The sequence below is a fragment of the Caloenas nicobarica genome, chromosome Z, assembly GCF_036013445.1.
Source record: "Caloenas nicobarica isolate bCalNic1 chromosome Z, bCalNic1.hap1, whole genome shotgun sequence".
NCBI lineage: Eukaryota > Metazoa > Chordata > Aves > Columbiformes > Columbidae > Caloenas > Caloenas nicobarica.
The window spans coordinates 97,457,061-97,601,239 of record NC_088284.1 but is presented as its reverse complement, the minus strand read 5'-3'; the positions used below and the strand labels follow the sequence as shown (position 1 = coordinate 97,601,239).

The 144,179-nt window shown below is 39.7% G+C and overlaps 1 protein-coding gene across 1 annotated transcript; it reads left to right on the top strand.

The window, feature by feature from the left end:
* The first annotated feature begins 66,236 nt into the window (after positions 1-66,236).
* On the top strand, positions 66,237-139,045 carry ST6GALNAC5 (ST6 N-acetylgalactosaminide alpha-2,6-sialyltransferase 5). The gene is made up of 5 exons (XM_065657186.1): positions 66,237-66,302; positions 66,971-67,198; positions 126,448-126,857; positions 131,377-131,484; positions 138,814-139,045. Exons 1-5 carry the CDS (start codon positions 66,237-66,239, stop codon positions 139,043-139,045), a joined length of 1,044 nt encoding a protein of 347 aa, XP_065513258.1.
* Positions 139,046-144,179: the final 5,134 nt, after the last annotated feature.

The window sequence follows — 144,179 nt, the reverse complement described above, 5'->3', positions numbered from 1 at the left end:
TGGAAACCATTTTGGCAAGTTCATGTGAATACAGCACCCACTCCAGTAAAATCTTTGCACTCCTGGGTACTAAGGTAAGCAGTGTCTGTCTGAGAAGGACCATGTGCACATAATGCGTTGCACAGCTAATGGAGAGGAGCCCATCCAGCACTTGAAGGGCTGATGCAGATGGCCTTTATTCACCAGCTTGTGAGCTGGACAAAAGTAGGACCCCACACAAACATAGCTGGCAGCAGAGCGCAGATGTACAGCCAGAGCACATGTCCAGGTAAGTAAGATTTTAATAAGTAATCACTCATTAATTATAACTGGAGGGTGCCCTTAGTAAGTAAAAAATCAGAAGCACTTTACATACTGATGCTTATATTTTGCTGATATTTTTTTGCTACATGTGTCTCAAAAATAGCATATGTCTTTAGTTATGCTCACACAAGTCTGGGGTATTTTTATGATGAGCCTTAGAGTACCAACTAGAATGAAACTGTGTTAGTGCCAAAGGATCACACTGGAGCTGTCTGTGGTCATTTTGATGTACTGCGTACAACAGAGTCATGTATTTACCAAAAAAGGACTGTTTTTCCTGACTAGGCATAGTTCTTCTGAGGAGAAAGTGTTTGATTTTCAGCAGATGTGTCTCATTCTGTTCCTTCTTTCCTGAGAGGATGCAGAGGAATGTGACTTAACCATGGGGGAGTGAAGAATGATATGGTAAATAGCCAACCACCAGATTCATACCTATTTTTCTAGCTATTGCTGTGACGTATAGCTAATGACAGAGAGAAAAGCAAGCTGCTTGTAAACTTTGTATTGTGTAATCTACAGAATTCTCATGTGTGTGTGTGTTCTGGACTGGAGTCTCCTAGGCAAACACTCCAGAAAGGGGCTGAAAGAGAAAGACAAGGTCTCTCCCCATTGAAAGACAGGGCTTCTGTGGAAGCCATCATCATCTGAATGGCATCCCTGGGCCTGCTCCCCCAGGTTTTGTAGGCTCACACCGACCCGCAGTTTTGGGCCATTGCCAGCCCTGTTGGATGACGCACATTCTCTAGCTGACTGTAAGCCTGTGAGCTGCCCAAAGTCTGTCCTGTCCTCCCCTTCTGTGGGGCCAGGGGAGTGGTGATGCTGACGTGGGGGTGAGGACTGATGGGTGTCAGAGCAGGGACAGTCCCTCAAATCAGCAGCATGGTCTTGCTTGGGGCATAGTCTCACCTCAGGTGTAGAACTCAGTTTCTTCGAATGCGGTGGGAAAGATTTCACTGGGTTTTGTTATTGTTTGGAAGATTGACTCACAAAGAGTGACCATTGTATGAGTGTCTTAAAGAGCTGATTTTGCATCTTTTTTGCATTGCTTGCTGCTATTTCTGAGAATTCCTCAAGATGTGCAGCTGTCGGCATCTGCCACTGCTGTTCTGATTTATGGGCCATAAAGAGACTGTAAACTTGAACTAATGCATGTTCTTACCATGTATTATGCATGATAGCATGTTACACATTTTATTCTCGCACTATAATAAATAATGTAGGTTGTGTGTAAACTTAGTTTCAGCAACAGAAGTAGCGCTTTTTCTTCTCTCATATCATGTGTTACTCAGAGCACTTTGCTGGAGCTCTATAAGTGCCATTAGCAGCTGGCAGCAAATCAATCGTTGAAACCAGTCCAGAAATATTTATGACATTAGACATTTTTCACTGGAATATCAGAAAAAGTTAAACTTCCTTTGGTGAATCTACTCTAGTGCTCAGAGTCACAATTCTGTGTTCTGTTATAAGGAAATTTCACATCTGAGTGTAACATCGGGAATGACTTTATTGACATGAATAGTGTCAAGATGTTGGCAGGGCAACAATCACAAATTTTTGACATTTATGGGAGTATCTTTTTAATGAGAATTGTACATGGAGTAAATGGGCTAAGTTGCTTGTAGGTTTTTCATATTGTTGCTGCTGAAAGTAGTCTTTCTGGGGATGACTGGAGAAAAAAAAAATTATGTGCTCACTGCTCTTTTGGCTGTTCATCTATCCTGTCCTCATACACAGACACACACATCTGCAGACACAAAAAGAGAGTATAGGGAAAGACTTTTTTTCCAGGTAGTGGCAAGTAAGAACAAATAAAATTAATCTCTTACACGGTAACTATATGTTGTAGTACTCGTTGATTCATGTTTATTCTGTATATTTCCAAACCCTGTATCTACACTAGCGAGGAATTAGCTCAGCTGGATCAGATCTGTAGCCTGAAACTGTTGGTGCTAAGGACCTGATCTCCACACCATGCACAGCCTCTAGTTTGGTCCCATGGGGTGGAGGCCACTAGTGATCAGATCACATCTTTTAGTTTCACCCAAAAGGGATCTAGTTCACATCCTCAGGACCTCTCCATTGTGAAAACTAAAGCTTTTTAAATGAGGATGCTATACTGGACTGCCCCACAGGAAAGTGAAATTCCTGTTAGCCCATCTTTTGACTAAATAGAAGCCTTTTGTTATTTCCCTACCACCCTTCCCCTCAGGCTTCACATAGGTATGTTTTTTTGCGTTGGTATTTTTCTCTCAAATCTAAGATCTGATTTCTCCTGTCATATCATGGGAACCAAGGTCTTCCTACTCCTTCTAAGATTAACATCCAAATGTGCTCCATAATTCAGGAATGTGGTATAGGACAGAGTAATCCAGCATGGGTATGGCATGGAAAGTGCTTAGTTTGATGAAGAGTTAACTGTGATTCCACTTGTGGCTGGGATTTTATCATGAACATGCTGGATGCTTGCTAATGCATGCATTATTTTTATATACTGCATCACACATAAAAATTCCCTTCATAGTTTTTCCAGGGTATTTTTGTTCTTGTGGCCTTCCAGTTGTATCTGTATATGTGTGCATATGTGCATGTGTGTACAGTATACAAGTGTTCTGTTCTTAGACAGTTGCTAGTATATGCTGCTAACATAAACTTATTTAGAAAGCTCATGTTAGACTATTAATTATATGCATTCTTTGGTTACCTTTTTGTAATGCTGACAACTGTATTCATAGTAGATACCACTGTAGACTTAGAAAACTTTCATACTATTTCTACTTATTTTAGATGTTCTGACATGTGTTTTCTTGCTATATGCTACTTAGGTTTTACTCTCATTTGGAGAATGTGCTTCTATGTACTTGCAAAATTGTGCCTGGGTTATTTTAAAATGTGAATAAATGTATACAATTTTCCAGTTGTCTGACATAATTTATACATGATTTTGTGCTAAACACTTTTATTCTTTTTTATGTATATGCTACTATAACAACACTTGACAGTTCACTGAAGTCAAAGGAACTAGAAACTGTTCTAGAAAGTATTATAATCTGCTGCACACAAACATGAACTATGCCTACATTATTTCTTAATTGACTTTCAGCCACAAGACCTACACTTACAAGAACAATTCATGTGTTTATTTCTGTGTGTTGAAACACAGGTTGTGCGCACACACACGCACACAGAAATGTAGGAATTTGTAGGAAAGGTATGTTGGCTCCTATCCATACAGGGTACATCCTTCAAGTGCGCTCTTGGAGCACAGCGCTCTCAGAATTCAAGTCCCTGGAACCCCTGGGAGCGGACATTCAGTGCACGCTTCAGCAAGCTGCGTAAGACTGAGGGGCTGTGGGAGAGATCACATCTCATGAAAAGGTGCGAACTTGCAGCTACAGTGTTGACAAGAGTGTGAGGAGGAGCTATGTAACTTCTCTTCCATCATGCAGTGGACCTCATGGTGCTGAAAGGAAAGCTGGAACTCCTCCAGCCTCTAACTAGCTTCTCATTTTCCTGTTTCATAGCCCTGCTAAGAACATGATTAAAAAGCAACAGGCTTCAATGTGTAAATTTTAGCTTGGTCTGTATGTGCTGAATTAAACACATATAGACTAACTGGATTCATGAAAGGACTGGAGATTCCAGGTGTGTTTGTCAGCACTGGCATATATCATGCAGCAACTGTTACCATCTGATTTTGGGCCAGATTCTGGTACTCAGGTACTCGTAGCACAGAAATTTGTTTCGTTTACAAACCGGGCTATTTTGTCAGCCACTGCAAAGAGCAGAAGGAAAAAGAGAATTTCAGTGGTAAGACTAAAACTAAATAAAGGGAAGAAATGCCATTCACATGCTCAGCTTTGAGGGTCCTTCAAATCTGATATGCTGCCAAGGGGCTTGTTAAGAATTTGTGTGTTATTTTTTCAGACGTACTCTCTGAATATACCGTAATGTTCCCTTCAGAACCATTACAGCGTGAGCTGTGAATGCATACTAATAGCGTGATGTAATATGGATTCATTTCATCCTTTTTCCATGCAGGACAGTTGGGTTTGTATATTACTCTTGAAGTACATTCATACTTAACAGTAGCGGCATGGGATGTGCATATGAATTTATTTATTTGTCATAGAACCAGATACTCAGGTAAAAATAAATAGTTTAATTATTGAGTTATCCCCCTTGGACCTTTTCAAACCCTTATAGAATAATGAGCCTGTTCCCTTGAATTTTTTGTTCCTGCGGCTTTACATTTCCATCTTGTCAAATAGTGTCAATGATTTTTTCTTTTTATTACTAACTTCTCCCTTAATGACCAAGTCTTCTGCAAACCTTTGGGTTTTCTTCCAAATTGTTGATAAAAATTTTAACTGGAGTGTGCCCAGGAAGCTATCCCAGCAGAATACCTGATCTGTGATCATTCCCCATTTAAATTCACATTTTGAAATGTCAGTTAACCAGTTTTCAATTCATTTAATGTGCGACACGTCAGTTTTGTATTATCATGGTTTCTTAACTCAAATGTCATGAATACCACATCAAATGTCACATAGAATCAAAGTATATTAACAGTGTTGTGTTTTGCTTGTAGTCACAATTGGAAAAAAAGCCAGCAAATGTGTTTGACAGTATCTGTTTTCCATATTGCACTGAGATTGGCATTTACCATATTTCTCCTCTTTAATTAGTTAGTAATTGAGTCCCCTGTCAGCTATTCCATTACTTTGCTCCAGATCAATTTCAGACTGACAGGACTGTAATTATCTAGGTCATTAAGTTTATCCTTCTTAAATATTAACACAACATAAGTTTTCTTCCAGCTTTCTGGAACTTTCCCAGTTGTTCCAAGAATTAGCAAAAAGCAGTAATAACAATAGAGATTCCTCTGTCAGCTCTTCAACAACTCTTGGATGAAAGTTATCAGAATTTTTCTATGCAAATACTTCTTACTTCAGTAGCTTCCATTTAATGGTTTTCTTTAAGGAGTTTTGTTGCCTGGTAGTTCATCGTCCTCATAAAGCGTCACCAATTGTCTTTTCCTTAAATACCAAACACAAATACTTATTGAACACTTTTCTTGTCTTCATTACTCTTAACAAATTTCCTCTTCAACCTGATGAAGAACTGGTACCATTGTCAGGATTGCTAATGTATTTGAAAAATATTGTCCTTAATTCTCTGGACATATATTTCCCCTTACTACTTGGCTACATTTATTGGAGGAATTATTTATGTAATTCCTTACCTCTACTCTATATTCAGTGTTATCAACTTTCTTTATTTCAGTGATTCATACTTATGTAGAGGCTTTCATTAACCCTTTGAGCTAGATATTTTTTAAACACGTACAGCTTTCTTTCCTAATTTTTGCAGCTACTAGATAAAATATTTGTATTTTCCAGTTATTGATCAGTTCTCTCTCCTAGCTGATTCTCCTTTACAATAATTTTCAGTTTGATAAAAAGACTGCACCATCCGTATTACTGTTTGGGCTTCCTTCTCTTTATGCCCATAAAGAGCAACCAAGCATCATAGCCACTAATATTTAGTTCTCTTATCAAGTCCTCTGATCTCTTTTCATTATTTGTGAGATGAGATCTTACATAAAATTCTCATTTTGGGAGAGTTTCCCTTTTTGTTTTAAGAAATGTTCATGCATAATGTTCAAAAATACTGCAGAGGTTTTAGTACCAGCATCATGAAACTTTAAGCATATGTCAGGCAGATTGAAATCTCAGATGATAGTGCAGCTTTTTTTGCTCCTACACATTACAGAAGGTGCAAAGGCATCCAGCCATCCTGCTCTCTTCTATGATTTGGTGATTTGCAGACAGCAGCTACTATCCCATCTAGTGTTTTATCTGTTAGAGTATTGATCCATTCCATTGAAGATAATTTTTTTCTGAGCTGCCAGTGTCCTGAAAACAGACTGTCTCTTTCACTGTTGAGTTCCACCCTTATTTCCCTTCTCTCTACTTGATCTTTCCAAAATAGGTTATAATAATTTATTTTAATGTTTCAGTTACAACATTCTTCCCAGACAGTGTCAGTAATATCAGCTACACTTAATTCATAAAGAGATAATTCTGATTCCTTTCCCTTTTTACCCAGATTCATTCGGACTACTACTTTTACGTCCTTGTTTAACTTTGGTTTTCACATCTTGACTTCATGCTGGCTAAAGACTCATTTGATGTTTGGTTTGTTTTTTCATGAATTTCCCTTTTAGCACTCTTTTTCAGCCTCTTCCCTAGCAGGCTGTTTGCCCTTCTGCTGAACAGGAGACCACCCAAACTGTGCCATCCTTTCATCTGCATCAAAAGACAGATGCTGAATGTTCAGAATCCTTTTTTCCTGTCTTACTTCATTTGCCAGCCAAGGCATTCTCCTCCTTCAGCAATATACAGGGTTCCCTGAACTTGTCTGAGATTTGTAAGACAACCCCCTATGAAGCAGAGTCACTGAAGCTACATGTGTAATCACTGATGATCTTTGCTCTGACACCGGACAACTGTTCAATCTTGAAGACACACCTTGAGTCCAGGCTGTGCAGGAACACTGTACTGTTGTCTACTTTTTCTTTGCAAAACAGTCTTTCCAAACATATTTGTACCTCCAGCCTTTTTCCTAGGTTGGTTTGGCTACACGTGATCACTCACTGTCCTTCTTTGAAAAACACTTCTGCCTCTGGAGGATTCTGAAATTTGGGCAGGGGTGAGTGGGAGATGGGGGAAAGCCATCTGTTTTCAAATGAAAATGCAGGCTGTTCTAACATAGCTGCTTGGGCCCTTCTTTTTATTGTTGCACAGAGAAACCAGGATAGTCCCTGGGCTAGCAGATCCCATGTCTCCTCTGGGTCAGCAGAATTTGCTAACTACAGTCTAGGTTCTGAGACAATATGTAAAGCGAACAGAGGAACTGTCAAAAATGAAACAGATTAAGAACAGGCTTGTTTTGTCAGAAGATTGATCAAAATCTGCATCTTTCTATGGGAGATTTAAATGACAACCAACCAGCATTTTTCACTAGAAAAAGCAAAACATTCTACCAGAGGATTTCTGATTAACTCCTCTGCTGTCCAGAGGTGAGCTATCTAAGTTAATTGTCTTTGACAGGTGAAGTCTGTCCCCATCTTGGCACAGGAGATAAGGTGCTAGTTACAATACATCTGAGTAGACTTGCACAGCTTTTTAATTACAACAAAAGCAATTATCACAAATGTCTCGTAAACTGAGTGGCAACGGTGTTTGGATTGCAGCTGCCTGGCTGTGGGGTTTGATGACTTACCTGTTTAATAGATGCGATGAAACATTATCCTGCATTCTGTGACCAACTTTACATTTAACCTGTACTTATAGTGCCTATAGTACATTAAGCACTGCTGCTCAGGCCTTGAAATAAGGCTAATCAAATCCATTTGGTTTCATGCTGCCTTTTTTTGTCAGCACTTTGGAAAAGATGTTCAGTTCATTTTTTGACACACTGCAAGTTGTATCACTTCATCATCTTAGTGACTTGAATGATGAAAGACACTTGATGTATGGTGATGTCACCCAGCAAAAAGTCTGATTGCTTCCTTGTCCTGTGTATTAATTCTGCAGAACTAGGAAGAGTACTATGCAAATGTGTACTCTGAAAATACTGTACAGAAACTGAAAATCCTCCAGCACCTAACTTTGCAGGATATGGTACAGTACAAGCCCATGCCATGCAGAGATACTCTTGCTGGCTCTAGATGAACATGTCTTCACACAAATAACATACCATTTGTTACATGTTTGCAAGGAAAAAAAAAAGTTTTAAAATTGGACAGAACACAGCCTCACAGCACTTCTTAAATACTAATCTTCTATGGCCTGTGCCATGAACAACGGGGTGAGTTACTTGGAAATGTGAATCACTTTTGGATGGTATTGTGTTGATTAATTCGCACACACATATGCACACACACACAAAATGACATGGTAAAAATCCCGTACACTAAAACATCATAGATCAGTTCACTGCCATTTAATTTTTTCTGAAAGTGTTGTGGAAGGAAGGGGAGAGTGCAGAGTTTTTACTTGCACAACTAGCTGAAAGCTGTGTAGAGTAGGCAACTTGAGTTCATCAAGTGATTGTGGAGGGAATTACTATGAACACTCTAATGATTTTATTTTTTGTTATTTCTTCATGCTATCTTGAAAAAATCATTTCTTTTCATGAGTACCTCAAAGATTCTTCCCAAAAAACCAGTATGAAGCAGACCGACAGAGTTTCTGAAAGTGGTTTCGATTACATGAAAGGAAGCAGTGGGAATTTAAGAAAAGCAGAGAAAAGAGTGAATATTTAAGCTAATGGCATTTAGCCATAACATCCCAGTGCTTTATGTGCCACACTTCGCATTGGCATCAATGGGAGCACCTGCTTAAAGCTTAGTACAGGGTTTGAGCTTCACATCTGCAAATGGCTATAAAGCACAGGAAAAAAGAGGTCAGTCCTGGTGCTGAAGCCTTTGTTTTATCTTTCATGATACTTGAAATGGCAACCAGCCTCAGTGACGGTCAAGCAAGTGTCAGGATTCACTTTTTACAGAAAAAGAAGGACCAGGGAGTCAAACTGTATCATTTTTTCAAGGGCAGCTTTGCATTCCTTGGGAATTTTAAAGTGTAGAAAGTACAATGTTAATTTGAGTGCATCAGTAGTGAATGGGACAATTTAATAACACCTTCCGCTCTCAAGTGTTTCTTTCCTTGAATAGATTATGAGACAGCAAGGGCTGAGAACACAAACCTTGAATCATGAAAGCATGTGTACATGCTGAAAAGGTATCACAATGAATTATAAGCACTGGTAATAGTTTAGGAGCCAAAGGGCTGGCGACCTTTGCTTTTAAAAACATGCTTTAAATGTTATCATTCCGCAGCAGCGTTTTCTCAACTCTTTATCTTCTAAATGCTTTTGGACACACAGACCATGGGATTAATTATATACTGCAAGCAACAATTCATGAATATTTAACACACTCATTTATACTTAATGAATAAATTTGCATTTTGACAGTGTTATTTAATGTGGTTTAAGGAAATACTGCTCATTACCTTTCAATTTTGTAGATTAGGAGAATGTAATTGGAATTATAAGGTAGGAGAGAGGCTGCATGATTTCCATGCGATCGTTTGCACGGTTTATTTCGCACGTTTTTTGATCAAAACAGCTCTGTTTTTTGGGGGGAAGTTTCTGTCTGTCTCAGTTGCTTCGTCCTGGTCTCAGAGGTGAAGCTGAAGCCGGGATGCACGTTCCCGCCGAAAGGCCGAGGTGCGAGGCAGCTTTGGGGCGGGCCGTTCGCCGCCTGACAGAGAGCTGGGCTTTCATTGGAGAAGAGGGGTGTCACTCTCCAAGAAAGGCAAAGGATTGGCTGTCTGTTGCCGGCCGCTCGTTGAGGGAAGCGGCTCTGGAGAGCCGGCAGGTCTCCCAGTGGAGGGCAGACAAGATGGTGGCTGTGCCGGTGGAGGGCAGTGGCAGCTCTGACCCGGCTCTGGCAGCCGACATGGGCCGGGCAGTGCCCAAGACCTGCTGGGAGTGCATTTACATCCCACCAGGGATTGCTTGGGAGAGTTCTAGCCAGCCATCTTCACCCTGGAGCTCTGTGTGTGCGGAGCAGCTGTAGGCAACAGGCTGCCCCGTTGCCCTGGGAGAGCTTCCCTGGCCTGGGCATGGCTGGGAAGGATGGTGCCAGGGACACGGCGCCCTCGGAAAGCTCGTTCTTCAAACTGAAGTGCTGAAGGGCTGCCATCTCTGCTCTCTGCCGAGCATCTCCCAGCAGCAAGCACTAGAAGTTTCCAGGGCGCGCTGCCCAGCCTGCCCAGGCTCAGTGCTGCGCAGCTCTGAGCTCCTGGAGGCGCCATATTTCACAAGATCTCGTGATTTTTCCTAAAGACATGGTTCAGGTGAGAATGCTCTTTGAAAAGGAATGAAAAAAAAGGCAGTTCACCATGCAGAAAAAACTCAGAAGTGATCTGTGTACATTTCAGCAACTTGAAAGCGAGAAAAAGGTACAAAAATTCTCTTCTTTTCTTTTTGCATTCTGAATTTTTAAGCCCATCTCAGGATTTTCAGAAAGGGGAAGCAGTGGTGAAGAGGAACAATTTGGTGCTTTTTTCTGTCAGCAGTACTGACATGAAAAGTCTGTTCCATTTAAATTTCCAGGATGTTGGGGGTTTTTCTGCTGATTTTAATAGGACTAAGTACTCAACCTCTGTACTTCGGTATCTTTGCCTTTTAAGCATGTATTTAAGCAGCCCAAATGTTTCCTTACAGCTAGAGATACCTTGCAGATTTCCTAGATAGCAGAAATGAAAAAGTCTAAAATAATCAGAAGTAAAATATAGTTGCCCAGGACTTGATGGTCTCACATATTTCTGTACCTGAGCAGCGCTGTGCACAACAAAATATCCCACAGGTTTCCGGTATTTAATACCAAGGGTTGATTTTATAAAACAGTTTTTTAAAATTGCTTACAATTTGCTTCTTTAACAAAGTACATGCATTGTTTCTATTTGTCATTTTGAAGTACCGTATGGTGGCAGATACTAATCCACAATATGTTGCCATAGTTCTCTCTGATCACTCTTGAAAACAACATAATTATCCAAATGGGGACTTGACCTTTCATTCAGTTTTAATGGACTGTTTTCTGAGCACATTTCTAATCACAAAGAACTGCACGAATTGTTGTCAAAGTTGGCTACATGTATCTTCAGGCCAGAATTGGGCTGTACACCAACTGTCTGCTCAGCACCCAGAGTAACGATGTCTTGATTCTCACAGGGGGGCTCTGGAAATAACTTCTATGTTAAGCAAAACAAAGATTTGAAATATAAAAACTGCGCTGAGATCCTTCTCTTCTAGGGAACAATGCATAAACAAAGCCGCCCTGTCTTTGACATTCTCCTCATCCTGTGGGAATATTCCCACACAATATTAATAGGGGTGGATATACCAGGCAAAGCTTGGATTTGTGTTTTGGTGTTTCTCTCCCTTAGATTTTTTAAGGCTTGAAATCTTAGATACTGTTTTGACAGCATCTAGCAAGCTAAGAGTCTTATTATTTGCACTCACATTTCAAAACTGTCCTCAGTGGTGTTACAACACTGTACATCTCCATATCAAGAATTATATTTCAGCCTGTCAGTGACTTAATGTATTTCTGTTTCTAATACACCAAAAGAATCCAAGCTCCTGGTGGAATGCGTGGGATAAATCTCGGTGGATTCCCTGCACACAGTCACCTTTTTAATTCATATAAAATGCAAAAGATTTGTAAGGGGCAAAAAAAGGTGTGGACAGGCACCAAGGTCAGTTGTTTCCCAGAGAAGAGGTGCAGCCGTTTTGTGTGTCTGCAGTTAGTGCTGATGGGCTGTGTCACAAGCTTGGATGTGCAGATGCTGCAAAGGACAGCTGCAAAATGGTCCATTCTTCCTGATGGGGAAGAAAGTTTTTAGCATTGGTTAAGGGTTTTTGTTCCTGTATTGCTCACAAAAATGGTTTATAATTTTGATAATCTGTAAACCAAAGAAACTAACATTCGTTCTTTTGAATAAATTTTTGGACACCTGTATTACCCTTTTGATCTGGAATTTGATAGCCTCCCTGTTTCTTTTCTCAAAACGGTTTTCTGTCTGGAAAACAGAATAGATCTGGGCTTAGCATACTGCCTTAACCATTCTGTTGGTAGCAGCAAATCCTGAAATACCTGGGAAAGGCAGGATTGAGCCCTTAGTATATTTCCCAAGATATTTGTTGCTGAAAACATGTGTTGCTTGCTTCCATTTTGATAAGGCATTGAAAGCAATAGAAGTCCTATCTTTAAAACTTTTCCCACTGGGAAATCTTGAATTTGTGAATATGGTGACTGATTATATGCATCACAAAACAAAAATGCATAATTGAGCAGCAGCAACTGTCTGAAAATAATTCACTGTTTCAAACAGTTGAAGGCCCCAGTGTGACAAGTCACCAAGCATTTAAACTCTCTTCCTCTGATCAGTCTACATAATAACTAGATAAAATGTATTAGCTATGAAGAAGTGAAAGAAGCAGTTTAATTCCTCCATGCCACACCTTTGAGTATGCCTAGAGTCATGTTTCATAGCAGCATCACCAATATGGGCACAATAGACACTAGAATAAATGACATCAGGCTCCACTATGAATTGCTGAACATAGCTGCTTTTTTTTTTTTTTCCCCACCAATAGTAAAGTTTAAAACCTCTGGAACTGAAAAGATATTTCAGAATAGATCGAGCTTGTCTTTTTACTTTGGTCATGCAAATTTGCTTGCATATTTTAACTCAATAATATTTTGCCTGAAAATGCATGTGAACTGGGAGATGAACAAGTAAGCAGTCTATAACTTTTCTCAATTTTTGTTCCAGATTTATCCAATTCTATTGAACAAGTTTCCAAAATTGTATTCAGATACCTGAGAAATTCACACAACATGTTTGCTTTGGACTTTCCAGAGCACTGGTATCCGTGTCCAAGTTATATAAAATCAGAGCATTCCTAACTTGTAATGTAGAAGGAATAGTTAACGTCAAACTCATTGGCTATAGGAATCAAGCCTGGGTGCAATATTTAATTAAACTCAGAGCCAGCCATATTTCTTCTGTGGGCAAAGCAAGGTAACTTTTCTGAGACACAGAAGTCACTCTCATTTATTATATATCCTGTGCCAAGGATTTTTAAGCCCCATGGAAATTTTCCCCTCTAGAGCATTCTCCCTTCTGCTACTGTATTTCCTCTTAACAAGATATTGCTCTCATGCTATTAATGTTAATGAGAGTACTAAAATCTCTTAATAAGAAAATGTTTGAATTAATAACGACATTGCCATTGCTGTTCAGGATCAGCCCGATTACATATGCAGAGATTTCTATGGACAGACTTACAAATGCCTTTATTAGGCCTGGGCAAGGGTCCTCTCTAAGCCCTGCACTTTCAGGGAACAGCACGAACACTGTAGTCAGGCTATTTGGAAAGATAGCATAGTAAAAATTTTTCCAATAAGTTCTGTATATTATCTCAACCTAAAAATGTTGACACCTGAACAGAGCAAGTGCTGATACACTCATTTATAGTGAATTATTAATAACTAGAGTTGCCTAAGCTTTTGAAGGTTATGTGACTGCATTTATTGATCTCATTTTGCTGATATCAATAAAGGCTGAAGTTTCTTGTTACCTCATAAAGCCATCCATGCCATTGTCTTCCAGATTCATTTGAAGCTGTTGACTTTGATCTAGAAAGCTAAACAATCTGAGTGAATCCTTGAAGCAGCTCTGGCTGATATGGTTTCTGTACTTATTGCCAGTGAAGGGACATAAGTCATAGCCCTATTACTAGTTCTGGGAGTAATGAAGTCTGGTTAGCAATGGATTTGTCCTTAATAATCTGCATTTCTCCATTGATTTAGCTCCAGATTCCCCCATGTCCCCTAAAAATCCTCATGCTCTGTGATATCTCTGTGTCCTCAGTCTTTCCGTGCTACCTCTATCCCTTTCATGTGTCCCCAGATGCACTTTCTCCTGCAGTAACTTATGAAGTTAAGGTGAAACTGTCTCACCTGTTTGCTACTTCATCCCAGCCTCTGGGCAAACTGAACATATGAGAGACAATTTAAACCCTTCCTGCCTTTCCTTCATTCAAAGTGCTTAGCAGGGACTGTCTCCTATTAGCTGACTACTAATCTTCATGAACCTTATGCCTATATCTAAGACTTTTGTTTTTCTGTGAAATCAGTTTTAAATTACCTGGTGAAAGCCAAAGTTACTAGGTGGAGGCAGACAGACTTGCAAACAAGCGGAGTGTCTGTGATCACATAAGCTTTGATTAGATTGGGACATTAGGGTTAAACAAAAAGAAGTGGGAAGGTGGAGGCAGTGACTCACTGTTCCTATGGTCATGTTCACTAACTTTCAGGACCAGTTGCTTGTTTTCCCTTTAGTCACGGAGATAGATTGGCTGAGAGGAAGCAAGAGGATTTTGGTGAGACTGTAAAGGGTTGTATCACATTTTGCTTTAGGTCTTTCTTGCTCCTATCTGATCATATGGCAAGTGATAGTCATTTGTATTTTAAGAGGTTATCTAGGTGCCTGGAGAGTTGGAGGTGCCTAATTTCTGATGTATTAGTACTGGAACAATAAATCCGAGGTAAGAATAGAAATAAGGTGTTCAAGGAGATATACTGGGATAGAAAACTATGGGAACAAATTTGGAGAGGTCTGGACTGCCAGCTGATCTGGAGGAGTGGAAAGAAAATAGCAATGTGACCTTTCTCTGCTGCCCTTATAAGAGGTCAAAGGAATGAAACAATAATGGCAGCCTTCAGTCTTGAAAAGGGCAGCAGGAAGAGAAGGGCAGCAGCAGAACTCAGCTACTGCTATATATTCAATTAACATTTGCTGCCCACCATCCTGTAATTTTTCACGGAGTAGGAGCCAGGATAAAAGCCATCCTATTTAGTGTCCATTTCACAAAGTGAAATCTAATTAGTAAAATGTTTAAAAGTTAATGAAGAATACACGATGTCAGAAAATATGTTCTAATGATGTGCAGTCCTCTCATAGAAGTACTTGTGCTGTCATAAACTCTTATTACGTAAGTAATATCTCAGTGTCGATGCTAATAAAATCCTGTAAGTAAAGGGCCAGGAGGAGTGCCATGCAAAACGTCTGGCCATCTCTTTAGAGGTTCAACTTTAACATTAATAAAGACTCCCCGTAGACACATGCATGAAAGGATCTTATTAATTTCTGGGGTTTGCCTGCCATTCATATCTGTTACTGCAGAATGCTGGACAATAAACCTGTGAAGATGTTTGATCTAGGCATGTGGGATGCAAGCACTGTTTCACTTTTGGATTGCTGCCTTCACATAGGCACAGTCAAGCTTGAGATACTTCCCCAAGAAATTACCCCCCAAAAATTTCTAAGAGTTGTCTAATAAGCTCCAGATATCACTGGAGTTCCCAAGGGGTCCAGCTGACAGAGCATTTATTTGGCAGTTAAAATACTTGAATACAGAATTTGGAATATTATATTTTGGGTGCTGTAATATCTCCAGATGAAAATCTCTGATATGAGACTAAAATTCGATATTACGTAATATAATATTCTACCCCTACGCAGTGAAATTTCAGCACATTCATCTCTGGAAGAGTTTCCAGAGAATATTTTGCATCTGTGGGAGATGCACCAGAAAGGAAATGAGTCTTGAAGGTCTTTGAGTTTGCACATGGAGACTGAATAAAAAATTATAAAGCCAAGAGGCTGACACAGAGGTCATGGGTTGCATTTTAGACCTTTTAGACATAGGAGATTTCTTTTAAATAAAGAAAAGTTGCTTGACTATTAAAAAAATATGAATCGCACAAAGGTAAACCTGTTAAAAAGAGTATTGGGTATGATAGCACTGCAGAGAACAAGGCCAGATTGTGTGTGGGAGTACATCAGCACTGCTCCATTGAAGCCAAATAGAGGATCTGGCCACGAATGTTGAGTCCTACAGGGATCTTAGGTAATTTCTTCCTGAGCCTCTGCTCTGCTGTCTGCAAGCTGGTCGATTGCACCTTAATAGAATCTAAATATTATCATTTCAAATGTGTCCTCTTTTTGCAACAAATATTCATGAAAATTAATTTCAGGCTTTTGTTATGTCAAGATCTAAATACAAGTAATATCCAACTAGGGCACAAGAGAAGTATAGTGGAAAGGCTTTTCTCATTATATGGTTATCAGAAACACTCTAACAAATGACAGTAGGAAAGACATTCTCTGCTATTTTGATCTATGACTAATTATATAAAATAGAAGGGTTTTTTGAGAGAGCTGCAGAATGATAGTTGTGTGGCTTGAAGAGAAAGGAACAAAAGGTTGTAGTTGGAAAAATTATATTTCTCCTGAAGAAAAAAATGTGAAAGAAAAATCAACCTCCAGCAAAGGAGCTACATGTGATTAGAAGAAAAGATATAAAAGTGATCCCTAAAGAGTGGAAAGTAGAAGCAGCTCTCCTAAGAGGTGGCTGAAAGGTAGGGAAAGGATCAGCTACCAGGCTTCTCTAGAGCAGTTATTCATAGGAAAATGCTCAAGAAAAATGGATATACTAGAGATTGGAAGTGTAGTATGTATTCAGGCTCAGATAAATACATTTCACAGACTTTCCAAGACTAGGTCCTGTGAAGATTTTAACACTAACCTGGTATCAGCTATTGGTGTTATCTTATTTCATACTCCCTGAACTAGGTTGTTTCTTTTTTTTAAAAATTGGCAGCTGTGGTTAGGCTGAAAATCCTGGTGGATGAATTAGGAGTGCCTCCTACTTCAAATAAGGTTGAGTGGATTTGCCACTAGGAGAAAATCTTATGACTGGATGTGATTGAAATTTAGTGCCATTTTATACTAAGTAGTGCATCAGAATCAGGCCATTTGGTGTGAGGTGGAGCCCAGGAAGGGTTCAGTGAAGATACTACATGAGGGTGTTTGCATTCCCACCAGTCCTTCATTCCAGTGCGAGTTCCTGTACCTTAGCAAGGATTTCCATGGCAGTGTTTTGCCAAAACAACTAGAAGTGGTGCTGGGCCAGCAGTGAGCAAGGGTTAGGGCATGTTGTGGAAACATGAATCAGCACTGAGCTACCCCGTATTGCTCTCAGTTGAGTTAAATTGGAGCAGAATTAAGCTACTCAGTGTTGTATTGCTGTAGATGCTCCTTTGTATTTGAACACCTAGCAATTTTTATACTGTGTTTACATGCCTAAGTAGCAGTAATGCCAGATCTATGATATTAGATGGAAAACCATTTTGGAAGCTTTCAGAAATCATTAAACTGTTAAAAGCTGAGAGACCCTTTTTTAGGGAGTGGGATGTGGAGAAGTGTGTTGTAAGTAAGTAATGCCTATCTGTAAGACTGTGCCTCCTGCCTGCGGTTAGACTGGATTTGATAAGAAAGAACAAAATTTTGGAACCCTCTTTTAGTTTTAAAGATTATGTCAGGGTTTTTTTGAGAGTCTTAATGGTACAGTACACAGAGACTGATAGAATACTCCTTATGAACATGTGATGTTTACAGCATTTCTTCTGCTGTATCGAGAAACTCTGTGGATTTCATGTGGGTTTTTCCCCTTGGATGGTCAAATATTTTTAACAGTTTTATCATTTAGGTGGGATATTGAAATTAGGAAAAGAGAAAATGATTGGCTGAATGTAGCCACTTTTAATTGTTGAAACCAGCTTCCTCCCACAAATCAGGTATCTTTTGTTAGTACGTTTGTTGTTAATACATTTTCCTGTGGCATCCTCATGGACTTTTTACCATGAATAATCAACATTTGAGTGGTACGAATGGATGCGTAAATCACATGGTATTTTCCCTGTTCCTTGAGTGGATGCCCACAATCCTTTTAATCAGAAAGCGAGCCTTGGTAGGGCCTGTTAAGGGGTTTATTGCCTTAAAAAATGAGACACAGCTGTATAAAGGAGAAGGCCAGTTAGAGATACACAGGCAAAAGCTACAAACAGAAAAGCTTTCAGAGGAGCAGAATATTCTGTTCGTATCCCTGAATATTAGATATGAAGTAGTGAACACTGCCTACCTACCCTTATTGTTAGCTATATAATAGTTGTATCTAATTTACAGATATTTATCTTTAATTGTTCTCTCTTCAGTGCCCCTGCAACCTCCTCTAAGCCTTGCTTCTTACAGAGAATGTCACAGGTGGATATATTAGCTTTTCTGACATAATACGTATTTGTGTGTGAATACGCTTATCGAGGGTCCTTGAATACTAGTGTAAATGAGACTACATTTGTACATACATAGAAATGCCCGTCAGGAGAGGAAAGCAAAAAGCCATTTTACCTTATCTCTGGTCTCTGAGGCAGGATAAACTCACTAAGAACAGCCATGACAAGTGTACTTCTAAAATCTTTTAACAACAGGCAATTCATTTGTAAGGGCAGATTCTCATTTGGTGTAAACTATGTACCTCATTCACTAATCTTGCTATGCTGATTTTCACTGAGAATCATCTCCATAATTTTCAGAGTATCATCCTCTATGTTTCTTGCCCAGAGTGCCATCTCACAGGACAGTCAGATATTATGACAATGGATATGGTATAAATAGACAGAGACAGATCTCTGTAGGGATCATTTTGAAAGAGCCAGATGGCAACAACCACATTTATTTTTTTCTCAGCTTCACAAATATGATTTGCAGTAGGGCTCTGCCTTTTCATTCCAAATTAACTCAAACGAAAACCCGTGTATCTTTTCTACATACATTTCAGTTCCTTTGAGAGACATCTGTGGGCCAAATTATACAAAGTCCAAGCATTTTTACAGATTTACCATACAGGAAATACAATGACATAACCAGATTGCTTACAATTGTGGGGTTTTAATTGGCTTCCTGAAAAAAAAAAAGCCAGCAAGAAGCAGATTACTGATACCAGCCCCCATGCATACCACTCCTTTGCATGAATAAGCCTCTGATTAATTCTGAGATGCATTAAAACACAACTTAGTCACCCTAAAAATGTAAACAACATTTCTGTATTCAAATGAACATCCACATCACTCATTTAGTAGTACTTTGCCTCTTATTTCCTCTTCATATTTCTTCAGCTTCTCTGCCAATTTTCCATTCTATTTTGGTGTCACTCATAAGTTCAATACCTTCTCCTTGATACTTGTGCATAGGAACGAGTAGCTTCCATATTAATGAAGTCAGTTTATTTTCCCTTACTATGTCTATAACCACCTGAAAGCATTTCTGTCTGTAGTGGAGGTAACACTGTGCTATCCAGACTATGTGTAATTTGGCACTAAGGAACATACACGCATCAGTTGAGTCAAGAGACTCGTTAACTGAGGTGTTAACTACCTTCTATAAAATTCTGGTTTCTGGATGTCTAAACTTCATACCAGACACAGGACTATATGTGTGCCTTTTCTGCACTTGCCAAGTTTTTACTAATTGTCTTTAAGAAGAGCAGTACAGTTAGATCCAACATTTTTAGGATAAGTCTTTACTGTTTCATTTACCATTTTTTACATAACAAAAATTGCTATTTATGGCACTATAATGCAGCAGGGAGGAACTTCCTGATCCCAGATTCCCGCTGAAGCACAGCTCCTGCTTAGTTCAGAAGACAGAGGAGATAAACCCAGATTCCTTTCACCTGCTCTGTGCTGGTGGTTATTTATGTTGATGCTGTGGTGGGGCTACACAGCTAACTTTGGGAATGCAGTTCAAGGGTTACTCTCACCCATTCTTGGCTGTGGGAGCTGCATCTCCCCTATCTGTAAAGTATTTTGAAAGCTGTAATCCTATTTGAAATGTTTGTTTCTCCCTCTTCCTTCCTGTAAGTTCGCATTCTCCTTTAATGAGGAGCCATGCAGGCAGGCAGAGAGATGCTAAATGCAGAAAGATAATAGAGATATCTACGTTTTGCCAAGAAGGCTTAACACAGGCAAGTTCACTCTCAGACCCTCCCTTTCTCTGGCTCCAGCTGAACACAGCTAAAGGAGGACAACCTGAGCTGGGTAGCAAATACAGGCTTTAGAGTTATCTTTGAGCCAGCTCTGTCAGGTGATCACACTATCAGCTATCTAATCTTTCAATATGTGATACTGGCCTGAATGTGGTATGCAGTAGTCTGGAAAACAAAGGAAAATCCATTTTGTTTTATTTTCAAACTGTTGTCTGAATGGAGACACAAGTGATTTGGGGTTTTTTGTGTATTTTTATTTCTACTTGGAGAAAAGCGAAGGCCATTTTTGATCCAAGTCTGTCTTATATTTGGAGACAGTTAAATAAAGGAAGCAATAAACCTCTGTAAATACACTTTTCTGGAGTACAGTGGCGATGGTACTGATTAGTGATAAGTGCACTGTTGTTCCCCAAGATCTCTGTGAAGTGGAGGCACAAGCATTTTACTCCCTGGTGATCACTCACTTGATGATAACTTTTGGTAGGAATTTATGCTCAGCTGTATTCTGCCCTATTTCCTGGTATTTCTGGTAAATCAAACTGCCACCTTCAGTATGTTTGCCTTTGTACTTTGAATGGATTGTCATTTCAGAGATAAAAACCCCTTTATACAAATTTGAAGAATAACAAACTCTGTGTGGCTTTTATATTCAAATTTGTTTACAGAATGATATTTGCAAATAACTATTTAAGTCACTGGTTTTTTTTTAATCTGATGATGCAGTCAGTAGTTTGTCTGTGCTTGGAGGTATATTTCTTTCATTATATTCATTATTCATGATAGTTCTGTAGTTATTCCTATGGTATGGGAATTTGCTGCATTCACTGAATTTAATTTCATAAAATTGATGGACTACGGCTGGCACAAGTTTATCTATAACATTTTCAAAGAGAATATATCATGTATCCAGCTTGTAAGATAAGCTTATGAGTTTTACAAAGTAGGCAGTTTTATTATGCATTTCCTGTTTGTCTTGCTCTGTCACCTCCGTTACTGGAGAGAGCACTTGCCTCCAAACCAAGCCAAGATGCCGAAAGACTCTTGGGAGCTACTGCTTGATTCTGCTACACAACTGAACAAGCTGAGATGCAGTGAGCCCTCTTCGGGATTTCCCCTCCTATATGACCCCATGCATAGTTTTGGACAAATATGAAGTTTTCAATTCTTGTCATCAGTATGTTCTAACCTAATTCCTTCTGCTAGTTCTAACAAGGGAAACTTCTTAATTTCCTGTATCAAATATTCGTGATGCAATTTCAGTCTTGCACACCCATGTCCCCATGCAGGAACTGTTTATGGTTTAAAGGTGCATAAACACTGCAAAATACAACTGATTTCGAGATCCCCAGGGTTTCAGTTTTGGACACACCTATAGTGAAAAATGTTTGTTGCTATGACGGTCCAAGAATACAGATAAGGCAAGGTTTTCAAGAAAAAGTCATGTACTTTATTACAATACCTGTTATAATTGTTGAGGGTAAAAAAGCCCTCACCTGAAAAAGGCTTTGCACACCCAAAGCTGGTCTGTTTGTCCTTACTCTATTTGCTTGTATAAGAAAAGATCTCACTTCTCCCTAATGTCTCAAATTTACATTTTTCATAAAAGCTGACTTTGTATTCAGCAAGTTAATTTTTCTCATAGCCACCAGCTCTATTTTTTTGTGTGTGTGTAAAGTGTAACTGCACTAGAAAAATGAACTAAAGACTACTTAGCAAGATCGTTATTGTAGTTGACAACACAACTGAAACATGATGGCTTCTGCAGCAATCATTGTAAGAGTAAAGCTCAGATAGTGGAAAGTGCTGTGATCATCTGATTACATTAACGTGGGAGTACATTAGCTTAATGTATTGAAGGTCAGGAAGTTTATGTCTCAGTGGCACAAAACTGGAAATCTGCAAAATGTAATATAAACAAGCAACAAGTAGCATAATTGATTGTCATTAAGAAATTAACTTAGACAAAGAGAACTATCTCTAAGCAGAAAGCTATAGACCTGTATGCAGTTCTACAATGACCTTGTCTCAACCAATGCTTTATTTGCCAAGTGCTGCTCTTCCTGCAGACACAGTTACAATAGGTTTTACTTATGCGTGTTGGTCACAGAAGTTACTCCATGAAGAAATCAGAAATAAAGGATCAGAGCAGATGATTGAAAATTGATGGTTAGCAATTTGGTGGTTTGTATGAATTGTCATTCTATCCTGATTATTTTGTATGTCAGGCTTGTATTTCCTAGCTGAATCTATGCATAGCTTAAGCAAACAGCAGAATAATGCTACTTAGGTTGGCAGGTATGGTACTGGAGATTTCCAAAGGAATGTGGGGGTTTTGTCTGTTTGTCTAAAGCCTGTTGCTGTTGTGATTCTACTTATTTTCTAAGACTGGAGGGATTACAGTGTCTAGAAATACGCTCTGGATTCTCTGAGCACACATATTTACTTGACATTTCACAAATGCTAGAATTTGTTAGGCTGTTGTTTGTTGGATATGAACTAGCTTTCTTAACCTGTTCCCTAACAGACATAAGAACGTATAAAGCAAAGAACAGGACTTAATTAACTTGCTGTGCACTGATCTGCTAAATGCACTAGAAGACACGACAGAACCAGAGATCCTGGCAACTTCAGTATGTTCATGGTCTGGTACTGAGGCAATAATGACCAACGCATGATTGGCAAAGAATTTCTTATCTTAGGGACATTTTCTCACAAAAAGTTTAGAGCATTGAAAGTCTGAAAACACAAAAATTCTCTTTGATAGATCTTGCTTCACCCTTGATTCTCATTCCACTTAGCGCCCTTCGTCCAAACAGATACCTCCTGCCTTTTCTTCTTCCAGCTAGTTTTGCTTACCAGCTGCAATAAAATGGCTTTCACTTTTCAGACAGCTCCTCAAGCTAAGTTCAGGTAGACAAACTACAGCTTTCAGGACAACCCACTAGAGAATTTAACTTCTTTCTCATGCACGTTTCTTTCCAGAGTCCATTCAAAGCCTTTACTATTTGTCATGGTTTAATTACGGGGTGACAATAAAACCATGGCAGACGTATTGTTAACCTCTTCTCCCTGCTTCCCCCTTCAGCCTCTGCCTCTCCCCCCTTCCCGCTAAGGACAGGCGATTGGGAGGGAAAGAAGGACAGAGAGAAGAGAGTTGGAAAAATTAAAAATGATTTATTAATGCTACCAATAAAAATAGAGAAAATAATACAAAATATACAAAACCAATATTGAAAGTCCCGGCAGCTGCTCCGGCAGATGTAGGGCCGGCACCCGAAGGCCTGGACTGGACTCTGCAGCCAACCAGAACTGGATTCAGTCTGTCGCTAGGCCTCAGTTCGCAGGGACAACTCACAAGGTCCTCTCTCAATGTCGGCCATAAGGAAAAGGGGCGAGATCCTCGTGATCCCCCACTTTTATACGAAGGATCACGTCAATGGGATGGAATACTTTAGTTGGTCAATTTTCAGTTCACCTCCTGCTTGCACATCTCACGAGATGCATCATTATCAATGACCTTGCATTCCATTGCTGTGTCTACCAAAACATGTACCTAACTTTCAGGAAAACTGCAGTTAGTAAGAGGACTTTAGCTGACAGGGAAATTCACTAAAAGAGAAACTTGTTTTTAACAAAACCAGGACACTACTAGAAAACTCTATTTCAGTGAGGAAGAGACATGTACAGTTGAGATCCCACAATGACTCTCAAGTTTGTTGTGGTTTACATGCTTTCTGTCTCCTGGCACAGTATGGATGGTTTAGTCCTAAATGGAGCTTGTAATGCAACAAGCCAATGACAAAACATTTGCCTTTAGCTTTCAATAGAGAGTTATCTTTCAAAGTGGACAAGTCAGAAATGCTGATCTCAATGTCAGTATTTCTGAATGGTTTTTTGCGGTTAGCAATGCTTCTAATAAATGTCATTATTCTGCATTATTGACCCAGCAGTTAAGAGAACTTTAATTTTGTCCACTGTAATCTGAAACATGGTGTGTCAACAAGCCTACAGGATCACTTAGTTTATGACAGGTGGAGAATTTTATACTGTAAATACTGTGCGGTGCTTTTCCAGGATTTACAACTACATCATTGGTGTATGCATGGCCAGTTATGACGCTGCTGTTTATTTCTGAACCAATCCTCAGCTGATCTGGAGAAGCTGAACTTCCACCTCATTGGTCTTTGCTTTTTTTGTTGTTCTTTTAACAGCCAAAATAGCAGCACGTAAAAACTACTGGTTAGAAACATTCCAAGTATACAATGTCTGTAGTCTAACAGTTTCAAAAAAAATACTTTGGAAGAATATATACTTGTTTTCCTTTCCCTTTCTTGTCTTTAATCCAAAGGATGCTGTATTACTGGATATTTAGTAATTACTTTTTGTGGTATAATGCTGCTTAGAAAGATATGCAAGCAGTATAAATTCTGTGGGAATATGCAAATATAAGGCAATATGACAGCCTGTGCTAGGGTGGAAGAGCACAGGCACTGGATGTCAATTTTATAGGAAGGTGGGGTTTGGTTTAGTTTGGGGTTTTTTGTTTGTTTGTGGCTTGTGGGGTTTCTTTGTTTTGTTTGTTTTGATTGGTTTTTAATGAGGCTGTTAGGCAGAATAGAAAGGGTATGACTTTTTTTCTTTTCCTCAATGCAAATGTATCTCTCTGATCTTTTTTATTCTCTTATCTTTGGATGAGCTGGTTATAATAGGACCCCTCAGTGTGCTTTGTATTTTTTTAAGCCTGCAATATTTTGCCATCTGTCATCTCAGAAATCATCTTTCTTTTCTTACAACAGACTTTCTAACATAGCCAGAGCATTTATCTTCCTGGCCTGTTAAAATGTTTTTTCAGATCTGTTCTGTTTGTCCAGTAACCAAAAGAACTTGATCTGTCACTTTTCCCAGTAGCTCTCCTACAGACTGAAACACATCCTGCCGCAGAACGCTCCACTCATAACCCAGTGTGCAGACGTTACCACCTGCTTCCCTATTTCATCACTCACTGACAATTATGTGACTCATGCATGCAAATTAGGGATGAACAATTCTCATGAAATTCGAGTTTACCCAAACTTTCTAAACATTTTCTGTTGTTTGCAGATGTACTTCGATTTTATGAGTCTTTGGGAGACGTGATTTGGTGGGGTTTTTTGTTGTGGGGTTTGTTTTGTTGTTGTTGTTTTTTAAACAACCACCTGTCTGTGCTAACTACGAAGGTGCCAGTCCAGTTCTAAAGCACAGGAGATTTCCAAAAGTTAAGCAAGTAATGTCCCTGTCTTCTAATTAATACATCCTAGTTGCACTCTCAAGAAATGTAACAGTGCATAAAGAGCTACTTTCTACTGCCTGAAAAAAAATCATCATTAAAAATATGCAAGCTATTTATTCATATTTATTTCCCCCAAATAGTCAGAATTCAGGGCGTTATAAATTATTCCAGTTAGGAATTTGATGCTGTAGTCTGGTGTCAGGGAATTTTTAGTCATGTTGACATGTATCTAACATTGTAGAGTTTCTGTCTTACAACTTAGAAACACCTTACATAGATGTACGCAAAGCAGCTTGGATCCAAAACATCTCATCCCCTCAGTATCACAGCAGGGATTCTTAGCTTGGTCACAGGGCCAGTTGATCAACACTATTCTGCTTCCAGAGCCATACTACGTCTATATGGTGCTGCTACCTGGTTTGGGAGACCTGTCATGTATTTCACTGCACAGAGTTGACATACCCTAACGCTGTAAGTAGAATTTCTGCAATTTTTTTCTGAAAAGAGAATTTTTCTTTGAGAGGAACCTCTTGGGAAAACAGGGCAAACCCTTGGTTAGCAAGCTCTCATACTCTGCCAACGTATTTAATTTAAAAGGTTACTATAGCAAGAAGGCACTTGTAGATAGTCTACCACATAATAAACCCGTATTTGAAGCAGACAGATGGAGCTAAATGAACCAGGACAACCTACAGATCATTTAAAAAGGTCTGATGCTGCATGAGAATAAAAATTTAAAAAAATTAAAAAAAAAAAAAAAAAAAAAAAAGAGAGAGAGGAGCTTTATAGATAATCATTATCCTGACTGTCTGTCCCTAGTGTATTGACTGTCTGAATGGCAATTTTTAGAATTCAGGAAGTCAATTACATCACCACATTCAAGAAGACGCAAAATTAACCAATCTGGCTTTATTCTTCTGTATAGTACTTATATTTTTAAATAGTGACTTTCTGTAATATTTGAAAGATAACCATGCTGCAGAAAGCACACATATTGTAAGAACTTTCAGAAAATATAAGAGCAAGGGCTTTCTCTCTGAAGGAGACTGAGCACAGGGGCACTCAGATGAACATGTACAGCTTGTAGAGAAAAAGCACAAACTCCTTTCAGCAGTTTATGGGGAACAAGGACATTAACAAGAAAGAGAAATTTGATATAAACAGACTGTCTTACTCATACAAGTGCTGAATACCAGCAATTAAAACATTTAAAAGATGGCACTGCATGTTAATGCTTCTTCAAAGACAGTCTCTATTCTTCTCTAGTCTCATGTAATACGCTTCATCTGTGAGGAGCTGAGAAGTTTGAAGGGAGGTCTTCAAAATACTGCTCCGCCTTCCGCAATGAATCATTCCTTCCAGAGACAGTTAACTAATACCATCTATTTGCCATAAACCAAATGATAGCCTAAGCTTGATTATAGTAGCAATGTGCTTTTCTGTAGCATCATTTCAAAGCTGAGAATCTGAGGATATGTTTATTTATTACTTGGTGAACAAATATATTCTCACCAGATGACAACTGAGCATAACATCCTTCTTTAATGGCAATTTTTCATGGCATGGTTTTTTCCATTTTTCTTCATACTCACGTTCTTGGATTTTCTGTTTGTTACTAGTTTCTGATGCATGCATCAACACTAATCAAACAAGCTATGCTTTTAAAGCTACGTTCTTAGTCATGCTTGGGTTGAATGTGTGAAAACACTACCTTTCCAGCCAGAGACACCACTGATACTTTACAGTCTAATAATTTAGACACTAGTAAAACAGCCACTTGCACATTGATAGATTTAAGTATAATTTGCATGCTGATGCAATACGCTGCTAGTAGTAAGTGTGGTCTGAAACCTCTACAACAGTGTCTTGGGCAAAGATGAGGGAAACAAGGAGGAAGTATACGTAGGAAAAGAGACATCTTTTATAGCATCATGACATTTTGTCTGGTGGGCCTGCTTAGGGAGTGATGGTATAAGTGTCACTAACTTCAGGGTATGCTTTAAAGTAAAAAGAGTGTCTTTTTTCAGGGGAATTATTATACTGTATTTTCACACTGTAGCACCCACAAGTCATCTGTAAATATATATATGTATACTTACATATTTTAAGAATAAATAGCCCACATTTCAGAAATAATGGAGTTGTGACTCTTGAAAAGTAATACAAGGTTGTGTTTACCTCAGAACTCCTTAGTGGTCTTCTCTGCTTCTCTCTCTGTAACGTCATTCTCCATGGCCTATATCGTCTCCACTCCTAAGCTTCCGAAGCCTGTTTCTTCCAGACTGGTAGCCCTCCTGCTCTCTCAGTGATCTGGGGACTCATTTTCAGGAACTGACACTTTCAGAGGGCAGTAAGCAGGGAATATGTGTACTCATGAGTTAGTTCCATAGAGTAGCCAAATTATGTAACAAAAAAGTACCACAGTGCAAGGTGGATATTTGATAGACATTATTAATAGCTTGACTTTCATTTCATGTTGCTCTTAAACAGAAACCTTTTAAAGTCAGTAGGTCAAATTTCAACATAATCCCTTTCATTCTCAAAATTAATTCCCATACCAGGAAACTGAGAGCCATAGCTCAAAGACACTTTTCCATACCCATGTTCATGTACTGGCCTTGGGTCTCAATGACTTATTGAATAATTTAGACCAAACTGAAACATTTTTATGGCCTCTTATAGCAGTTTTCCAGATGCTTTGAGCAGCCACAGCTGCATAAAACAGCCACAACAAGTCCCAGAACCCGAACCAAATCCACACAGATTGCTGGTCATGCTGTTTAAGCCAAAAGTAAACCTATTTTTGTACATATTAATTTCTGTGATGTCAGCAAGCTTAGGGAAAAACCCTTGATGACAATTTTGTTAGTGCATAACATTTTTATTACTTTGGTTCCTTGTCTTATGAAGCTGTTCATAAGTCACTATTTTGTGTTTTCTAAGACTCTATTTCTCAATTAGTTGATCCTATTTTCATTGCCTTTTAAGGGCAAGACTTCATTTATTTCTAACTGTCTGCACCAAATGATAAGATATGGGCCCTGAGGCCCTTTCTTCAGTTGCTCTCACTGCCATCCAAATTTAGATTCATATTTAGGTTTTGAGCTCTTTTGTGGGAATGTATGGCTGAGAGCTGCAGTATAATTAATAAATCTCTTATGAAACCCCGAACAAAGTGGAAAGCTGATGAACACTGATTATTAGCTGGGCTTGAGACATATGTTTTAGGAACACTGCCATGACTTGGTGTGGAAGGTTTAACTTTCCGTAATACTTAATGTAGAGTCACCAGTGAAGTCATTGACTTTGGGCGAGGTTGACATGGCTGTCCTCTGAATTTCTGTCAGATGGCTAATGATGGGGACAAGCAACACATCTTGTATCATTTACTAACACTTTCATGGACTTTCTACCCTTAGTTGTTGATTCTGGCTATCTAAAGGAAACTGAAATTTCGAAATTTATATACTGCTTCAGTCAAATATTTCACTTCCGTACAAGGCAATTGAGGCTTTCTTCTACAGTCTACCTTGTTTCATCTGTACCACGCTTTACTTCTTTCCATACACTCACACTCTCACTGGGATGTGTACAGCTGAAAACTAAGTAAGCCAAATAAATTATGTCAGAATCCCAACGTGGGAATTTTGTATGCTGCCTAATGGGTCTGGCACCTAATCTGTCTTGGTAGGAGACAACTAACATTTCACATTTCCATTCATGAAGAGTAGCTACTTAGACTGCTTAGAGGGTACCTTAAATTTTTGCATGCTATTTATTTTTCATTTATGTGTGTTCTTAAACATCTTCCTCTGTCTGTTTGTTGGCTGATAAATCTAGCCGTTATAGTCTTAGTGTAGACATCATTTATACCTAGAAAAGCATATCTGAAAATACATTACCTTTAAATAGCGGGATGCATCACATCTGAGCTCCCATGTCTGATAGCCAAAAAGCTCCATTTCATTTCAGAGGAAAAATTGCTTCTGTCAAGGTAAACAGAATGCATTATCCCCCTTTAATAACCATTTTTAAGCATGCTTCTGTATTACTTTTTTCACAGCTGTATTGCAATAAGCTTTAGAGTAATTGCCAGTTCTTCTGTCTAATAGGTTCATTATTCTTTTGCCATAATTGCAGCCATTAAAGGTCCAATTGTTAAATTTCCACTCCTACATTTACTTAGTGTTACATTTTATAATGGGGTATGTCATTACAGCACCCCAGTGGCTACAGCTGTTGTTCAAAGTGTTTCTAAAAGTCAATGAGATCCATTTGAGATATGTCTGTATTCTTGATTTTTCACAGATTCTCTCCACTGCACTATGTGTGTCATCTTTTTATAGCTTTTTCAAAGATAGCTGCATTTAGGTACCCTTTACTGAAAGTTTAAGAACCTGACCTATTCAGGAAGACATAAAGATGTGACTTTAATATATCTGAAGCACCATTTTTTCACTTTTATGAAATGATTCATATATAACAAGGTGATGGAGCAAAGATTTAACTAAGGGAAATTAACACTTATGGCTTAATAGCTTTTTGAGCGCACTGATTTATCTTTTGCCATGTTAAATTGGTTGGGTTTTCTTTGTTGTGAAAGAAGCCTGGCTCCTCATGTTAGCTACAGTTGTGGTAATAAACCAATCTATTTAATGCCCCTTGACATTTCTAGATATGTTAATAGGTATGCCAGGGTTTACTTATTTGTGTGAGAGGGACTTGTTGATTTGAAATGTTACATTTGGACCTGATATGTAAGCTTTATTAAAAATAAGGAAAAGCCCTTACAATTATCACTGACTATAATCATTAATAACAGTCTTTCATAAGACACTCATGATCTATATAGTTTTTGTGTGTGCTATCTGGTCTCAGTTAGTCTTTTTATAATTACACCAAAAACTAGTTTTGAGCTACCTGTACTAACAGTTGCATTAGTTTATGTTGCTGACAAGCACAGAGGAGCTGTTTTGGAAATTGCTGGTACCAACAATTATCAGTCCCAATCAATTTCCTGGGAAAGTTGACACACCGTGCCAAATAACCCTATTTATGAGGTTATCCAGCCTCTTTTTGGGATATAACTGCATATCACTTTAAAACTCTCATAGGCAGTATGTCATTTTTATTACTTAGGTTTCACATTCCTCCATAAGGGGTTGATTAAAACTGCATTTGAAATGTATATCACATAAGGGTTTTTTTTAATATACGCTATATTTTCATTCTTAACCTCATTATCAAGCTATAATTTTTTCAGTGATAAACCTAAAATTGCAGCATTTCACATCAGTATATGCCATATTTCCTATCTTCTACCTCATACATTATAACAAAAATATGATATAGTGATAAATATGTTTGATTTACAGAAAATAAAGATTTTTATTTAAGTACTTTTAAAGAGAAACATTTTTCTCATCCAAAATCCTTCCCATATTGTAGAATATATACAGATGATAGAAACAGAAAGAAAAGAGGTCACCAAAAAAAAGCTTATTTTTTTTTTTTCTGTATGGAGGTTGACTTCACACAGAGCAAGGTAAAGAAAAGCCCTCATGATCTCTGCTTTTACATTGCAGTTCAAATCTACATCATTATCAAAGTAGAAAGTTGTTACCACATCATGTCTGTGTACATGACATTTATGTGCTTGTTATATTCGTGTTTTCAGTACTGAGGTGCCGGGTAATTAATTCTTTCAGTGTCTGGCACTAGATTACAGTTATACTAGATATGCCAAGGTGTTGAAGATGCCATTCAGATGTTTTGTTCTTTTGTGGGGGAGTTCTTTTTGAGCAAAGTAGATGTAGCAAATTTCTACTGTAAATGTCATCTTTACAGCTACAGAACAGGCTTCATTTTCCAGGATCCCTGGATTCCAAAACTCAAGAAACTACAAAAGCAGAGAGAAAAAAATCCACTAGCTAGTAAACTGGAAGAAAAAAAAATATTTTACAATGTTATTAGTGTTACTGTAAGCAAATAGCAGAAATTGTTTAATTAATTTTGCCCTGTTTTCAGCTCTTCAGGGCTTTGGGTAGAAGAAAAATGAAACATATTCTTTATTCACAATCCAAACCAAAAGAGAGTTTCACAGACAGCAGGTTATCAGATTGTGAATTTCAAATATTTCAACCAGATGTACGATTCACATATAAATCATGTCATTCTGCAAGACATATAACCTAGTTAATAAATATAGTTTGTATTTTACAGAATATATAAATAATTCCCATTTTGTATTACAGTAATTATTAATACAAGTATCATCATCTTCTCTCTTATATCCACAAATCATCATGGCTATAACAGCACTATTGTGCAAAAATAATCTGTTCTGTAGTTTGATTGGTTCTTTCCATGATCTTTCAATGTTTGAGCCAATGTCCATCAACATTAACTGAGAAACTTGTATCTATGACTGGTTGGAGAATTATGTAGTTTTAAAGATATAGTGAAGGTATAAAATTGCTGTGTTTTATTTGGTGGTATGAATGAGTAAACCAAATTGCTAAAATAGGTTTTAGCATTTTTTTCCTTTAGCACAGGTAGCTGTTGTTAGTTAACACATAATGAAAAGACTATTGAGGTAGAAAGATGTTGGGAACAAAGTAACTGACAAAGCTGTTTGATAAGGATAAATTACAAGGAAACATTTTGAATTTGGAACAATGGAAATTTGCCAAACAGAAAATTTGGATAAATTACTAATTTGGAGACTGATCTAAAAAGAAGAACCAGGAAATGGTGTCTGCAGAGATGAAGAACAGAGGTGTCACAGCAGGATCTGACTTAGCTGCAGCACCAGCCAAGGCTACTAAGAAAGACAGGCTGAAAAAGCTCCATGGTCATAGAAAGACCATGTGTAATTCCATTGGGCTTTATCCCAGACAGTTGTAAGAAAACAAAGATAATGAAGTGAATACAACGTTATTTTTGAGCAAAAATCCGAACATTTCTTATGCTGTTAAATTAAAGAGACAATTGTTTCGGAAGTGTTTTACAAAATCTTTGTGAGTTATATTTACCATGTAAATTTTCTGTAAACTGGATGAGTGGACATCTTCCAGTGGAGATTTCTGGAAAAGGCTGATTAACTCACAAATCCTCCTGAAGGGTCATTACTGAGTCCAGTGGATAAGGAGTTCAGCTATGTATTCTGGCTGTCTGGAGAGGTTCCTAGAAATAATAGCTACCTCATCCAGGTATGTCTGAGAACTCTGAGTGCAATGCTTTCACTCCGCTTGGACTCCAGGAGTTGATAAAGTGACTAAATATAGCCCATGAGATTGTTTTAAGTTACATCCATGACCAAAGCTAGCTAAGGAAAGGGAGAAATTTTTTCTCCCTGTGAGCATAAGGTTGCATAAAATGGATGTAGATTAAGTGACTGGGTACAGAAGTCCTTCATTGTTGTGTTCATCAATTGTGTAACATTAACAGCAATCAATCAATGTCTTTGGATCTCTCACAAATGTAATCCATCCTGGAAAACTCAGCCTTTGAATATTGCCTTCATTTTGCTATGTTTCACCATCAGACGTCCTCGCAAGTGACAGGGAATGGAATTGAAATCAGAAGCTGGAGCAAAGCAAAAAAACAGAGAATATGGTTCCTGATCAAGAAAGCTGGGTGCAGCCAAACCTGTCTCTACTTAAAGACCAAAATTTGAGGCTTCTTTCTTCCAAATAGCCACCCCAGAATGGTGCCTCCTCTTCACCGAAAGCCCAAAAAGCTGTCTAGCTCTTTAAAGTTTAACTCTTCTTGATGTCCTTAGAGAACAGTCGACTTCCCACATTACCCATCAGGTAAAGGCTATGAATGCTCCAAAAAAGGGATAACTCTTTCCCAGTCCTTTGTGGAATTACCTTCTTTGGTTTTTTGACTCCCAACAGAGTCAGATTTATGCTGCAGTACTATCCAGAAGAGGCTGCACACCCTGAATCTCCTCCTGGCTGGCTGTGCAGCCCATACATTTGCCCATGTTCTTTAGGCTTTTCCCAACACCTACAAGAAGTGGTAGGTAGGCTTATGAGGTTGGGGGATTAGTTTGTAGCGTAATCTGAAAAGTAGAGCAAGGCTTTTGCACTCTTTTTTCACAAATGAATTTAAAAGTTCCTGTTCTTTAAGGCTCAAGTGTACGGTTCATAGGTCAAATTTCACTGAAAGGGTAGGACCATTCACAAGCTAAATGTGAAGGCAAAGCGCTACCTAAGGTAAGGACCAGAGTGCTATCTCTTTGGGGGTTTGAGTCCTGGATGGGGATTTGGAATACCACAATCTTTAAAATAGGATAGAAAAAAATGTCTCGGGTAGGCTCTGTTCTGGCCAAGCTCTGTGAAAGCATGAAGGCTTCTGTCTATGGAAAAGGCTTCACCTCAGCTTTGTGGAAGAGGTAAACAATGCATATCTTCTGACCAGCTAGTGCTGAAGTCAGTATTGAAAGGCAGAGATGAGTTTAATTTCATGAGGAAAAATGAAGATACGCATAGCAGTGGTCTGGCAACATGCTTCTATGACACTGATGGTTGCCAAACTCCATTTTTAAGGCTTTAAGGGCCAAAGAACCCTGAAAAGGCTGTGCTTTAGCATGTGCTGGGGAGTAGGAGAGGAGTGCATGTGTACATAGGCATTATGTTAGTTGGATGGTGAAGCTGTATAACATAACTGAATTATGTGTCTGTGGACTTAATAAGACCTTTCTGCTTCCTGTTCTGCATTAACACCATCAACTACATTCCAGCTGTAAAATCATTAGTAACGGAGACAGAAAAGACAGAAGAAATGTAGTTTAACTTTCAGTTCCCACATTATGGCTCTTGTTCACATTGTATTCATTGCGAATGAGGCCAATACTTGCATCCTCTAGACCAGGGGTGTCGAACTCATTTTCTCCTATATAAATATAGGAGTAGTTACATTTATACAGTCCTAAAATTACATTCAGCCCTTTAAAGGCGACCGCCAGGCCGATGTGGCCCCTGGTGAAAATGAGTTTGACACTCCTGTTCTAGATCATTAGTTGAAAAAAAAAATCTCCTGTGACTTGGGAGTTTAATGATTTTGATGTGGTATCGGTGGTGTAGACTACGTAACCCACAGTGGGTCTGCTCTTGTTTTTATTGAAGTCATCCCGAAGTCATTATTACAGCGACTTTTTCTGACTATGACTGTGCTTTCATTCCTGCTATTGTGTCCTTTTCTTTGCTCCCAACCATACACCAACATATCGGCTTGAGTTTGAAATAATAATTACATTTTAGATAGTTTATGACACAGCCTTAACCTTCTTTAATAGCAATTTTATGTACTCAATACGCTGCTGCTGTAGTTGGCTTACGGTCTTTCAGAAGCATTGGTCACTAAATAAAAATAAAGTTCATATTTATTGCTATGTGTCATCTAAAAGCAATCACTGAAAACAAAAATTATAAGATCTTCTAAGATGAAAATGTTTTTATGATGGAAGTTGGCAAGGCCAATCTGTTATCATGAGGCATGGAGGAGAAAGGCCGGTGTTCCTGACTGTTTGGTGAATGCACTTATTTTCTTTTTGCAATTTTCATTATGGCAAATTGTTTGACCTAGCAGAGAGACATCTTCTCAAGGCTGGGATCATATTGTTTTGCTAGTATAATTCCATCACAGTCAACAATGGATATAAATGAAAAAATGAGGCTGAAAGGTACAACAGTATAAGATGGTATGTTTTCAGATGAGTAATCAGTGTCTATTTAGAATAAAATAGAAGTATATGAAATTAGATGCTTTGACTCCATTTTATGAAGGTGAATTGAAGTTTTATTACTAGTGTTATGGTCAAATGAAGGAAAATATAGGTAGTGAAAAGAAACCCATTTAAGCTGCAAGAAGAAAATACCAGTTGACATTTTCTCTTTGGTTGCTTCAATTCTATTGACTCCAATGGAGTTAACTGATAGAAAGATGCTGATCCTGAAAACATACATACCCATGCTCTCATATCATTAGTTTATTACTGATCAGACTATCTGAAGTCCAGATGTTGTCTGCATGATTCCTACAGCTGTTTCCTACATCTTCTTGCTTTACATCTAATGTAAGCAAATAACGAACTGTGGGCATTCAAATGAACCCCTTAATTCAAAGATGTTGCTTATTCACCTGTTTAATCTATGTACTATCTAAGTACACTCTTTAATTGAATTAATAGTGAGAAGAGAATCAAGCTTATTGGGGTGTTTTTTCAGTGTTGATTAGGCTGTAAAGGCTGTGAATATGCTTTTCTCAAATGTTAATGAGGATTCCTTGTCATGTGCAATGGGCATAATCCAGATGAGTGTGCTGTCTGCTAATTTGCCATTATACATTCCCATCTGAAAGCAGTCAGGAGTGAACATTTGGCCTAGGCTAAAATCAATGTAAACAATCAGTTATTGACAATGTTTATCACATATTTTTGGAGTAAATATAGTATTAAATGGAGTAATTAAGTCTGTCTGCTCCATATCTTACAATGTACTTTTGCAGAAAGTTATTTATTTTAAGAGTCAAAAAACAATTGAAATTATTGCGTACTTCTGTCAATCCAAAATCCTACACCTTCCAAATTCGGATTCAATTTTATCTTCTTTTTAGGCTCCAACAACAATATTATAGAAGCTGGTTTAGCGTACTATTTTATCTTCACGTTTGAGAGGCTTTTTTGAATCAGCTTGAATTCTTTAAGAATGCATAGAAACTATTTTCACAATAATTCTCAGTATATCGATAATTGTGACAGCAGCATTTGTGACTAGATACCAATGGATGACAAAAGAAGAGTCTGTGCTTTCTATTTAAGTTACCATTGAGAACAGATGAGCTGTCATAGCATTAAACGATAAAAGTCACGTCCACACTACTGAGATTCCAATTAGTTAACTTTGAACACAGTCCATTTGTCAGATTTTAGGTAGTGAGCATTGCTGTTAGCTGGAAGCAAGAGACACTTCTCTACAGGGAAAGCTATTACTGGCATAACACATGAAAATATTCAATTGTTCTCTACAAGATGTGGCTTTTGCCTCATCAGCAAGTGTGACAGAAAACCTGGCCAGGCTTCCTGCCTAACAATTGTAGCACAGATTTCTTTCATCTGATTTTGATAACTTCATCAGAGATGGGTAGCAGTGTCTGGATTTTGACATTGCCAATTTAATATAACTCAATGAAATCTCTTAAACAGATTAAAAGACTCTGATAAGTTATGCCTTTTAAATTTTTCTTGATGCATTGTGGGACTACCTCAGGGCACAATATCAATAATAATGTGTAAGGTAATGCAGATCTGTCTGCCAAAGCACGCACTTTCCATTCTTTATCTCTGTTTTGTTTCCACTTGTTTTCTGTATCAACAGTGGTTGCTGAAGCCCAAAAAGAGATGTGTACCTAATGTTTCTCTATGCGTAGGTTTTTCAGGAAAATGTCCACCAGAAGTTGTGTGAGCTTCTACAGAAGTAAGATGGAAGCTGGTTATTTAATAAAATTTCACGATAGTTTTTTAAAAAATTAATACAAATAAATGGACTGCAGTTCAGCAAGGTACTTAGTTATACACATTTTCATAGTCTGATTTACATTTTAAAAACAGATTCAGAAGGTATTTCTGAAACAACAGGCAGTGGTAGAAACAATGGAAATACCGAGAAGTGATTACTTTCATTAAAAAAATTATTAATGTGTGTTAATTAAAAGGGTAGTACATTTCTCTTATTTGACCATTTTATATATATTCTCTGAGCCTCCATTCAAGTCCTGCATTGGTTACTTAAGTCATTGCTTTTTTTACAAAAGGCCAAATCTTGAAGGCAAGGAATACTTGCAAATCTTTTATCTCAGTGAGAGTGGTCCATCAGACTGCACCCTGCTACCCACACTAAAATGGCAGTGATAGCAAATATTTGCATACTCATGTAGAGTCCATTCTTTCTCTTCTGAAAATTACTGTGGCAGAAAACGAGCTCTGTTGTGCTGTATCAGCTGTGGCCAGTCTCTCCACTTAGAACCTCAGGCTGCTTTGCTCGGGATCGTGTTAACACCTGTATCCATTTTAGATTGCCAGTTCCTCAGGCATTGTGCCCTTATTTGTTTACAAAGCACCTGACACTCTCAGAGTGCAATAATTAAAGACATAATGGATAAATAACTGGCATGTACCAGTTGACATCTGTCTCACCAGGCAGGATCACTTTTCGATGAAGGAAGGGGGTATAATGCATAGCTTTGGAATTCCATTTCTCATTTATTTGGTAGGATGTTCTTTATTTCAAGTTGAAGCAGGTGAGCTCACCTGTTATGAATATGACCTTGGTTCTCTTCCACTGAAAGTACCATTTGCAGCTTTTAACTCAAATGAGTGGAATATTTCACAAGCTAAATGTGTAATTCTGTATGTAGAAATTCCAGCGAGTCTTAGTTCCACTGGAGCATTATTCATTCAGTCTGAGAGACATCTTTAATAGCAATTTTGCCTGACTTGGTCATCTTTCACTGCCTCCTGGAAAGGTTTACTAAGAGATCCTATTTTTCAAACTCCATACTCCAAATTGCATCTGGAGCCTACTTTCTGATATGCTTACATGAGATCAGAAGTTAGATAACACTGTGTCATATGGTCAGAAGGTTGATTAAGATGACATGTATTTCCTGGCTTTTCTAGAGTTTCTCAGGCAAGTTTTGCTACTGCTGACAAAGGATTTCAGCATTTCCTACTAGACATGTACCTTTAGCCATGGAGTTAAGAAGCTTCTCCTAGTGTTCTGGTTATATTTGCTTTTTTGCCTTCATTTTGTAACTCATTATTATGATCCACTGTATAACTAAAAAATTTCACTTCTTCCTTGTCAAATATTTGTAGATCTTATAATATTCCCTATAATAATTCCTTCTCAAATCTTACTTTAATCTTTCTTCAAAAGCATTCCCTCTAATCTACACGTAATCCTTCAGGTTTTTTTCTAGATTATGTTTAGTTCACTGACATCATTCCAGTATTAGTGTGCCAAAAATTACGTACAGAATTCTATGTGTAGTCTCACTAAAGCCACAAGGAGAAAGATGATAACTTCCTTGGGCTGTGATACAGTATTTCTACAACCCAGAGTCAGTTGCTGTTCTGGCTGCTTCAGCTCTTCACTGTGAGCTTTGATTTGCCAGCCTTGGCTGTCTCTTTGGACCTTCTAGTATGTCCTTTCTATAGCATTCCAGTGCTTCACAGCCTAACAAAGTATGCCTTTGGGTTTTGGAGAAATAATTTAATTCTTATTATTTTTACACTCATTTCTCGTGTCTAGGAGTTTTTGTATGATTTCTCTGCTTTTGACTAGAATATAAAAGTGCCTAACTTATTATGAAATTATATGCTGATATATAGAGACATGGTGGGACAGCTCACATGACTGGAATGTGGTCATGGATGGCTATGCCCTTTTCAGGAAAGACAGGCCGGCCAAGCGTGGTGGTGGAGTTGCTCTTTATGTGAGAGAGCAACTACAATGTATAGAGTACTGTCCAGGTGCGGTTGAGGAGCAAGTTGAGAGTCTGTGGGTGAGAATTAAGGGGCAGGCTGGCAGGGGTGACACTGTTGTGGGAGTCTATTACAGGCCACCACATCAGAGTGAGGATGTTGATGAGGCCTTCTACGGGCAGCTGAGCGTGGCCTCACAGTCACAGGCTCTGGTAGTTATGGGGGATTTTAACTACCCTGATGTTTGCTGGAAGGACTACTCAGCCAGCCGGCCTCAGTCTAGGAGGTTCCTCCAGTGCCTTGACGATAACTTTCTGATGCAAATGGTGGAGGAGCCGACTAGGAGAGGTGCGCTGCTAGATCTCGTCCTCGCTAACAAGGAGGGTCTGGTTGAAGCAGTAAAGGTGGGGGGCTGCCTTGGTTGCAGTGACCATGAGATGGTGGAGTTCAGGATCTCCTGTGGTGGGAGCAGAATACCGAGCAGAATTGCAACCCTGGAATTCAGCAGGGCCAACTTTGGCCTTTTCAAACAATTGCTGGAGGAAATCCCGTGGGCAAGGCTGCTTGAAGGTAAAGGGGCCCAAGATAGTTGGTTAACATTCAGGGACTGCTTCTACCAAGCTCAAGATCAGTGCATCCCGACGCGCAGGAAGTCAAGGAGGGGAGCCAGGAGACCTGCGTGGTTAAACAGGGAACTGCTGGGCAAACTCAAGTGGAAGAGGAGGGTTTACAAATCATGGAAGGAGGGGCTGGCCACTTGGGAAGAATACAAGGCTGTTGTCAGAGGATGTAGGGAGGCAACTAGGAAAGCTAAGGCCTCCTTAGAGTTAAACCTGGCGAGAGGGGTCAAGGACAACAGGAAGAGGTTCTTCAAATACATGGCAGATAAAACTAACACCAGAGGCAACGTAGGCCCACTGATGAACGGGGTGGGTGCCCTGGTGACAGAAGATACAGAGAAGGCAGAATTACTGAATGCCTTCTTTGTCTCTGTCTACTCTGCCGGAGGCTGTCCTGAGGAGCCCCGTACCCCTGAGGCCCCAGAGGAAGGCAGGGCAATGGAGGAGTTTGCCTTAGTTGATGAGGACTGGGTTAGGGACCAGTTAAGCAATCTGGACACCCATAAATCCATGGGTCCAGATGGGATGCACCCGCGGGTGCTGAGGGAGCTGGCTGAAGTCATTGCTGGACCGCTCTCCATCATCTTTGCCAAGTCTTGGGAAACGGGAGAGGTGCCTGAGGACTGGAGGAAAGCAAATGTCACTCCGGTCTTCAAAAAGGGCAAGAAGGAGGACCCGGGCAACTATAGACTGGTCAGCCTCACCTCCATCCCTGGGAAAGTGATGGAACACCTTATCCTTGGTGCCATCTTAAGACATATCAAGGATAAGAGGGTCATCAGGGACAGTCAACATGGCTTCACCAAGGGGAAGTCGTGTTTGACCAACCTCATAGCCTTTTATGAAGACGTAACAAGGTGGATTGACGATGGCAGAGCAGTGGATGTGGTCTACCTTGACTTCAGCAAAGCATTTGACACTGTCTCCCACAGCATCCTCACAGCAAAACTGAGGAAGTGTGGACTGGATGACCGGGTAGTGAGGTGGACTGCAAACTGGCTGAAGGAGAGAAGCCAGAGAGTCGTGATCAATGGGGCAGAGTCTGGTTGGAGGCCTGTATCTAGTGGAGTGCCTCAAGGGTCAGTTCTGGGACCAATACTGTTCAACATATTCATCAATGACTTGGATGAGGGAATTGAGTGTACTATCAGCAAGTTTGCTGATGACACCAAGCTGGGAGGAGTGGCTGACACGCCAGAGGGCTGTGCTGCCATCCAGCGAGATCTGGACAGGCTGGAGAGTTGGGCGGAGAAAAATTTAATGAAATATAACGAGGGAAAATGTAGAGTCTTGCATCTGGGCAGGAACAACCCCAGGTTCCAGTACAGGTTGGGGAATGACCTATTAGAGAGCAGTGTAGGGGAAAGGGACCTGGGGGTCCTGGTGGACAGCAGGATGACCATGAGCCAGCACTGGGCCCTTGTGGCCAAGAAGGCCAATGGCATCCTGGGGTGTATTAGAAGGGGGGTGGTTAGTAGGTCGAGAGAGGTTCTCCTTCCCCTCTACTCTGCCCTGGTGAGACCTCATCTGGAATATTGTGTCCAGTTCTGGGCCCCTCAGTTCAAGAAGGACAGGGAACTGCTGGAGAGAGTCCAGCGCAGGGCCACAAAGATGATTAAGGGAGTGGAGCATCTCCCTTACGAGGAAAGGCTGAGGGAGCTGGGTCTCTTTAGCTTGGAGAAGAGGAGACTGAGGGGTGACCTCATCAATGTTTATAAATATACAAAGGGTGGGTGTCACGAGGATGGAGCCAGGCTCTTCTCGGTGACAACCAACAGTAAGACAAGGGGTAATGGGTTCAAGCTGGAACACAAGAGGTTCCACTTAAATTTGAGAAGAAACTTCTTCTCAGTGAGGGTGACGGAACACTGGAACAGGCTGCCCAGGGGGGTTGTGGATTCTCCTTCTCTGGAGACATTCAAAACCCGCCTGGACGCCTTCCTGTGTAACCTCACCTAGATGTTCCTGCTCTGGCAGGGGGATTGGACTAGATGATCTTTTGAGGTCCCTTCCAATCCCTAACATTCTGTGATTCTGTGATTCTGTGATATGAACTATATGAATTGTCACTGCTGTAGATAAAGCATGCTAGCTTCCTGTTCATAGCAATTTTTGCTTGCATCCTGTTGCTAAGATAGTGATTGTATCCAAGCTAATTTCAATACATTTTTAATAAGACTTTGTGAGAGGTCTTTTGCTAAGTCTGTTGGTACATCAAACTCTGAAGACATAACCAGTGGAATCCTACAAAGACCTTTCCTATGTCCTGTTGTATAAGCATTTCACTGTCGACTGAGATTGTGAACCGCGGGGTGCAGGGCGGGGAAAAGATGAGACCAAAATGTTGGGAGGGTCTGCAAGGGAAAGATCAGAACAGAAAATGGTGATAACTTGGAAGAACCTTCTGAAGTCTGTAAGGTGGTATCTGATACAGACAGATATCTAGATGGAATCACCATCACACTGCGATTAGCTAAGCAAAATCACTGCAGATAATTATCTGGCCATAAACTGAGTAGGAGTCACTGCAGAAATGCAATACTGGATGAAAAAAGCAAATGTCATTCTGAAGTGTGGAACAGGAGTGTGGTCTAATTATGCCATGATTTTGAGTAATGCTGGGGCTGTCCAGGACCACTGTACTTGGTTTGCAACCTCACACTTAAACATGTGGACAATTCTGAGAAAGCTGAGAGAATGCCAGTGAAAACAGTATAAGGTTTAGAAATGAAAGGCTGGTCGAATTGATTGCTAAAGAAGGCAGCTGGATGTGATAATCACCTGTGAGAATTGTTGTAATGAAGAAGACAGTGATATGGGTTTTTTATTCCTTTGTGTCTACTTCCAATAAAAAGGAAGAAATGGGTCTGTTTGAAACACAGAGTGTTGTTCTGATGTTAGGATTTTTGATTTATCCTTTTGATTTATAGGATGAAAGGTTGGGAGCAGGCTGCCTCTGGAAGTTTTGCAAGCTTTTCCCAGAGGATTCTGGGAAAAATAAAATAGGCTAACTATTCCTGATTCTGTCTCAGAACAAGGAGGACTCTTCCTAAGGCCTTGTCTAGCTCCATATTTTCATATTTTTCCATGCATGGCGCTGTTTCCACCTCCCAGAATTAGAGCAATACAAACTATCAGAAGGGTCTGACTTGATAACAAACTCCTTATTTTATTCCCCAGCCAGGCTTAGGACCCCTCTCGCAAATGTTAGTGTAGGTTGTCATAGAAATACAATGAAGTCAAATCTCATTGACAACAACCGTTCATTGAAACTTTTTTCATTCAGCAAACTTCACCTGAAGGTAGAGATCTGGGGAAAACACGCCTGCCTCGAGGTGAGTCTGCTCTAAGGAAGGGGGATAAAAGCTTTGGGCTCCTGAGCCAGCCATGCAGAGATAAGTTTTCTTTCATACTTAACTGTCCATACCACCTTTTCTTGGTTTTTTTACAGACCAAACTTACAAAACCAACCCAAAAAAAACCCACAGTGCAGGCAGCTCAGTCATTTTTTTAATCATTAGTAAGTGTTGTGTTTTAACCCCAGCCGGCAACTAAGTACCACGCAGCCACTTGCTCGTGTCCCTCCAGTGGGATGGGGGAGAGAAACAGAAGAGTAGAAGTGAGAAAGTTTGTGAGCTGAGATAAAGACAGTTTAATAAGTAAAGCAAAAGCTGCGTACACAATCAAAGCAAAACAAGGGATTAATTCACCACTTCCCACAGGCAGGCAGGCTTTCAGTCATCTCCAGCAAAGCCGGGCCCCATCACATATAACAGTTACTTGGGAAAACAAACTCCATAACTCTGAACATCTCCTCTTCTTTCTTCTTCTCCCAGCTTTAAATGCTGAGCATAACATCCCATGGTACGGAATATCCCTTTGGTCAGTTGGGGGTCAGCTGTCCTGGTTGTGTCTTCCCCCAATTTCTGTGCACCTCCAGCCCCCTCACTGGTGGGGTGGTGTGAGGAGCAGAAAAGGCCTTGACTCTGTGTAAGCTCTGCTCAGCAGTAACTAAAACATCCCTATATTGTCAACACTGTTTTCAGCACAAATCCAAAACATGGCCCCATACTAGCTACTACGGAGAAAATTAAGTCTGTCCCCGTCAAAACCAACACGGTAAGGTAATCCTCCTGATGATTTATTACCTGGTATAATTTCTCATTAGCATATTTTTTCTTCCTGATTACTTCAAATATTCTTTTATTTGCTGTTTCTTCTTTAACTAAAATTACCTCAGTGCACATTAGGTTGCTCTTATCTTTGTCCAGCTCTGCTCGTTTATACATAATTCTCTCAATTTCCAAAACATTCTCGATGCCATCCATTCTGTGAGTAGGCATTTGGGAAGCTGTACTGGTTGCCTGGCATTTTCCTTTCTTTATCAGCAGGATTATATTGTATTCTGATGCCTTTCAGGAGTCTGAAGGCTTCTTGCATTTTTGTGTCAGAAAGTGTCCTTGAACTTCAATATCTACTGCTCTGTGAATCCATTCTTTAGCATGCACCAAAGGACTAATGGGCACTACCAGGGAGCATCCCTGTTATTTAAAATCAGTTCATAGCATGAAAAACTGTAGTAATGAAAGTTAGATCCATGATGAACATTCTTTGTCTAGAGTCTTTACTTTTATGACTCATGAAATTGTCTTTTGTATAATTTAATTTTCAGATTCAGAGTTAAACTCCATGAGGCCAGTTTTTTAATTATTTTTGCCACCTTGCAAATACAAAGGAGCTATATCCAGGCGCATATAACCTTCTATATATATTCAGGAACTATACCAAGCCCTAGAAATATTACCTGCACATAGAGAAGGTCAGGAGAGGGATATTCCAAAACTACACTGCAGCTCATTTTAGCTGTCACTATTTTGTTGACATGGGTAATAGGATTCAAGTTAAAGCAGTATAAAGAAAGAGTCCACGGCCAGCTACCAAACAGGGAAACTGTGAACCCTTCTTTGCATTTTTCACACTTTGTTTCTCAAATGAACAGAAATCAGACAACTAAATGGTTATTCATTTGCACTAGTCATCCAAAAACGTTTGGTGAGCTTGAAGTGTTTATGTATATGGTTACCACAATCCTCACTGGATCACTCCGTTAATACTACAGAATTTATCTGAATTCTTCTGTGGCCACCTCTCAATGGCACTGGAGTGTCCCACAGCCATTAAATTTGTCTATCAACACACCAGTCCCATGAGGACACTGTTATTGCTTTCTATATAGGAACACTGAGTGCCAGGTAAATGTCATGATTAAAGTCATAAAGGCATGCAGCAAATCCCAGGCCCATAGGAAACCTAATTGACAGTCACAAAGTGATGACATATCCAATACATCTTCTGTTACTTCAGATTATGGAGAGTTGAAATACCAGAAGATGGAATTGAATTAAATAACTTTTAAATACAACAAAAAAAATTCCATTGGATGTGGCCACAGTGTGTGCTACTTCTGTCCCCACAAGAAGCAGCAGGTGGCTTCTACTGTTAATTGTAATGAAACTGAAAAATGAAGGTTGACAAAATCAACAGATTCTGAATATCCTCCTCAACTTTGTTTTGAAACACTGCCTTTTTAACACCTGCATTCCCATTAATGAAACACTGTCAGTCGGTTCTGCAGAAAACAGGGCATACCAGTCCCAGCTAATAAAACCTGGTATTTGTTGGGACTGTAGATATAGAAGTTCATGACTGAGTGGTTTAGAAAGTCAAGTTTTTACTTGCCCTAGAGATCCATGAAAAGAGAGGCAGCAAGAAAAGGTGAAACAGTAGGATGCAGAGGTATATGTCATGAGGTACTGATGTAGTCATGGGTAGATGCAGGAAAATGGAGTTTCTCTACTTCCAATTTAGAATAATTTAATAAAAAAGCTTTTACACATTTCTTACACTTGAGTTTACCATTATACCACTGTCTGCAAACTTAACACCTGTAGTACTTCTGGAAATTGGGATTTTACAGCTGTCACAGCCTTCACTGGTGGGACAGTAGCCACATTTTGAACTTGTCAGCCTTGAAAATGCCCCTTGGATCTTTCAATGTATGGAAGTTATTAAGCTGTAGAAATGTAAGTTGGTATACAAGGGGGAAACTATGAACTCTATTACATTCTTGGTTTACAAAAGCAAAGAAAGACTGGCAAACAGGACGGATACTGCCTGTGTGTTGTCTTATGGGAAGATGCATGTGTGTTGGATAAGGGAAACAAAGACTTTAGTACCTCATCATCCACTTTTAAACTAGCTCTTGAGAACCATGTTACAGATAATGCAGCCAGAAAGAGCTATGTAGATGATAGCAGGAGATAGTGGGGAAAGGCTAACAAAGTCAGCTCATGAGCCATGACATTCATGACACAAAGCTGAAACTGGAAAATGCAATACAGCAACAGAGCAAAAAGCATGTTAAATAGTTGTATGAAGTGAGGTGGACTTGCAATAATAAAAGTTGCTGTGCATTTCTGATCTCCTATAAATCACCTCTTTCTTCACATTATCAACTTTGCTATATTGAGAATTCTGTGGGTAGAAGAAAAAAGAGAAACTACTATCTTTATTGTGTACTCTTGGACTAACAGGAAGGAAATAACAGGTATGTTTAAATGAACTGTTGTATTTATTTTTCTTTGCATTGCGAAGACAGACCACACAGTCAAGCCCCACATGAGTGGGCAGTGGGAATTGCAGATCTGCATTAGCTCTTACATGTCTTATCTCTTCAGTCATACATATGACTGAAATATCAGATGCCTGCAGATGAGAATTGATTCTTTGTATATCACAAACTCAGAATCATCTAAGGCTAACCATAGAGTCTGTGGGTTCCTGTTATTTTTAAATGAAAATTATTTAATGTACAGTGACACAGGCAGCTAGGGCAGAGATCACTCTGAGTTTTTGCACTGGAAGGGTGAATATAGAGCCCTTTTCCATGGACCCTTTCACATGTTGAGACTGCTACACAAGAATGATGGAGCATGGAGTCATGTAATGTGTATTGTTTCAGTATGGTCACAGGAAAACCTATACATTTGTGTTTAAGGAGTTCCCTTTTTCCTATTCCTGTCTTACTGCTCCTCAAGCCTTAGGCCTCTGTCTTTATTATAGCACTCTGTCTTGGCTATTCATTTTAGCTATTATATTATCTTTTTTTATATTCTCAACCCTGAAGTTATTCAGCACACTGGAAAGAGATCCCAGGCAGAAAAAATATATTTGTGAAAACATTAACTTACATTTAGCTGCGTCATGAAATTGGACGAAGGAGCTGATGGTGAAGGGACACTTTTCTGTCTATCCTCATAGCTAGCTTTGACCTGTTCTTTCCAGATCTACAGCTCATGAACTCTGTAGATCACCCAGTGACTGTCTTCTAAGGAGCCAGGCTAGATGTTGTACTACACAGCTGGGTTTCCTTCCTGATGCCTAATGAGAGCTCCAGATTTGGGATCAGATTACAGAATTGCCAAGGAAGTTGGCAAAAAAAATACACTGCAGTTGACTGGTTGGTCACTGGATGAAGCTGGGACTGTGATTTATAGGCAAGTTGAACACAGGTCCTACTACAGGAATGAACAAAGTAGAGGACTCATTCCTGTATTAAAGCAAGATAACAACTGTGAAGATAGATACCTTTATTTTCCAAATCTCTTGAGTAGACCCTAAATCAGTCCTACTAAGCAGACAGTAAATATCATAAAATCTGATTAGTGTCTAAGCTGATGGACGTATAACACTGAAAAACTTTAAGACTCATCTCTGTAGGCAGGAAGGATATCTTTTGACTTTGTCCTGGACTACAGTCTATAGTTACTAGAGAAAGACTGACAGCTTAGCAAATCAAACCAGCAATTTTTTGTACACATGTATGTGTGTCTATGTATGCATTTCAACGCATAAAACTTAAGAGAATGCAAAATCAACTTGAGTACCATGTTGATCAGCTCCTATGCAGAATGTATGCAAGCAAAATTCCTGTTTGAGTCAGAAATAATGGAAAAGCGTGGCAAAGTCCTGTTCTTAATTATCAGAATAACATACATTGCATTGTAGCAATGTATGTCCCTGGCTGGTCCATGTGCGAAACTCTCATATATATCGTTTATCTTTCTGCCAGAATCTGAGTCCTGAGAAAACCAAGGTTGGCAAATGAATAAAACTAAAAGAAATTTTCAAATGCTTTGTTTTAAAGCGATCTGTCAATATTTAGGGGCCAAAAGTAGCTTCAGCCTGTTACTGGAGGTCTAAGTCTGCTGAAGGCTTTCACCAGGCTTGACTCTAAGCACATCAGTCATCCTTTAGATATAAACGTGTCTGCTAAATTTTAGAAAGTAAAAATATGTGTATTTGTCCTTGCAGGATGAGGGCTTTGAACCATGGGTGAAACTGCAAATTTTTTTGTCACTGAATTGTTTTACAAGAGTTTATGAAACACCTTCAAGTACTAAAATGAATTAATTTACAGCATATGTTAATTGCATAAAACTTTGCTCTTTACACAGGGCTGTAAGACCTCAAAGCATCTTAAACCAATTGAGTAAACAGTGTGAAAAGGATTCAAAATATTACAGCTGCATGCCATTCTTCAGTCATTTTAAAGCTCATTACTATTGCTTATCTATAAATCCCTAGAAATAGGTGTTTCTGATAGATCTTCTGATAGATCCTGAACCAGAACGACAAAATGGCACACTGTAATTAGAGAGGGGGAGGGGGAATGAATCTGATGTTCTGCCAAAGCTCGTTAAAACGGCTTGTGCACTGCAGTGCACAGAATATTGCTCATGACTGGTAGCAGAGGAGCATACTACTAGCTTGACAGGGAGAAGAACATGAAATTGCCTTCCTAAAAACTGAGGGAAATACTGGAGAAGAATGGAGAAGTAAAAACAAGAGTGAATGTTCCTTTCAAGCACTGAGATATTGCTGTTCCTGACCATACCTTGGTAAACTAAAATGCTATTGTGCTTTACCATTTATTAGTAAAGTTTTACTGCTCAGAGGTGCCAAGGCCAGAGTCAGTGTCTGTACTGCCTAACCTGACTGGCATTTATTTGGCAAGGTGCACAAATTTCTTAGCAGGTCTGGTGGTTCCACTTGCTAATCATGTACTATACATTCCTGTGCATTTATGTTTGACAGTATAAAAAGATGTGTGTGGTGCCTGGAGCTGCCATTTCTTATTAAAGCTGATGCAGGTTTAGAAATCATTCGACTTTGGGATAACTTTTGTGCATTCTTACTCATCCTTGCTTTCTAACGGGCAGTTTTTGACCCTGAAGGATGCTCTTAATATGTAGATAACACACATACTGCCTGCCACATCACCACTTGCTCCAGCAATGCCAAATGAAACACAAATTGCTAGCTGGCAGCCTTGGCTTCACTGCGTTTACTTTGGCCAGACAGAACAGCCACCCTGCGTGTGGTAGCAGAAGAGAGGGGAATAATATTGTTGAATGCAGCAACTCACCCATGAAGCTCATTCTGCAAACAAATGTTCTGTAGTTCACAGAAAGGTAAAAAACAGTGAAACAGGGCTGTATACAGTAAAACATCCTTAGGTGCATTGAATAGTCACTAAAAAAATAATAGAAAGTAAAAACTGTATAAAATACTAAGAAATGGTGATGAGAGTGGATGTAAACTTCAAAGGAAGGGTTAGGGTAAACTATTTAGTAGCCAATTAATAAAATTAGTGTAATGAAGCTTTCTGTTAAAAAGCAAGAATATTTCCCTTCTACTGAGCCCCACATAAAAGGAAGCTTAGGAAAATTTGAAGGTTACTTCATAGTGCATCAGAGCAGGAGGCCAAATTTCAGCACCTCTTCTGACAGGTCTTGAAGGAGAACATAGATCTTTAAAGGTCTAACGTATCTATTAAATACTTCTTTGGCTTTCATAAACTTTGTCTTAGCCAATATAAGGTATTATTCTGTAAATCCTATACCAAAGAAAACGACCATTCCCATTTATATAGGGCAGTTGAGATGATTTGTCCCCACTCAGATACTAAACATTTAGTTGAACTGAAGAACTGAACAGAAATACCTTGACTCCTGGTTTCATGTTCCCTTAGTGAACGATATTTTCCAGCAAACTAGGTTTCGGACTCCTTGTTTGAATACTGTTCCCATATAATACGGACATATTGTGCCAATATTACGAACAATATTAGCCCTATTCATTAGTTATTGATTAGAGACAATAAAACACCCTGGATCCAGGTCTGATTTCAGCTGTAATCCTATAAACCTATTGGAACAATAAAGCTGATAACTTCTCCTCAGCAAGAATGGAGAAATCCAGACTGAAGACCTGCCAGCCGCTCCTAGTCCAAATCATGAACAAATGACCACATAGCAACATGTCAGTGTAAGACTGTGTACTGAGACAAGGCATTGACAGAAATGCTGATGAAAAACAAGCCTTCTCTATTCTGGAGAAAGTAAAGAGCGGAATCCTCTCTAAGGTTCACTTTGGTAGCTGCTCTGGAGCTGATGGCCTTACATGAATTGACATTCGCTGAAAATACGGGATAGAAGTTCTTCTATACTCAGTAATTTGGGACTGCAGATTACAAACCAAGACAACTATTGAAAATCACGGCTATTTGGAAATGAAAGGTTTTCAGCATCTCTGCTTCTGCTGCTGTGTTATGTTCTCAGCAACTATCATATCTGCTTTCAATCTATGCCAATGGTTGGACAACCCTTGCAAATGCATGAAAAAGTTTTCATTATAAAAGCCAGGAAATGGCATAGAAAGGTCTTGGAAAAGGTGAATTTTCAGGCTTTGTGGCAGATATACCTGGTGAAATGGAGCAGTTAGCTGTGCTGCAGCAGCTCTGGACTAAAAGATTGTGAAGATTTTATAATATACAGCATCAAGAACAAGATGTATAACTTGTTTAAGGCATCATACAAATTCACAGTTTGGGATGACTGAAACCTACGATTGTTCCTAATACTAAATATATGAATTAATGGTAAAGCCTGGGAACATGTCCAGGCCTCTATTATACTTCTTATATTTACATTCTTCCTCCTGCACAGATAGGGAGTTTCTCTTTGTAAATGGATCAACAGGTGTTAAGATGGCCCAATAAAGAGGTTACAGAACATTAGTTGCTGCTTTGAAGTGTTATCTTTAGGGAAAGTAAATTAAAACATAAAGAAAGCAAGTAGTAAGTCTGCTCCTGAGGCGACAGATAAGACTCGCTTGGAGAACTGACACCAAGTGACCCAGCATTTTACTGCTGCAGAGGGAGGCAGAAAGTAAGATCTATCAGCCAAAGGCTGGCCTGTATCACAAGTGGCCATTCCTGAAGCCAGGGAGGTATTTAGAGTAGTACCATTTTCTTAATAGGGTCTTCTGAAGTGGGTAGTTCAGAGCTGTTACACTAGGTCTTCACCAGAGGACTATTCTTTAATTAGCAGGATCTGCAGATGTCACAGAATCACAGAATCACAGAATCACAGAATGTTAGGGATTGGAAGGGACCTCAAAAGATCATCTAGTCCAATCCCCCTGCCAGAGCAGGAACACCTAGGTGAGGTTACACAGGAAGGCGTCCAGGCGGGTTTTGAATGTCTCCAGAGAAGGAGAATCCACAACCCCCCTGGGCAGCCTGTTCCAGTGTTCTGTCACCCTCACTGAGAAGAAGTTTCTTCTCACATTTAAGTGGAACCTCTTGTGTTCCAGCTTGAACCCATTACCCCTTGTCTTACTGTTGGTTGTCACCGAGAAGAGCCTGGCTCCATCCTCGTGACACCCACCCTTTATATATTTATAAACATTGATGAGGTCACCCCTCAGTCTCCTCTTCTCCAAGCTAAAGATGTCCAGCTAAACAGGTCCTGTAGTTGTTTTGCACAGTGTATCTGGAGACCTGGCACACTCTTTGTGTGGTCAACTTCTGTCCACATGCGTATTTGAGAACTGCTTACCAGAGCAAACTCCTAGGATGCTTGGCTGCCCCTATGTCCCACCTGCAATTGCACTTGAAACCTTGAAGTTTACATGGCAGTTCAGTGAAGTCTGGACAGAGGCAAGGAAATACATCTCTCTGCTGAAGTCAGGAATAATTTTTCCATCAAATTCAATGGCACTGGAAAAAGATTTTATCCAATATATGCAACTCTGACTCTTTCTTTTGACCACGGGGCTCCTTGGACTCAGTTGTATGGCATGACCCATTCAGAATCAAAGTGCAGCGCATCGGTTATGGGCATCAGTTATTGTGATGAATTCCCAAAGTATATTTCAAGCTCTGGGTTCCCATGTTAGCTTTTGGTCCTACTCAGTCATTTTGGTTCCAGTCCTGGGATTTGACATTTCATATTAATAAATGGTGTTTGTGAGGCAGTGGGCATTAATATCAGAGTGGGTAGGAGCTTCACTAACCCTGATATTTGATGAAGACTCATCTACCTACATAAATCAGCTTTGTTACTGGAAGACTTTGTGATGTGTTTATTTCTGAACAATAACACAAGCCAAACAGATACATCAGTAAAGTCAAAGAAAGAAAACATAACAACAGAAGTCTGAACAGAAACCAAATACTGATGAGAATGAAACCTTATCTCAGGATGCAGGAGTTGGCATTCCCTGTTGCCAACAGCTTTCACAAACTAAAGAGAAATGTTTTATAGAAATTATAAAAAAGTTGGGACACTCACTTAGAAGACTATCCACCTACGTGTAGCTGTCACTGAAAAACCAAACAGCAGGAATAAAAACCAATAAACGCTTATTCTTCAGTACAGCCAAGTGTCAGCCATGGGGCTCCAGTGAAATGAAAGTGCTCTGTCTTGTGTAAATATATATATTAATTGCTTGGAGCTGCACTATCAAAGAAAACCAGCTGAACAACAGAACAAGAAAACAAGCTCTAAGGCCTTCCACTGCCTACAGCAATATGCAGTTGAAGATGAGTACTCTGCTCATTTCCATTCTGAACTAAACTCCATCTTCAATGCCATCAATATCATCAGTGTCATTACTGCAACTGCTGCATGAATTTGATGCAATAACTATTAATTAGACCGTTTTGCCCTCCTTCAAAAACAGACCTAGTGCTTCAGTTCCTAATGGAGTTTATCTTATTGTATTTTGATTTTGCTCAGAGTAGCCTTTCTGAATTCTAAGTTACTGTAAGGTAATTGAAAGTACAGCAAAGGTTATAGAATACCCTTCATACTTTACCAGCTCATCTGCTTCACAACATTACACATCAGCAGCATAAACAGCCAACTCAATAATGAAGAATGCTGACATAGAAAAATAGCACCCTACAATCACACACACTAAGTCTTTTCACTCCTCTCTTGGTGGTCAGCAAGGTGAACAAAATTGGGAGCGTCAGATCAAAGCAAGAGAGTGCAAATCAGTTAAAACTCCTCAGTTTCAGAGGCAAGAACTATTAACCCTTAAAACATCATTAGCTGTTCCATTTGTCTTACCCCATGATGGTTGTCCTATATACCTCTGATGTTTTTGGATTAGCCTAAATCTAATAGTTTTTTTTCTCAGCCTATTGGTATATTTAGCATGTCAGCTAACTTGCTGGTTTAAGTCTTTCCATTGGTACAGTAGTAAGTTAATTTGCATTGTAGGAACGCAGGTTGCTGCATCATCACTCTGTGCAGGTAATAATGCACATCTGCCTGCACTGACTTGGCTGTGGCTTCTGCCTCCTTTAGTTATTGAGTAGAGATACGACAAGGAATACACGTCTGTCTTTTCTTATCTAGCTTTGTGTCATCTGCTCCTTTGTATTTTCACAGTCCCCATCACAAACAGAGCTGAGCTGCTCTGCTTCAGCAAAATGAAAAAAGAAAAAATCATAGTATCTTCTGAAAACCCAGCTCCTTTGGTCTGTTGCAGCAACTAGCCACAAAAAGGTTGCAAAGGTTTCCCAATATTCCCACCAATGTTCAGCTCACTTTTCCTAACCTGTGGAGATGATGCTTGTTGTCCACTAATTCGAAAACATGTAAACTGATGTTTGCCTGTAATTTTGGAAGGGGACAATAGGTTTTACTGATCATTGCTATTGTAATCCTTGCTGTTACTGTGGGTGAGTTTCTGCTTCCTCACTCAAAGAAATTATCTGAAGTTTAAGAGCTAGCCTGTCAACCAAGTAAGTTTTAAAATGTACACTTACACATATAAACACATACATATGTATATTCACACACACATTAGTGTGCATGTTAGAATCAGTTATACTATGAAATTGCTCTGTTTTCTGCCTCTGGATTGAAGTATATCTTAAAGGAAAACACATTCTGGTCAAATTTCATTTCAGAAAGTAGTGAGATATGTGGGGGTTGGGTTTTTTAATGGAAAAGAGACTTAGATGGAACCTAAGTTTTTGAAACTGCAAAATTCTATGCCTCATATTTGGTTCCAGTTTCTGCTTTTCGGCTTTATCATAACCAGTAAGCCAACATATAACAGGATCGCATGCATCTGATCCAGCAGCTTCTATACAAGCAAAAACCCCATTGGCTCCCGCTGACTTAAAGGAAGCTTCTTATTGCTACTGATGACAAGTTTGAGTTCCTACAAGTGTGAAGCTTATGTCCAAATGTGCTGAGAGGCTTAAAAATATCCATGAACAGAACTACTGATAATCAGTGTGGCTTAAATGTCAGAGAAGTAACTCAAAAGTGTCATGATGCAGTTTCCTTATCACTGAAGTTATCCCTGAAATGGAAGAGAACTACAGGGGCTTTCATAATCCTTTTATAACATCATTATGGCCTCATCCCTTTAGAACACTTGATACTCTTGGCTCCCAGGAATGGAGCACAAATGAAGTGAACACGTAGGATACTTGGCAATATCACACACTTGCAGTCCCAAAATCTTTGATTTTGAGGCTCAGTGCAAGTTTTGCCTGAGTGATTTGTGATGATGCAAGGAAGGAGGCTTGAGGATTTACCCCTATACGTCTTTTTGGTTTGGAGGCATAGGTATTTAACACTCCACTATTGTTCTAGTAAAGCTGTGTAATAATTTGATGAAAACTCTGTCTCCCTTGATTCTTAATGTCTATGGGATATTCCTTATGATAAATATTAATAATTTGCAAGGACATGGATGAATGCATTTTTATAATTATCGGAAAAAACAGACATACTGGTTTAGTGTTTAAAATTAATTATAGTAGGGAAACTAGCGTTCCATAAGGGAATTACATTAACTCATCAGAGTGAGTTCATTTTGCCTTTCAATTTACTTTTGTTAAACTTTATTTACTGATTTTGTATTTAACTTCTAAGGACTTAGTGAAATCTCAGTTTTTGTAACTAGAGGGCTTTACTCATGTAAGTTTGAATTGATGTGTATTTAATTTACATCACCATATATTTAAACCTGTTGCAAGTCCATAAATAAACGTAACTGAAGAGGAGAAAAAGAGTAATGAATTTTCAAAAAGTTCCTCCAGTTGCAACATTCTTTCTGGCGTGAGAATGGAAAATTAGTATTTAAGGACTTCAGGTTTTGGTGTGGTTTTTGTTGTTGTCGTTTTGGTTTTGTTTGGCTGAGGTTTTTTTTTCCCTCTGTAGATACCTCAGTTTACCACATATTACTGAAAGGCAAGGGTTGCCAAGATATAGTGGCAATTAGACATTGCTGATTTCAGGGACAATTAAATGTCCCATCACCTTCTGTGGTTCTCCTGTGTCCTACCATAAGGATCACACTCCACCCAAGAAATGTATTTCCTCAGCCATGCAGTGTTACCTGCAATCTTCTTCATAGTGGGAATGATGATTTGATTAGAGTTAATTGCAGAAGCCTGCAATAAATTGGAACCAGCTGTTCAGTTAGTTTCATCAGGTACCTCTCAACATTTCACCTGTACTTTCCTGATTTCTTTGTTGCCATAGGGACTAATTCTAGCTTTTGAAATCACTGAGATTGCTGTGGAGGTTACAGGCTCCAGCTCCAAGTGAGCTGGCAGTGGAAGGATCTTTGCCAACACCCACCCACAAGAAGCTCCAAGCTCATCCAGTGGATGAGAAAACAGCAATGGAAACTAGGGATGGGAAAGACTCAAGGAATGGCTGATGTGTACTGGAGGGCACCAGTGTGGGATGGTGTTTTCTCAGCATTATTAATGTGAACAGAACGCAGGAAAACAGTACAAGAAAAGTCTAAAATATCATAGAAGAGGGAATCAGGAAGCCAGGAAAAGGAGTAAGAGCTTATACCACAGTTGCTCACATGATGGCTGGTTTGACTGAAGATATTTTTTTTTTCTGTTTGTATGGCAAAGGCTTCTTCATTCAAATACTGCTGGCATGCTTCTATTTGACTCTTTCAGGACACTGAGGAAAAGCAATAAAGAAATTGTATAGCCTCCTGAGAATTCATAAGGATTTTCCCTTTTTCTTTATGATGATACGCTTTACTGCAAGGGGAGGAGACACTTCTTCCTTATATTACTCCCATGATCACAGCATGGGAGAACAGTCCATAATGCTTCTAGAGAATTCGTCCTTCAGAAAATCATGTGAAAATCCAAGCCTGGATTTTTACTTTTTCATTTGAAGCCCCACTGTACCCCATGCAGGCCACTGTGAGGGTTCTCAGACTTGTGAGTTTTCAGTTTAATGAGTAGCGAGGGACTTGCAGTGCTTCCACAACTATCATCACTTCAGCTCCAAAATGTTTGGCCGAATCCTAATCCACTGCATATCTGGGAAGTTGTTTAGGAACTGTAGCTCTCTGCAGAATCTGTTTTAAAGTCTCCATAGGGTTACTAATGTATAACAAAATGGGACACCATTTTAAGGGCGCTTCTGCAAATACAAGCTCTCAGCTCTAATGCATTCTATTTTAGAGTCTCCACCCAATCTCTCTAGTCTTTTAAAGTCTGGTTTGCTTCCATTAGCAAAAATAGCACGGAAAGTAGGCACCCTTGACTAGTCTCCCTCGAAAGTCAAGACTGAGATAGTATTGCGACATTAGTATGCATCCTTGCTCAGAACAGTGTAACTGATGCAATACATTTACAGCAAATTTTAAAATTTCCATCATAGTAAAAAGAAACTGCCATTCAATCCAGTGAAATGCTTTCTCAGCGTCAAAAGATGCTATTACCACAGGACTGGCATCATTTTTCATCTTAAAGAGGATATTAAATAAGCACAGCAAATGCGTGCAGGTGAGCCTACTGTACTAAACATGAAGTAAAACCACACATTGTTCGGGATGAATTATTTTAATGCTTGTATTTTGAGTCAATTGGCCAATAACTTTGCCAATTTGTTAATACTTGCATTTAGGAATAAAATGGATCTATGTAACCCGTATTCCTATATGTTTTAGTCTGTTTCAATGTTGCCACAATCAGCACTCTGCAGTCCCTGAAGTATCTGCTGGTCAGCACCTGGTTTGCATAATCTAATGTTACAAAGACACAAAAACCAGCCAACATCAGCTTGCAAAAAAAAAAAAAAAAAAAAAAAAGTAGTTCCGTTTTTGAAATGTGAAGGCTAACCTTGTCTAATGATTACAAGATTTATGAACAATTCAATAGTAATAGACTAGAGAAGTGAAAGTTCAGTCCACGTGTACACAAAGACTAAGCAGCTTTGGGTGAGATGAAAGATAAGACAAAGATCCAGCTTAGATCCAGAGCTGTATTTTCAAGACAGCACAGCGTGCTGAGAATTAACATCCTTATATAGAAATATTTAGGTTTGGGTTTAGGAATATACTTCAATCACCTGAATTTGGATAAATAGTCTCCTTCTTCATGGATCTTGACTTCCAAGCAGGGTGAGGCAGAGATGTTATTTCCCTTTGCACCACCTCTTTATTAAGATTTAGAAATGGCATTTCCCTTATATTTGGTATGGTCAGAGAGCAGCCATTGCATACCACGCTTTCGCTGTGTTCCATCTTCTATTTCCTCTGTTAAATCCTAATTAGCTGGCTTGAAATGTCAGCAGCCCAAGGCAGCCTTTAGGCCCCTAAAGATCACTTTTCTGTTTGTGAGTGAAACTGTGCAGATCAGACTTAATACTTCTATTAATATCTCTTTTGACTGTCTGTGACAATGTCTAAGACCTTGTTTGTTCCTGTACTGTGTCTATATTTGCTGCATATACTCCTTATGCCCCACTCTAATCCCTTCCCCTTCCTCTCTCACCTTCAAATATCTAAAGCTGCAAATAGGGCATTCTTTCTTCAGCATGTTAGTTAATAATACCTGGACTGTGAAACTAAAACTTACAGTGCTGCATTTCTAATTAGTCAAAAAGACATACTGTAATAATATAGCTACAGATAAGTAGCTGTGCTAGCAGTCACTCAGTGCTCTGTTGCCACTTGCCAAGCAGACCCATCATTAGCCAGTTACATCGTAGAGCTCTGCATGGGTTGGGTAAGTACATGGTGGACCAGGTGGTAGGAAAGAGTAGCCAGGTGGTTCTAGTTGAAGATGGGGGTGGGGGCAGTTGAGAAAGGTTAGTGTCAGGTGTTGGTTGCAGGTGTAATGTGTTGGGACATGGCAATTTGAAAGTATTGCACTAACCATGGGCTTCTGGACATTTCTGGTTCATCTCTGCATAGTTTCTTGCAGGTCCTTGTGCCTTACTGGCTGGGGAGGTGATACAAAGCAAAAAGGGCTGAACAAAGTCTCTGCAGAAGCTGAGAAAAGGAAACTGAAAACCAGACCTGGACCATATGTCTAGCACATATGCTAATAGAGGCTGACCTAGTTTCTCAAGAAATGAGCCTGTGCATAGTCCATCTTTGCCTTTCGGGAAAGAGTGAAGAAAACACATTTTTTTCCAATGACCCATTAGTCTCCAGTATGTCTCATCAGCTTTTGGTAACTGCTGATGGTAATTCAAGAGAGACTGTGAAGTTTCATAACTTATGGTAGCTAGAAATGTACAGAATCAGAGAGTCAAGCACTGTTCCAAGCCAGCATTTGCATGAGGTCACTTTCTGCCCAGTTCTGTTTGAAACTTTTTTAACTACAAGCTTAGATGGGAGATGTTATCACAGCAATCCTCAAATGATACTGAGAAATGAGAACTCTTGGTTTTGAGAAGTCATGAAGGTTCAGATTTCCAAAAGAGGCCTCTAAGTTTCAGTGCCCAACTTTAGGCTCCATGGGCTTCAATACCCAAGGTAATAAATATTCATAGCTATAAACTGACAGCTGGAGTTGAATGAGCAGCATTCCTTACCTTCACTACACAACTATCTCCTGTAAACAGGGATGAAGCCACATGGATTTTGTGAGGACCAGTTAGTGTGTAGTCAATGCTTGAAGATGAATAGTGCTTAGGATAAAATCTTTTGATGATTCTAAAGAAATTGACAAAGTCAGTGGTTTCTTTGATTAAAATGATTGAGCCAGCTACACAAAAAAGACTGGCAGATAATTCCTTCTCTCTCAAATGAGGAAGAAAGCCCAATACTGTCCACACTTGCTCACCAGCAGAATATCCAATTACATACATTAATATCTCCAAAATCAGAGATTGAACAAACACTGAGCAACTATTACATTATTTTCTACTAATGCATCAGTCCTATTGTTTTCACTACTCTGGTAAGCTTTTGTTCTCCTGTACTATTTGCACGTTCTTGAGCCACAACCCCACAGTGCTTCAACCTAGCAGACTGCTAGCAAGTGGGAGCTGATGTGCAGATGGACCTGAGCTCCTCTGCACAGGCTCCAAGCAGGGCGATGTGAGCCCAGAAGGCTTTAGTCACAGTAATGCAGTTCTGTGCCTGAGTTAATGTGCCAGTATATACGAGCTTTCAGATTCCAAGCTCCACATTTTCCAGACTGATACTGCTTAGAAGCAGAGAAGCTCCCATTTATCAGTGGACAGAAGCTGAACCCGCCAAAATGGAGTAACCATTGTTGGAGAGTGATTCAGAGTTGTGACAGAGATGAAGCAGTAGGAGACTGAGCAGAGGAAACTCATACAAGGAGCAAGAACAGCTTGTGTCACATTACCACCTGTTCCTTTGACATGTGAATTTATGGTCTAAACCATAAATGGCCTAAGGCCTCATTTATTTGAACTCGGGACAGAAACAGCACATGCCCTACTTCACATGCTTAGCTTCACATTTCAGGTACTGATCTTAAGAAAATCTGAACAAACCTTAGAGAATTTGGGGGCTTTTGGTAATAAAATTAGATACCATACAAATACAAACTATTGTAGAGAAAGAAGGCATAAAAATAATCTCTTCTAAACTGAAATAAATAATAAACAAAAGGGAAAAACAAAGCAATTAGATGAATATGAGTGTTTGATTAGAATGCTTTGGTCCCTGGAAAAATTAAGCAAAAGAAAAGGCCAAACACAATAATCAGAAGGCAGTAAAAGTACTGCAGGAAAACTCAAGTGTGTGTTCCTGGCACTGTAGTTTATGGGAGACAATAGATACATAATAATTACCTTGAATAAAATATTTACCGTGATTGGGAAAAGCACAAGATTTTTTAAAGTTCTGTCACTTGAATCAAAAGCATGAGGCAGGTGGTGGTGACAAAGGCTAGGGAATGTGATAACAAGTATTAATAGCAGTTCAAAGAAAGGAAGGTACAGCTGCTGCAGGAAATGTTGGATCCATCTCTGCAGCTGATCTGAACTTGGTCCTCTGCCCTGACATGTAAAAAAGAAAAATGAGTGTTTATAGCCATGGATTTGCTCTAATCCATGATTTGAAGATGCCAGAAGACACCCAAGATATCTATCCTGTACGAAACAAAGACTTGTTTTCTGTATTTGTGACAAATATCAATAATATGGCAGAAATGTTTAAACAAGGACACAGCACATTGCAAAGGAGGAAAATCCATCTGTTTTAGCAGCTGGCTTGAAGCATTCAGTTAGGTATCTATCGCAGTGAAGAAGCTCTCCTACAGTTTCAGGCTAGTTCCTGCAATGCTTATTCATCCTGGCTAGGGTTGTCTAGGGTGGTTTGCAGTACCAGATTTGGACATAGGAAACAATTTTGTAGTCATTCTGTACTTTCCTGAGTTCCAGATTCTATGTTCAATTGCAATTAATTAAGCAAACTACATAAACATGGTCACTATCTACATACTTCTAAAATTACTGCAGCCTGGGCCCATACTCTCTGATATTACCTACTAGAAATCTATCCCCATCTGAACCTGCAAATGGCTAGAACCAACGCTTTCTTTAACAGGCAGCTCACTTAAATGCAGAGACCCTTCTTCAATTCCTGTCAGCTTCCGTGGGAAATGAGAGTACTCAAGACCTTTCCGCAGTAAGCTCAAATCCACAAGACTTCATTTAGGCAACTGTTTCTGGAGTATGCTGACATGAATGGAAGAAATTTGTACATAACAAAGGCAGCAACTCCGTAATTTCAGAAGCACATGGGAGACGAGCATGAAATTGCTGGGCTACAACAGGAGTCACTGGCAGCTATTCTTACACTGTACGTTAACTGATTTATTGCTCTAAGTTTGCATACATGCTTATACAGTGATCTACTATGTGAACAGTAAAGAGGGTTTATATGAACCGGTAGATAAGAGCAGTAGTTATTACCAAAATAAGATATATATAGCTTGGCCAATGAAGGACTTTACTTGATTCTCTGACTGTGCCTTTTCAGTTTGATGGTAATGGATCCCCTTGTTGCCATAGTTGTTGTTCAGCCTGTCATCATAAGTGATGTTTGTGTTTGTGTTAATAATAGGAGGAGAGTTTTCTATTGACTCTCTAATAATACATAAAGAACTGCAAACCAATCCATAATGAACACTTATCCTTCTTTTCTTCCCTTTTTTGTTCTAATGCTTCATATCTGATATTTGCTTGATATATTTTTTTTAAGTTAAGAAATTATGTTCCAATTAACACTTTCACTTCCTGTTGGTGTAGTTTTTCTCTGCAAAGGAACAGACATATGTGCACTGAAAGCTGAGTTATTCAGGATCCTGTTGAGATCTCTTATATTACAGCAAAGGTACCCCCAGAATATTCAAATGTAATCCAATCTCTTACCAAATTGTAGTAATCATGTCCTCAGTTGCTTTAGTCCATATATTAAATCTGTGCTCTGTTTACAGAGATTATGTATGTCTTCCTCCTTTTGTTTTGGTGGTGGGTGGTAAATCAGAAGGCCATGAAGAACAGCTTCTGGTGATGACAAGTGGTACTGCATACCCTCCATCTGCAGCCTCCTGTGCTAATTTCTTAACCTTCAAAGTCTCTGACTTTAGACATGGAATTTTGATTATGTTGTATATTCCCGGATGCACCTTGTTTAACTTTCTCCCTCAAAAAAGTGATTAGAATGAAGTACAGTGTTTCACATGTGGTCTTAAAGCAGATTAGTCCATTCAGGTGAGCTAGACAGATGGTTTCTGAAGTATCCAATACCTTTATTTATGCTTCCTAAATTGCGAAGAAAACTAAGAAATAGAAAACAAAACAACAGCAGATTCAGCAGATCTTATCTCACAATTTTCCCCCTTCTGTTTTCATTTGCACTTCTATTTTGATGCAATACTTCATTTTTTAATGCATCTATCACTGCTTGCTTCTGTCAGAAGTTCAAAGGCAGCCTGCTTTCATAAAGAAGAGACAATATTGACTGATCTATAATATTGTTTCTAACTTTTTTGACCAATCCTCAATGCATATTTCCAGTTTTGAAAAGCATTTCATGAATCACTGGGCAGTTTGAAAAATCTATAGTGTAAGCTCATTACTTTGCTGGCTGCTGAATCTTTTCAATTGGTTGTGTTTGCAATGCAAAAATGCAGCCCTTTCTCTCAGGAAAAAGGGGTTAAAATTTTTTATATACATAAATAATAAAATAACACATGGAGGTGATATCAGTGTGATGCATTTCATTTCCTATATACCTTTGACTGCCCCCCTGTCCATTAATTCACACAAACTTTCATCATATTCCAACCTTCTTAGCACCTTTAGTCTCATTTTTCTAGCTAGTCAGACAAAAAAAGCTTACTTCTCCCCTGTGAAATGTGGCACTCCCAGCCATCCTCTCAAATGTCACTGGCTAGTGGCCCAGGACAAGCAATATTCTGTTTTATGCTACTGATCGTGGTTTAAGCTCATACCTCATGAGGCTGCAGAGCTAGAAATGGGAGCTTTACACTTGCTAGTGAGCTCCTTGCCACAGCAAGCAAAGAGGGTTAAAAGATGCATAGGAGTTAGTGGGGCCAGAATTTTAGACTTGAGGAGACAGACCCAAGGCTTCACAGACCACAGGATATAACAGAAATGACAAAATGATGCAACTTTAGCAGGAGTCACTTTTAGATTATATTTTTAACAAATAATTTCTCATGCTTAGCCTTGTATAGAATCTTAGTAACTCATATTCTTCATTTCAAAGGCATAAGGACATCAAAGTGGTCCTGATACAATTAACCTCCCCCCTCCAATCTATTTTAAGCATTTCTATCACCAATATTTTTCTGAAAAACATCTTCATACACAGCGTGTAAAGGGAATATAAGTGCTTTCAGCACTCCTGCAGAGTAACATGCAGGACTCACCTAGAGTTTAACTACTGATATCACACTAGATACCTTTTCTTGTCACTCTTTTGTGAAGGGTAGTAGATAAACAAAAAACCCCTTCATTTTCCTACTCTCTTTAAAACTGGGCACAGATCTAAGATTTCGAAAATATTATGGTTTGCTTGGGGTTTTTTTGTTTTGGTTTGGTTTGGTGTTTGGGTTTTTCGTTTTGTTCTGTTCTGGTTTTGTTTATTTGTTTGTTTTTGTAGCAAAGGAGCCACATTGCCATCAATGAGTCAGAAAATAATTAAACATTTAAGACTGTCCGGGCTCTCATTCTGAGGAAGTGACAGGGCTGAAAAGTAGCTGCAGCTTCCAGTTTGGAGGCATTCTGTGTGCTGACTGCACGCACAAACCTGCTGCCTCTGCTTATGTGGGAAAGGAGAGAGAGACAGCAAGATATAGAGCACGGTTTGACGGAATCACTCAGGGAAAATGTCCTGGCAAACACCTGGGTCTTCAGCAGAAATACTAGCCATTGCCCTCAACCTCACTTGCACTGAATATTTTGGCTTCCAGTTGCTGAGCTTCACTGACATAGATAAAGAGTAAGAGGCTCTTCCACTCGAGTACTCATTCCAGGCCAACCATCATGTGGAAAGTGTGCTTATAATGGTTTATTATATTAAGGTGCAGAATATGCTATTTTGTCTCTACATGAACTTTGACCACAGTTTGAAAGGGTGTTTTATAGCTATACAAGGAAATCTCTGAAAGACAACCTGGGTTAAAACGCGTTATAAAAAGATTATTTTATTTCATTCGTCCAGACGACTCGGAAAAAGCTGCTGTTTGAGCCATTCTATTTAGGAATCAGTGAAAGAGCTCTCTCACTCCAAGGCCATTGTCAGTTTTGAGAAGTTCGTCTCTACCTGGATCACTACTTCTTACATGGATTCCTCACTCTACATGGATTTTTATTTTGGCATTTATGTCTTAGGTCCTCTTGAAGCTGCCACAAGCAGATTTTTATTTCAAGTGACTGTTTTGTCTGCCTGTAGCTACCAGAAAGGTGAAAGTGATAATGGTAAATTGGAAGAGGGGACAACCCAGTCCCTTCCATGCAGATGAAAAGCTCTCCTCAGTCAGACTTTGTTGAAAAACCTAACCACAGCTCTGCCACATTTTCTCCTGGCCTGGGGAAAGCAGCAGTTTATGTTTTAGTCTGTCTTTACCTCTAGCTCTAAGGAGGAACAGAAATGCATGGACAGTTTAGTATCCCTTGCATATTGAAAATAAATTGAAGCAGAAAGTCAGATGGACTTTAAGATGTTCTGTGTCTTGACTCGTTTCCAAGTTGATTAAATGCTTATAAGTTCAGCCTATGGTCTTCTCCTCTTTGCAAGTCTAACTATTGGGTGTACAGATACATATCTACATGTATGTAGATTCCAATAGTGTTAAAAACCAAACCTCCAGATAGCTAGAACTATTAATTCATATGAATTTAAAATTAAATTAAATAACTGGGCTGTTTTCCAGATGATTTCTAAAGTTCCCATGCTTACACACAGAAACCTCCACAGGCTTTACATTACACTACTGTATTTGTTTTAGTGAGCATTTGACTGCCAAGAATACTGTCTATGACCATCATGGAAATCTAATTAAATATTTGACAAGCAGAAAGCTGGACATCATTCAAGTCAAGCTCAGCATTAACTTAGAAAATGTAGTTTGTCTCCTTTATCAGTAGATTTTTAAATCAGCCTATTCTACCAAAACCCATAAGTTTAATGACTTTGGTCAGACACACTGTGAAACAGATGTCTAACATACAGCCATGTGTCTAAATCGTAAAAATAATGCTTTGGTTTGCCATGGCAAAATATATTAGAAGGCTTAGAAAGGTTGGTCATCAGCAACCTCCTTGCTGACGGTTAACACAGCCCTGTAAAATACATGAGCTGCCTTTTGTAGTCTCTTGCAGGAAGCCTTGGAGAGCCACAGATAATTTGCTTTCAATGATTCATCAAGTTGGCCCTTTGTTTCACTAATTTGAGTGTCAAGTGCAACCACATAATAAAGAATTACCAAGACCTGATAAGATTCTTCTTATATTGCTTCGTTTGTCTTAACAACTGGTACCATTGAAACCAAACCCACAAACTGAATAAATAGCAAGCCTGCGTGCAATACGGCATTCTTCTTCAAAATGATAAAGCATGTTTACTGCGCTATCTGCTGATGTACCATACATTCTTGTTTCTTTTTACTTTCTTAAAAGGCACTAAATGCTGTATTCTGTGCCAATGCTCGAGATGGCATTTGTTTCACTGTTAGTCCTTCAATGAATTAGTAAAGATAAAAAATGGATTTCAATGACAATTCCAGCCTTGAGAAAGCTGCTACGGTGACCATGGTTGAGTTAGCGTGCTGATCGTTTTCTCCTTAATGTAATCTTTAATGTTATATAGCTATAGGTTAGATGTGAAGCCATGTATTAGAACTATTATTTCCATGAGTAATTTCAAGAGAAATATCTTCATGATTAGCAGATAAGATTTTTTTTTAGATGCTATGCTGTCAGTTTAATAACTTTGTAAGAAATCAACCTTAAAATGGCTTTTTGAAGCGGCACGTTTATAAACATAGAATTCCCAGAGCAAAAAAATCTATGTAATTTGAGGTCTGTTAATAAAGTTTTCACAATTGAACTGTACACCATTAACACAAAGAAGGAAATAATAAAAAACTTTAGAAGGCTGCTTATGAAAGCAGAGTGGGAAAATGTCTGTCTTCAAAAACAGAAAGGTGGCATGGAGAGCAAGCCTGTGAGATTTACTTTTTACTTGTAAAAATGAAGAAAGCTTCTGTCAAAAGGTTTTGAAACCGGTTTTGGGGCTTTGGAAAGAGAGGGTGGTGTTAGCACTGCACGAGGAGTCGAAGGCGTCGATTTTTTTTAATAACGTGAATTTAAAGTATTGCCTGAACGCTGCTAGTTTCAGGAAACCCAGCTAGCGGTGGGAGAACGGCGAATTTTCCGCTAAGGAAAAACACAAATAATGTAATGCGGGGGTAGTGCCCCGGTGCTACAAACAGGAGCGAAGCCTGGGCCGAGGGAAGGACCCCCTGGCCGCTCGCCCGCCGCCCACCGCGGGCCGGAAGGCGCCGCCCGCCCGGTGCCCGCCGGGGGCAGGAGAGGAACCGCCCGCCCGGTGCCGCCGGCCCCCGCGTCGCTGAGCCGTGTGCTCGCCGGCGGAGCAGCGCGACCGAGGGGGAGGCAGAAGTAAACTTCCACCTGCCCTGGAGCCGCCGCTGCGCCGGCAGGAGGAGGCGGGGGCGGAGGCGGAGGCAGGCGGGGCAGGCGAGGACCCGGCTCTGGCAGCCTCCGAGGGTCCGGCCGGGTGTAATTCGCCCCTAATCCCCGCCACGGCGGCGCTTCCCCGGCTGAGCCATGTCTGCGGCTTCCCCGCCATGCCGAGCCTAGCGGGGAGCGGGAGGACTGGCGGCCGGGAGGCGCACAAAATGAAGACCCTGATGGTAAGTGCATTGTTGGCACTGCTCATCCCGGCTCCGGCTGCGGGGAGGAGAGGGGAGGAGAGGAGCGGCGCGGAGCGGGGCTGCCCCGGGCACCCTGCACACGCTCCAGCCTTCCCCGGGCTGCATCCCCGCGGCTTCTCGGGATCGCGCGAAGGGAACAAAACCCCGGCGGCGGCGGCGAAGAACTTTCCGTCTGCTTTCTTTTATTTGTGTTGCTCGCGGGTTGGGGGTTTTGTGTGTCTGTGTGTGTCCGTTTTAATGAGCGTATAGAAAGCCGAGCTGTTTAAAGGATGAGGCTGTAGGTAGCTGTGCGAGCGGAGAGCGCCACAATCCCCAACACTCGTTAAAATGCACGAACGAGATGCCCAAAGGGGAACGGCTGCATGGGAATGGGGGGCGCGGGGGAACTGGGCATGCAGAGGGGAGAAGCGACAAGGAAGCAGGGCTGGGGGAGAGGGAGGAAGGCAGGGGAGCGGGGCGGCGAGGCGTCAGGCGGAGGAAGGAGGGGGTTCCCCAAGTCTCTCCTCGCACTTTTGCCGGGTCTCTGGCGGCGTGAAACTTGCGGGCGCCGAGAGTGCGGCGGCGGGGAGCGGAGCGCCCCGCTGGGCCCGCGGCGGGGGGACCGCTGCCCCGCGGCGCTGAGCCGCTTGTCTCTCTGCCCCCCGCAGCGCCACGGGCTGGCCGTCTGCTTGGCGCTCACCACCATGTGCACCAGCTTGTTGCTCATGTACGGCGGCATCGGCGGAGGCAGTGGCCACCCGGAGCCGCGGCGGCGGCAGCAGCAGCAGCAAGTGGCGGCGATGCCCAGCCGCCCGCCGGAACGGGACCAGCACCACCCGGCGCTCCCCGTCGGGGCCGGTCTCCTGGAGGGCTACATCAGCGTCCTGGAGCACAAGGTGAGCCTCCGCTCGCAGCCCCGGCCCTCGGGGTAGCCGGGGACCCCGCGCTGCGCCGTCCTCCCAAGGGGGCACCGACCCTGTACCTGCAGAGCTCCCCTTCCTGCCCTCCGTGCGGCGGCGGGCCCAGCCCAGGGGCATGGGGTGCCCTGGTGACTCGGTGTCCGGGATGGCTTTGCTGCCCTAGTGCCTGGCCTTGGGTGCATGGATTAGCAGGATGTGGTGTCCAGCCTGTGGTCAGGCGTTTGTGGAGTGTTGGCTTTCTCTTCCCTTGCCCAGTAGAAGATGGAGGGTGAAGTGTTTTGTTTCTTATGCTGGATGCTAGACGTACACTGCAAATGTATGTTTATGACAATATTAGGAAGGGCTGGAGAAGGAAGTTTAGTTACTGGAAGGGAAAGTCCATAGGCAGGTGTTTATTCTTAGCTCATTTCGTCTTAGGAAACTGAACTGCACAAATGACCTAGAAGTTGGCAACCGTAGTCTCCATTCTAGAAACTGGGGGCACTTCTTTAATGGTAAACAAAATTATGTCCCTCCCCTTGACACAGGAATTACCAGGCTGGGTTGTCAGACTACAATACGTGTTTACCGGAGACAGGCAGAGTAAGCTTTGATATCCCTCAGGACAGATGTAATGACATAAAGTGAGCAACGTAGCACATCCATGCTGAAGAGATACTTGAGCTTCAGGAATTTTCTCAGAAGGCAGATTGCTCTGCTTTTTGTGCAGTGTTGAGTTTGTTGCTTTTACCTGGAAACTCCCAAGGACACCTCTCTGCCAAAACCCCAGATAATGTTTAGTACACACACTTCTTGCAGTAAATATTTACTTCAAAAAATAAGGAAAGGAAGTAAAAGGTTCTCCACTTTCTCATGCTTTCATATCCAGACTCCCATCTTTCTGAAAGGTCTGTTGTCAAACAAGTTACTGGGCTCAGTTTAGAGGTACTGTGTGAAGACTAGTGACTTTGATTTACAGAGATTTTTATTATTCCTTCTTGCTTCACTTTCTATGCAGGAGTTATCTGTAGGGCTTATAACATAGAAAAATAACTTGTGATGGTCCCTTGTAGACTTTTTATTTGCTTTCTTACATGGTTCACGAAATTTTCAAAGATAGTGTTTGTATAGAAAAAGCAAGTTTGGCCATGGGGCTTCCTACTGTGTGAGGTGTTCTCTTGTAATTCTTTTGTTCTTGAACATAACTGTAATGGTTAGGTGTAGATACATATGCACATGTTTTTTGTAAGCGGTAGTAATTGAAAAGGCATCTATGGGGTTTTTAGGGTGTATATGTGAGTGGCCCTCTGACACTGGTAACCCCTTATGTTGCTTTCTCCTGACTCCCAAACACCCTTCATTAATAGAACATACTTAAAATCACTATTCTGTCTTTATTATTTTCCAGAGTAATTTTAATGTTTCCCTGTGTTTTGGAGAAAGCTGATCCTCTGGCTTTTTAATATATTGTAATATGGCCCAAACCCCACATATACTCAATTTCTGAATTTCATTTCACATACCTCATGCTTCACAGTAATAATCTGCTGAAGGTTTAATAACTTTTCCACATAACTTCTGTGGTCAAAAAGAAGATCGTGCAGTCCCTGCTGTGTTTCCAGCTTGCTTTGTCTTTTAATGCACGAGATCATGCAGAGAGCTGTGCCACTGTGGTATACAGACCAGTGAGGACACTGTTACCATAAAGAGATGATGCGGGAGAGATGGGCTCTTAATAGTGTATTTGTTTTAGTAATTTAACAGACTCGCATGTATAACATGGCTTTACAATCCCAGAATACATAGGTTTTCTGCAGGTGTTAATGGTTTGGAAAGAGAAGGATGCAGGATCAGGGATCATGAGAATAGGGAGAGAGATTTCAAGAACTGAGAAATAGTGAACATTTTTCAGAGAACATGTTTTTTGGGTGGGACAGTGGAGACTGCAGAGAAGACAGCTTGAATAGCAAGTCCAGCCCGAAGTGAGAGAAAACGAAGGAATCAGGGAGGTTTAAGGAATTTTAGGAGATCTGCAAGAAGAGAGCATGATAAAATTCTGTGGCGTTGAGAAAGACATGGTATTTGAAAAGACAGGGAGGTCTGGAACAAGATGAAAAGTACCTGTTGTTTGAGGACAACAGGCTTGGAAAGGCAAGAGGGGAATGACTGCATCCATGGTACTGGTTATTTTGATGGCAGTGTGAAATGACAATGGATGGTAGATTTTTCACAATACAGCTTCCTTAATTTCCTATATAGAGTTTTGAGATTATCTGTCAGGTTGAATGGCCTGAAGCTGAATGTCCGTTATACAGAATTCATCCTTGGTGCGTGTTCATGCATGAATGATAGTTAGCAGAAGACTAAATCTTTAAATCATTCAGGTCTAGGAGCTGGAACACCTTCTCGACTTTAGAAAGACTTTGTTTCTGGATCCCATAGTTTGCTTTAATAGGAAAACCTAGTTTCATGTTTGTGGTGGTGTATCCATTCTGATGCATTTCATGACAGTATGCATATATATGCAGAAGCTATATGATAAGTACTAAAGTTATTAATCCATAATTACAATATGAGAATTGACACATACAGAAGCTGTATTATATGGTAGTATAGACATTTTTCTTCAGGGATAAAATGTAACAATTGTTTACATTGTGAAATGTCATCTGTCACTAGTAAAAATACAGCTCATTTAGTAGTGCTGGGTGATCATGTATGGGGACTGTTTGCCAGAACATCAAGATAATTAGTAAAGTATGAATTATTTTAAAATATAGCTTGCAATATTGTAATTACCAATTATTTTCCTCTTTTTATTTTATATTCAGTAAGAACTGTAGTTCCTTATCTATCCTGTAAAGATAAGCAGGCAGTATCTGAGAGTACAGCTAAAATATGTAATATTCTTTTTACTTGATTGAAGAGTCTTTTTGCAGGAGTCTCTTGTCACTTGGTCAGATTTGTGATGTTTTGTCTCTTAGTGCTTTGCCTTCATGGTTTTTGCAAGCCCATTTTCCCCTGAATCAATCAGCAGAGATCAGAACCCATGTTCTTATTATAGCTTTAGCAGTCTTTCGCAGTTCAGCAGTGCAAACTTTGTTTTTGTTGAACTGAACTCCTCAAACAAGAAAATTCAGAAATGCACTGAATTCAGAGATTGGTTTTTGGCATTTCGCCTCTGCATGTCCCAGAGCAACAGCAGTTGACAGTCATTGTTGATGGATGTTTGAAATGAATAATATCATTTTTGTTCCTAATAGCCAGATGTTTATATCCTAAAAACTCTGGCATTTGGAACAGAAAACATGGTTTGCTGATAGTTGCTATTGAGAGGTCAAGGACCAAAATGGAGAACTAGCAGCTACTCTTCTACTTCGAGGAGCCGTTGCTTCCTACAGAAGCACATTGGCAGAGTGTAGCACTACTTAGTTATTGCATCTGTTCTGCAATTATGAAGGACAAGAGTCCCAGGCTGTCAAACTAACGTCTTTCATGAATTCTTTGAGTGTAATCTTGAAATGAAAGAGGTTTTGTCACTGGCATAGAGGGAAGCAGAGTGACGCTGTTCCATGGGAAGGCATGGGGATAAGACTTTTGTTGATTTATCATAGTGCTAGCAAGAAATTACGATGCTAGTATTTTTAAGCAATGACTGAATACAAATAAGAGACTATTAATGAGATTAGGAAATGTAGCACTATTCCAGAACTTGCAAGAAATAAATATCTAACCATTGTATTAGTATTCTGAAATGAACGTGAGAACATGCTTCTGGATAGTTAAAACACTACTTACCCAGTATTGACTCAACAGTTGGTACAGCGAATAAAATATGAGTTTGTTACGTATGTAACTGAATAGTATTTCAAGCCATCAAGGATTTTGTTTCTTAGGAAAAGAAAATCAAAATCAATCTTGCAGACAAAATGTGTGATTTAGTAGAACCATATTTAAATACCTTAAGAGAGCATTGAGATCAACATGATAATTTAAGCAATCACAATGATTTCTTAATTTGTGATGATGTAAATTATCATATGCAAATAAATCTTTGTGATCCCCTTCAATTAATGCAAATCAGAGAACAGTGTAGTTAATGAAGTGTTTGAGGAAGAGTCATTGTGCAAATAGCACTATAGCTCCTTAATCTCTGATACAAAATACGTTGTTCTGGGATGAAACTATTTTATCTGGGGTAGACTTTGTGCACTTAAAACAGGGAGGGAATCTTGCCATGTTTTACATTATTTTTAATAAGTTTTAGATAGAGTTTGGAATCTGAATTTTACCTAAATAGTTAAACCATTGATTGGTTTGGGCTGAATCATTGGGGAGGGGTCACTAGACCAACCTTCATAGCTAACTTATGTGGAGATAGGAAGGAATTAAATTCTTTTGAGGGTTTTAGTGTCTTTCAAATGAATTTATCACAGAATCATAAATGATCTTACAGCAAAACTGCTTGTTTTGCCTGAGGTGGGATTGAGCCCACTGAGTCGAAGTAAACCATGTACCATGATTTCGTTACAAGTTTCTTTTTGCCTCTGAAATTCTTACCTACAAAGGAAGGAGTGCAGACTTTATGATTCAATTAAGTATTTGATGGAGCTTTTGTTATGTGTGAGATCCACCAGGGGGAGACTTTATTCTAGAATAACTTTGTGGGGGGACACTTCGTCTGAGACCTGGGCAAGATGTGAGTCCAAAAAGCCCCTGTTTCAGTGTTTTGTTGGTTTCTTGACGTTTGTTTGTTTGTTTGTTTAGGTACGGTAGTGGTCTTATACACTGATAAGCTGTGGGTTCATTAAAACCCTCATACAGTTGACAGAGTTAAAAAAAAAAAAGACCATGGCAATTGGAGAATGTAACTGAATATCCACACAGAGCAGAGACCATTGTTTTACCAGATTTGCACAACATTTGAATAACAATTATCTGGTGCTTTCTGTTTTCTTGCTTTTCAGCTGCTGCAGTAGTGTGCTTTTTCAGCCTAACAAATCATAATACTGGATTCATTCATTTTGATGACCCTTGTCTAAAAATTTTAGCAGCTTCTGTGTGTACTAGGCGATAATACCTAGTGTGCAATACATAGCTCACAACAATGATGGGAAATGATGGTACATTTTCCTGTTTTCCAGGTTGCTTGGCACCTCTGCAAAGAACCAGTAATCCTAGCCTGGCACTGTTCCTCCTTAAAATATCTTGAAATATTTTCAAATGTTTACACCTAGGTATCAGTTAGCTGTTCAGTTTATGCATTTATATAATGAAAAAGGCCATCTTCTGTAGCTGGACATTTTTTAATAGAATTCTGACTCCAGTGTCTGCTTGAGGGAGAACACAAATGTTAGCTATCAGGATAATATAAACAAGTAATATTTTACAGTTATCACTATTGCCTAATTCTTTGTAAAATAAGTGCCGTTAAAAATGAAAATAACTAGTAGAGGTGTGACTCCAGGCAGAAGTTGGGACCCATCGCTTAAAAGAATTGTCTAGAAAGAGTACAGGTACTATTAAATATTCAGATGTCCCTGAAAATGGAAAGATGATTGGTATGCATCTAACACGTGGTGTTATTGTTTGTAACGTCATGCATAAAAACCTACCCAACCACAAACTAGCTGAGTTCTGATCATTTTCTGGTTATTGAGAAGATAAAAGAGAGTAAGTTATCATAGTTACATAGAAAACAATGAAAATATTGGAGTTTATGCCAGTTGAAGATCTTCCTTTATGTACTTTGTGACGTTTTGTGACGTAGGTTTTGCCTTCGTAGCAAATTAAGCTAAAAGATGATTTCAGAGACCGTATCACAAAATCTGGATGATTGCTTTTGGTACAAACATAAATGTTAGGTTTATGGTCAGGTCAAGATAGTTAATGCAGAATTGTGTTTTAATTTTCTCACTTTTAAAAAAAGTCACATCTTTCAGCCATGTCTGATACCATGAAATTGGTCATAATATGTTATATTGTTTTTACAATTGACTAAGACAAAGTTGTTTTTTTTTTTTTCTTCGTAGAGGAAAAATTGCAGAAGCATGAAGATTTATTTATTGATTTATTTAGTGCTTTTGGTTTTTTGATTGATTTTGGATTATAGGCTTTATCCTGAATTGTGAAAAGTGAAGACTGAGTAAATATACTCTTTCCTGTTTTATGAATATCCTATGGGTCGTATTTTAATAAGTGGGTGCCGTCTGTTTTCCTTGTCTGCTGCTGCTTCTGCGAACATGCAAAATTCTTGATTTAACAGATACACAAAATACTTCCAGGCAGGGAATTGGTGACACGTCGTCTGCTAGTAAGATTTGCCTGTCTCTCACGTGAAACTCCTTATTTTTTTGTTTCATTTTCTTCATTAATTTTAATGACCACATTTGTATTTCTAGTGTGTGCTGAAGTATATTATATTTGATAACCATTTAAAGTTACCATATTATGCACATTTTGCACACAGTTTTTCACCATGAGCATTTTAGGCTATTTTCATCTTCCTGTGAAGACAAAGTGTTCTTTTGAAGGGTTTTAATCTTTAGTGGAACCAAGTCTGAACTAAATGAGATTTTCAATGACAGGAAATGTAATTTTTGTTCACAGTTGATGGATATGTCTCAATAGAGTTCCTTAAGTTCTCCCTTTCTGCCAGTCCTGGGGCATAAGTGGATATTGAGTGTTATCCTAACGATATGATATCCTCAGAACAATAGGCTGCAGATAGTTTCCTTTTCCTGGTGACCTTCCGTATTAGTTTAACCTGTATATTGCTCAGTAATGCTCCATATGCACATCCTTGCTGCTGAGGTGGCATTGATACAAAGAACACAGTGTATTAATTGAACTTCTAATTAGGGCAATTATGATCAAATCAGCACTCATTTGGTGCTGATATAAGCAGATGTGACAGCACGAAAGCTACTTTGAAGGTGAGATGAAGCATCATGATGTTTCACCTCATCCCTAAGCAATCTTTGTTAGTCGTCAGTCTCTTGCTCTAATAGTTAAAGCTTAAAGTGTTAAGATTGGGTTAATTACTGAAGTTTGCTATCATCTGGAAAAGGAATTATTTCAGTTCAGATACTACTGTTAATTGTTCTCCATCGTCATGCTGAAAATATCCTAATACAGCTAAGAATAAGGGTCGCACAGGAAGTGAAGGAACAAGTCAAAACTGAAACCTTCAGTCTTTAGAGAGTCTATTTGCAACAGAAATGCAAAATACAAAAGGAGAAGTGGAGCTCTGAGGTGCCCCTTGATGGTGTTATATGAAAGACAGAGTTGGGCGCTGAGAAACACGTACACATTCCTATAGAGAATATACCACGTTTGAGCTGAGGTTAGGCAAATCTGGTAGTACTGTTAGTGCCTGGACTGTATGCAGAGAGACATACAATTGTATATAAGAGAAGCACAGTATATATATTAACTGCAATAATAAATCCTAGATTCTTACTGGAACCTTCTAAGAAAACTTGAGAGTAGGATTGGGTTATTTTAAAATGTGGAGGAGGAAAGCCAATATATTTGATAGATTGCTAGAGTATTTTTTCACAGTGACAGTGAACTAGTGCGAAATGCTCATTGTCCAAGAAAAGGGAAGAGTGATGGGCTTATATGGTATATAGGCACCATAGATCAGTTTTTCTTAATTCAGATTTAATAATCTGGACTGTTCTAAGTAATATAGAGCAAGAATATATAAACGTGTACTTCGTTGTTGAATACAACGCATTAAGAATTCATTGCAGCTGTAGAAAAATTTCCACTACAGAATGCATGGCTTAGTAAGAAATAACCTGGAAAAAAAGGATGAGAGTGTTTTTCAGTAAACAGTCAATACATTTGGAATATGCACTTTTCTTTAGAAAATATTATATTTTCATTTTACTATGTTATTAGCATCCTCAGGTATTGGCACGATGTTAATATTGCAGAAACAAAATATTCTGTAAATTTTGTACTGTTGGACAGTATTAAATTAGACTATATCTTGCCCTCAGCTATAGCAGGTCATAAAAGTAGATGTAATAACACTCAGCAGAGTATCAGTCTAAGAGTTCTCTCTAAGGAAAAGAGAAAGTCAACAGTGCAAGTTTGTGCAAATGTACATCTGTATCAAGCTCTGTGCACAGGAAAGTTAAAGGAATATTGTTGTGCTTAAGAAATGGCTTGCTGAGAAATAGGCTTCTGGAGACTGCATTCATCACCAAATACATGCTACATACGAGTTTGCCTGCATGAGGTTGAAACCTTTTCTCCCAGTTTGAGACACCAGGCTGTGCTTTGTAGATGGTGAGGTGAGTTATCAGGCTCATTACTTTCTAAACTTTCTCACCTGCATTGTGTTCTCTGTGGATTGACACTTCTGTTGAGTTTCAATGAAATTCACTTGTGTGACTTGTACAAAACATGAGCACCTGAGGAAGCACATAATCAGGCAACTGGCAGGAAGGTGGCACGTGGTTACAGGCTAATGAAGTGTGATGCAGAGATCCCGAAGCTGGCAGAGGCTGGGTCAGTAAGTCTGCCTGGCGTAGTTCAAGACATGCTTGTTAGCTTGAATTTGGAAGCAGAATAGACACAGTGTATCTGAGCAAGTAAATCCTGACCTTTGGCAGGTACATGTCTTCTGTAGCAGGGCTGGCTCTGCGCTGTGCTTTCTGTGGCGTTCAGGGTCAGGACAGGCTGAAGCTACACGGGGTGCTTAGGGAATGGTGGTACAGACATGCCTGAAACTGTTCTCGACAATTCTCAAGTGTAGTGCCAGGGATCAAAACTGCACCTGAAGTACTAGCTGTTCTTTAACTTCAGCCTTCCAAACTACGTACACCTTGTATTTGCAGAGATTGTCCATTTGGCCACAGCAAAGAAATGTTTAGAAAACACGATTTCCAAGACTTGTCCATAATGCTTATGAGAACGCTTTCAGCCACATCGCATGCACAGAAGCAGTGCTCCCCAACTTTATGCTCAGTCTTTATGCGGAGTGCAGAGGCTCACAGGGAGTATGTGCTGTTGTACAACCTGTGCTGTCCCTTCCCTGCTCCACTGTAGCTTTCAATATGGCATCTTTGGGACAGTCCTTCAGACACTTGGATAAGTTTCATCCTTGAAGGTTAGAATAATTACAAATGTGCTCCTAAATTTTGTTGTTATCCACTTTATTCCTAATGCTACTGTAAAAGGGTTAGTTCTACACATCTCGGCATATTGCTTGGCTAAAATAGGAACATAAAACCTCAAAATACAGCCAGTGGTATGACTGCAGCTGCCAGAGTGATGCAGAGTTAATATTGCCTCTCATTCCTTAGCTCATCTGCGTGTGCCTCCACAATTGTAGGTGAAGTCTTAAAAACAAAACATAACGAAACACTTTGTGTTTTATTTAGATAATTTCTTTACTAACACATTCCATAAAGTGGTCATTACAATTAATATTATTGATGACTACACAAAATACTTTTTACAAATTAAAAACTTGTGGTCAAGTCACCGCTATTTCCATTTATTCATCTACTTACGTATTCTCTTTGTAACACTGCTTTGATTTCTTTCTGTTTTTAATAGTGATTCATGAGCCCTATGAAGACTGAGACAGTTTGTTATAATATTGCTCACATTATCCATGAGAACTACCTCGGACATCAATGGCACTGTACATAATAACCAGCACTTCAGCAAGAGTTTTCCGCTCTTGCCGAGTGCCAGCTGACATGATGTCTAAGCATATGTCCACGTGGGATTTTGCCAGCAGACGAGAGCGTGCTCTGCCCTCCCTTTGAGCTGATTGGAGATGCACCGTCTCTGCTTTGGCAGCTGAGTAGCTGCAGTTAGCATATTGCTAAGCCAGAACTAAGAAGCTTGACTGAGAGGCAGGGTTTTGTTATCTTGGGCTTAGCAGCATCTTTAGTGAGGTTACGTAGTTTATACCATAGAGCTTGTCTGTGTCTTACAATCTCGACGCACAGGCAGAGTTTGCTTGTGGTCGGTTATACAGAGCATGGTCAGTATTTGCACCTCCTTGCAAAAACCTGCTAGTCCATATCCTAATGGCTTCCTAACCCTGCTCTGGAGGAGTGTTTTCAGTCCTCTGCCACACCACCAAGAATTTCCTGCCTAATACGATTGGAGAATATAACTGCAACCTACAGAATTATTGTACAGTTGCACGCTTCTTGGTGTTCAGCCAAAAGGTTTACTTACGTGCCATACAGTACTCTTATTGCTTAAATTTTGGTCATTACATTGCCACATTTTTAGTACACTTAACAAAAAAAGACTGTTTTTCAGCATTTGTCTTTTGTACAGCAGCCTAATATGATAGATGATGTTGCGGATCAGGTTTTCGAAGTTTGAAATAAGACCTTAAATTAAGTTCACAGAGCATGATTTAGTCATCTAAGTCACAATTATGACAAAAATCTGCCATTTTCACTGGGTACATACTTATCAAAGAAAACATTTTAAATTGCTTTGCTTTAGAAAGACATGTTTGAGAATGAAGCTAAGAGTCTTTTGCTTGTGACATGTCAATTTCTATATACATGGGTTATTTTTGTAATGTTTGTGTTTTCATGTGTGTTTTCTGGTATTCTCACCATGTATATTTCTTTGGAAACATTGGTGACTATCGATGTCAGTCAATGAAGAATTTTTGCTGATGGGATATTTAGTAATATCTTCACTACTGTAAGAGTGAGCCTTAATGGTACTCTTTATGTATGCAATTACCATGTTAATAAATTTAATTTTATCTTGTTATGAATAGCCAAAAGCTCTGTTTTTTTACAAGTAGAATCAAAACTAGGGCAAAATTCTTCACTTTTGCTGTATCTGCTTTGTGTCTCAGTAGCAGCGCAAAGAAGCAATGAACCTAGTTCTAGATATGCTGAATATTCTTTCTCAGGAGTAGTGTTGGTGTATCCCTGATGGTTTAAGGGCACAAATGAGGTACTTTGTGCAGCTGGTAGATGTGGAGGACGGATATCAGGGCCAGGAGGGTATCTCTGGTATTACTGTGTCCGATTTCTTCCAGCACAGTGATCCCTTTTGATCTGCAGCAATTTGTGCAATACAGAGCAGCTTTCAGTGTATTTTTAATTATGCCTGCAGATATTTTGGTCTGGAAAGTGAAATGAGATTTGAGAATCACCTTTCACTCCCACCTGTGCTGATTTGAAACTTCGCACAGTTTGTTACCTACCTGTAAGGATTGTTTCTGCTCTCATGAAAGACACTGTATGTGCAGCATCCTGGGCTTCAGTAGAAGGTGTAGCTGTCTCTGTCTTTTCGTCAGAGCTCTCACTGCTCTCAAGATAGAATAGCAACAAATCCTATATATACATATGACTTGTAATAGCACGTATCTTCAGATCAAATCGAGATTTGAGATGATTCACAAGACCTGAAAACCCGTCTTTGAGGTTTCATGTTGATATGGAATACAGTGAAATGGCTGTGTTAGGAGTACCTTAGAAGCAGAGTTTATGCTAAAACCAGACAGAGCCATTATGCTTGTATCAGTGCTCTCAGACACACATAGAATAAATTGATTGATGATAAGATGCATCAGCTTTATTAAAGTTTCTCAGAAATGATTTTTTATAATTATGCCACTTCCTAGGGATATTTTTCAGTGTGTTATGAAGATGACATATCCTATTTGTAGTGCATGATGTGAAAAAAATCATTTATACGTGACAATCAATGTCCTAACATTTGAACTTTCAGGCATAATGGTTAATTTTCATGGTCTGTAGCAAATAAAAAAATACATATATTAATTCCACTTGAAGGTGCAAGAGGTGATCTCAGCCATATCATACTAAATCGAAGGACCAACAGTTATTTAAGTTCTCAAGACTGTTTTAAATGGAGTGCAGTGCTCACGGGAAATGCACGAAAACCTTGTGACTAAGATCAGAGGTAAAACCAGCTGTACCAGAGCAGGGTGTAAACCAGTTGGGCTAAATTGTAGTCCCATCACCTCTGGATCGTGGATGATGAGGTTGCATCTGCTGGTCTTTTTTTTCATTGGAATTGCTCATTTGCATACTAGTCTGTGCAAAGCACTGAGACTTTGAAATTCAAAACAAAAGTAATCTTTAAAAAAAATAGTAAGTTTTCTAGTTCCTTTTTGTTTCCCCTGGAGAGCAAATAGATCTGTCAGTTTTGTTTCTTTTCATACCCTGTGCATTACATCAGTAAAACTAATAAAAATTACATTACACTGTGTTTATTAAAGTTGTGCTCCTACGCAGTAATACATATAAGACATCTTATACTGCCTTAAGGATTAAGTTAAGCTCCTTTGTCAAGGCTGTTGGTATGGCAGGACTCTTAATCTTTAACTGTCAGAGTCTGGTTAGATCCTTCTTTAGACTGAGGCCGTGTCAAAGTGCAAAGAAATAAAAGCGAATGAACTCTCCTGATATCTATGCCTTCATATTTTTGCAGAGTAATCAATAAAAAAGAAGCTGTATAAGACACATTTCTATAAGAAGATTGCATTTCAAGCTCTTATTTAGCAGCATCGTAATTTGCTTTATGTTTATGCTTGTGAAATATGAAGACAAAGTTGACGAAGTGTTCAAAATATTAAATTCATGAAAATAAGATGTGCAGTGGGTGACAGCCCATTGAAAGGAGGACAGGGGATATTTTGTGAACCTACATTTCCTAGTTAAAATTCCGTAGAGTTGTCTACAGTATGTTCATGTTTTATTACATCAGTAATTACTCTTACATTTTCCTTTCAAATTACAACATTAAGTCTCAGAAGAAGAAATGTGCTATAGTTGCAGCATAGTTAGACGAGGCAAGACTTGAAACAAAACTGTGCGAAAAGAATGGTGAAGATGAGAAGCCAAATTAAATTCATTGTGAAAGATTAAAGCTAATATTTTAGACCCAACAGGGTATAAAACTGTTAGTAAGGAGCCACAATATTGTGTTATAGGTAGCAAAGGTTTACTTTTCACTGTGAATGTCTGTGCCATTTAGTTAATGTTGTCCGAGCTAGAACTTGTCAAGAAAAATTTTTAACTAATTATTTGCTAAGGGCCAGCTAGTGCAATTTGTGTAAAAATTCATTCAAAGCGGTAACATAATCATCTGATGAAGTGATACAGGTTGTATGTTGAAGCAGTATGTAAAATATACTACAAATAAGCTTTTGAGTGTGGTAAATGCCTAAATTCTACTTTTCTAATCAGGCTATATTTTTTGAAATAGTAGGAAAAGAAACCCTCAACAAGTAACAATTTTTTTTCATTCTCCTTCAAAGGTATTTTCAAGTGGCTGTTTTTATATTTTACACACATATAACCTTCCCTTTTTCTGAAACAAAAGGTTCTTTCCCTCAGCTCATTAAATAATAATACTTCGTACTTACATATCACCTTGCTTCTGAGGATTTCCAGGTGCCGTAGAAGCATTAAATGGAGACTTCTGCCTTAAAGTACAGGTGTATTAATTCCTTATGACATAGGGGGATAGTGAAACAAAAGAGTTCAAACCATAGTTTTGACCTCAAGTGTCCAGCAAGGAGTTTCAGGTAGGAGTTTGAGAAGTGCAGAAGTGTCAAAAACCAAGGGGACTCAACCTCAGGATAGGTGCACAAGCAATCACTTGAGATACCTGACTTTCATGCATGGCTTGGAAGTGAAATATTTGGTATATATTTTATATCGTGTTGTATTATATTGTGCCATTGCTATCTATGATATAACATTAAATAAAAATATATATCCTGTTTAAAAGTCAAAACAATAATTTCAGTGATGGGGAGAAGAATCACGATAGCACATCTCAGACTGTTATTGTTTTCTCTTTGCATATTCAAGTAAGTCCATCATATTTTAGTGTAAAGAAAAATAAGATCCTTACCTGACTGCAGAAGGTGACCAACAAATGAGATGTATTTAAAACATATTTGAGTATGAATGTTGTGCTTGTATAAAGAACTTGACCAACAGTTTTGAACTATGAAGTCTAGCACAATCCTGTGGAACAAGAACAGTTTGGGAAGAGCGGGAAAAATCTTGCCATGTACCTGGAAACATCATCTTTAAGAGCAAAGGTAGAAGTAGTCTTTAGACTGCCAGCTCAGCCCTTAACCTCTCTGAATGCTGATTCAGAGTTTCCTGGGACATTGAGTTGTGGCAAAATAATTTGTGGGGTGACTGTATTTGATCTAGTAAATGAAAACAGTAAGTCTCCTGAAATTCTGTGAACACTGTATGCTTAGTGTTTAGATAGCCCTTGGTTTTCTTTGCCTAAAATTTATGAAGTCCAAAGAGGAAGTACAAAAATTATAAATACAAGAATACAGATTCAAAAAGTTCCAATTATTTTCTGTGTGGCAGTAGTGGGATATGAGCAAGTTGGTACAAAAATACAGGATTGATGGAATATTATATTTGGAAAAAAATGAAGGTCATCTTTCAGGCTTAACATAATGCAGCTGAAATCTAAATGACCTCGGTTTGCTTTCTATGGATTAGGAGTAAATATTTTTCTCTTCGCTTTCAAAGGGTAAAAATAAAGATAAGACAATTCTGTTATTCGCATTTAAATTAGGAAGGCTGGAGAAGAGAACTGCAAGTAGTGAATCCTGTTATCATGGATAATAAAACTGCAATAAAAGCTGCACTGCACAGTTTTTGGAGAGAAAGTGTACAGACCAGACTATTCTGATTAGACCCTGAAATACACATATTCCTGCCACAACATTGTCCTTTAAGCTAGATACATGACACACAAATGGTGAACCCTGACAAATAATCCATCAAGTGATGTTGACACTCTGTCAGGGAAGGCAGACTCAAACAACTTTTTTTTCTTTATTATAATCTATCACTTCTTGTTGTGCATCTCCTTACAGTCTTATATTGGCAGACATTCTGGTAACTCTTTTTATTTCTTGGGAGAACAACAACATAGCATTGGGCGGTTAAGCCCATTCCCACATGCTGCTTTGCAGAGCTAGGAAGAGGCACACAAGGTCAGGAAATGCTACAAATCAAATATTGTTATTCAAAGAGCCCAGTTGTGCTTCTGGTAGAACTCTGTGGAATTCTCCCCTGGAAGTTGGCAGAAGCAGGATTAGTACCCATGTCTGCAGCCCAATCAGTTGTTATTATCAGAGGCTGCCAATGCTGTGGGCACGGGCCTGTGAGACGTTAAGGATCATAGAATCATTTTGGTTGGAAGAGACCCTTAAGATTATCATGTCCAGCATAACCTAACTCTGGCACTAAACCATGTCCCTAAGAACCTCATCTGCGTGTCTTTTAAACACCTCCAGGGATGGTGACTCAACCACTTCCCTGGGCAGCCAGTTCCACTGCTTCACAACCCTTTCTGTGAATAAATTTTTCCTAATATCCAATCTGAACCTTCCCTGGTGCAATTTCAGGCCATTTCCTCTTGTCCTATTGCTTGTTACTTGGGAGAAGAGACCAACACCCTCCATGCTACAACCTCCCTTCAGGTTGCAGTAGAGAGCAATAAGGTCTCCCCTCAGCCTCCTTTTCTCCAGGCTGACCATCTGCTGATCACCTGAGAGAGCACCTCTCATGTTGGTGCATAGACTATTTCCCAGTTCTGCTTTGAAATGTTGAAATCTATAGATCAATAAAATTTGAAGTCAGAAAAGGCAAGTAGCATGCAGGATCAGGCCCTGTCTGTCAGGTTCACAGAGATAAAAGAGTGTGAGGCTACAATCTTGGGCTAATAATTGTTAGGTCGCAAATACTTCCTACACTGAATGTTCCTAAAAATCTTTGTATATGGGTCTCATTGTTAAAGGAGCATGAGAGCTTACAATACCACAGAAGAAGTTGGACCTGAAGTGTTCATATAGAATCAGGATTGGGGAAATAATTATATTATTTTTAAACATTTTTTAGGATTCTCTGCATTAAAGGGTGTCAGTGATAGAAAGTGACATTTTTTCTATCAACAGGTCTAGGTTTTAATAACTTGGCTTTTAATAACTTGGTTTTAATAACTTAATAACTAAAGACTTTGGCAATTCTTATTGTCACATGTTATTCTGATAGTGTCTGTGCAATGACCAATTGTAAGGAATTTCTGTTTGAGGCCTGATGTTTCAGTGGTCATCCTCAGATCTGAAGAAATCTATATGGTTTTATGGGTGATGCCAGGATTATAGTATTGAGGGACGCTGAACTTCTGTCTTATCATTCTTGAAACTAGCACTGAGCTCAAGTCCCAGTGGTGCCCTGAAAGGCCAGAACTTCCTTTCATAAACCACTGACCTTTCCTCTTGATTATCTTTGTGAGCTGGTACTGTCTTTCAGTTAATAGAACTTTGCAATCGGAGAGGTAAGAGGAATAAAATAGAAGTGACAGTTTTTGCTGCTGGTTAGATGTCAATTTGAGTTCGAATGCCTTTTAAAAATGTTATTCTAAATCTAAGGAAATACAAAAGAGCACTTGTATGTATGTTCTGGTTTCGGCTGGGGTGGAGTTAATTTTCTTCCTAGTAGTTGGTGTAGTGCTGTGGTTTGGATTTAGAATGAGGATAATATTGATAATACACTGATGTTTAGTTGTTACTAAGTAGTAGTCAAGGGCTTTTCCCCTTCTCACACTGTGCACAAGAAGCTCGGAAGGGGCAGAGCTGTTGACAGCTGACCCCAACTGACCAAAGGGATATTCCGTACCATATGACATCATGCTCGGTATATGAATCTGGGGGAAGAAGAAGGAAGAGGGGGACGTTCAGAGTTATGATGTTTGTCTTCCCAAGTAACCATTATATGTGATGGAGCCTCGCTTTGCTGGAGATGGCTGAACACTTGCCTTCCCATGGGAAGTGGTGGAATGAATCCCTTGTTTTGCTTTGATTGTGTGCATGGCTCTTGCTTTACCTATTAAACTGTCTTTGTCTCCCTCATGAGTTTTCTCACTTTTACTCTTCCAGTTCTCTCTGCCATCCCACTCGAGGAGCATGAGTGAGCAGCTCTATGGGGCTTAGTTGCCACTGGGGTTAAACCAGGATAATTTATTAAAAAGCCCAGGAAAACAATAAAACAAACAACCCATTTGTCTGATGAGATTGAAGGATGGGTTGCTCAACTTGAAACTGGAGGTCCGGGTAAAGCAGCCCTTCATGAATGCAAAAATACACTGCCGTCCTATGCTTTTGTATGCTTTTTTGAGAGATTTACTTTTTAAAATGTAAATACTGTTTTTAAATATTACAACACTGCAACTGACGCCTGGTTTAATCCTGTAGTTGAGACTGAAAGAGAAGTTCAAACAGCAAAATATTTCTGGAACTGGACTGTATCACTCATGGCCTCTGGTGACAGCGCAGCTCCCTGCTGTCTCTAAATTTATTCTTTCTTTTTGGTATTATCCATAGTTAAAGCAAAGAGGGTAGTTCAATTCTAAACCATTTGCTGCAGCCTATACTAATGGCTAAGGGAAGGGTTGGTATGAAGCCGTTCTTGGACACTTCAAAATATCTGCCCACTTAAACACTCCTATGTAATATTTTAAAAGTATGAAATGGGCTTAGTGTAAAATAGAACCAGGCTAACTAGTCTTAGTTTGAAAGTCTTAGTTTGGATATTAAAACCCCAGCATTTCAAGAAGAATCAGTGTTTGGATGTGCCCCAGGTTTCAGAGAGGGTACCCCCTGCTAAGAAAATTAGGGCTTCACATCCTGAGGTAGTACAGGCTTTCCATCAGTAAGGTGTATGGTTGATAACTTTGTAGAAAGCGTTAGTATATTTTAGGTGAGGACTGAAATGGTGGTGGAAGCTTCATGTCTCTTAACCTTTGCTCTCACTCCCACTTTCAAACACTCAACTCTCATTTCTACAGAAGCTGTTGAGAAACAGTGAAGATGTAGAACTGCTATCAGCACCCTCATCTGACAACAAATTCAAGAAACCCAAGGAGCGCATATTCCTGTGTTAGTCAAATTGTTCAAGCGTTTCTATAAACACTTGCTGTGGATGTATTCTCCTAGGAGTGATGTTTTCTACAGGATGCACCTCCCATGAAATGGTGTTTACCTAATTCTTTGTGTTGAAAGCAGAATTTAAAGAAGGCAAATTATAATTTGGCTTTAGCGAGTGATGTTTGGCAGTTCATTTGCTTTCTTAATACAGAAATGAAAATAGTGTGACAGTATGTGAGAAATTGTTTATTCAAAGCTGTTCAAGAAGTAGACTGCTACAGACCTTACTGTTGTTCCTGCAATGAAGTAATTGGCTCTGAGGGCAATGCAAGCAGGACACAGTTACAGAATAAGGTCTTTATTTATGTTAACATTATTCTTTAAGCCTTCTTGCAGAGCAGACTGTGAGATGCCGGGTGCTTTCAAACACAGGGCAAGGAGGCAGTCCCATTCTATTGGTTGTTCTTTTAACATGACACACCTAGCACGTGCATAACTCTTCCAAAAGTGCTTTGGGCCCTTAGGGTAAAGAACCGATCAGCATTGTGACACTTATTTTAAAGATGAAATTCAAAGTGATAATTGGACTATAAACGAGGCAGCATATGTGTTCAAAGTGGTCCACGAGGTCTTTTCTTAGACTGAAAGGCAGCCTGTGGTGTTTGGGATTTCTCTATTTCTTGGCCAGTGACTGACTGGGGGGATCCTGATGGCTGATGGAGAGGTACAGCCTGGCTACCTAGAATAAGACTTACTCAGTTCACATCTGTACCCACACTTGCTGGACCTGCTGCATGTCTGCTGTGGTTGGTTGATGAAAAGCAACAAATTCTTATTTGTTTAAGAGGGGGCTGACTTGCAGCCATGAAATGCGATAGAGTAAAATGAGATGTTTTCACTTTTGTGTTAAGCATTTGTCCTACCAAGTTGTGTAACTCAAGTGTTAGGTGCTGAATCTCAGTGAAACATCGTCATCCTTGGAAAACTGTAGAGAGAACATCACAACCAAGTGTCTGTATTTGGCATACAATTGTCATGTTCTTTTTTTGCGGAATGATTCAATTGTGTTAATTTTTATTTTGCCCTGTGTAGCACATCTAACTGCAAAAGCACTAGGCATTCTTCCCTGCCTTTGGCATTTAATCCAGTGGTGTATGTGAAAAAAACAGTTTTGAAGATATGAGGGAGGGGACACCAGATTACGTATTTTCTCACTGATAAAGCTTTTGCAAAGATTCTTCCAGCTTTTGAAATGGCTCAGTTGTGCCAGTTCAGATTTGCATTTCAGAATGGTTCATCTTCTTATTTGCAGTAAAAGTGAGGATATTGATGGGATATATAGTGTTGCAATATGGGATGGGATACAGATGGAATATGGAATTCACCTGTAGTGAATTTGTGATACACGGTGGATTTGGTTTAAAAAAAAGAACAGGTTTGTGCTTTGAAGCCCAATGATGACAATTTAAATTAGTTTTTAGTTATATCATAGCTGTGTTGACCTCAAATTATTTTGAGACACCAGTGCTAAAGTGGAACATAGTAAAACATTTGTTCTGAAGTCAGAGAAACTAGCTCCTTGGTCTTCTTTCAGTAAAGGTTAAATCCTGTATTGGAAGAACAATAGTCTCAAAAATGCCAGTTGTACTTTATATATCATCTCAGTGTGACTTTTTTTTTTAAAAAAAGTTCTTTTTCCTATGTATTATTTCCTCATATCGTTGCATCTCAGTGCAGTCTGTTGCTCTGCATTCAAATGAAATATACCATTAAGATATATAATACTGAAAGCCTCTGCTGTGAAATCCAGTGAGACCCATTTTCCCTTTTACTAGTAGATAGTGATAATGTAAGTCTCTAATCTCATTAGTTCAGAAGAACCACCCCATAGCACTTGGGTGCTTTAAAAAAAAGCAAGAAGTAGAAGACATGATTAAGTTTGTAGGAATTGGAAGGAAAATGTTCCTTTTGAGGTAACAATACACTTGCACTCTTGCAGTATTAATGTTCTGGAAGACAACGGAAGAGTCTGTGATTTTGAAGCTGATTTGCCTGTATCCTGCATGAGAAAACTTAGTATTTTGCATTAGTATGTTTTTGATACAACTATAAAATGGCATGTTGATATTTTTTTTACTATTTGCAATTTGCCTTTCTGTCAATATTCTTTATGCTGTTTATCTTCCCACCCTCTGTGAGGGGAGTTGGCAACTATTCTCAGGTGTGTGTTGCTACTCTTGGCAAATACAGAATCTATCAGCTCTTCATAGACATGTTTAGTAAGTAGCATTATTGTTTTATTGAAGCATTTAAATTTGACTGATGAGTTCATCTATATGATTTTTGCAAAAGTCTGTTAAATCCATTTGTTTGTTAGTCGTATATAATTGCCTATGCTTGTGTTAATGCTGTTTTACAGAAGATTAAGCAAATGCTATAGAATCTAAATTCCAGGTTTTGAAAGAAAAGTGCTGATGATTTCAGTGTTTGATTTAGATAGAAAATTAAGCTTAGTAGAGGACAGACAAGAAGCAAGTGGTAAGAAAATATATGTCAGATCAACTCTTCGTGTATTAGTTATTCACTTGAGCAACTTTACTCTCTGGTTTGTAGGTCCATCCCGTGCTTCTGGGTGCCACGTGTTTCGTAGTCCTTTGTGCTACTCTTAAATGCAAATCTCACCTTAAATTTGTTTCTCAGCCTGTTTTGTTGAAAATACGGACAAAGGCTAAAAGGTCAATCATATTTATCTTAATCCAAATTATTTTCAGTAACTGTGTTTTCATTCCTCATTTATTCTAATGAGGCATGTATTATATGTGCCCTAAAATCAGTATAAAGTACAAAGTACTATTTATAGAATTATGAGTTAAAAAAAGAGAAATGTCCATTATTATTCATGTAATGCTGTATGTGTTTTATCAGCTATGCAGTGCGGTTTATCAGATATGGTACATTGAATCACATTAGAATCAATGAGAAATGGATATGTGACTATTCACCATGCTCATTTGTTATAATGTTTTGGTTTTTTAGAGCTGCTAAGGGTTTATTATCAAAATTGTATTTTTGTGTGTACTGCAGTTACCCTTAAAACTTATCAGATAAATTAGCACTCAGAATGGAATAATGTGTTGTAGCAGCATTTCTGGTAGGTGTATCATGTCATGTCTTGTCTTTCCTCCCCTTCCTATCCTTTGTTTTGTCCTGTCATATACATATATATATATCTCTCGCATAGATATGCATTTGGAGAGTGGTGGTGATGATGGGGTTGCACGTGTCTGTTAATGTAAGTTTGATCTACTTGTTTGGATTCTTGCCGGGAGAGGAACTTGGTTGTGCTGTAGGTAGTGAAGCAACAACCTGTAGAGGTCCATGGCAGCCCATCAGTGTGAGGACTTATTATAGATGTCATCTAAGAGATTTATGGTAGAGATGAGCCATATTACAGAACAAGAGGAGGGACAATCAGTAATCCTAGATTATAGTACCATCACTTTGAATTTAAATAGTTATTGGCTGTACACTCCTCTCCAGAAGGACAGATGCTTATTTAACATATCAGGTTGTAGAGGACTATAACGCTACCTGGAGAGTTAGTCTTAAACCTGCTCTTTCTCCTTGGCCTTTTGCAAAGCTTTATCTTGTGACTCTCTGAAAAAAACTGGCCTCTAAGTACCTTAGTTGTTCACCTCTTTTGATAGGAACGCATATGGTGCCATATTCTAGCCCCTTGCTCCACCTCCTCTGAGATAGTTTGCTAAAATTCAGTGCTTTTCTATACAATCTACTCAAACACATCCTTCAGTAGTGGCAGTGTCTTCTGGAATGTTAATGACTAGTTCTTCCTTAGGGTTATCTTTGTTTTCATCCTGAATGTCAGGTAGCCCTATGTGGTGAACACAACATTAGGCATTCCAGGAATGTAGACAGTGCTTTCATCTTGTACTTGGTTAGAATTTATTAAATGAAAATGTCTGGTGTTGGATTTTGAAGTGCTGGAGTCAATACCAAATTCATCAGTGATTTCTATGCGGCATCTTACAGGATAGCAATGAGTACTGAAATATGTTCTGTGATAGTTTTCTATTCTTTTTGTTATTGAAAAAATTCTTTGTTTTGAGATAGACCATCTCTTATCTCCAGGAAGCTAGGAGATATCTTTCCTTCTGCTTTGTTTCCCAAGAAATTCAAGTTATGCAGAATCAAAAGCCACAGTCCTGCCTGCATGTATGTGTAAGTTCAGATGTTGAGTCGTTCTAATAGTTGTATCCATATTTTATTTATTATATCTGTGTGTGACAGACATCAGAGCTTCTATTGCAAACCCACAGATGTAAAACCAAAGGATGCTGTAGTAGGAGCTAAAGCATTGAGTTGCTCTAGATTGAGCTGTAACAGACTGATACCTATGGTAGAAAGTATTTTCACTGGAGAGCTATATGGGGCTGTACTTATTAGATGTGATAATATAATACATTATTGTAATTTGCACACTGAAAACTATTTTGCTTCCTGGAATATGAGAAAACCTGAAATATAGAGGAACTTGTGTCATGAATCTTAACACTCTAGCATAGGGGTTCTTGAATTTGAAACTTGACTTGTTCATATACCATCTACTAGCAGCTTTTAAGTGAATTGATTAAATGCAAAGTGCATTGCCTGTTTCCTATCTTTTACATTTATTAGCATAACCTCTGTCTTTTTGAAAGCAGAAAATATTTGAGGTTTTGTAGTTTTTCTTCCTTTTGGAAAAAACCTCTGTGTGTTTTTGCTTTGTTTTTCAAGTTTTTAGTTTGAGTTCTCAGCTGGTCTGAACACCGTCTAGTATCATACGGTCTTTCGAACACTTCTACAATATTGGTCAAATGATTCCTACTGTCTACGTGTGGCTGGAACTAACACAGTTCCCATTTATTCCTCTGTAAGTCAGGTCTTTCACTTTGGGTGTAAGAATTCTAAGTAATTTTCAATGTTCTTATGTGTTCTTTGCAAGATTTCATTGTTATTATGCAAGTGTGTCTCTGAAGAGGTGGCGTGCCCTTATACTAACTTAGTTCTTTATATTCTAACTCTCCATAAAGAAGTGTCATACAGGGTTTGTTTTTGTGCGTAGATTTGAGGAACAGAATATAATCCAAGCACTTTTTAATCATGAAGTGTAGTTTCTTTACCTCTAATAGCTTATATACCCACTGATGGTTTTGTATTGTAGAAGATTGAAATTTTCCTCCCTATAGTTGTAGCTTGAAAGCCAGTGCAGCATGTCAGTCCCCTACAAAGACCCCTGTCACATCGGGGACTGCTGTGCCTATGGTTCCCAGTGGAGATGTCCTGCGTGGGGCGAGCGTGCCCTGGCCCCCTCCCGCGGACGCCTTCTCTCCCAGAAGCACCTTGCACTGTATTGCCTGTTTGACTGGTCGGTGGAGTGTGCTTTTCATCACCTTCCTTTCTTAATCAGGATTTGATGTCAAGAAGAAAGTTGATGAGTGTTATTTTTCCTGATCCTCTGTGAATACCAGTTACAATTGTGAGATGTGTTTGAAGGACTGAGAGTTGCATTCCCACTTACTTACCAAATTTTCTTTAAAAATTGTCCCATGTCATTATTCTTTATATTTTCTAGTTCTCTCTTTGAAACTTTTTGCCTACTCTGTAAGTGTAGTTTTCTTTCATATTACAGTGTAAGGATCTTTATGACATTTCACATTTTCTTGCCTTTAGCCCTTTCTTCTTCTTTGCTTTCTACTTTCTACTTCCTGCTTGCTTAGTTAATCCCGTTTCATGTTTTGTTTTTCTTCTGCCTTTCAATTTTCCCAGACTTCAGTTGTTTCTTTGTGCTAGGTACATCTTGGAGGCTTATAGTACTAATCAGGGCTTACAAGGCTTGTTTTGCCCATTATATATAATAAGGATCAATAGCTCAGCTTGACTGCACCTCACACCTCCGTGTCTTTGAACAGGAGTTAGGTTTGAGCCCCGTAACTCTACCTAATGCTAGACATCATGTCCATAGCCAAACTGCTGCAGATAGCTTACCTGTTCGGAAGCAGATGGGGATTTGGAGGACTATAGCTCCTCCGCATCCACTGTCAAATTTCCTGATACTCAGAGCTCAAAAGTCATGCCTGTTTGCGGTAAATTCAGTCAGGCATCCAGCCTGGCGCTGTGCAGATCTTCTCAGTCATATTTAATTATGCAGGTTTATCTTTAAATTGTGTTTCTGCAGGTGCATTTATTTTGTCACAGAAAGCCTTAATCTTAAAAAAAAAGGTGGTTTGAAGTTAATCATTGAACAAATTCATGGTTAATTACCTCCCCAAACTACACTGTAATAAAAGTGAAGTTAAATTTCAAGCTAGGTGCCCAAATCTTCATATTAATTACTAAATAGAAGCTATCCTGTACAGTCAGTTATTTGCGGCTGTAAATATTCTTTGTTTTTATTGATAGCTTGTTTGTTCGAATACAGTTGTAGATATGTTCTGACAGCTGTGAACATGCATATTTCCTATGTAGGTGATTGCATGGAGAAAAAACTTGCTTTCTGAAGAACTAAATGATATTGAATGTTAGAAATATTGCACAATATAACAAATGTTATTTTAGCTATTTATTAGATAAATTAATAGTCTCCACCTTTGCACTTTTTAATCAGCATTCATAAATAACCTATGGGAGAGAGGTAATCCTTCTGAGCATTGCTATATGCTCTCCTAAAGTGAGGCTCTGGTTTGGTGACTGTGGTTTGTGGAAGAATTAATGACATTGAGTGTACAAAATTACTTTAAAATGCAGTATATTTCTCTGTGTTTTGAAGATCAAAGAAAGCATAAACATGAGAACAAATAGGATCTATTTACTTATTTTGCTCTAAGATAAAAAGGAATCCCAAGTGAAATTAAATTTATTTTAATTACTGATTTAACATCAAATGGTAAGAGTGTTTCTTCAGTTGTTTTTAAGTTAATGGAATGGATATGAAAGTGTTGCATATAGCCTGTATACTTTATGTGTTTACCAGTGAGCAATATTATAATAGTAATGAGAAGGTGAGTTTCTTTTGCCATTCTCCCATACTATGCTGTATATAAGGGCCAGCTTTAAAGAAAACAGAATGCGATATCAGTATGTCTGTCTCTTGGGGAGAACCTACCTGAAAATGAAAGCATTTTTTAAAAGATATATTGAAGTTCTTTCATTGTAGATATTTGGAAAACAGATTTTCATATGTTATATTAACATATTTTGATGCCTGGAAAACTATATTTTTAAAAAACATATGTTGCATTTAAAAATGCAAAAATGCATTTTAGTAAAACTAAGTAAACCTAATACTGAGGGAAAAATGCTTTTCGGGAAGCTTAGTTTTGTGTGTGTGTGTTTTGTTGGGTTTTGTGTGTGTGTGTGTGTTTGTTTGGTTTTTAATATTAACAATTTTCAAAACAGAGGGGTTTTGGAAGGTTTTCTGTGAAGAGAATCTGTGTTCAAATTGTGACCATCATCCGTATCTTGTTTTTCTTCTAAAGGAATTGGTTAGTAATGTTTATGATGGGATGTTAGTTTGAGAGGTAAAGATGTGCCATTAAGAACTTTTATATATCCTGCCAAATCATTTATTGCCTTTCACAGTACTGTTATCACAGAATCACAGAATCACAGAATGTTAGGGATTGGAAGGGACCTCAAAAGATCATCTAGTCCAATCCCCCTGCCAGAGCAGGAAAACTTAGGTGAGGTTACACAGGAAGGCGTCCAGGCGGGTTTTGAATGTCTCCAGAGAAGGAGAATCCACAACCCCCCTGGGCAGCCTGTTCCAGTGTTCTGTCACCCTCACTGAGAAGAAGTTTCTTCTCAAATTTAAGTGGAACCTCTTGTGTTCCAGCTTGAACCCATTACCCCTTGTCTTACTGTTGGTTGTCACCGAGAAGAGCCTGGCTCCATCCTCGTGACACCCACCCTTTATATATTTATAAACATTAATGAGGTCACCCCTCAGTCTCCTCTTCTCCAAGCTAAAGAGACCCAGCTCCCTCAGCCTTTCCTCATAAGGGAGATTCTCCACTCCCTTAATCATCTTTGTGGCCCTGCGCTGGACTCTCTCCAGCAGTTCCCTGTCCTTCTTGAACTGAGGGGCCCAGAACTGGACACAATATTCCAGATGAGGTCTCACCAGGGCAGAGTAGAGGGGAAGGAGAACCTCTCTGGACCTACTAACCACCCCCCTTCTAATACACCCCAGGATGCCATTGGCCTTCCTGGCCACAAGGGCACAGTGCTGGCTCATGGTCATCCTGCTGTCCACCAGGACCCCCAGGTCCCTTTCCCCTACACTGCTCTCTAATAGGTCATTCCCCAACCTGTACTGGAACCTGGGGTTGTTCCTGCCCAGATGCAAGACTCTACATTTCCCCTTGTTATATTTCATTAAATTTTTCCCCGCCCAACTCTCTAGCCTGTCCAGATCTCGCTGGATGGCAGCACAGCCTTCTGGCGTGTCAGCCACTCCTCCCAGCTTGGTGTCATCAGCAAACTTACTGATAGTACACTCAATTCCCTCATCCAAGTCATTGATGAATATATTGAACAGTATTGGTCCCAGAACTGACCCTTGAGGCACTCCACTAGATACAGGCCTCCAACCAGACTCCGCCCCATTGATCACAACTCTCTGGCTTCTCTCCTTCAGCCAGTTTGCAGTCCACCTCACTACCCGATCATCCAGTCCACACTTCCTCAGTTTTGCCGTGAGGATGCTGTGGGAGACGGTGTCAAATGCTTTGCTGAAGTCAAGGTAGACCACATCCACTGCTCTGCCATCGTCAATCCACCTTGTTACGTCTTCATAAAAGGCTATGAGGTTGGTCAAACACGACTTCCCCTTGGTGAAGCCATGTTGACTGTCCCTGATGACCCTCTTATCCTTGATATGTCTTAAGATGGCACCAAGGATAAGGTGTTCCATCACTTTCCCAGGGATGGAGGTGAGGCTGACCGGTCTATAGTTGCCCGGGTCCTCCTTCTTGCCCTTTTTGAAGACCGGAGTGACATTTGCTTTCCTCCAGTCCTCAGGCACCTCTCCCGTTTCCCAGGACTCGGCAAAGATGATGGAGAGCGGTCCAGCAATGACTTCAGCCAGCTCCCTCAGCACCCGCGGGTGCATCCCATCTGGACCCATGGATTTATGGATGTCCAGATTGCTTAATTGCTCCCTAACCCAGTCCTCATCAACTGAGGCAGACTCCTCCATTGCCCTGCCTTCCTCTGGGGCCTCAGGGGTACGGGGCTCCTCAGGACAGCCTCCGGCAGAGTAGACAGAGACAAAGAAGGCATTCAGTAATTCTGCCTTCTCTGTATCTTCTGTCACCAGGGCACCCACCCCGTTCATCAGTGGGCCTACATTGCCTCTGGTGTTAGTTTTATCTGCCATGTATTTGAAGAACCTCTTCCTGTTGTCCTTGACCCCTCTCGCCAGGTTTAACTCTAAGGAGGCCTTAGCTTTCCTAGTTGCCTCCCTACATCCTCTGACAACAGCCTTATATTCTTCCCAAGTGGCCAGCCCCTCCTTCCATGATCTGTAAACCCTCCTCTTCCACTTGAGTTTGCCCAGCAGTTCCTTGTTTAACCACGCAGGTCTCCTGGCTCCCTTCCTTGACTTCCTGCTTGTCGGGATGCACTGATCTTGAGCTTGGTAGAAGCAGTTCCTGAATGTTAACCAACTATCTTGGGCGCCTTTACCTTTAAGCAGCCTTGCCCACGGGATTTCCTCCAGCAACTGTTTGAAAAGGCCAAAGTTGGCCCTGCTGAAGTCCAGGGTTGCAATTCTGCTCGGTATTCTGCTCCCACCACAGGAGATCCTGAACTCCACCATCTCATGGTCACTGCAACCAAGGCAGCCCCCCACCTTTACTGCTTCGACCAGACCCTCCTTGTTAGCGAGGACGAGATCCAGCAGCGCACCTCTTCTAGTCGGCTCCTCCACCATTTGCATCAGAAAGTTATCGTCAATGCACTGGAGGAACCTCCTAGACTGAGGCTGGCTGGCTGAGTAGTCCTTCCAGCAAACATCAGGGTAGTTAAAATCCCCCATAACAACCAGAGCCTGTGACTGTGAGGCCACGCTCAGCTGCCCATAGAAGGCCTCATCAACTTCCTCACCCTGATCTGGTGGCCTGTAATAGACTCCCACAACAGTGTCACCCCTGCCAGCCTGCCCCTTAATTCTCACCCACAGACTCTCAACTCGCTCCTCAACCGCACCTGGACAGTACTCTATACATTGCAGTTGCTCTCTCACATAAAGAGCAACTCCACCACCTCGCCTGGCTGGCCTGTCTTTCCTGAAAAGGGCATAGCCATCCATGACCACATTCCAGTCATGTGAGCTGTCCCACCATGTCTCTGTAATTGCCACCAGATCATAATCTCCTGACCGAACGCAGGTTTCTAACTCCTCCTGCTTATTCCCCATGCTGCGCGCATTGGTGTACAGGCACTTCAGGGAGCGAGCCGAGTACACCGATTTCACCCTAGGGGCCTGGGGGGCCTCCCGGTCTTTATTGATTTTAGTGTGCTGCCCCACTGATGCAAGCCCAGCTACAACCCCATCCCCCTTCAAATCTAGTTTAAAGCCCTGCAAATGAGCCCTGCTAATTCCTGTCCCAGCATCTTTTTACCCCTGTGTTATGACATTGTAAGTTTGACCATTAAATATATAACTGAAATATTTACCTGGATCTGTAAATTTTTCAGGCCAGATTCATCTAACTGCCTCCCAGCAGTCGTTTTTCCCCCTCAGTGCCATCACTGCACAACTCCATATTCTTAAAAGAAAACAAATCCCTGAAAACCCCAAACTTCCTATATAGTCTGTAACATTCTGTTACGAACAAACATTGAATGCAGTAATTCAAGTTCCAAGTTCCAGTGTCAGTGCTGTGTGTTACAGTGTGTCAGGGGTTCAGTGAATAATCAGGGCAAGTCACATTTCTCTGTAAGTAACTTATTTGGTATTTTCCACTGTACCATACTTTTCAAACTTTATAAATGTTTAATGATGGCACCATTTAATTATGTGTTCGAATGACAAAGATTGTGTTTATCATGAATTATTTACTAGGATGAAGATTTTATTCAATTTTTTTGTTCAGTATGGAAGATATTAGGAAAGGGGACTTCGGGATCGGTTTTAATGACTATTTAATGCCTAACTGGTTTTGACTTTCTATTGCTTCACAAGCCCTTGGGAAGGCATAATGTTTAGTCAAATAATGCATGCTACTGTATTTTAGGAGCATCAATGCATTGGCTGTTTGAATACTCAGGGATATTTCATGTTTGGGATACAGCAGCATGTGAGTACTGACTCAGATGATACTGAGAAACTACTCAATGACTCTGCTGTTGAGGCCCCCTCCTCTCAGCCACTGTTCTAAGTCTTAGTCCAGAAATGTCCACATGCTTTGGAGAATATTTAGCAATATGGAAAGATACTGACAGGAAAAATAGGCTATATTTATTAAAATAGACTATATTTCAGTGAGGTACTTAAGCGTGTGAGTTCATCTGTTACTACAGTGAGAATAATTAAACATTTAAGCACAGGCTTATCTATCGCACTAGTGAAGGCTCTAGTCATCAGTGCTGGACTCCTGCTTATCTCAGTCTGATTCTGAAGTGGCATCGGCTTCCCCCGGTGCATGTGAACGTCGTCAGCGGGTTCAGGAAGCGACACCCTCTTGTGAAGTGACCTGGTATACGTGGCTACTTAAATCTGCACATGGGTAGTTTTTGATTAGTTACTGTCGACATGATGTAATCCATAAAAGTGGTGTTAGTGCTTTTGTATCTGGAACTGAATGAAGCCCTTAGCATAAAAAGGCCTCCTTCTCCACCACTTTCTGTTTAGTGACATGAAAATGCATGGATTTTTGCGCATTTATCGTCAGAGTCTGTTTGAAAAAGATCAGAATAAAGAACAATATCTGTTGGTTCGACCAGAGAGATCAGTTGTTGCTCTGTGTAAATCAGCATACACTCCACAAATCCGAGAAAGTATAGATTATAGAATGGGATTTTTAAGGATGGTTAAATTCTACTTATTACATTTGGCTGTATGGGTCAGCTGTGCTGAAGTGCTCTTTCTTAAATACAGTAGTTTGCTGTGAGTGGAATGTATAAATTTGCATTGTTTTGGTCAGAGAACTAGAAAGAAATGAGCACTGAGACATTGTTGGCAAGTAGTGTCTCTAGAGAATTGCAGTAGGGAACCTTTTCTGTTACCGTGTATTTTAAGGTACAGGTAGGGAACCAAGCCTGAATATGCCAGGAACTCTACAAATGTGTAACAAATAGATCAGTTGCCAGATCTGAAGAATTTGAGGACTAAGATGAAAGACAATAGGTAAGGCAGGAAGTTGCAAGGTAAAGCATAAGGTAAAAGTCAGGTGACTGTTACATTATACTTACATCTGAACTATAAGGAGTGTTTTCAAGTGCTACAAGTGTAATAGGTACTGTTTATCTCATATTGGTACAGTTATATACTCATTTAAATAAATAATGTAACTATGTCAAGCACCATAAAAAGGTCAAAAAGCAAGTTGAAGCATCACAGGATAAAATAAGGAACTGAATTATCTACAAATTTCTGTCCTTCTTGCAAGTGCTGCTGCAGTGGAAGGTTGCTACAGTACTGCAAAATGTTTTGAAGGCTCTAAACGCCTGTGATCCGAAGTGTTCTCTGTGTTAGTAGACATGAGGTTCTCAATACATGTGTGAGGCTAAATGCCTGTGTGTGTCACTCCTGGTTAAGCTGGATGTGTATAGTAGATAGAACAAAATATTTTACAGTGTTTAAAAATACACTAGATGAGATTAAGATTATTAACTACTTACTAGGCTGCAAAGTAAGGTTGAAATAATTCTTTGGAGCACTGGTACCAAAGCAACAGACCTGATGCATGTGAAACATCCACTGTGAGGATTACCTCATATATCAAGGTACATCGTTCAGTTCATGTCTGTGTGCCTATTGCTTTCTCAGATTCACTATCTTATGTCCTTATATTGGTTCTGATCCATTAAGAATACAAAAGGCCACATTTGTCGTAGTACTTCAAAATGTGTAGAAGTGTCACTGCAGACACACAGTGAAAGCTGGATATTTTGGAGTACACAGGCAGTGGCATCTGAATATTAAAGAATTTTGGTATGATACAGTTAATTTTTGAAGTATATCCTGAAGGAGAAAGCTTAATATTTAGTAGAATATATTTTGAGAGAAAGATTCTGCCTCATTTCGGTTTGCTGTTGTGACACTGTGCTCATCAACTGTGTAGCGCTGTAAGGTACTTCAGCATCTGTCAGACTTGTAATCTGATGAGCTATACTTGGAATAAACCTGAGTTGATGAAACAATCAGTGAGCCTTTGGCACTCTCAGAACTGATTAGTGAAAATCCAGCTGGTCTTTGCTTATGTGACACATAACACTGCGCTGTATATATTAAGGCTGAATCATTGAGATTTTCCACTGTGACTGACCATTACTTAATGCTAATAGCTGCTAAGGGCATGATCGCCTCATTTAGAGAGATCGCATATCCTTTCAAACAGGGTAGAATTGTAATTATGTAGATATTCAGTATTTGTTAACAGGTAGTCACCTATTGTGGGGCTTCTTATTGATATTCCAGACAGCTCTGGTCATTTTTCTGTAGATATCAGTAGTGCAGTGACTGCTAAATGCATAAGAATGATTGATTCAAATTTATGCATGTTAATTTTTAGACTTTCTGTCTAGACTCCGTAAAATTAACCAGTCATCCACTGAGATATAACTGAATTTCAAGATACTGCTTGACAAACTCTATTGACAGCTCATGTGACACACCCCCATAAAAAGCAGTGACTGCTTGCTACTTAGCTGATATATGACACATACAATACCTTATTTGGAGTATAACATTCCATGCATTATGCCTGTAAGAAATGTACTTAACGTGGTTCAGGGAAACAAGTATGCACTTTTCTATTTGAGAAGGATTTGTACAAACCAACTGATGTGATTACTCGCATGTATCAGATTATGGGATTGACCCTGAAGTCTGTGGATACACTTGAAAGTACAGTCAAGGTTTGTGACCTTTGTCTGCAAGAAAACAAGAATACTACAAAATAAACATATATATAGTGTTATACTGAGAGATTTGAACCAAAATCTGTCTAATAATAATTCAGTGAAATTCAGGAATGTCTTTGGCACTCTACATCAAGTATTTATCTCCAGCTAAGATAAAATGAGGGTCGAGACAGATTTTGGCTATTAGAGATGGAGTGTTGCTTGCTTTATTGAATGTGGTAATTTAAAGCTGCATAAGGAAAAGATGAAAAAAAAAGATTCTCCAAAGTGAATTTTGTAGTGACTTTTTTGAAAGACTGGTCACAAATTCTTTTTAGAAGTTAAAGGAGGGCTGTTTGCAGTTAACTGTATGTTGGTTGGATGGACACAAGCCTCCCTGAATTGATACTAGTTGACTGCTTCTGGTATTGAAATTGGTATCTCACATTTAGGGCTCTTACATGGAAAGATCTCATCTTTTATTATAAAATAATGACAGCAGATTTATAATTTAGCATTTTGTAAAACTCATCAGAACGATACGTATGGAGAAATATCATAGCCCTGGTGGGTTATCCTGACATGCCTTAGACTGGTAAAATTGTAAATGATGCCACTTGGTTAGTGTGGCTTGGTCTAGCCACAATGTCATGGAATCATTGTACCTAGGAGGGATGGGCAATGCCATCAAAATGTTTTGCCTGGCACCCATAAATATTACAAATGCTGTAAATACTCTTTGACCTATCTATCCTTTCTCTGATGCCTAATTTCATGTCATTAGATCTGAAACTGTCATGGCTATGGGCTGGACGCTGCAGCCCAAATGGGTGCTGGGACGTTCCTGCCCAACTTTTCCTATATGACAGGGCTCTTTCCCTGCACAGCTCTCCTCTTCATCTGTGTTCTCCTCGAACCCTACAGATACTTTTTGCATGAGTTGCATAGCAGTGCTGCTTTTGCTTTGGAGAAGGATGTGAACAGCTCTGCCCACCACTCCTGTGAGCCCAGGAGCCCCATTTTAGCCCAGCCTGAGGCCATCCGTCCCAGCCCCAGTGACACTGACACCAACGCCGTAGGCGTGCTGGCCTCCAGCTCTGCCCCAGCCCAGCCCTGCTGAGCCAGGCCTGACCCACAGGCTGACATCCTGGCCTGGCCTCAGCACATCTGTGTCGCCATGGTGCCCAGGGCTGTCCCCGAGCTGTCCCACTCCCTGGCTGGGCTAGTCAGGCTCTGCCCTGCCAGCTCCTGGGAGAGCCCTCACTGCACCCCAGGGAGCTGCTGGACCTGACTGGCACACAGATGTCACGATAGCATGGTAGAACCCATGCCTTGTCGTTTTAGTACAATTCAGTATTTTGTGGATTTACGACCCTGACCTTACAGTGATACCAGCATATTAGCCATTGTGGTAGGAAGGGATCAGGCCGCACAGAATAATACTAGTGTTTGAAAATGTTCAAAATTTTAATATGAGATTATACTCTTCAGTGAGGAGGGTGCTGCAAACCTCAGCTGATGGATTGTGTGACTAAGCCAATTTCTTTCCTGTGTGAATACTTTAACTGAGATGATAATATGTGGAGAAATCCAGAGGGCCGGTTTTTCAAAAGTAGTTTGATGAAAACTCTCATTTTATTTCAAACAGATTTAAGTGTCTATGTATTTTAAAGATCTAGGCCAAAATATTTTAAAATCCACAACATTAAGTAGGAGTAATGGAAATTAACGTCTTTTGACAGCGACTCAGTCTTAGGTGAATGTATTGGTTAGCTGTTCATCACTGCTGTGGTTCTCACCTAACTTTTTAAATTGATATTTGTTTGGAGGTTTGTTATAGTTAATCAATTTTTCATAATAGCCCATGTAAATACAAATACAGAAATATATTCTCAAGTTGTTTATGTTCCTTTCTTCTAGCACAAGAGGAATGGTTTAGACTATGAATTTGCATCAGAATAATTCATAAAGTGGCGTTTCTTTCAGGGCCATTTATTTCCTCCCAGGCCCTCTCACAAAGTAGCCGTAGTAGAATTATGGATATTGGCATCTTTTTGTGAATTACTTGTACAAGTGCCCCAGGAGGCAACCTGCTACTGGACCGTGGTTTAGTAGATTGTGGGGGCAAGTTAGGATTGCAGGAGGCATTGCCTAAGAACACAGCAGGAGTAACAGTGCTCGATGTTGGGGACAACACAAAGGTTATCACGGGTTTCCGTACTCTGTAGAGTTGTTGGAGAAATCCAAGCAGAGTAAGACAGTATGTATTAATATGTTCATCCTAGCACATCACAGGCTGTTTCAAAGCATTCTGTTTCAGCTAGTGTGGAAAAAAAGTACATGTATGTTGGTGTCACAGCAAGATGTTTTGAATGTGTTGATATCTGGAATGTATCTGGCCACAGTAGGGGAAGATGATGTATTTTTACATTAAAAATAGTTTTTGTTGTAGTCATGAGTTAGTTTGGTATTTCAGAGGAACATTTCTGGATAGCAGGTAGGATGGTTCTGTCAGCATGAGACATTTCTGATTCTCTAGTAGATATTCCTGCCTGAGTGCCTGTCCTGCAGAGGTCTGTTGCTCTGCTTCTCAGACAGTTTTACATTGTAAACATTTTGGTTCTTATCGGCCCTGTCAGGAAGCAGACAGTCTGCTGCTCAGTTTCTACATTAAATTGTATTCTGAAAATGGAAATATTTGGAACACAAATGCTCTGAATAAATATTCCAAACAGCAGAGAGATACAAAGCAGCAAAAATAATAAAAATGCTAGGCTCAGACTTGCAAAGTGATAACTCCATTGAAAGCACCTCATAACTGTGGGTCTATTTCCATTTTCTATAATCACACAGTGTGGAGAACTATTAGTGGAAAGTCTCTATGTGCAAACCCTGAGGAGGGCATCAATGAGAAGAAAAGTTTCCTTTGTGTTGATAATGGTGTGCCTTTGATGTACAAACAAAAGATAACCGATTTTAATGCTTTTTTTATAAAGAACCCTGTTTTCCCCATTTCTGTAAAAATGTGCCCTCTTTTGTTGGGACTGGTCTACGTGCAGTTTTTATTCTATTATGTTCACATCCCGTATGGAAATAGTCGTCTTCTGCCGTGGGCATAGATGTACAGTGTCAAGATGCCCTATCCCAGTAATGCCTTTTATTCTTGTTTTCCAAGACTAGCTTATCATAGAACGAACACCTTTATACCTCTAAGTCTGCATCCACATTAACGCAATTGTACCTCTTTAATTATACTTTTATAATTAAAATGATACGACTTCTACATGTGCACTGTATTTCTGTAAATACATTCCTTTTGAAATATTTTTAAAGATACCCATCTTATTCCTAGCATGTTTGTGTATAATCCTACCTCTCACAACCAGTAGTCTATTATGTATATCTAAGTCCCTGATGGTGCATTGTATCCTCAAGTCATTTAGCCCTTTCTCTGTTCATAATGATACCACTGACCCCTCTGAAGCAATTCCTTGAAAGGAGATAACAGTTTTTCCCCTGCCCTTGACCAGTAGCTGACTGTTGTGTTCAGCTCTCCTGAGGACACTGTTCTGTTTCTCTCAGGAATACGAAAAAGTAATTTCCCCAGATAACAGCCCAAAACCCAATTAAGCTTAGATTAAAGAAAAGAAGGATTTATTGGCATTTTATGGAATGGAGAGAAAAGGAAAATAAAAGATAGGAGATATTAAATTGCCTGAAGTGGAGACACAGTCTGTCCAGTTGCTAGCATTACTCTTCAGTTTACAGAATAATTGGTGGATTTTTAGCTGGTTTTAACCGTATAACAGCAAAATATTGGCTCTTCCACAGCCCAAAGCCATGTCTGTCTTTTTCTGTCAGAGCCGGAAAGACTGTGACACACAGTCTTGGAAACACTCTGTGTGGCTGGAAAACTCCCTCAGTGACTTGGTCTCTGAATTTGATGTGAAGGGGTCAGTAGTTACAAACCATGTTTATTTTCCCAGTGGGAGGCTAAAATACATGCAAATTTGGCTAGTATACAGGAATTTAATTTCCGTTTTCCTAGTACATTGTATTTTAGCACATGATTGTTTAACATCTTTCATACGGTGTATTTCACATCTCATTGCAATCTTCCAGAGGATCCATTGTCTTCTCATCACCTATTTAAATGGAACACTAGGTACTTTGTAGCTTGAAACACAAACCAAATTGTTGCATATCTTTAATGAACCCTCTCTTTCGATAGATTAGGATTGCCTTTAGTAACTGCCAGGTTACTTGGCCAGTTGAATAAACAGCTTCTTGCATGCATTTCAATTACTGCACTTTTGTATTGCTAATGAGACTAAGCAACAGTTTCTTGGAGGCAATCTTAATTTAGCAATTTCATTCACATTTTTATACAGGTAGAGTGTTCCAGCTATGTAATTAATGGTGCCATCTCAGCTTTAGAGGTGGCTTGATTAAAAATCAGCATGACAAATACATCGGGTATAATTCAAATTGTGAAGCCATGTTATAACTTCTCTTAAATTATTTTCATACTGCAGAGTTCCAAACTGCTTTACGGAGCATATGCAGAACACACATAGTACAGACCATTCTGTCCTCAGAAGGCAGCAGCCAAGTGGACAGTATCTGACTCAAGAAGGTTTAGTCGCAGCCAGAACATGACTCTTGTGAGTAAGACATGCCTTCCCCCTTCATTACTGGGAGCAGGCAGGACTTTCAGGGCTTTTATGGCCGCATTAGGAGGGTTTCCTCATGGTAAAATGAGTGAGCCTCACAAGGTGAAGGATTGAGATCACCAGTGTTATTAGTACAGTCAAATTCCAACCCAAACCAGTGTTAATGTGTACAATTGCATATTTTGAAGTTTCAGCAGCATTCAGAATGCTCTACAAGCAAAGCTGTGCTCTGATGGACAGCTGCAAAAGCAGTGGGATAAACGGTACTTGGATGGTTTGTAAATGAGCCTTAGGTCTTTTGTAGTTAGGCAGCAGAAACTTGAAATAATTCTCACTATGATATTGAAACTACCATTCAGCATTCTGGCCTTATTACTTCAAAGAGGAATTTGGAGCTATTGCACTAGGAAAGCAACCAGTGATATTCCAGGGTCAAGTGGTAAAACAGCGTCAGGGAAGGTTAGAGGGATGCATTTGCAAGTTGAGATGACATTGAAGGGGATCTAATTATAGGCTTAATTGCTGTAGGTAATGACAATTCAAGCTACTATATTTAACATAGCCTGGATAGTATAATGGAGGTCATCCAACAAACGAAACAACTCCAAAGCAGATTTTCAAGAAACATTTAAAAAGGAATGGAAAGTCTTAGACCCACTGAAGCCAAGAGGACTTTTATCAGTGAATCAATTTTTCCAGCAGAGCGCAGATTTCATCCTATACATAGGAGTGTGGTTTTGTTTCAGAAAATATCTTGAATGTGATTATTCATAAATTTCTAGTAATGTGTATGCTCAGCATTTTGCTGGAGTGGTGCCCACAATATGCTGCAGGTTTCTGAGCTGTCAGTTGGGCCAGGGTACGTGCTATGGTGCTATTACCAAATCCATCACTGGCTTGTGTGGTGACTTTGGCTGAGGCACGTGTGAATGTTTGTGATTATTTGCTCCTGAGTCTCTCCACATCTAAACTACCTATCTGTCTTCATAAAAAGCTTAAACAGCTATGATGAATAGTGCTCTATAAGTGCAGTAACTTGATGTTTTCAAGGAGGAGACAAACAAGGGCTGGTGAAAGAGTTGACTAGGTGGGTGAATGTAGCTGTATTGTCTTTATTCTTACTTGGCCATATTTGTAGTTCACAAAAGCGGAAACAATGTGGCATTAATTCATGGTCTATAAACCAAAATCACATTTTTAGTCTTGCGTTTCAGTCGGTCTCATTTTTATGAACTTTGCAGTTGTGTTTCACTTGGGATGTGTTTGGCTGCTTGACAAAGTGACTGGAGATTTATAATTCCTTATTAGTAACTCAGGGCTCTAAAGGGAATAACAGAGTACTTATTTACTTTTCTAGGTCAGACTCATGATGTAGGAGTTTAATGAACTTCTGCTAAACAGGAACTGAAGCAGAATTAAAATCTCAAAGTGCATCTGTCCAGTAAGGTTATTCATGTTATTTTCTATAGGTTAGATATTTTTTCCTTGTGCAGGGCTGTTTAGGCTGTACTTTCTAAGTAATCAGCTAAGAAGATGAGACTCTCATATAGAACCTGGTATTAAGTCAATGCACTGATGTGATTTTGCTCTGAAATTACGTTATGTCAGATAACTGTATTTATGTAACAGTGTTCAGAGCAGTAAGATCCCAGTTCAAATGTGCTGAAAAAGAGTTTGTGATTCATGTTAGCAGTTAAACTATTGCTGCAGTTTTGATGCCTCTCAGATATTGTTTGAATCAATAAGGTGGGCACTTCTCTGTCAAGAACACATTCAAATCTATGTTCAAGAAAAATGGTTCAGTATCTGTGCTTCCTGTAAATGTGAAGGGAATACAGTGTTTCATATTCTCACAGGAGATATACAGTGGGATTTACTTGAAATTATAAAATTAGTGATGGAGCTAAAGATGCATGGAAGAAACACAAAAACATGTTACATAACCACAGCCATGCTTTTCACTGGACTCATATTGCAGGAAAAAACATCTCTTTATTGAAGAGTTTGTATTACATTCAGAAATGTCTATGATGAAATGTGTAAATCACAATAATATATTTGAAGATCCTAAGCATTTCAATAGATACTGTTAAAGCCCTGGAGGTATAACTGTATGGACATAAAATGCCAAATCTCCTTGGGTTCTGCAGTATTTAATAAATATATACCAATTAAGATATGTTTAAGAAAGTATACAATTATCTGGGGAAAACAAACAAACAAAAATACAAACCAAGAGATAATAGAAAACATTGAGTGAAGGGTCATGTCTTAAATATCCTATCTTCACGGCTCTGAAGAAACACCTTCCTTCACGCTGTCCTAAATGCCGATCTTGAAATAAATTCTCTGTTCTTTTCTTAAACATCAGAGATCAGGGTCACTTTTTTGGCTGGACATGATTTACAGTTCTTTCTCTAAGGATACGACCCTAATCTATAAATTGTAATCTAACATGTGGGTCAGAGTACTTTGTACTTGTTGGAGCTGTGCCTCTAGGCACAAAGAACTGAGAAGTGGGCGTGTGAGCCAAAGGCTGGGAAGAGCTTGGCTCAACCCTGCTCCTCTTTCTGCGTATTATCCAGTGACCATTTTAAACAGAACTCATGAAAATCCTCAGAGCATCAACTAGCTTCTTCAGCCTTCAGGCAGGTGTCTTGTACAGTCTCTTCACCATTTCTTCTTGTTATTCACATTAGGTTTTCTTTGGCTGATTTCTGCATTAAGTGATGGAAAGGAGTATTGAACTTTGAATTCTTTCTGCCTTACTCCTCATCAACTAAGTTGCAAACTGGCAGAGAGTGCAGAATCCTAATCACTCTCTGTGATGTAAGAAAGAGAAAGAACGTAGCGTGACATTTGGATCCCAGGTGCTAAGAGTCACATGGGAGAAAACCAAAATGGCCTTTTTATTAAAGAAATATGATGTGCAAGAGAGAGAGGAGGGATTTTTTTATTTGCTTTTCTGGTTTTGACCAGAAAATATATAAACATTTGTACCTGTAAGTCTTGTAAAATTTGGCTTGGTTGTGGGGGGACGATGCAGCTTGCCTAGTACAGAGCACTTCTTTACCATGTAGCTATATTCCTGATAGGACTGCTTTTTTGGCATAATATGCTTTTTTGGCATAATATGCTTGTTTTGCTGTAACAGTAACATGCCTCTAGAATAAAAATTACCTAAGAAGGAGAAGAGCTGAATACAGAGGAAGAGCATCTCTCTCTTTGGGAGGGGTCGATGAGACAATAATGTAATAATAGCATTCCTATCCTATTCATTGATATGGATTTTTTTCCACTAAGATATAAGAACTACCTTGAAAACTGGGTCAACTTAAATGCTGTCACAAATGCTCATCACCAAGCGTGTATTGCTGCATACCTGTCACACTCAGTAGCTGAAACGAATTTCATGAAGAGACTGGGGTAAAAGGTGAAGCTCAGCAGGATTATTGACTGTGAAGGAATCACACTTTTGCAGTTTGTCTGGTACAAAACAAAAGAAATGGGACAAAATTGTGCTTAATACTGATAAATACAAGTAGTATTTGTCTTTTTGTTTTAAACTGATATTCTTGTTAGTCAAATTTATTTGCATACATTTGGTAAATGCATTATTATTCCCATGGTGGATTATTCTTGCTGCTTAAGAGACTGAATTTATTGACATATCTAGACATGGAAGTTTACTGGGAATTGCTTGAAACCCTTTAAGGGTTTAAAGTTCTTTAAATGGAGTTAGTTTCAGCATAATAATGGGATTGTTGGTGATAAATTATAATATTACATATTTACTGCTAACCAAGGAAGAGCTTTTTAGAAGATGCTCACACTTTTATGCCAAAATGAAGTTGCATGGATGAAAGCCATGGTGTCCTCTCATGGCATATCTTTGCTCCAGCAGCTCTTGATGATCATAGTTCACTGTAGAAAATGCAGGATTTGTGATGGAGAACAACAGCATCTCATCCTAGTTGAACTGTCCGGTAATGCTGGCGAAGTAACGGCACGTATGATTGATGTGCCCTTGTGTTGTATGTAAGTAGGCAGCTTTCCAGCCTGGAGACAGCCAGCGCCAGGGCTCCAGCCTGTACTTTCCTTACTGTGTTAACACAAGCTGAAAGCATCCTCTGAGACGGATCCATAAGCTTTTCTGTGCGGGTAGGAAAGTGGCAGAGAGCAGTTAAAGCTCAGGCCAGCTCTGCAGCTGAAGCCTGCCATAGGAGTAAGTGACTCTTTTATGTGCATCTGTATCCGTGCAGTCCTTGGCTTTTTCACTGGCAATGTCTTCAGGATGCCAAAAGGCAGTGGTGGCTTTGTGATGCAAATCAGTCCTGCCAAGTCTTACTTACTAAGAAGGTGACTCATTCGTTCAGGATCAGTTTTTAAGGCAGCTTGTAACCTCTCTCACTTGGCATGGGGATTTTGTAGAGTGTTTCAATGAGACAATTACGATCTCACTCAAAATATTATTTTTTTTTTTTTTTAATTTCCTTTCATTCACATTGTCACTTTGAGAGTCATATGTGAGTGCCAAGAACTGGACAGAGAGACTGAAATATAATAAATTCACTCTCACAGGATGAGTGGAAATTTTGCCTGCAAGAGTGAGTTGGAAGAGTCACTGGGTTTTTCTCGGGAGGAAGGCAAGAGCAGAGAGGAAAAGAGCAGTCCAAATGACCTTGCTGTTTTTACCAGGACATATGGCAGGTGCCTCCTTAGTGGCTTGTTTTTCAGAAGGAGAAGTGGAGGGGAAGCAGCACAATAGAGTCTTTTGCCAGTAAAACAAACCGAGGCTCCAATGTATCTGTCTGAGAGGGGAGTAGGAATAGACTTGCTGAACATGCAGCATGTCCTGGAGAACAGAGATGGAGCCAGCAGCAAGGTGGCCAAGCAGAGAGGAGTTGCAGTGATGCTGAAGGCACGTTGTCCTGCAAGGACTGCGTGTGTACAGGAAATTCTCAAGTTTTGCTGCAGAACTGATTTTTGGGGTGGGGGTCATACCAAACTGAGGCAGAGGAAATGCAGGGCTAAGTTGGTTGGAGGCAGGGTACCTGCAGTACTGGGTACCTGCAGTACTGTTCTCCAAACCCCTGCTGGGAATCCTGACACTAACAGGGCTAAAGAGAAGAATGTGATGCAACACTTCCCAGTTAGGACTACTCAAACTTCTGGTTAGAGAGTAGTTACAGATTAAGAAGCAGTATCTCAGTTGTAATAACTACGGAAGTCTGAAGTGAACATATATGACCATTGTTCACACATTCCCTTGATAACATAGCTATGGACAATTTGAGTCAAACAATCAGAAATTACATCCGAATAATATATTGGTTTAAAATTTGTATGCTATAAGTACTAATATTATATTTTGGGTTTATTTTTTTCCTTTGCTTTTGAAGTTTCATTGTGTACTTAACATTACACTTTCCAGTTTCTCAGCCGCTCTGAGAAACTTGTTCTCTTCTAATCCCATCAGTCTGGGAGCTGGAGATCTAAGAAAAGCATGCAGTATTATGAAATATGTCTTAAAATTGTAACAACTGGCAATATGGTAAGAAGAGTAAACAGATGATCAAATCTAAGACTACCATATGTACTAATTCATCTAAGTCAAGAAAAGCCTTATGTGGTCACTAGAAAAGAGGTTGTCTTACTAAGGTCCAGAAATGCTGTTAATTTGCAGGTTTAAGTCATAAGCAACTGTCACTGTATTTCTGAAAAAGAAAAAAAAATAACAGAATGTAGACCCTGAACTTGTAAATATATTGAAGTTACCAAAATATGCTTTGCTAAAGTAACAGCTGTATGTTTTTAACAAGTGACCAAGACATACAGGAAACATATTTTGTAAACTGTCCACAGGCTGCAGTTTGTCCATGTGAAGTCTTTGGCAACCTTATGCTGATAGCAAATAAAAAAGAAATAGAAAAATATTGAAATCCATAGCATGCCCAGATAACTTCTGTAACATCCTAAGATTCACATTCACATCCTCAGTTTCAGTGCCCTCCCTTCATCTTTCAAAATGGATTTCAGGGATGTTTCAAATATGTTCTTAATTTATGTGCTTCATTTATGTTATATCACTGCAATGGCATATCTGTGGCATAGAGATTTTAGCCTAGAAAATAAAGATGTACTGGGGAGTGAAAAACTATGAAAGAAAGGAAAAAAAACACTGAAAAAATAGTGGAGAATCTTGGTGCAAAGGATGCAGCCTGGATTTGAGAGAGAATTCAGTGATGCCAGCCTGCTTTTGAAAGCTTGCTGGAGTGTGTTAGTTGAAAGCAGAGTTGTAAAGGGGTAATTTAATCTCCTTCCTAGAAGACAGCGAAATTTAACTGATGCTGGATAAAGGGGAACCTCCTGTGATGCTGTATGGCTAATTTTCACTGAGAATGTTTAATCCTTTCAGATATTGCAAGACTGCATTTACCACTTTAGTAAATACAAATTGCTGCTTGTGAAAATCCATTTAGTAAATGTTATTTTGGAGGGTGTTGGCATTTTATGCAGTACTGAGGCTTCTTTATCTGCTTTTTACCTGACCTGCCAAACAACTGCAAGTTTTCATTCAGTAAGGTTTAGCTGAATAAAACCCCCTACCAATTATTAATAAAATAATCAGATAAGACACAGTATTTAGATAAATGGTTAATATGTGGAAAATTATTCAAAATAGAAATATTCTGCCTGCAGTTCCATTAATTTTAGCAGTGCATATATAGTGCACAGTCGTGGTATGTAACAATTACATACACCCATGTGCAGTAGGCTGTATGGTATCTACTGAATCTTTACGCTGTATATAATTTACATTTATTGCCAAGCAGAATCAGAATTTTCCAATCTCAGAGGAAAATAAAGTCTTGTCAGCCCATCATGTTGTCATTATTACTGAATGCCTGGTAACCATTTCCACAAATGTAAAAGTCTAGACATCCTACCTCTTCTTGGACGAGATCAGTTGATTGATTCCTGGAGCCAGTTTGCTCAAGATGCAACTGTCGTTCTCAAACTTGATGTAGCATTTGCTCTGGGTAAGAAGAACAAAGAGAATTCTAGTACTTGTTTGTGCTTTGGGCTAATCTGGAAAGGGCAGAATATTTTATTTTATATACCCCCTGCTACTACACTTGCTAGCAGAGAGAAAGGAGGCATTTTTCTACCATGGTACAGTGCTTAATTAATACTCACCAGAGCTAAGCCCTGTAGAAAACCACAGATAAGGTTTTTTGTTCTTGAAGAGAGAGGGCAACTAACTAAGACCCAAATTGCCATGGGCGACCACAGGGAGTATGCAGTTATTTCTGATGAAGATGGTGTGTTAACATTTTGTCTGTCTGTGGGTTTGAGTTGGTCATTCCAGTCTTTACTCATGAGGGACAAACACATTGCAAAATATTGCGGGATAATGTTAGATAACTGATCCTCAAATAGGATTAAAAGGCATCATTCAGAACATAGAAGGGAAAGCTGTTTCAACACGCAAAATGCACAGAACCAGATTGCTTCACACTGTATGCATCTGCAAATAGTAAATATAAATGTAATTCACATTTCCATAGTAAGAGTTTTAACAGAGCTTGCATAGCCTATGCTTCACAGGCAAACACAGCTGAAGCAATTCAGGGTGGCAATCAGTCCAACTTATGTCACTTCCCTAATCTAAAAATCCCGTTGACAGAGAGTTGAGTTGCATAAGAAAGCTGGTTTGACATTCAAGTTCAATGCATATGTTTTAATACATAGCTTGCCTGTGATGCAAGTGCTGCCTCTGTAATGCAGATTTCCCCTCTTAAGAAATATGCACTTCAAAGTGTTATGCAAACTGCTGCACTACAGCAGCAGCAGTAGAAATACACCGCAGCATGTCCCAGCAATGACACACACCTGTCGAGCCCAAGGATTGAAAAAACAATCGAATGCTGGGATTGCACTGGTACAATATTTTCTGCCAACTGAAAAATAAAGACCTAGGACAGGGTTGGTGTAATGTCCAAAGGAAGCGTTTTGTGGACGCCGAGCTATGGCATTATGCTTTTAACCTGCTGTCAGCCCGGAAGCCGCTAACTGGCAAACCAGAAATGTCTTCCATTTATGCACAGTAAAGTGAGCACTAAGTAGGGCATGTCTTTCTTAGCTCTGGGAAAGAGCTCTCCTATTCTTCTGTTAGCAAAGGCTGGATTTACTACAACGTAGTGTGGGAAGAAATTAGTCATCCATGATGTGGAGTAGGATCTTTTCTCTTTCACATGGTTTCTCCATTTCTGCCTTGTAAACCACTAGCAGTTTCCTGCTTTTTACATGATGCATTTGCATTTTCAGTTGGTATATTTCCCTTCCTGGTTTTGTTCTTCACTGGCAGATGAGAGGGGGATAGATATGAGAATTAAGGGGAAGGGTGGTGAGCACACCCAAAGCAACAGAGGAGTGGTTCAGGGAGAAGTGGTGTCTTTAGATACTGCTATAGCATCTGCATACTTGGGAACTATATCCATGCATGTGAACTAAACATAGAAACGCTAAGGTACTTACAAAGGGCCCAGTTTACAAGTCGTGTGTCACTTTTTGCACTGAATAACTGATTTGTATTTGCAGTTCACACCATTTGTGTCTGAGATAGAAAAGTAAACCTAGTGTCCCTGTTTGCTAGCAGTTCAGCCTCAGGACTGTAATGTAAAGTATAATGTCAGGCAGTTCCTCTCCTAGTCTTAATTTATGGCTTTGGAACAGCTTGTTACACACCCGGTGTGGGACTGGGTGATGGGAGTAAAGGAACCCCCACCTTTTCATGTGCCCTAACAGCAGATTGTCTGGGCTGCAGAGCTTTGCTGCATCAAAAGTAGATTAAATCTTTATTTAAGAATCACAGGATGGTGATAGTGCTCTTAAACAGTAGCTGCTATTAAAATGTCAGCCTTGCTGTCAGTCACCACCAAGTACCTGACTTAGCGCTGTTTCCCCTGATACTGAGAATGGAAAATAGACAGGTTGCTACTTAAAGTGAACTATTGTAAATGAGTAGCACAGATTTAATCCTTTCTGATATGGCTTATTATCCATCTGTAAGATTAAAAATGTATGTTGTATTACTTCAGGGCTTGCACTGACCTCTAGATTTCATGCTTTTGGATTTTACTACTTCTTATGTACCATTATGGTTTTATTCCATATTTTGGCAGTATTAAGGCTTAGTCATGTATGTGAAAGAAAATGTAAAGTTACAGATAACATAGTAATTGTCCATTTTATTAAAACTTTAGGGCTTTGTCTTGTGAGCATTGTGCAAAATGGCAGATATTGATATCTTAACTAATTATTCAATCAAGGATTTGGCAGGTCAGTCAATGGGAACGATACATGATGGACTAGAATTGATCACACTTCATTTCCCATCAATTGCCAGAGCAAATGGTAGCTCACGTGGTAAGTTAGGATCATTGCCAGTCATTTTGGGGCTCATTCCTTCTGTTTTTTCTTTCTTTTTTTCTTCCAAACAAGAACCCCCAGACTATTTGGTGGAAGTGAATGTCCTCTGATGTTGGTGAAAGAAGCAATGCAGAGTTTTTGTAGCCTCTGAGGGATGTGAGACTATTTCTGGCTCCATAATTGATGCTGCTGCATAGTCCTATAATCACCTAACCTTATTGAATTGTCCCCATGTGAAGATTTGATTTCAAATTTAGTAATCATTATACATCATTTATTTTCACATAAGATTACAGGTTCATCTGTAAAGTGACAGAATTTCACCCCAGAGCTGAATGTTCAGCTCTTCACTTTTACTCTTTTTGGATACGCTTGTGACACTTCCAACTTTAGTGATTTACTAGCAATTAGTAGGCTTCCATGACAGATTTATTGTAGCCTTCCAAAGAGTGATGAATCAGGTATGTGGCTATGAAGAAATGGTTCCCTAGGACTTTTATTTAACACAGGAACACAGAGTTAGATCCCATGAAGAGCTTCGGTGTCTAAAGCAGGACTTAACCCAATTAAATCTCCATTCCTGAACCTAAATGTAAAATTGCAGTTTAAAAAAATCTTTGCTTAGCTGCTGTCTAACCCTGCAAGCACATAAACCAACTCACTGTTCCCTCATTTGAATTTCAAGTGAACTGAATGCCTACACTTCTTTTTCTACATCTGCCAAAATCTTTACTTATTCCTATATAAGGCTGCTCAGGAGCTGGAAATTAGAATTTCTTTCTCCCAAATGCTCAGCCTGGTTCGGCAGATCCACCCGACTTTCACATGCCAGCCATGCCCTTAGAAATGTAGCTGGAAGGGGTGCTGCCATCTATCCTACCCGTAGGATTTGTTTCTCCATTCCACTGTTGGCTGGGGATAGTTCATGCTTGGTGTGAGGTTTTTGCAAGCAGTCCAGTTTCCGCTGTTGCGCTGTTTTGTTCGTGTCAAAAAGGTAACTTACCGTTTAGCTTTGGGGATAGGGATTGATTCCTTTGGAAATGGTGAATATTCAAAAATAACCTAGTTGTGACAGGACCAAATGTTTTTACATTAACAAGCTTTCTTTTGAAAATCTGTTGATCTGTTCTTTTTATTTGTTTTCCCAGATGTCTATTGCTCAATACCGATTGAAAAAGAAATCTCATTTCTGATGTGGAACCATCCACGTGCTAAACAAATACACGTTGAACCAAAATAAACTATTTTAATAACTTTTTTTAATTAAATGCAAATGTCGCATCCACTGCAGTCTGTTAAAACAAACAAAACCCCCAGCACGTTTAGCATGTTAAAAGGAAGATTTTTGCTGTGTTCACAATGTTATACAATAATTAAAAAGGAAATCAGCTAAGCCTTCAGAAACTGTCCCCTTCTATAGAATGTAATTAATTTGTTTAATTATGATAGTAGGGCTGTAGTGTGATTATTATTTTTGAGGGGTAGAAAATCTGCTCTCTTCCTGGTTTTTGTGTTTTGGGAAGCAGAACACATGATAGAAAGGGAAGGATTTAAACCACACTCCAGCTGTAATTAAATGCTGACACGTCAGTGCAGTTTGCAGGCTGGAGGCTGCTCCTGGCTGTACTGTGCTAACAGGAGCAACAGTTCCTCCTGGGAGGATGTGTTGTTTTCTCCTCGGATGCGCAAATCTGGGAAACGGGCAGGTCTGGCACAGCGCAGACACTGCCATGCTCAAGGTGAAATTCCCACGTGGTTCACACCGGTTTTTTGGATGTCAGGGTGCTGAATGTCCTCAAGGGCTCTCCCCTGGGAGTGGTGTGGACACTGGTGTGTTCAATGTGCCTGTGACCGGCCAGGCTGAGTCAGGATTATGCTCTCATGCCATCTCCTGGCTGATTGTCACCGTGTTTGCCTCTCCCACACTGCCTGTGTCCCTTGTGCCTCGCCCTGTCCTCTGCGGATGTATTTGTCACAGCACGCCAGCCTTGCAAGATGAGCATGAAAGCCCGTGGTGCTGCAGCTGGCGTTGTGTGGGCATGGTGGGGGATCAGAGAGGATGTCGCGGGTGCGGGGACATGGTGCAGAGCCCTGCTGGGGATGCTGCAGGGTGCAGGGTCAGGTGTTACGCCTGCACAGGGTGTGTGAAGTAAGGTGGGCATGACTGCTGGGCTCTGAGGGTGTGCGAGAGTGTGAAACACCAGGCAGCTCCCGAGAACCACCTGATACATGTGGGCAGCAGAAAGGCAGGACCCAGCTCCCCTGCCAGCGCGGCAGGGGCTTCGGGCAGCTGCAGGCAGCGTCTCCTGGCCTGTTCTGCTGCAGGGTGAAGCAGCCCCTGAGGGCAACCCAAGGGCTGTGCAGTAAAGACAGGATGAACCACCTGGTTACGTCTTTGTTCAGTGGAGTGAAGCAGTTACACCTGAGGAGTAGCTGGTCTTCCTCTTTTGAATTCTTTGCTGAAAGATTCCTATGCTAAAAACTGCTGTCACTTCAGTATTTCTCCCCTACAAGAAGAAAATACCCTGCTGTCTCTCTTGAAAGTTGAAATTGTGCTTCTAGAGAGGTCTAGGTTTGTCAAAAATGCTGTTAGGTGAGTGGCCGTCATTTGGGGCAGAAAAGCCGGAAAGATGACCCGCATGCCCAGTGCAGAAAAAACTACTTTAGAATAGGCCTATTGCTCTGAAGAAACTGTTTGATAGAAGTTCATTCACATGAAACAAGAATCCTGGGCTGCAGCCAGGCATGGTACAGAGATGTGAAAACCAAGTGCTAGTTACAGAATTTAAAATATCCTGCTGACAGGTATCAGTTAGATGTGAAGACATTCAGTAATGGTGATTTGAAACAATGAAAGACTGATACTTTGAAAAACCTCTGCAGCCTCGTACCTTTTGGTCATGCTGACGTGTTCTTTTCAATCTTCCGTGACCACCACCACCATCACCTATCTCATTGTAGCATTGTAGACTGAATTTTATGTACATGCAGGGTCATTAAAGAAAGCAATGCCATCCACCTATTGTTTGGGGGTTGTTTTGTTTTGTTTTTGTTTTGTTTTCCTGCCTTGTTTTTACTTCTCTTTGACTTCCGTTCCCATTGTGAAATAGATCCAAGGAGAGATCCAGTGAAATACACTCCTCCCTCAACCCAGGAAGAAGTGAGCAGCAATTGTTTAATGTCTCTACCAAGTAAAATGCACTTTAAGTGACACACACATCACATCCAAGGAGTACAATTTAGGACTAGTAATGTAGAATAAAAAGCAGATAAAGTGTATAAAGCACCCACAAATCCTCTGGGACTCTAGTACTCTTCATTTCACCTGTTTGCAGGAAGGTTTTGTCTCTGCCGCTGCTTAGTAAAAGATTATTCCTTTCTTCCTGATTTCTGTGGTATCTGTTCTTAAACTTACCTCTTGCATCCTCTGTGTGGCACACACTTAGACACTTCAAATTCCTCAACAAAATGCATTGGGTAACTGGATTTAAGTTATATCATTTCCCCAGTTATCGATAAGCTACAGCTTTAACCAAGGAATATTACCAAAGTGTGTTAGCCAAATCAGTTGATGGTAAAACATAAATAAAAGCATTTTTGTGCCACAGCCACAAGAGGTGGCACAGTTGTAAATGTCTGTGAAATACATAGATACAGAAACAGACTTAACTCTACTTCTAGTAAGGTCAAAGCCACTCTGCCCCTGTAATTAGCTGACTTGCTGTCAGCTCTTCCCTGGCTCAGTTTTTCAAGGACTCCCTCTTCTCATTTACCCTGCAGCTCAGGGTACCTTCCTGCGAGAGGGACCTTCCTTTCTCTCCAGCCAGCCTTTTTCTCTGGTTGCTCCAGAGATTCCGGTTGACCTCATCCTTTTCACCTGAACTTATTTACCTCTAACTTATTGAGAAGATAGTTTGACGTTCTGCTATAAATTGAAGGGCATCTCTTTGGAGGAGCGATGCCACGTTGGCAGACAGTGCCATCTCTTGTACTTGATTGTCTAATTAACCCTTGGTGGCAGGTGCATTTCAGTGCTGAATGTTTCCATCCACTGAGTGTTCAATTTCACATTAACCTGTGCATTGACAAATAGACTCAAAACAAACATCCTGATCAGATGCGTTTCTTTGTTTATTTTTGTTTCCTGGTCAGGACTGTAATAATTGTAAACAATTTTGGAATGTTTGAGACTTTTTTAAAAAAACCCACAAAACCAAAAGACTCACAGAGCTGACCCCTGAATTAAAAGAATTATTTTTCAAATTTAGTTGTAATCCAAACCCAGTTGAAATTATAGTGATACATAACTGCAGATTTAGATACAGATTTTAAACATCTGTTTTCAAGATGTTTTGTTTTCATCTGGTTTTGGTCCAAAACTGAATATTCAAGTATTTTAGCCCAAAATATGCTTTTTCTTCTCTTGCATATGTGCATGGGCAAAATTCCAAGTGACTTTCTGCATCCTGTAGCTATTGAATGAAATGGATGTTTTGACCAGTTTTGCTGCCGGTCCCTGTTTCCAGCATCTGTCTTTAGTGTCAATATGCCAGTGATTGTAGAGGCTACCTTGGGATCCTGCTGTGGAGGTGGTACAACTTTGTGTATTGTTGAACCTGATGGATCCTCAGAGAAACATTTTAAACTCAGATGCGGTATTGCAGTATCTTCTGGAAAAAAAAAAATCTGCTTTCATTCTCTAATTTCTGATGTGCTGTTAACTTAGAGGGACAGAAGTAAGAGCTTATAGAGCAGTCTGATTTAATATAAAATAAGCTGATGAAGGTTACATGGTGCTGGCCACGTGAAAATTGAAAGGCCATAGAGAACACTGTGAGGCTGAACATTTTTGACAGTTTTTGAAATGGAGATTTTTGAACAAAGACCTTTGAAAGGAATGAGGAGCTTTATTTTTATTTCAGTCTGCTTCAACCAGATAGAGAAATACAAGACAAAATACAGAGAAAATTCTCCATGGGGTCAGTAACTTTCTAATCAGACATTTGGTCTTAAATTACTGTGGCCTGTTCTAGGGACTCTGTGTGCTGTGTTGGAGTTCTGTTAAAACTGGATGCGGCTGGAGAGGCTTGCCTGTATCCTTGCAATTGCTATCCTGTTATTGCCTTGCAGCAATAATAGTTGTAGTGAGAGTTTAGATGTGTTTGGCTGAGCCAAATAGTGTCACAGAAAGAAACAAGTGCTTGAATTTGAAAACTTAAGCACAGACCTTAAGGATCAGTGATGCTTAGCTTCAAAGCTGGGTTAGATAAAAAAGGTGACCCTGTAAAACCTGGAAACTCAAACAAAATCTTGCACAGCCATGACAGGTGCAGAGAGAGCAGCTGAGGGCGTATTTCCATGAAGTGTTTAAACTGGAAAGAATTGCCAAAATGTACCAAAGCAGATGAGAAAAGTTGATGTGAAAGCTTTTTCAAGCAAAAATCCAGACTGTCCAATACCTTTTCTGTAGACTGTTGAAATAATTCTTGTTTTTCTGACACTTCAGTGATAACAATTTGCATAGTTAAGACACCATGCTTGTGGCTTTATTGCATTTTAGTGCAAGTACTGCAGAACAAAAAGTAAAGCAGTTTGATGTAATACGGATGTCTATTTGCACTCCTTTTAAGATAAACATTAGGCAATAACCATTTCTTTAGAGCCTGTATATTGTTCATCTGATTCTCTCTCTTGTATAGCAGCTCATGTTCATCAACATGATACATTCCTGCCTGATTTTCCAGTTCTGTCTTTCATTGAGGATATTCTTTTCTTTCTCTGATTGCTTTTTCTTCTTAGACCATTACTCTAGTTGATAGCTTCAGGTTATCGTTGTATCCTATCTCCCTCTCCAATAAGCCTATGATTGATACTAATCTTCCTCGTGGGACACATTTATAGGATGCAGGATAGAAACTACTCTCTAAATCTTAGCTTTATATGTGCTGACAATTTGCAAGGTTGCACCTTATATTCACTTCAGGTGCCTTAGGGGAAAACATCAGCACCTGGTAATCATGCTTCCAAATAAGAAGAGAAATGCGCTCCATGTACTAAAAGTTATCTTGTTGTTCAGTCTCCTGTGCTGCTTCTGCTTGTATTTCATGTAACTAGAAAGGGCTCAGCTTCTATAGGTGATCAGTGTCCTGTAACCAAACTCATGCCTTTTCTTTCCAGTGAGAGGAGCCATATTTTAATTAATCTAATGGAAGCTTTGACTAGCAGGCAGTCCTCTGAAAAAGAGTTAATGTGCCAGAAAACACTTCACACAAGCAGAAGACTCTTCATTGACTAATGTGCTTAACGGTACTTTTTCTAAGAAAATTATCCCAGTGAAAGCTTTATGGAGTGCATTTGTTTTTCTATTTTTCTTTTCATAATATAGCCTCATGTTTTGAAATTGAATTAGAAATGCCTAAGGACCTTTTGAAAATAGAATTATTTTGTTACTACAGGTTTTGCAGATGCCCATCAGTATAGAATGGAAAACAAAAATATTCCATTCCTTGGAAGAATAAAACCTAGGGCACTGTGCTCACTAGTGTGATGAATGCATTTGCTGAAGTTTGCTTGTTTCACTGTTTCTACTTATCAAATATCTGAAGGAAGAGTCCAGTTATATAAGTAACTGTGAAGAATCAATGGGAAATTAAGATGCTAATGTTTCCACAACATTTGTATATTCAAGCTCCGCAGCCCAAGAAACGAAGAGAAGTAGTAAGAAATCCATTTATCTTTTATCTTTTTTGAACAGACATGCATTTATCTTTATGAACAGACTTGCCAGACCTTTTTTGAATTGCAAAGTTTTGCTGCAAATGCTTGTTATTTGGATTTGCATAAGGATTAACAATGTTGGGCAAGTGGTATCTCCTAACCCTTTCTGTTTACTTGTGTGATATCAGTCACTGGGGTGCAGTTTGCAAGGCAATCAGTGCTTTTAGTTCAGTGGATAATGCAGTTTGTTTTCATGGCAGATTCTTTAATGTTCCAGAAGTCTAGTTCAATAAAAATTATGAATGTATTTGTTCAGAGGATTTTTTTTCCCTTCTTTAGGAGCTCTCTGTACCTACTAGCATCAGTGTTAAAGAACGAAAATTTATGAAACTTGAGGGGAAAGTCTGAGCTGGCTTACAGATTGTAGAAATTTAGCTACACTCCCTGTCTGAATATACGTGTGAAAATGTCATGGTCAAAGCAAAATGATCTCTTAGATCAGTACTTGGCACCACAAAATCAAAACTCCCAGAGACTTGAAAAGGGTGTGTACCACAGCAAGTGGAAGATGGTTGAAGTTCAAAACATTTGAAGTGTTTCAGTCTGGTTTTTTGTTCCAGCTTTTTATGCACAGAAGTGTTACCTAAAATATCCCAATATGCATCTGAATTATTTTTACTGTTCAGAGAAGACTAGTTTAAGAGCATCATTTCATAGTGTGTCAAGTGGATGGGACTTGAAAAATACCAAAGCAAAACTCTTTGTACTTGTATGTTTTTTCATTCTTGATTCTTTTCATATTATTATGAAAGCACTGTTCCAACATCAATATATAACGAAGCAAAAATTATCAGGGGACTTGCTTTATTTTCACAGGATCACGTCTCCCAGTGCACTTGCATTGTGGAAATCACTTCTGAAATGCACAGCTGTACCTCACTAATGAGCCCCCAGCTTGCTGCATTGACTTATAGAAGTTCCTACGCAAATGTGAAGCTTCAGGGTTTCTATTCTACTTTCAGGTTACTGTTGGGAATTTCTCAAAGAAAAGCAGATTTGGCCTTACAATCATCAGTCCTCTAGGAAAAAGAGAAACAATATGTATAGCTTGCTTGTGAGGGATGGGCATAATGGCAAGAGAAGCTTTATGCCGTGAGCAGTGCTGAGCGACAGGGGCTCACAAGAGCCTGTGCTGTGATGTGCCAGCAATGGGCTGGGGATGCCTGCAGCTTCTGCAGAGGCTGGGGTGCCCGTTGTGACAGCGGGATTGTCCTCAAAGCCTCTGGGAGAGGAGAACTGGGAAGGAGCAGCCAACCTAATGAAGCCATGGTCCTGAGCCAGCAGCTTGTGAGAAACCTCAAAGCTGCTCAAGGCAACAAGAAAGTAAAAAGTTAGAACTAAAGCTGCCAGGACAAAATATTGTATTACTGGAAATGCATTAATTAGTGTTGTTGCCGGTGGCCGATGACCCAGCAATCAAGAACAAGCCATAAGTAATAAATTACATTTAACATGAGGTGAACACAGGGTTCATTAACATCACATGGAAAATGCTGATTAAGGCCTGTGCACGAGGCAAGGAACATAAAAAGCAGAGGCTGAGGTACCGTTCAGTGAATGTCACCAGCTAGCTGTTGGGCCTAGGCCAGGCACAACGGGCACTAGGTAGGGAAGGTGTGAAACTCCTGCCAATGAAATTATCTACATTATTAACAGAAAGAGAAAGCTAGGCTAGCTCACTTTCTCCTGAACCAGTACAACTGTTTCTTGTAGTGCTTATGTGTGCTTTTTGAACCATTCATACAGCCCTATACTGAATTAATTCAATTGAAAATGGCAACAGTTTTACTTTCCTGACATCAGTCAGGAAGACATCAGTCTTCTTATTTCTACCACTGCTTTTACTTCAGCAGTCATTTTGGGAGCTCTTGCAGAGGAGGTTGTTGGTTCAGTAATATAGTTCAGATAGTTAATACAGACTGAAGAAGCCGTATAGCTTTTCATTCCAGATGAGACAGAAGATAAGCATACTGGTGCTGACTAACATAATGCTGTAGAGGTGTTATACTGCAAGAGAAAAACATGGCTGTCAAGTACCTTATTGATATTTTGCACTTCCAGTCTCAAGTGCGTGGTTAAAGGTCACTCATCCAGAAGGAATTTGGATATTCTTTAACCTTTTTTGGTCTCTCTTGCTCTCTCCCAATACACTTTGAACTCATCTGTAATATTTCCAGATGTATCTATGAGGAAATGGTGGTGTCGATGAACTGACAGGTTGACTTTTTCTGCTGGACTCAGTAATGAGCTGTTCTTTGGTCCAGAAGATTTGTTTGTTTGGTTTTGGTTTTGTTGTGTCGTGTTTTGTTGGCCAGGTCATCATTGCCAAGGTAAAATACTCTCATTTTTTTATTTATAGAAGGGAAACTTTTATACTACTGATAATGGAGTGATCTGAACCCAGGGGTCTTGAGAGTAGGTCATTAAGTACTCATTATAGGAAAAAGTGTGTTTTCCAGTGTTCTGATTTTACTGAAAGGAATTGTTTTGTTTTCTAAATCCTGGCTTTAAAATCAAAATACTACTATAAGAAAGGAAAAAAAAAAAAGACCATTTGATTTCATCACAAAGAAAATAATTTTATCTAAGAGTAACATATTTTGAATCAGGAATAACATTTTTCCATTGATTTTTTTCAAGCAATAAAGTGTCTTAAAATAACATTTTTCTATCATTGGACAACATAGATTTTAAAGTCAATAACAGAGCAGAGTGCCTCAAATTGCAAAATACAGAAACAACTATGGCATTGTTTTTTGTTTCTGTTTGTCTTTTAGTACTAAACAAATCAGAGGTATGTGATGTGGCAACAGGACTTACTGGGCTCTAATCTGTGGAAGTGAAAGTTGCCAGGAGTCAGTGTGACACTTAGAGCAGCGCAGGGTTGCACTCGTTATGGCCACCAAGGTGCTGTTACGGGGTTTACCAGAACCCAGCAAGGTTCCCCTGCTCCCGTCATTCCCTTGGGATAGCCCGGCTGTCCTGGAAAAGTTCCAGTACATTTTGCAATTTTCTGGGGTTCTAGCACTGGGAGCTTGCTGTCTTGTAACCTCTTTTCTCTCTCTCTCTCTCTCTCCATATGTATTATATTTTTAGCTGACTGGAACTGAGAGGTAATTTGGGCAATTTATTTGGCTGATACTTGGTTTGCTCACTAAGTGCCTTGAGTATCAATACGACTGAGTTGTGTTGTAGAAGTAGCCACGTGCTCTGCCAGGCTGTGCAAGGTGTTGTGCGTGCAGTTCGGGTACACATGAGAACGTGGCTGCTCTTTGACAGTGGGTACCGTTACATGTCAGCAGCTTTTACATGTGTGATATATTTCAAGGTAATTAATACAGATGCCATAAAACTTACCTACGTCTCACCCTATCCCTTTTCTGGGCATTTTGAAGCAAGGCTCATGAAGTAAGGGTTGCATCGCCTACGCAAAATATAACTCGTGTCATGGGTCTGCTTCCTCTTTGTCCAAATATCACTGTAATAATTACTGTAACAGAGAGCTTTCTGTAGAGTTAATGTTCTTCTGGCTTAATGGCCCCTGGTTATTCTCAGGCCATCAACTTTTCCCTGCTGGTCATCAATCCCAAAGAACTGCCTTGTGCCTCCATTATTATTGCTTAAGTAGATGACATTTCTGGTGCTACCGCTGCCTCCCAATGAGATGATATTACAGCCAGTAGCTTCCCCTCCCCTCCTCCTTGCTTTCAATATTGTCAGAGCATTATAAACAGCTGGTAGGAGAATGTTGTGGCTGGTGGCTGTGAATGCCTCTGACAATTTGTAGGTGTGAGTTTTGTAGATCTTGGCTGAAAGAATCTGAGTGAGGTGAGTGCAAATGACTTGCCTGGAGCAGCTACGTGAGCTCAGCCACCATGCATCATTCAAGAAGTAGCTGGGCAATAGCTGAATGTTTCAGTCTAAAGACTTTTTCCCAGAAGGAACAGTTTTCAAACAAGATCTGGGACAGATGTTTTGTGGGGTGTTAATGTTTATCATCTAGCAAACATTGACATCCCCCCGCTCCAAGTTTCCACAGCTCCACTGATGGTTGCCCATGTTTCCTAACAATTGATGGATTCTCTGGCAGACTTTTAAAAGAAACAAGAAAGTTGTAGCTCAGTAGGCCGGAAACCAGCAGCAATTGTTTAGGTGAAAATGTCTTGCTATGTGGATATTCAAGCCCACGTGAGTTAACGTTGGTGCTCACTACATTTCCTTTAACCTCATTAGCACTTCATCTTGCTTTCCCAAGCATGATGGTAGAGCAGCTAGTTCACCTTAGAGCCTTTTGCTAGGTAATTCATCAAAGTGGCAGATGAAAGCTTAAAGGAAAATGCATGTAAATACTGCATTAGGAACCTTGGCTCACAAAGGCATGAACATTTCTACGCATATCATTAGCTCTGGATTACAGTCCGTATATGTGAAAGAAAATGGACTGTTGTTTGGGGAAGGTGGAGAGACAAAGCTTACTGGTTGTACCATTATGCAAATTGTATGGCTTAGTTATTTTGTCTTTAATTAAAAAGCACTTCATCATTCATTAGCTGTTCTCATAGAAAATAAGCTCAGACTGCAAACACTTATTACTTTCAGAATTAAAAACTAATTACTCGAGTAAAACACCCCCTTCAAATGCTAGGGGCCAATGCATTTTCAAATGGGGACTGAGATTATCTCAGACTTGGGTTATGTTTTCTTTTCAGCTTTAGAGTTTTAAGCTGTGCCTCACAGCACACTGATTTGATCATTTGATTCCTACATACATGCGACAGATACTAATTGTAATTATATGTCACCATAACTACTTGTCATCGCTAATAAACCCACCTGTGTTTGTAATGGCGTGAACAAGGAGCTGCTGTGCAGAGCCACAGGGTTGATCTCGAGGTGCTAAGGCCCTTGTTGTCAAAGATGGTTTGGTTGCTAGTGATTTTTTTTTTTGGAGCCAATGAATACTGTCACCTCCTTGGTACAATACAGGGCCAGTGCCACAGGGCAGGAGATGACTCCTTTCAGCATGGTGTGTCTGATGTGGGGCCTTTGGAATCAACCAAGCCTGTTACTCCCCAGGAAGGTATTGGAATGCCACTCTTCATGGTTAAGGATGAAAAGAAAATTCTGGTGGTCATCCTTAGGGAAGAAGATCAGTAGATCAAAATGATCGTGAACCAGAATGGCCTTTCCAAGAACCTCAGACTGGTGAGCAACCACAGTTCAGTCTGTTTGCCTTTTTTTAATTTTCTTTTTTTTCCCCCCCAAAGAAACAGTAAGATACACACTCTGTATGTTCTGTAACCTGATGTTACTGGTCTTAAATGCTGCAAGATTCTGTTTCATGGAGGGCCACCAAGGCACACCTTCAAACAGTCTTTACCTTCAGTTTATTGTGTTCTTGTTAGAAAGCAGCACTTTGGGGATGCTGTTAACCTTTGCCCCTTTTTAGTTCTCACGCTGAGCAGCAGATACACTTACATACTTCTCTTATTCATATCTATATTGGTGGCATACATCAGTAATATGATTTATAATGCATTTTCATTTTCATGAAAGCTTGTTTTACTCTCCTGATTCCATTAGGTCAGACAGTCACTGCACAGGCACCTACTGTTCCATTTTACGGTGTCACTTTTAAATGTGACCTGACAAGCTAGAAAAAGTTCAGTGCTCCAGCTCACCGTCATGTAAAATATACACAGATGTTAATGACCAGCTCGGACTGTTGAACCACAAAGGAGGTACAAGAGCATTGCACTGATCATGGCACAAACTTGGGGATGGTGTGGAAGGACCGGACCAAGGTATAACTCCCTTTAGCAAAATTTCCTGACCCCCCAATGTTGAAAAGCTATTCACACTTGTGCATATGAGGACTTACAATTTATTATTTGCTGAAAAAAACTGGAAGAGGAGGAATCAAAAATACTCCAATTATAGCTCATTTATGGCAAGTGGAAGAAGTACAATCCTATGCAGCTGGGAAAAGTATAGAAGCTGTTGTGAGTACTGTATATGATGGAGCAGTGGAAAGGAGGATTTAAACAGCGGACTTAACTCCACAGGGGAACTTTAAGGACTATACACCTATACCACATTTTTCCCGTTACAAAATCTACAGGTAATGTGTCCCCAGTTGTTATTTGGGAAGAGTGCTGGGTGAGATTTATGTAAAGTCCTCTTGAGATTTTTGCTGTAAAATACACCATGTTCATGTAAAATACAGTTATCGTGTATTGAAAGGGAAGATGTTTACGGCTAATTTTGAAGCATGTCTGTCTTTGCAGCCTTTAAAAATGCACTGCAAGAGTTGTGCGTTGGTAACCAGCTCTGGACACCTTCTGGGAAGTAAACAAGGTGACAGAATTGACGAGACTGAGTGTGTAATACGAATGAACGATGCACCTACTCGAGGTTATGGAAAAGATGTTGGAAACAAAACGAGTGTTCGAGTCATTGCACACTCCAGTATTCAGAGGATTTTGCGAAATCGCAATGAACTCTTAAATATGAGCCACGGTGCTGTGTTTATCTTCTGGGGTCCCAGCAGCTACATGAGGAGAGATGGTAAAGGCTTGGTGTATAATAACCTGCAGCTGATGAATCAGATACTGCCTCAATTAAAAGCATATATGATTTCTCGCCACAAGATGCTTCAATTCGATGACCTTTTTAAACGGGAAACTGGGAAAGACAGGTAAGAACTAATGTGGATACATTTGGGGGGTGTCATACAGTAGTAAAATAATGTAGTTTATATATACCAATTGCAGATCTGCTCAGAGGGACCATCACACCCATTAAATCCTCTGCCTCATGAGCTGTAATGTGGTATGACAGGCCGAATAACATCATTCATAACATAGGTAAAAAATACGCATCAAAATAATTTGTATGGAGTATTGCCTCATCAAGTTAGGATACCAGAATCTGGATGTACTGTTTATATAGCTGAGGAGGTAGGAGCTGTTTAAATCTCACTTTAGAGTAATATACCTGGAAGGTTTTTTTAACCAATTCTGAAAAAATCAGAGTGGATAGGTTATGTTTTCTTATAGAGGAAGTGCCATTGTTCAGTGAATTATAATAGCTGTTTATTGAATTTAAGCCTTCTTGGAACAGTGTAGCTGTAAAGCTTTTTGTAAAACAAATAAACATTAGTCATACATTAGGTGCTTCAGAACAGTTGATCTTATATTTCCAACTGGGAAAAGGAAAGTTATTATGATAGTAACTATCTTTATGAGACTGTTTATGACTTGTAGGCTGATCTTCAAATCAAATTTTTAATAAGTGACCCACTGCAGGACTTCAGCATTTTCACATATAATGTTCAAAAATGGCCATTTAAACCAAAGACTTCCTAGCAAGAAATGCATTTATTTTTAATGAACTCCTATTTTTTTATGTATTAAAGATACTGCTGTAAAAATGGAACAGGGTCCCCACTTAAGTACCAATGAAGAGGTAGGTTTATTGTGCAGTAACTCATTATGAAATTTTCTATCTAACTTCACAAATACTTACACATACACACCAAAGCCTGAAGCTGGGCTAGATTCTCTTGGAAGGAGGGAGGACTCAAGAGCACAGACTTTATTTTTCTGGGCTGCACAACAAAGTTGAACCAGTGTTACAGGAATCTGTTGTATCGTCTTAGCCGACGGCAACTGTATCTTTGCTTGGCATTTGCTGTCTTTGTCTGTCATACCACACGTGGTTTCCTTGCAGAGTTCTGTTCAGTTATAGTGGATCAAACTATGTGTCTAAATTCTTGACCAACTCACACTAACACTAGAGCCCATAGTGACTTGGTCAGTTTCTTACCATTAAAGGTCCTTTGCATCCTCAGATCAGTGCTTGTGAGTCTCTGCCAGGCTGTGCCAGAACAAGAAGGATAACAAGGGGTGAGAAGGTTATAATCTATGGGAATTAAGCATTTGAACCTTTCAAAAAAAGTGCAAAGGATCACCTGTATGCCCAGTATTTACAAAGGCATTATAGTTAACACAGCTGTAGTTGCACTGTAACATGGGCCACCATCTGCCCTGCGGGTCAGACCCGCACACACAAAATGCACACGGCCACCTCTTTCCCCGGATTACTTTGCCAGTGCAAGACCACACATCCAGTCCTGAGTTTTGAGGAACAGTTCACCTCCTCTGCTTCTCTCTGGCCAGTTCTGCCATGGGGAGCCGGAGTCCAATTCCTTTCCTGACACTTGCTGTGTGATTTCAGGCAAGCTGCTCTTTCTGGTTCTGCATCTCCCGTCTGGAGCAGGAGGCTTATAGCTGTGCATGGGAGCAAAGCATTTCTTTTTCTGCACAGGCCCCAGGCTCAGTCTTGGCTCCTGGAACAGTCTGAAAGCATCTGAGACATTAATGACATTATAACAAGTTTATAGTGGACTCAGTCATGGGCACCCTGAACTCCCAGTACAAATCAAGGGCATGTGGATCCCAGCAAAATTCAGCCTCATGAACAAGTCCTGTTGCTTTTAAGAAATCGCAGGCCCTGCTGTGTATGAACTGCTCCTTCAGAGGGCACATCCAGCATACTTGAAGAACTAAGAAGATTAAAAAGGGAGATGAAAATAAATGAATAGGCAGCACAGAAAAAGAGAGTGAAGATGAAAAGAAACACAGGTAGGAAGGAATTTGTAAGGGAAGAAAATTTATGTAGCCATGGGTGTAGGAGCAGAACATTGTACAGCCCAGAATGTTGCTGTTCCCTGGGAGGTTTCTGCTGAGCTCTTGACATTAGTGCCTGCAAAAAACAAAGGAGGGAGAGAGAAGCCTGATTGCAAGGTTGCAATAATCAAACCATTCATTTCTGTCTTGAAAATGATGAGAAAAAAGGTAATTGGATATATTGTGCTTTTCCAAAACAAAGCTGATTTTGAAATGAAAGGAAACCTTCAGAAAACATTGCCAGGTAAATAGTATGGTGAATGACAAAGGCTGCAGAGCAATATACTTGGTATTATAAAGTAACCGTACTTGAAAATAACTTTATAATTGAATAAGGGTACATTAAGAAAATATGATTCAGAACCAATATTACAGTAATTAGATAAAGGACACATAAATGAAATAACTGCATGAAGAGTATTTCCATAGAGATTATAAATGAGATTTTGGTGGAGCAGAAAGGCCTTTAATTGTAATTTAGTGTGCACTACAGAATTATCAGCACAGTGTGTTAGTTCATCGTATAAAAGAATATCTGATAATTTCCTCTAATAAGCACATGACAGTTCTTCATATTCTTTCATTACAGCTGATTAGGTATAAAAACAGTATTCTTTTGTTGGACTCTTGTTCAGATCTTTTATGAAAAGACAAGACACTGTAACCCTGTTTCTATAGTGCTGTCCTACAGACATGGTATTTAATGAGGCCAAAGTGGCACTTGAATAAGTTTTTAAATCTTTCATTGTTTAGCTTTTAAGCTAGTTTATTTAAATTAATTTCTTCTCCTATTAATTGAAAACGCTAAATTACAGTATAAGTGTGTGTAAGCAAAAGAAAACTAACCCAGCAGACAGTGGAGCCAGGTTGCCCAACCTGTGCAAAGCCCAGCCAGTTCAGTCATGGTCGATATAATTGCTCCCTCTGTTTTGAAATGTGAGGTCGTAGGCACTAAAACAGTGGCCTTGTGGCTCCAAAGTACTCTTAGCCTGAACATGTTCTTGAATTACCCAGATACATAGGCTCAGACACTCCCAAGTGGCCAGAAAGCGAGTTTTTTTAGGCTTTTCCCTACCCTTCCCTTTCCTAATAATTTTGAGTCAAAAATTGTTATTTACTGTTTTGTATTGTTGCAGTGCCTGAAGGCCTCTGCTGAGATTATGACCCAGCTATGACATTGTGACAAATCGTACCACCACCTCCCAAGCTTAAGTGCAAATTCAGAAAATGAATAAGGTCTCATAATTGGAACTAATGAGATGCTTAAATCATGTTATTCTCCAAATGCTAGCTTAGCCTGAAAGTCTTTATGTCAGGAGCAGTAAAAATGTACTTTTCAGGAGTTCATACATTACCAGGTTACCCACATAGGACAGGACAAATTACCTAGGCTCCCCAGCATCCTTCAGGCATTTTTGGTTAAAGAATTCCCTTATGTTTACAAGTGCCTTTCAAGCAGCCAGCACTGATACCACCACTTTTTTTTTTTCCCCTCCTTTGCAATAGTCTAATTTACTGAGGAAACAGGAAACCTTGGTACAAGGCATTCCTCAGTTGTCTTCCCACTGCGCCTGTAGGTGACCTACTCTGCCAGCTCTCCCCAGGCACAGCCAAGGAACTAACACAGGACTGGGACTTTCTGTGCATTAGCCAGGCAACCAGTTACCATTGGTACGTGGCTCTTACACACTAAACAGCAATGACAAGCAAATGCTAGGAAGAGGAAACATTACTGCTGCCTGTTTGCAAATAGGAACCTGTGATACCGCAAATTTTAAGCACAGCTTAAATCTCTCATATCTCTTACCTCTGCGGGCAGTTACATGGAGATATCTCCTATTTTGCGTAAGTAATGCTGGGATCCGTTGTGCTGCTTTTAAAGCTTTCTCCCGGCCTGCAGACAAGGCCAGGACAGAGGTCCCGTAGGCAGGGATGGGACCCAGGGCAGGCAGCGGGGCAGCAGCACCTGGGATGAGGGTTTCCCAGGCTGGCAAAGGGACAGGCAGAGCTGGAAAGAACTGAGAGTTTCCTGCCAGCAGCCACAGTGAGTGGCTGGGAGCTTCCAGAAACTAAATCACGGACAGGGGCTGGGGGAAGGATTGTTAGACCAAACACGTGAGGCCAGATCTTGCTCCAGCAGTCAGAGGTAGTATTTTAAGCAACCGTCTTCATCCCTGTGGTGCATCTTCCTGAGCATTTGGTGTGCACGCTCCATTAAGTGATTACAGATGTGTATAGGTTACTAGTAGAATGAAGTTTCAGTCACTTAAGGTAAACTTACCAAAAGGTCAGCTAAATATTAACATTGCTGTGCCCCAAATTAATTACAGCAAGGGCAGTTTCTGCATAGATTAGTCCACTGTGAGAAAACACTAGCAAAAACCACTAAAAGATAAACAAGCAAACTAGTCTTGGTTGCCCAATTTTCAGAACTTCTGCAAGAATGAAAAAAATGCCCAGAAATTGCTTCAAGTATCTCAAGAATTATTTGTCAGCCTAGAAACTTAATTATGTTTTTGCTTTCAGGAAGATATCCAACACTTGGCTTAGCACTGGCTGGTTCACAATGACTATCGCATTAGAGCTCTGTGACAGGATAAATGTTTATGGCATGGTGCCACCGGATTTCTGCAGGTAAGATTTATTTTGGAACCGTTATTAGCCAACAAGGTTGAATGTTACAGATAAGCATCTGAACATTTTATTTTTTTTTTCTCTGCAACATGTGTTCAGTCGTCTTAAAGCAATTAATGAACATGTCCCAAGATCTGAATCTGAAAACAACAAACAGCATTTAATTATGTTATATAAAATATTTAAAAATTTTGTTTGTAGTGTGGGAGAATTAATCCATCTTGTATGTTTCGTTTAGTCTCTGAATATTTATCAGCTAAAAGTAACGCAATAATTGGCATGAAATTAATCTGAAAAAAGGACTACTGGAAAACATTACTTTTAATTTGGTTTTAGTTTCCCCCCAGTTAATGGAGGAATGTAGTTCTCAGAGGGACTAGTTTCTGAACTGAACTTTCTATGCAACTCAAATTAAGATTGTTGTTACCTCTGTCACATGAAAGCTCATCTTCCAGTAAACTAGCTTCGTAAATAATCCCATCAAAGATAACCCCAGAATTTGGACCTGCAGAATAGATGACCAATCCTGTAATCACCCAGTTTGGTCATGCAGGGTGTGGGTCACACATGCTAGCAGCAGCACACAGATCCTGTCACTGGAAGCTACGTGACCCTTCACGCTCTTGTGTAAAGTAACAGCTTATGCACATTTTAGGGGTGCGTTGTACCCCCAGCTGTATTTAAAACTCAGACCCAAGTGCTGGTTAAGGTTTCCCACTATGGATCCGGGACAGAGGGAAACAATCTTCAGGACTTGTGGTCCTGTACCAAAAACGTTAGCCACATGATTTAAAGCACTGATCCTGCATAAACTCATAAAAATTTGTTTTACATCAGCAATCTTTATGCTGACTGAAGTATCACCTGTCCATCCATTACCAGGCCTAGCACTCTGGCCCTTCAGAAAAATGTGGTTCTGTGCCCACACGTTGTCTTGATCCCATTTGCACTGTGAGGTGACCCAGCAACACGCAGAGCTGGTACTGGCAGTCTGGAACGATGGCATTAGTGTAACATTCCATAACCTGCTCACAAATCCCTTTCCCTAAGAAGCACTTGCTTGAATTTTCTATTGCAAATGTAGTGATCTCGCTGAAGTCTGGTTCCCTGAGTTAGTCAAATGCCTTTCAGGGGCAAGGGGAGCAAAGCTGCAGTGACAGCTTAGCTCATCTATCAAAGAACAGGAGTGCTTTGACTTTCTTCTGAGCACTGAAAAGGAATATTTAGGAATCTGCTTTTGTCTTGAGCATAAAGTAGAAATCCCTGAAGAAATCACAATATAAAATGTCAACACTAAATTCCACTTTGTGAGAATTTCTACAAATTATAACAAAACACTGGTGATAAGTGCTTTGATGTACTGCCAGATTTTGTCATGAATTCTCCAAGGAAAAGAACAAACTAGATCAGATATTCCAGACAACATAAATACCTTTGAAAGCATTTCAGTTCCCCTGCCATTTGAGCTGGCCAAGACACACTTCTTCAGTTTCTGTAAGTAGCTGGTCTGTCCAACTCCAGAAGTGGCTGTATCCCCATGGCACATGGAAGTAATTCTTAAATAAACTGATGATCTAGAAACACAGAAGATAGCAATTCACTGCAAAGCAATGCTCAATCCTAATGTTTCAGGCAAAATCAGATTAGGTTAGATACCTACTTAATTTTTAAAAACCCAGTGTTTTTAAGAGGCTAAAATGGTCACTGAGACCTTATAAAAGGCTTTCATAGAATTGATACACTGAAATCAAATGGATATAATATTAAATTATAACACAAGAAAGGCTATAATCAATCCTACCATTGATAGATGTAATAATGTTTACAGTCTGCATAAAAAAATCTTAAAGATACACTTAGCGGGTTGTAAAAAGGGAAAAGGTCATTTCTTAACCAAAAGAATATAAAGTGTCTTTACTTCAGGTTTGTTCCCCAGATATTGAAGGGGAAAACTCTAGTTTCCATGCCTGGAAGAAACTATGCATGAAGATGAATGAAAGGGAAACTCTTGCCATAAATTACAGTTAACCTTCCTGGTTTGCTCTTCAGCCACGCATTAAGAATTCTGGTCTTCCTTTCAAAGAAACAAGACAACAAAATAGAATAGCAGAAAGAAAGAAATATTGTGTAATTTTTAAGCCATATTCCCTGGTTTTCAGTCAGACAAAATACAAATCTATCAAAAAAACCCCACCCAAAACAAACAAAAGCCCACAACAACAAAAAACCTCCACACCTCTCTTGTGTGTGTGAGATGGTTATAGGTACTTCATTTGCTGTACAACTAAAGAATCATTGAGATTTTTAAAAAAATATCTCTTTAGTTCTATTCAGAATTAATATCACCAAATTTACAGCTTCAGCACCTACCCGTTATTTTTTAAGTATTAATTTGCGGAGTAAGTAATGAGTGTCGGTGATCACTGTCATGGAACTAAATTAGTATCACATCTGTAATGTGAAGGACATCTCAAAGGTATCATGAATATCATACTGTTGATTCTGCTGCAAATTATTATCGTAAGATCATTAACCAAATTGCTTCCTACCCTTGCAGGAAAAATAGTCTAGCGAAGGAGCCTGGAGTACAGACTAAAAGATTCGTCACTATTAATTGCAACGACGTGTTTTAGTTTCATTTCTATTTACTTTCACTGGACATTGATTTTTATAGCTAAACTGGAATTGGTGACCTGATTAGTATAAATTTCTCATACTTTACAGCAAAGCTATATGTAATATTGAATCCCTTTGCTACAGATTCATGCTGTAGTAAGGGTTGATGGCTTCGATATTGCTCTCCTGCTGTTAAATACATCTGACTTGCACATTCCAGAATAAGATGAAAGCTTGTGCTTCTGTGCACATTGCAAAGATTTTGGAGAGCGTGTGCACCCCCCCATTTTGTCGCAAGACAAGCCATCTTGCTATATTTTTTCCAGTACCCAGGGATGCAATCCCAGCCTTTCCCAGAGCAAGCCAGCATTCCCTCTCCGAGCTCCCCGTGGCAGCCTGCTGTGTGCGCAGGACTTGCTCCTCAACTGGGACATGGAGGATTTTCCTCTTGCCTCCCTAGGGCAGCAGCCAGGTTGGGGTGCACAGATGATGGCACCGCAGTTCCCAACGGCCCTGCAATGCTGCTGCTGTTCTGTGTGGCTGCTCAGCAGCATCGCTGAGAAGGACACAGACCAGCCTTAATGCAGTTGGTAGTAACTCCAGTCCCTGTCCACTGGCCTGGTGGCAGCAGTGAGAGGCTGGTTCCTCGCAAGTACCTCGCACACAAGGAAAACTCAGGATGTTAGTGAGAAGAGCCGTCTTTAACCCTCCCTCCTCCTTGTGGGCCTTCTGGAACCCACAGAAACTTACAGCTTAATTCTGAGCCTTTTTGAAACTAATATGAATAATTTTTGCTCCAATTATGGAGTAACATCATTTTCTTATAAGAAATCTCATTTGACTGCCAGGCCATTCCCCATCTGTGATAATTTGCCTGAAAATTGGCATTTGAAATACTTTAATTTATTCCTTTGGGCACAGCTTTTAAATCTAGTGTTTTCTTACCTCCCTCTTTTCCCTCTCAATCGCTTTAAATCAAGTGCAAAGCAGCAGTTGTTGCTAGTTACATTTCCTGGGGTTTATGAGGGGCTTGATGGAAGAAGGGGTGCTCACAGTATCGCAAACTGTATGGGAGAGTCATGCCCTTTGGTCCATATGCCTGGATCTCACCTCATTACCTGAATAACTTAATAACAAAATGTGTAAGTGACTTGGAAAACAGGGCTAGTATGGAGGTGAAAGAAATGGGATCCTGAGAATAGAAAGGCAAAAAATTATCCAAAAAGCTTCATAGTCCTGGCACAGCAGCTTGCCCATCACTTGACATATTAATGACACTTTATTCACCCTTCTAAAATATGAGTTACTTTACAAAGCACGTGAGTACATATAGTTTTAGTGGTTTGATTTATAATGGCTCTTCATTTGTAAAGGAAGAGGTTGGCCAGAATGTGATATGGGATGGCCTTGTTTTTCTGCCTTGTTCCTTTTGAGGCAAACACTGTTTGCTGTATTTTCAGCTTTCACTGTGGGTGGATCCCATCTGTGGGAAAATGTGCAGTGAAGTGGCAAACAGTACATGACTGACATTGGGTACAAGCACTTACAGGGTTGCGGTGCTGGCAGGCTACTAGGCAAGAAGAACAGCATATTTTACAGCGGAACTTTACTAGATTCCTCCCAGCTGTGATATTAATATGCATGCAAAGTCTGACAAAATACTGATTAATGTCCAGTATCAGTCAGTGATAAAACAGCATCTGTTTTAATGTTAATAAATGAGATGGCAAGCAATTTCCGTACAGAAATTACTCATGCATTTCATTTGCTGGTGACACAAGCTAATTGCAGAGTTAGAAGATAACACAGTACAGTTAATTTGGGTTACACTGTAGTTACTCAAGCCAGAGTTCACATCCAAACCTTACCAGCATGCAATCTAGGGGAATCCAGAGCTCCCGCAAAAGGAGAAAGACTTTAGACAAAAGGTTCTAGGTATCTAACTGCGTTTCAAAGTTCCTGAATCCAAAATGTAACATTTGGAATTTAGCCTCAAAGCCTGTCAGCTGCAGAGTAGTCTTGCAGAGGTCTAAAGGCACCAGCATTTTCTATTTTGCATTGAACTCACCCCCAGTTCAGCCAGCACCCCTGCATACAGCACCCATCAGGGGATGCCTGAACCCAACAGGGTGCCTGGACTGCACTCCTGTGCCTCCCGCCTGCCGGGCCCTGTGCAGCAGGTGGTTCTGGGCTGTTTCTGACAGGACGTTGCACAAAATACAGTGCCTCATTACAGGCTGGAGCTAAGAGCATCCACTTAGGATACCTGGTGATCCACTTAGGATACCTTCACAGCCTTTGATGTAATGCAGAATCCCTGTCTTCAGAAGAGAAATCCATTGCTAGAATCTCCACTGGTAGGATCCTGGTAACATAAGAAATAAAGCACTTACTGGGAGGTACAGACTTGAAAATGTCGCTTCAAAGAGGTAGCAGAAGTGTGTAACCTGAGATAAATACTAAGCAGAGTGATGGAGAAGACAGAGGACCATTATCAAGCCTTCTCTCTTTCATCTCTCCCTCTGATCCACCTATCCCCTGTACCGGTAGACTTTGGGTTTTGTGTGGAGAAAAAAAATTGACCAGCATTCCTACAGATCCTCTGTGAGAAATCTTATTCAGGTTGTCACTGTCAACCGTTGCTAATTTCAGCGTACAGCAAAGAAATAGGGAAGAGCCATCCAGCGATTCATTTCCTGCTTTTTGCTCTGCCAGGTCATGTTCTGCAAACCCAACTCAGGGCTCCATCACAAACAAGGTGGGGTTGGGCAGCAGAGCGGGGATCCCGACCAAACCTACCTGGCGGTGTGAGGGCCAGCAGCCTTGCGCCCTCTCTTTGAGTACTGCGGCCTCAGCAGTTACCCGATTTCCACTCTGTTTGTTCGAAGTCTGTTGGAGATAACGATTTCAACTTCACTAATCCACCAAGCAACATTGATTTACCCTGGAGACCATAGGAGTCAAAAATCAAGCTTCAGTGCAGAAAGGAAGAGCAGGCTAAATGAGAGACAGAGGCCTATTTGTTTAGTAGTTCTTAAGAAAAACACGAATTACATTAAAACGTATCTTGTTAGATTTACAGTAACCATACATATGATTCATTTAAGAGATTATAATAATTGTCCAATGTATCAAACAAGAATGTGAAAAAATAATTGAAGATTGAGATCTAATAATTCTAGCTAAAAAAAGTATTAAATTTCTATATGAAGGGTATTTTGTACTTTACAAATATGTTTTTTCACTTTTTACTCTCTCATGTATTCCAGTGAGAATATATACAGTAAATGTAGAATCTATCTTATTCTAGAAATGTAATTTTATTGTTATTCTGCTCTTGTAAGATTGATCACCGTGTTGTTTTACCAGGAAGCTAGATTGATTGAATTAAAAACGTTAATCTAGGGTACAAATGGAAAGCAGCAGCAATATCATACATTACCACTGCACATACAATATGGATAATGGTAAAATAAGAAAAAATTAGAGACTTGTGTAGGTGACAGGATTACACAGCATAAATAACGACCAGGACAGAATACTGACAGATTTTGGATGCATTCAATTGAAAGTGAGCTTAAATATTAGCTCTTCAAAATGAAAATAATCAACTCTGTATTAGAGCTGACAGCTCTGAATTTGCATGAGATTTCTTGCTCTCTACTGCAGTTTAATATAGAGCAGTTCCAAGGCTTCACTAAATGGTCATATTTGGATTAACTTTTCTGCCACTGAAAGATAGTCTGTTGGTAGCAACTGTGGAGATGGGTACAATTGGGTTATTCTGTCTGGGACAGCTGTCTCTCTTCAAATTTATGACAGAGCCAGCTGTATGAGTTCTTGTCACAATGCCTGTGCCCAAAGTTAAAACATAACGGGTACAGCTTAATGTAGAGAATAAAACAAAAGGAAATCACTCTGGCTTATTATAATACCTGTGTCTTTTACAGAGTGTAACATCAAAACATTGAGGTTAGAACTGCTAAAATTACCTTTATCCTAAATAACTAATTCGTCTTCAGAGTATCCTGTGTGTCACCACGAGTACTGCATCTCCTGCTGGTTAATGCCCATGGGCTCTCAAGGTCAGAAGGATACTATGGGTGAATGGTTTTAATTCCTAGCTTAGATACATGAACGTTGCCATTGTAACATCAAAAAGAACTCATTTGTGCATCAGATGTTTGATTATAACCCCAGCAACAGCAGACTGTGTCACTGACCTAGCAGACAGGCTCTCTGAAGTTGTGCACTCCGAACCTCGAGCACCATGCTGGGGAAGTCCAGCTGAGCTGATGTGACACAGATACCCATCTCTCCTCTATCCTCCCCTTCCCTTTCTTTCTCCAGTTTGGTAAATACCTCTGCAACACTTTTTTACAATCACAATCTAAATATAAATCTCTTTTAAGCAGTTTGCTTCCAATTTCAGAGTAGTAACATAGCCCTGCAGCACTCTCCCTTGGTTTTGAGCTATTCCTGTCCTTTATTTAACTGGGAGGAGGGGGTTCAAGGATTGCAATAGAAAGAGCAAAGAAAACACCTTTGCCCTGTGCTGATTTATTAAATATGCAAGAAAAATATAGCAACCTAGAAATTTGGTTTAACTGACAGAAAAAGTGGATTTGAGCTCCTCAGCTTATTAAAGATAGCATCTTTTCAATCAGTAAAAAAGAACATCTTGGGCTTCCATCTATTTTCTTACTTCCACAGGGATCCTAATCATCTTTCAGTACCTTATCATTACTATGAACCTTTGGGACCTGATGAATGCACAATGTACATTTCCCACGAGCGGGGACGAAAGGGCAGTCATCATCGTTTCATCACAGAGAAACGAGTGTTTGAGAACTGGGCGCGGACATTCAATATTCACTTTTTCCAACCAGACTGGAAACCAGAACCACTCACTGTAAATCACCCTGAGGTTAAACCGGTGGTCTGAGGGATGGATGCACAAGACAGGAATCACAGTCACCTACTGTACCAGCCTTCGGGGTGCTGGACCTGCTGGGACAGCAGGGCAGCCTAGAGGAGAAGAGTAACAGGATTTGCAGCTGACAACTGCAGCGACAGTCAGGAAGTTCTGATGAAGGAGCAGAGCATATCAAGAGTACTTTCTGTCAAACTGTGTATTAATCCAGTATATCGCCTTTCTGGGCCATCTGACTTCCTGTATGTGTATGTGATTAGTGAAGAAACTTGAGTATCATTAATGGATGGTTAACTCATTATGGTTTTTTAAAATACAATGCCACTGAATTTTCATAGTGAAAACTTACGGTATTTATTTAATGGAGGTTTTTATGCAACCTAGGCCAGTATTTTTCTAATTCACAGTTATGTGGTTGTTTATCTTTCATAATCTTTCAAATCCAAAATTAATATTGCTGATGGTTTGAAAGGCCTAGCTTTTTATTTATAGAACTCGTTTGAAAAATATTATTCTATATAGCATGTAATTAATATTTGATCTGGAAATGTTGCATTTCTTTTAAAAATTTTGGGCACTGTTCCAGCCTAAAGCCTTTAACAGCGAGAATGGTCCCATGTGCAGATCTAGCTAACTTTACATTCCGACATCTCACGTTAATATGAAAATGATAGTGAAAATTCTGTTTGATATTAATGTGCATTTGCTGCTGTGCTATCAAGCTGCTGTTTTCTAATTAGAGGTGGGAGGAAGGAGGGCAAAGTTTATCCAAAGAAATCACTGGCTCTAGCAGCATGCTTTCAATTAAGAGAGCAGGGTAAGGCTAGAGGGTTGTGTTTGCTGTTTTGCCTTTTGTGGTCCTGCAAGAGGCTGAAGGAGCAATGCTCCTGAGGCAACAGTCGACAAACCAGGTAACAACTGCTTGAAACAACATGACCAAATTCCTGAAATCAAGAAGTTACACTGCTAGGTACTACAATACCAGCCAAAAAGATCACAATGCTGCACCTGCAAAAATCTCTGCCTTTCACTGTTCCAAGATCATCACTGATCTCAGAGATCCTGGACCGCATTGAAGTTGGGATGTGAAGAGAGTTCCACGAGTACAAAATCATCCCCTTTAAAAGAGCAAAGTTACACTCGTCAGGTTTTTTGTGAAGTACACGTGCATGATGAGTCTCTGCTGACCAAGGGGACGGACAGTGCTAGTGCTGTATATGGAACCTCACAGTGTGAATTACTGGGTTACATTTGGCTTGTGAATAAAGAAGATTTCAGTAACAGTATTATTTTTTCCGTTTGCCTCAAAAATATTGAATCTCTCATTTCTTTGAAGTAATCAGTAGGAGTAACTATTGCATGAAACATTATACCTCAGGTGACAAAAGGTCTCTCTCATTAGACAAATACTAAAGCTAGAACAAAGATATTACCTTAAAAGGTCTAAATCCAAGAAGCTGAACTTCAGAGGTGATATGTAGAACTGGGACCAAACTCACTTAAAACCCATGGTCTTCCTCTTTCCAAAACTGGATAGCAATAGCTGGAGGTGTCCTACAGATAACCCAGTTCTGTGGGAAGAAAGTGATCTGCCCTGTCAGGGCAAAACAGTGTTACCCCTGTAACACTGCCTGGACCTCCAAGAGCCACTCACCTTGCTGCAGCCCTCCCCACTATCAGAGAGCAAGAAACTGTGACCTATTTTGCCTTACAAGTTTTCTTTTGGTGTTCTTCCTGGCACACATCGCTCGGCATACACACTGAATGCAAAGCTCTACTATTGCCAATTGCTTGTAACCTGTCTCTTGTCAGCTGGTGTTTAACTCTTCCCCCTTTCACTGACTGTTTTACTCCTTCTGCTTGATTTCACAACATTCTACAAAGAACAGAATGGATTTTGAACTAGCAGAAATGCAAACATCCCTTTCAGCATGTGTACTGGGGTGTGTATCCAGCATATATTGCTCAAATTGATGAACTCTGTCAAATTGATTTACAGATCATTTCTAATGCGACTGCAGGAGATGGCACAGATCGCAGTAGGTCCTCTGATGCCACCATCCTTTTGTTATTTTGTTAGTGATATAATAATAAAAAGATCTTTTCATTCTAAAATAGAGCTCTTAGTTTTTCCATTAATTGAGGGCTGCAAGATGTTTATTCTGAATGTTATGTTATTGTTAAAAACAGGTCATTTTAAAATAGATTACACTGACCTACTTTTAGTATTCAGTGGAAACACGGGGACTTGCCAGACTCTGTTGTGCTCCATATGCTTGTTTCCTGTCTGCAAGACTGGTCAATACCAAGTGGATCAGATGAAGGATTAACAATGTGAAGAAGAAACATGGGATAAACTGACATTAAATCTCCTAACTTGTAACAGAGTGAAGCTACAGATTGTAAATATCCCTTCTTCAGTTCCTGTTAGTAACTATGTGTTATTATTACCCTAACACGCATCCAGTCTTTTAAACAAAACAAACACAAAACTCACTTTAGTCTCATCAACTTCCTATGAAGTTTCGGCAAGCTCCCCAGTCAAATTACAAAAAGTATGAAGGGATATTTTCTAAGAGTAATTCACACCTGCGTATATAAAACTCACTGCAAAAGGAATTTGATTAAGCCAAGGAAGCAGTGAGTTTTAAATAGGATTGATCACACAGCTTTATGTGGAATATAAATCCAGTCCAAAAAGCACAAGTTATAAGAGTGCAAAAGTAATGTAAATAATTTTTAAAGTGCTGCAATTTTAATTTCCAAATTACTAATGTATTTTTCTACAAAAGCACAATTTTTGAACTACAGCATATCCTGCTACATTTCAGCTTGAAGTGAGGTTTTACGGCCTAGTTATAAAACAAACAGATTTATGATAGCAAATGCTGTCAGACCGGAGATACATAGTACAGGTAGGCACGGCTGCCATTCTCTGGTTTATGCTGTCATCTTATACTTTTCACTATAATTTGATCGATTCACGATCTTCAGTGCACATCATTTCACATATTAAAAACTGTTGCAAAACAGTGTTCACACACATCAGCAGTTTTAAGATCTATGTTACTTTAGTTCTGAACTCCTTACATACCTTATGTGTTTATACTTGGCTTCATCAGAGTAGCTATTTTTCATCTCGAAGAACGGCAGCTCTTACGCCGTGATACATGCAACTGGAATTGAGAGTGATAAAGAAAATAACTCTGCACCTAGAACAGGAAAATGCGACCATTGGCTTCTGTTATTTTGGCACAATGGTTGCAAAGATGCCCAGCTGACAGCATGACATTACAAAGCAAAACCACCACGCACTGTGAGAAAACGTTCCATCCAAAGTGTTGAAGCACCTCAGAAAGACAAGTTAATACCGTTTATTCCTAACCCAGAAATAGGAAAGGGGAGGGTAAGAAACTTAGCAAGTTACAGCCTTGGCACTAGATTTTAGCAGAGATTCAGGCCTGCCAACAGCTACTCCTGGCTCTAGACAGTAGAACACTCAATGGCGATTTCATATATTATACATACGAACACAAAAACAGAAGCATAAATTGATACAGTTGTGCAGGAGATGCTTACCTGGGTCTTGTCCTGCAGTATTTCTCAGGCAAACTTCACAGTAAACTGATTTTTACCCAAAATATCTCTAAGGAGGCAAGGACACAATAATATAAATGTAGCTGAAAGAACATTGGGAGATGGGGTGAGGGGAATCTAAAGAGTAAGGAATAAAACACAGTTTGAACTGTCTAGCTGTGCTTCCCTGGAATATGAAGATCAAAGGCTGGAGCTGACAGTGGAACGTTGTGGCTCAATAGCAACAGTTGTCCTGCAGAAGTTTCAATATTCTACAAATCTATCACATGTGCCACGAAAACTCTTGAAAAATTCTGAAAATCACCTCTGACTAATGAAAGTTATTTTATTTGATGCAAGGAGATATAATATCTTGTTCAATTAAAAACATAGCTTAGGGATAAAAAACAAAACAAAACACATAAGGAAAGAAACAGTTAAACAGTGAAAGAGTGCTAGTAAGACAGCAACATGCAGCGCAAAAGAGAAAGGTGCACAGGTAAGTACAGAAACCTTACAAGTATCAATACTTCAGTTCTCCTAGTGCATCAGTTAATACTGAATACTTCTGAGTTTCCAGCTGCCTCCTGCAAGCCCATATCACATATCACAAGTATAAGATTTTATTAGGAGAAAGGAGAAGGAAAAAAAAAAATTGAAGACAATCTCTCTTTTAAAAAAATAGGAAATACGAAAAGGCGAGAGTCTAAGATGGTGAGAAATTCCTCTGTACTGAGGCAGAAAGGTATAAAAGTAAAGGACGTTTTATAGATTGGCTGTAAAATGGCTCTGCTTATGCTAAATACCATTAAAATCACTAGATTGTTAAATGTTTTCTACTCTGACTATTACAACAAAACATGAAATGTCAAATGATACCCTTTGACCACCGCGAGGACGGAGTTCCAGTATCACAGTGGAAACAACGCTGGTGACTTTTATCCGGCTGACTGTAGAAGAGGCTCCGTGGCAAACACAGGTGTGCGGACACAGGCTGTGAGGCGGCATCTCCGTCCCCCCCGCGGCGCCTTCCCGAGGTGGCAGCCAGAGAGCTCACAGCTGTCACAGGACACGCTCCTGCGCTGCCAGCACAAAAGGGAGACATTTCCTTGTGTCTTCTGTCGAACACCAGACCAAGCCACAGAAACTGCTCAGCAGATCATCAACACACAGCGCCTTTGTTCACTGTGGAGCACTTTGACCAGGTGTTGTCTTCAGAAACGGGGAAGACAAAGACAGGAAACTACAGACAAGCCATCCGAGCATGTTCCAGACACATGGATGGAAAACTGTAACAAGGAAGAGAATTAGCATTCATAAAGAAGATACATTGGCTAAGATGTAATGCAGCTTTTGTAAGAAAAGCCATGCCTTGCAAATCTATTCAGAAGTTGTCTGAAGCAAGTGGACAAGAAGATCCAGGTGATGGGTCCACTTGGACTTGCACAACTACTTCTGCAAGGTGGCTCTGAAAAGACTTTCAAAGCAGCTATGGTACCATGGGATAAAAGAGAAGATCCCCGCCTATGGAACCCATCTGAACATAGGAAGTAAAACTAAGAGGATACGT

Bases quoted from the DNA above. Each gene is read 5' to 3' on its own strand.
- ST6GALNAC5 (XM_065657186.1), top strand. From the start codon at position 66,237: ATGCCGAGCCTAGCGGGGAGCGGGAGGACTGGCGGCCGGGAGGCGCAC. The intron at 66,303-66,970 runs GTAAGTGCATTG...TGCCCCCCGCAG, and splicing joins ACAAAATGAAGACCCTGATG to CGCCACGGGCTGGCCGTCTG. The intron at 131,485-138,813 runs GTAAGATTTATT...TTACTTCCACAG, and splicing joins GTGCCACCGGATTTCTGCAG to GGATCCTAATCATCTTTCAG.